At 45.9% G+C, this 115,721-nt stretch overlaps 3 protein-coding genes and 1 non-coding gene across 21 annotated transcripts in view; 1 reads left to right on the forward strand and 3 right to left on the reverse strand.

The window, feature by feature from the left end:
* Nucleotides 1-15,487: 15,487 nt before the first annotated feature.
* LOC132512415 (U6 spliceosomal RNA) lies at nt 15,488-15,599 on the reverse strand. The gene has a single exon (XR_009538145.1). It is a non-coding gene; the product is annotated as a U6 spliceosomal RNA (small nuclear RNA).
* A 1,200-nt stretch (nt 15,600-16,799) lies between these two features.
* LIG3 (DNA ligase 3) lies at nt 16,800-38,351 on the forward strand. 8 transcript variants are annotated; one of them, XM_060135518.1, is made up of 21 exons: nt 16,800-16,898; nt 17,785-17,841; nt 19,208-19,758; nt 21,710-21,853; nt 24,156-24,353; nt 25,021-25,172; nt 25,860-26,026; nt 26,123-26,200; nt 26,671-26,839; nt 28,402-28,557; nt 30,256-30,387; nt 30,769-30,848; nt 31,810-31,897; nt 32,574-32,651; nt 32,938-33,061; nt 33,670-33,812; nt 34,151-34,225; nt 34,673-34,819; nt 35,348-35,555; nt 35,960-36,048; nt 37,165-38,351. In XM_060135518.1, the coding sequence occupies exons 3-21, from the start codon at nt 19,212-19,214 to the stop codon at nt 37,396-37,398; spliced, it is 3,009 nt and encodes a 1,002-aa protein (XP_059991501.1). In that variant the 5' UTR covers nt 16,800-16,898; nt 17,785-17,841; nt 19,208-19,211; the 3' UTR covers nt 37,399-38,351. The 8 variants fall into 8 exon arrangements, with proteins under 8 accessions (XP_059991501.1, XP_059991502.1, XP_059991504.1 ...); XM_060135519.1 differs by having other exon boundaries at nt 16,808-16,898; nt 17,789-17,841; XM_060135520.1 differs by lacking the exon at nt 16,800-16,898 and adding an exon at nt 17,046-17,425.
* Nucleotides 38,352-40,330: 1,979 nt separating this feature from the next.
* Nucleotides 40,331-108,122, reverse strand: RFFL (ring finger and FYVE like domain containing E3 ubiquitin protein ligase). 11 transcript variants are annotated; one of them, XM_060135534.1, is made up of 8 exons: nt 107,699-107,884; nt 68,727-68,781; nt 59,119-59,306; nt 51,790-52,179; nt 48,058-48,141; nt 46,870-47,080; nt 45,633-45,656; nt 40,331-43,014 (listed from the first exon to the last, which is right to left on the reverse strand). In XM_060135534.1, the coding sequence occupies exons 3-8, from the start codon at nt 59,296-59,298 to the stop codon at nt 42,833-42,835; spliced, it is 1,071 nt and encodes a 356-aa protein (XP_059991517.1). In that variant the 5' UTR covers nt 59,299-59,306; nt 68,727-68,781; nt 107,699-107,884; the 3' UTR covers nt 40,331-42,832. The 11 variants fall into 11 exon arrangements, with proteins under 11 accessions (XP_059991517.1, XP_059991513.1, XP_059991515.1 ...); XM_060135530.1 differs by lacking the exon at nt 107,699-107,884 and adding an exon at nt 67,844-68,077 and having other exon boundaries at nt 68,727-68,745; XM_060135532.1 differs by lacking the exons at nt 68,727-68,781; nt 107,699-107,884 and adding an exon at nt 107,914-108,122 and having other exon boundaries at nt 52,045-52,179.
* A 2,999-nt stretch (nt 108,123-111,121) lies between these two features.
* RAD51D (RAD51 paralog D) overlaps nt 111,122-115,721 on the reverse strand; it is a 13,709-nt gene continuing 9,109 nt past the window's right edge. The window contains exons 7-8 of the mRNA XM_060133264.1: nt 115,494-115,658; nt 111,122-115,321 (exon numbers count right to left, since the gene is read on the reverse strand). Of these exons, the coding sequence (XP_059989247.1) occupies nt 115,238-115,321; nt 115,494-115,658 (249 nt within the window). The 3' untranslated portion in view covers nt 111,122-115,237. The remainder of the gene's footprint in view (nt 115,322-115,493; nt 115,659-115,721) is intronic.

Here is a 115,721-nt window from a genome sequence, read left to right on the forward strand (position 1 = left end):
AATCAGATCTCTGTTTCAAAACCGTGTTCCAGGAGAGTATGGTGAAAAATATATGCCAAGTATGACCAACCTCCTTAATCCAAAGTTTCTCTTGATTAAACCAGTGATTCTCGGAGGTGGGTGCACAGGAAGATCTCATACAAAGATTTTTCAAAAGTGTATGTGGATCATCTAGGAAGCTTTTTAAAAAATTCATGTGCTTGTGCCCTACCATTGGAGAGATTCAGTAAATCTGGAGTGAGGCTCAGACACCTGTATTAGTTTTGATGGCTTCCCAGGTTATTCTGTGGGAATGCCCTGGTGGTTCAGTGGTTGGGACTCCGCGCTTCCACTGCAGGTGGCGCGGGTTCTACACCTGGTCGAACTAAGATTCCCGCAAGCCGCGAGGCACGGCCAAAAAAAGAAAGCTTCCCAGGTTATTCTAGTAAGGCCAAAATTGGAGCACCACTGCCCTAAATCCAGAACCTATTTATAATTTTCCAGGCTTTGTTTTTTCTTTAAATGACACGTTCCGTAAGTTTACTGTCTACTGTGTAAAAGAAATGCTACCTTTTATTTATATCCCATCTAATCTTAAATTTTATTGTTACATATTATAAATTAGGGGTCAGAGTTAACAGGGTCTATCAGTTGTAGGAAGGAGGTATAAGTTGTTTCTCTAGCGGTAACAATTAGCCTGTGCTGATCATCAATAGTTTAAATCAGTCCTTCTCCCTTTGGAGATAGAGGTATTCAAATAGGAAAAAGGAATTAGCAGTGTTCCAGGGATAGAAATGCATACAGCACATTCAAATAAAAGTGAGTAGTAATAATAATACCTAAGACTTTCTTATAAGCCAGGCAGAGTTCTAAGTGTTTTACATAAACTCAATCTAGTTTCCCTAAAGCCCAGGTTTTAAGCCCGGGGATAAGGTATAAAAAAGCCTTGAGTGTTAAAAGAATTCTTCCTGTAGGCAATGTGGGCAAAATGGAAGTTTTTGAGCAGAGAGTCATATCTGCAAGAAATATTATGGAAGATTATTTCAGTTGCAGTATATAGAACGGAATGAACATGGGTAGGGGGTAGGAAGCTGGGAGAATACTTGGAAACTAGATTTTAAAAGCAAGGCAACTAAGACTGTAATTAGGTATGTATTGAAAGAAAAGTAATAGTATTGAAAGAATTTCACAGGAAGGGCTAACATTGACTAGAAGTGAAGAAAAACAGGAGATATATAGATGGAATTCAGGGGTGTTGGGTTTTTCTAGTGTGGGTGCCTAAAAGAAGTTATCTAACACTTATGGAGCATATTAATTGTCCTGCGGCCTTTGGCAGAAAGGCTTTGCTTTCCTGAGCTGTCCAGTGGATCTGTGATAGCAACTTCAGTTTGATAATAATAAGTTTATCATCTTACTATTTCAGGATGTGAGAAAGTACAAGGGGGGTCTTGAATGGTGTGCCAACTTCTACATGGGCCTAAGAGGCTAGGCTAATGATCTAGAGGAGCACTGAATATTAAAAATATAATTCAAGCCACATACGTATATTAAATTGTCTAGTAGCCACATGAAAAAGTAAAAAGAATGTGACATTAGTTTTATTTTATTTAATCCAATATATCCAAAATATTCCATTAAATTTCAATATGTAATCAATATTTAAGTATTATTAATGAAATATTTTACATTTTGGGGGTTCCTGTAGAAATGTATTTTGAAATCTGGGTGTATCTAATACATCTCAATTTGGACTGGCCGTATTTCAAGTACTCACTAGCCATATGTGACTAACGGCTACCATAAAGGACATCTCAGGTTTAAAGAGAAAGGTACTGGAACTTCCCTCGTGGTCCAGTGGTTAAGACTCAACGCTCCCAATGCAGGGGGCATGGGTTCGATCCCTGGTCGAGGAACTAAAATCCCACATGCGGCACGACACAGCCAAAAAAATAAAGAGAAAGGTATCCAAGTGGAAAAATACATGATCAGGAGGTAGTGAGCAGCCCAGTTTAACTGGAGCAGAGTGTTTATTCCTGACAACAGTGGGAGTTATCACTGAAAAGGTAGGTTACGAACCGTTGTGGAGGGCCTTGAATGCCATGCTCTAAGGAGTCGGAACTTTCACTGAGAGTTGAGTATCCTTGAGGTTGTTGAGTCCTTTACTGTAACACAGTTAAAGGATGAGCTTAAGGAATGCCAGGCATATAAACCCCCAGTGGGTTTTTAGGAGGACCCAAAAGCTCTCAAAATCTCCCAATGCTCTGTATCCCAGAGCATGAGTGATGGGTCCCTGATCAAAATCAAGTGAATCCTTGTTGTATCTGAGATTGATGTAGATAGCTACACAGGCTGTTGAATCCTTCTTGTTCCTCCATGCCTTAGAGAGCTCCTTTGTACCTCTTAGAGCTGTGGGAAATAGGTTTCGGCATTAGACTGCAAGTACCACCAGTGTTTCCAAATTGTAAGAATTGGTCCCAGGGATTTCTTCCTGTCACTTGTTCTGTTTTTAGAGAACCCCCCCCCCCACAATTCAGCCAACATTTACAGGCATACCTCAAAGATATTGCAGGTTCCATTCCAGACCACCACAATAAAGTGAATATTGCAATAAAGCAAGCCACACAAATTTTTTGGTTTCCCAGTGCATAAAAAACTTACGTTTACACTATATTTTAGTCTATTAAGTGTGTAATAGCATTATGTCTTGAAAAAAGTACATACCTTAATTTAAAAATTCTTGTATAGAAAATGCTTACCATCATCTGAGCCTTCAGTGATCATAGTAGTAACATCAAAGATCACTGATCATAGATGACCATAACAAATATGATAATAGGGGGAAAGTTTGAAATATTGTGAGAATTATCAAAATGTGACAGAGACACGAAGTGAGCAAATGCTGTTGGAAAAATGGCACCAATAGAGTAGCTCAACACAGCGTTGCCACAAACCTTCAGTTTGTAAAAACAAATGTAGCACTATGAAGTGCAATAAAATGAGGTATGCCTATGTGTTAGAATTATTGTAAATACTACAAAAAGTAATTATGTAAATACTACCTCTCACCCAAATACAGTTCCCCTAACTTGGAGGAAAAAAAAAATTGCTGATCTCACAACTAGCCTTCAGATGTTCATTTGTCCAGTGCCTTACAATTTACAAAATGCTTTCACATAGATCTCATTTAATGATGGAAGTAATGACTACTTTTTACACACCAGGGAACAGAATAAGATGCTATGGAATTAAAATTGCAGGGAAAAGAGTATAACTTAGACTTAACACTTTTAATGTAACACTCACTAGATTAGTATGGAGTAATGGAAAGAACAAGGGAATTGGCACGAGAAAAGACAGGTTCAAGTTCCCACTCTACTTTTTTTTTTAATGAAGTATAGTTGATTTACAATATTGTGTTAATTTCTGCTGTACAGCAAAGTGATTCAGTTATATACTTTTTCATATTATTTTCCATTATGGTTTATCACAGGATATTTAATATAGTTCCCCCTACTCTACTTTTTAATGTCTAGTGATCTTGGGCAAGCCGCCTCTCTGAAACTTAAGTTTGCTCTACTATAAAATGATGATGATACCCCACAGGGTGTAGTGAGAGTCTAATAATACATGCATGTGAAAGGGGTTTATAAACTGAAGTTTATAAATAAAGCAATAAAAGTGTTTCTGCTAGTAGAATCTGGTCTAACTCTGCCCCATGCTACTACTAACTTGCTAGCTTGATCTTAGGCTAATAATTTAATGCCCCTTAATTCCATCTTTAGAATGAGGGAATTAGAGCAGATGATTTTTCTTTTTTTTTTTTTGAGATTTCTTTTAACTCCAAATAATTTTGCCATGAGACAAGTGGCGTCTCACCTTTTAAAGATTTTAAAAGTCATTCAGTTGACTATCTGGAGACAGAGATGGCCAAAGTATTGTTACTTTTACTTGCACGATTTGCCCAGGATAGTCCCAGTTGTCTTGGTTTAATTATGAATGGTGTCCCGTTTCACTCTCAACACTGTTCCTTTTTGCAGATACATACATAGGTATATACTCACCTACCTAAAAGTTTGATATGAGGAAAAACCACTTCTAATGAATGGAAGGTCTTAATGGAAATAGTATGTTTCCTGTTAATGATGCACCCATTGGCTAGCTACTTGGCTGGATGTTGTGTTAGGGGATTTGAGTCAATACATATGTGGGTAGGAATTATGGCCAGATAGATGACCTTAGGTTGGTTTGTTGTCTTTTTTTTTTTTTTTTTTTTTTTTGCTGTGTTGGGTCTTTGTTGCTGCGCACGGGCTTCTCACTGCTGTGGCTTCTCTTGTTGCAGAGCACGGGCTCTCGGTGAGCGGGTTCAGTAGTTGTGGCTCGCAGGCTCTAGAGCACAGGCTCAGTAGTTGTGGAGTACGGGCTTGGTTGCTCCGCAGCATGTGGGATCTTCCCGGACCAGGGCTCGAACCCGTGTGTCCTGCATTGGCAGGCAGATTCTTAACCTCTGCACCACCAGGGAAGTCCCCCCTTAGGTTGCTTTTTAATACTGAGAGTCTAGTAGCCTGTACAATACCAGGAATTTAGATGCTTTAAATTTGAACAGGAAAAAAAAATTCCTGTAACCCTGTGTTCTATTTTCTATCTGCATTTCCTCCCTCAGCGACCTCATTCATTCCCATGGGTTTAAATATCACCCATACTGCAGCAAATGAATGGACCTAGAGATTATCATACTAAGTGAAGTAAGTCTGACAGAGAAGGACAAATATTATCATACTAAGTGAAGTAAGTCAGATAGAAAGACAAATATCATGATATCGCTTATATGTGGAATCTTAAAAAATAATACAAATGAACTTATTTACAAAACAAATAGAGCCACAGATGTAGAAAACAAACATGTTTATGGGGGGGAGCGGGGGGGGGAAGGGATAAATCGGGAGATTGGGATTGACAAAGACACACTACTATCTATAAATTAGATAACTAATAAGTTATCTAACTGTATAGCACAGGGAACTCTACTCAATACTCTGCAATGACCTATATGGGAAAAGAATCTAAAAAAGAGTGGATAGGTGTATATGTATAACTGATTCACTTTGCTGTACAGCAGAAACTAACACAACATTGTGAATCGACTGTACTCCAATAAGGGACTTCCCTGGTGATCCAGTGGGTAAGACTTCACACTCCCAATGCAGGGGGCCTGGGTTCGATCCCTTGTCAGCAAACTAGATCCTGCATGCAGGCCGCAACTAGGAGTCCGCATGCCTCAACGAAGATCCCATGTGCCGCAACTAAGACCCAGTGCAGCATAAATAAATAAATAAATATTTTAAAAACTATACTCCAATAAAATTTTTTTAATAAAATTAATATCACCCATATACTGATAACTCCTGATTTATATCCCTAGCCTTAACCTTTCTCCCGGGAGGCATCCTTCATTCCCTTTTCTTATGCAAATCTAATGCATTAGTTAAGTCCTGGCAACTCTACCTCTAAAATATGCCCAGAATCTGTCTACTTCTTTCTGTCTCTACTGGTCCTAACCACCAACATTCTCTGCATTAATTGTTGCCTGTCCCCATCCCAGCCACGAAGTAATCACAGTTATCTTTTAAAAATGTATATCAGGTCACTCTGTCACTTAAAACCCTTCATTATATGCTTCCATCACACTTAGGGAAAAAAAGAATCCAGTCCCTATCAAGCCTACCTGATGCTCTGTGGTTACTAATTCAAATATCTACTATTTATGAACTGCTGACCATGAGCCCCATTAAAGGAGGATGGGAGGGGACAGGTGAGCATAACTGCTGTATGTTGAAATCAAATGTTATCATTCAGGAGTAGTGGCCTGGCCTGGCCAAGTTTTTTTAATTTTCAAGAGAAATTGCAAGTCAGGGTCATTTATGTTTTTAGTGAAATCTCAGAAACACCATGTGAGCTAAATGTGATCCAGGGGACCCCACTTTGTGAACTACTTTCTAACGTCATGTGCTACACTCTCCCCTTTTATTCTCTATGTCCCAGGTCTCACCGGCTAGCCTCCTATTCCTCAAGCATGCCATTTCAGGACCTGTGCCTTGCAGTTCCCTCTGCTTGGGACCTGACCTCAAATAGCATGGTAGTCGTCTCATCATTCAGTTCTCAGCCCTAATGTCCCTTTCTCAGATTACATAAACAGCCATCCCCCCACCTCCTGTCATTATATCACATTTTTCCTGTGAATTCAGTAAACTTACCACTATCTTAAGTTAGCTTGTTTATTGGTACATAAATTTTGTGTCTCCACATCAGAATGTAAACTCCACAAGGGCAGGGAGCTCATCTGTCTTGTTCACAACCTAAAATAATGCCAGGGGGGACTTCCCTGGTGGTGCAGTGGGTAAGACTCCACGCTCCCAATGCAGGGGGCCTGGATTCAATCCCTGGTCAGGGAACTAGATCCCACATGGATGCCACAACTAAGAGTTTGCATGCCACAACTAAGGAGCCTGTGAGCCGCAACTAAGATCCGGCGCAACCAAATAAATAAATACTTAAAAAAAAAAAAAGCATAATCCTGGACTGGATCCTGGATCAAAAAAAATAAAATAATGCCAGACACATAATAGGGCTCGATAAATATCTACTGAATGAATAATACCCACAAGGCAGCAAGTTCCTTGGCAAAGTTATCAAAAGACCAAACTGACTCATGGAAATTGGAACCAAAACAGAAGTCGGTTCAGCAGCTTAAAGGAAGGGATAAGAAATCTGCCTTGTGTCTCTCTTCTCTGGCACATGAAGCCCTTATCTATGCTGAGAGTAGCAGTGCAAGGAGGTATACACAATAGCCTCTATAGTGTAATGGGCCACCTCCGCATTTAGCAGCTAATACGAATTCTTCCTGGCACCAAGCAAGCAAGAGGGATGTCCATATGTCAGTGGGAGCTGATGGGGAGCCCTGATTGCCTAGAGGCCTCTCAAGTGGAGAAAAGGAGGAATAAAGTGATTCAATAGCAGAGTAAGATCAAAGAGTCAGCAAGTACACATTGCTTCCCAGCTGCTCTCAGCTCTCAGCCCCCTTCTCTGCCATCACCGTCTCATTCGGCTCACTCCTGTCCCTTGGCAGTCAAAGCTATTTCTGAGTGAGTCTTTGCACTCAGCCATCATCCTTCGTTGAAAGCACTCCCAGTCTCAGAGGAGGAATGGAGTTCCACCTGGCTCCACCTCCATTTTGCTACAGCATTTGGGGGGCTTCAAACACACTGGGGAGCCAGCAGTCACCTTTAGGGGAGTTCAGAGGACCATGCTGGTTGGGTGGTTAGTGGTGGTGGTTATTGTTTTCATTGTGTGTAAGTATTGTTTGCTTGTTGTCCTGCCAAATGTGGTTATAAGAGAGTATCAAACCAGGTTGTCAGGTTATTATTAATAGTAGTTACCATTCACTGGATTCCTACCATGTGTCTGGCATTTTGCTAGGGCTTGACATACCCATCTCTAATCCTTCCAACAACCCTGTACGGTATATACTATCTTCATTTTACAGATGTGAAACTGATGCTCAGAAGTGAAGGAACTTTCCCACAAAGTCCCTACTATTACCCTGCATCATTATTATTTAACATTGCCTTATATTTGCATAGTGAGAGTATTATTTACTCACCAACCTTCAGATCAGTTTTCTTCAAGTCTCAACACCCCCCAACTATTGTCACCTCCATTTTAGATGTAAAATGATTTGTCCAAGGTCACTCAGCAAGTTAATTGCTGAAGTAATAAGAGTAGGTGTAACTCGATTCCCAGTCCAATGTTCTCTATTTAATAATGAAATATGGGAAATGGGAGAGGATCCCCGAAAATAGCAAGAATTGAGATTAGGGAAGTTTACCATCGAGGTTAAGGGAACTTGGTGCTGTTCAAAGACCTTGGCTGGGCTGGGAAATCAAATATTTTGAAGTTTGTTATCACATTCTCTCCACACCGCCCTGCCTTAACCCCATTTCACCAGCAATAAATTTTACTCCTTAGTGGTCTCTGGTCAGAGCAAGAAGGATGACTTCAGTTCCCAGATATTCCAACTGGGAAACAACAGATACACCATTCCCAGTGTTCCACCACTTTTTAACCAAGTGACCTTGGATTAAGTTACTTCACCCTTACTTTCCCCAACTACAAAACAGGGGGAATAACAGTTTCTATTTTCTGGGACTACTGAAAGGATTAGTTGAATAACTGAACACATGGCCCTTACCTTCAAGAAAACTGCAATCTGGTTTTATTGTAAACAGTATAAGAAATCCAGCAGTTATTGTGGAATCTAAAAAAAATGTACATGGGACTTCTCTGGTGGCGCAGTGGTTAAGAATGTGCCTGCCAACGCAGGGGACACGGGTTCAAGCCCTGGTCCAGGAAGATCCCACATGCTGCAGACAACTAAGCCCGTGCACCACAACTACTGAGCCCACGTGCCACAACTACTGAAGCCCGCACGCCTAGAGCCCGTGCTCCGCAACGAGAAGCCACTGCAATGAGAAGCCCGCGCACCACAACGAAGAGTAGCCCCCACTCGCCACAACTAGAGAAAGGCCGCACACAGCAGCGAAGACACAACGCAGCCAAAAATAAATGAATTAATAAATTTTAAAAATAAATAAATGGGGGGCTTCCCTGGTGGCACAATGGTTGAGAATCTGCCTGCTAATGCAGGGGACACGGGTTCGAGCCCGTGGGGTCTGGGAAGATCCTACATGCCACGGAGCAACTAGGCCCGTGAGCCACAACTACTGAGCCTGCGCGTTTGGAGCCTGTGCTCCGCAACAAGAAAGGCTGCGATAGTGAGAGGCCCGTGCACCGCGATGAAGAGTGGCCCCCACTTGCCACAACTAGAGAAAGCCCTCGCACAGAAACAAAGACCCAACACAGCCAAAAATAAATAAATGTGGGGTTTAAAAAAATAAAAATAAATAAATGGTACAAATGACAGACGTAAAAAACAAACATGCATTTGTAGTGATGTGAATGAACCTAGAGTCTGTCATACGGAGTGAAGTCCGAAAGAAAAATAAATATATATTAATGCATATATATGGCATCTAGAAAAATGGTACAGATGAACCTATTTGCAGGGCAGGAAAAGAGATGTAGACATAGAGAACAGACCTGTGGACACGGTGGGGGGGGGCGGGGGGGAAGGGGAGGGCGGGACAAATTGAGAGAGTAGCATTGACATATATACACTACCATGTGTAAAATAGGTAGCTAGTGGGAAGATGCTGTATATGGCACAGGGAGATCAGCTCAGTGCTCTGTGATGACCTAGAGGGGTGGGATGGGGAGAGGGGAGGGAGGCTCAACAGGGAGGGGATATATGTATACATATAGCTGATTCTCTGTTCTACAGCAGAAACTAACACAACATTTTAAAGCAATTATACTCCAATTTAAAAACATAATTTATGGTTACCAATAGGGGCGAGGGGAGGGATAAATTGGGAGATTGGGATTGACATATACACACTACTATATATATAAAAAGATAACTAATAAGGACCTACTGTATAGCACACGGAACTCTACTCAATATTCTGTAATGGCCTATATGGGAAAAGAATCTAAAAAAGAGTGGATATATGTATAATATATGTATGACTCGTTCACTTTGCTATACAGCAGAAACTAACACAACATTTTAAATCAACTAAACTCCAATAAAAATTAAAAAAAAAGAAAAATTGGGTAGGACCTTGATCAAAAGTCTAGGGTCAGATTTCTCTCACTTACTAGCTATGTGGTATCTACCTAGTCAGTTTACTCCTCCAGCCTTCTCTGGGTATTGTGTTGTCTGGGTATTCCCTAAGAACCCTCTCACCTCTGTCACTGTGATATTGTGATTTATAATAAGAAATATATATTTTGGCCTTTGTCCCCGTTTCTGGCACAGAGCTCCTAAAACCCTTGGAATTTACTAAGTGATTAGAGACAGAAGAGTGATAATGGCGTCATTTGTTATTCAAAACAAGCCCCTTTCAACCACACCTGAGTTTATGTTAATGAGGTAATTTTCGGAAAGCCGCTAAGAATGGGTGCTGTTTACAAGGGAAACCAACCACTGATTAGAGGGTTAGAACTTTCAGCCTCACCTCCAGACCTCCAGGGAGGGGAGGGAACTGGAGACTGAGTTCAATCATCAATGGGCCATGATTTAATCGATCATGCCTATGTGATGAAGCCTCTATCAAAACCAAAGAGGGGGGCTTCCCTGGTGGTGCAGTGGTTGAGAGTCCGCCTGCCGATGCAGGGGACACGGGTTCGTGCCCCGGTCCGGGAAGATCCCACATGCCGCGGAGCGGCTGAGCCCGTGAGCCGTGGCCACTGGGCCTGCGCGTCCGGGGCCTGTGCTCCGCAACGGGAGAGGCCGCAGCGGTGAGAGGCCCGCGTACCAAAAAAAACCAAAAACAAACAAAAAAGGATGGCATTAGAGAGCTTTCAGGCTGGGGAACACAGGGAGGTGCTTGGAGGGTGGTGTGCCCAGAGAGCATGGAAGCTCTGCACCCCTTCCCACATACCTTGCCCTATGTATCTCTTCTGTCTGTTCCTGAGTTATATTCTTTCATGATAAACCAGGAATCCAGTAAGTGAATTGTTTTCCTGAGTTCTATCAGCTGCTCTAGCAAATTAATTGAAACCTGAGGATGGGGTGGTGGGAAATTCTGATCTACAGTCAGTCAGAAGCGCAGATAACAACCTGGATTTGTGACTGGCATCCGAAGTGGTGGGAGGGGGCAGTCTCATTGGACTGAGCACTTAACCGATGGGGTCTGACACTAGCTCCAGGTAGATAGCGTCAGAATTGAATTAAATGGCAGGACACCCAGCTGGTGTCACAGAATTGCTTGGTGTTTTGGAAAACCCATATGTCTGGTGTCAGAGTTAAGTAATATTCAGAGAGTATTGTGTATAATGTAAACGGAAACAGTAGAGTTTTTTCCTTTACAATCACCAAGACCGAGACAGGAGCTGAAGGCAGGAGAGGGAAACTATAGTGGGCTGTTGGTCAGAAGGCTTCAGTAGGAAGTAGAACCTCCCAGAAAAGGAGAGAAGAGGGCTTGGGGCTCTCCTGGTATAAAGGAAATGGCACGAGGAACAAGAGAGGAGCGTTCAACCCAGTTTTCAACCTCTGCTGCACACCAGAGCTGGAAAACCAGCGGTCATCAGTCCCGTGGAGGGCACAAAACTTAAGTTTAAGGACACAAAACTTAAGTTTGCTCCCCAAATAGGCTCTCTTGGTAAAATTAATTTTCCCTTTGAAAATTATTAACTTACCTCCTAAAAAACATGACCACCAGGACTTCACACTAGAAAATCCAACCAAAAGTTCAAGGAGGATGGTAGTAACTTTGAGTCACCCTCACTCTGTATCTGTGACCTCAACCCTGCCCCAGAAGCCCCATCTCTGTGCCATGGATTAACTACTCCCAAAGGCACACCTGACTCCTCTCAGCTGTCCTACTTCAACCTGGCAGCTGCAGCACAAAGATGTTCAAAGGAGAGGCAAAAAAAAAAACCCTCTGGTTAAGAACCAACCTCCAGGGACTTCCATAGTGGTTCACTGGTTAAGACTCCACCCTTCCACTGCAGGGGGCATGGGTCTGATCTCTGGTGGGGAACTAAGATCCCCCATGCCGCACAGCGCAGCCAAAAAAAAAAAAAAAAAAGCCAACCTCCATAGCCTTTATTGAGAATGAAGAGCCATGGGCTGATATGAATTATTACATCTTCCTACAGCTGTTTCCTTTTAAATATTTATCTTGGCAAACACCACCACTGTTTTTTACAACTTATTTTAATTGTGTGACTATTAAGCAAACCAAACCGTAAAATCAGCTCTCAGTGCTGAAATTTATGTGATTCATAGACCAGAGCTTATTAAAAAGAAATCCAACAAGTGCAAACTAGCCTCATGAGTGCCCCACACCATCTCTAGGCAGGTGTGAAGGCTTTTCACTATTACTGCCTGTGGCTTCCAAGCTTCCACAGTGTGTAGCGTAAAAAAAGAACAGAATCTACCCATTTCCCTGTGATTTTTTTTTTCTTCTTAACAATCCTGATGAGTGAAAACCGGATGTCAGGGATGCTGCAGTCCTAAAGGGGGTGGCAGAAGCTCTGACTCTCAAACAGGATCGGTGCCCTGGAAGATTTAGGATCAAGGTCTGAGGGAAGGACTTAATCATGGGACTTTGAAGAGCCAGGAGGTATCCTGCATATTTGCTACCAAGGTCCTTCTTGATTTGGATCATGGAACTGCTTTGAGACTCCAGTAGAAGCCCTCCCTCCAAAAATGCACTTACACACAAATATTTATATAAAATTTCAGGGGGTTCAAGGACACCCCTGAGCCTATCCACAGATCTCCTAGGGGTCCATAAGCCTTCAGTTATTACTACTTTCACTGTTACCACTCAAGCTGCCCTCATTTCTCTCCTTTTTACAGTAGCCAACTAACTCATCTCCCACTCCCTCTACACAGCAGGCAGAGTGACAGCAATCCTGTTAAAACCTAATCAGATCGTGTTACTTCTCTGCTCAATATAACCCACTAGCTTCCCATTTCACCTGCAATAAAACCCAACATCTTTACAGTGGTTTACAAGACATGATCTATCTCCAGATCCCCTGCTGAGCTCATCTCCAGTTCTACTCAGCCTTAACTCCTGCTGCTCTAGACACACCCATCTCCTTGTGATCCCTCAACAGGACAGACACCTGCTGCTCTGTGCTGTGCAGCCTTTTCTTGATGTCCCCTCTCCAACTGGCTCTCTCCTTCATTCCTTCAAGTGTACTCAACTGTCACTTTGTCAGCGAGGCCTTCCTAACCACTGTATTTAAAACTGCAACCCCCATTCTGCCCTCCCTGACACCTCCTGTCCTCCTTTCTTTTTCTCCATAACACCCATCATCATTTCACACAGTATGCATTTTCCTTACTGTTTATTATCTTTCTCCCATGCTAACCTGTTAGCTGCAGGAGGGCAGGGATTTCCGTCTGTTTTGCCTCACGGCTGTACTCCAGTTCCTGGAATAGTGTCTAACCCAGAGCAGGCACTCAATGAACACTTGACTGATTGATGACTAGCTTAAACTCTGCAGTGCCACGAATGTGTCCAGGCTGGGAACAGGCGGGAATGTACATTTACTGAAATACCTCCAAGGGACAAGCAGTTTACAAGTTAATATATGTCATCTCATTTAATTGTCATACACAATCCTAAGAGGTATGCAAGTTAATATGTGTCATCTCGTTTAATTGTCACACACAATCCTAAGAGGTATTTTTATCCCCATTTCACCATGCAAACTAAGCCCCAGAGAAATTAAGAAAATAAAGAGAGGTTACACAGCCAGTGGTGGAACATAATTCAAACCTAAGTCTGTGTGACTCCAAAGCCCTGCTATTCCCACCACACATCACCTCCTTCCTCTTGGTGGCAGTTCCCACTTCCCTAAGGAACTGCAACTGCCAGCTTCACACCTCCTTCCACTTTACAGCTAGGGTCTGAGTCAAAGATCATTAGGGGTTCGTTGGAGCTCTAATCAAGCAAAACACTTACAGCCTGAGCCTTTTTGCACATTTACATCCAACATTGTCAAAGATACAATGTAATGAACATCCTGCTGAGGGAAGTTTATTACTTTTAGAGAGTCATTCATTCATTCATTCCATTCACTCATAGGTTTCATTCATGTATTCATAAATACTTGCCTAGTGCCTACTATGCACCCGCTACTGTTCTAGGCACTGAGGATAAAAAGATGCACGAGGCACAGATGTCACCCTTCACCAACAGGTTTGAAGTCTCAGATGATGCTGTCCAACAGAAGTATAACACGGGCCATTTGCAGTTGTATATTCTCCTGTCACCACATTTTCAAAAAGTAAACAGTTAAAATTTATTAGAATATTTTTATTGAACCCAACATATCCAAAATATCGCTTCAACATGCAATCAACATAAAAATATTATTAAAGAGATATCTTACAGTCTTTTTTTGTTTGATAACATCTTCAAAATCAGTTTGTACTTTACACTTACGGCACATCTTAATTTGGATATTTTTTTAAATTGAAGTGTAGTTGATTTACAACATTGTGTTAGTTTTAGGTGTACAGCAAAGTGATTCAGTTATACATGAGCATATATCCTTTTTTTTTTTTTTTTTTCCGGTACGCGGGCCTCTCACTGTTGTGGCCTCTCCAGTTGCGGAGCACAGGCTCCGGATGCGCAGGCTCAGCAGCCATGGCTCACAGGCCTAGCCGCTCCGCGGCATGTGGGATCTTCCCGGACCGGGGCACAAACCCGCATCCCCTGCATCGGCAGGCGGACTCTCAACCACTGTGCCACCAGGGAAGCCCCATATATCCTTTTTTTCATGTTCTTTTCCATTATAGGTTATTACGAGATATTGAATAGAGTTCCCTGTGCTATACAGTAGGTCCTTCTTGCTTATCTACTTTATATATAGTAGTGTATATGTTAACCCCAAACTCCTAATTTATCCCTCCCCCGAGCACATCTCAATTTGGACTGGCCACATTTCAAGAGCTCAATAGCCACATGTGGCTAAATGACAGCAACTGACAGCACAGGGCTGGGGGAAAAGACAGATGCAGTCAAGGTGACTTTCAAAACACCATAGTAAATGCAGTGACAGAGATTTTGTTCAGGATCACTCAACCGAGGGAGTTCGGATTTGAGCCTCCAGTGACCTTCCAACCCCAGACCTGTTCATGCTGCCGCACATCAAAGACACTGCCCACTTCAAGCAGTGGCCTCATTGCTGGCCTCAACCAACCAAACTTAATATATCCAAAATAAAATTCATCCTCATACCTCAAATACCTCCTCCTGCTCTCTCATTTTCTATTTCAGCTGATGGCACCATTATCTATCTGTTCATTCAAGTCATCTTCATTACATCTTTAGACAAAAGGTTACTTTCTCTAGAAGATAATTTAAAATCTAAATGCTGGGACTTCCCTGGTGGCGCAGTGGTTAAGAATCCGCCTGCCAGTGCAGGGGACAAGGGTTCGAGCCCTGGTCCGGGAAGATCCCACATGCCACAGAGCAACTAAGCCCATGCACCACAACTACTGAGCCAGGGCACCTAAAGCCTGTGCTCTGCAACGAGAAGCCACCCGCTCGCCACAACTAGAGAAAGCCCACGCGCAGCAACAAAGACCCAAAGCAGCCAAAAATAAATAAATAAATAAATTTTAAAAATAAAATAAGCTTATAAAAAAATCTAAATGCTTATCCAAAAATGCACCTTCCTCTCCACCCCAACTAACCAAGCTTGCTCAGGCCACTTTCATCTCTCACATGGGTTGTCACAAGAACCTTTTTCTTACCCAGTTTTATTGAGATATAATTGACATTCAGCACTGTGTAAGTTTAAGGTGTATGGCATAATGGTTTGATACAGATAAAATAAGAAGCAAAAAAGAAAAAATTTCCTTAAAAACATGAACCTCTTCACGAATTTGCATGTCATTCTTGTGCAGGAGAGCCATGCTAATCTCTGTATGGGTCCATTTTAGTTAAAGTTTTGCCCAAGCCAGCAATGAAAACCTTTTAATTGGTTCCCTTACTATTTCATAAGGCCCTTCAAAGCTCTCCATCCCCTACATAACAAAGCCCATGATCTTTTTCACATAGCAAAGAATTCCCTCCAGGGTGTGAGCTTTGCTTCTCTAACAATGCCCAGCTGTTTACCTTTCCTAGACCCTGAACAAGTTCTCTCACCTCCTCTGAGCCTGCAATTCTTTTGTACTTTGGTTGGTTGGTTGGTTTTTTTGGCCGGGTCCCAAGGCTTGGGGGATCTTAATTCCCCCATCAGGGACTGAACCGGCCCCACCACTGAAAGCGCCCAGTCCTAACCACTGGATCACCAGGTGTAAAAACAGCCATCCTAATGTCTCAAAAAGTTGACCTGAGGTTTAAAAGAAATATACTTTAAACAATACACAATCAAGGGTTCTCTGTACCCATTACTCCTTTATATATCTATCTAGTGCCCCTTTCCAATTAAATAACATTTATTGAATACTTACTATGTGCTAGGCACTTTGCGGGACACAAGACAATGGAAATACAGAAAAATAGATTGAATAACGCGACCTTTGCCTTACCCAAGCTCATCACAACATAGTTTCTCAACCAGTACCTTTAATAACTAGATAATCTCTAAAGTTAAGAGCAAATCACAGGGGCACTTCCCTGGTGGCGCAGTGGTTAAGAATCCGCCTGCCAATGCTAGGGGACACGGGTTCAAGCCCTCGTCCGGGAAGATCCCACATGCCGGCGAGCAACTAAGCCTGTGCACCACAACTACTGAACCTGCGCTCTAGAGCCTGTGAGCCACAACTGAGCCCGAGTGCCACAACTACTGAAGCCCATGCGCCTAGAACCCATGCTCCGCAACAAGAGAAGCCACCTCAATGAGAAGCCCGAGCACGGCAACTAAGAGTAGTCCCCACTCACCGCAACTAGAGAACGCCCACGTGCAGCAACAACCCAACACGGCCAAAAATAATAAATTTAAAAAACAAAGAGCAAATCACGGTGTCCCCACCGTTCCTTCAGGCGCCGCCTCATCCCAGCATCTGGGCTTTCTCCTGATGGGTAAACACCTCCGCCACGCCCCAATACAGAGTCTTAGGCCTCTCCCGGGGAACCTGACTACCGCCCACGTGGCAGGCGCGGGGCGGGGACTTGAGGCGCCTCTGGAGCCAGGACCTCTGCGCCTGCGCGCTGCGGCCAGTGCAAGGACCCGGATTTAAAGAGACAGACGTTACAACCTTGGTGGCTGCGCGCGGCCTGTGGGTGCCTGGCCCTAGGCCTGAGGTGGAGCCGGAGCCGGGAAGGCAGGTGAAGGACGGCGCGGCCGGGCTGGGCGGGGGGGAGAAAGGCAGCCCGGGCTCCGAGGCTGGGGCGGCTGGGAGCCAGCCTCCTGACCTCCTCCTCCGCCCGCCCGGGGAGCCCCAGGGCACACCCTCCGTGACGTGGCGGCCCCCGGGTAGCTCCACCGGCCTGCGCCGAGGCAGGGTGCCCCCGGCTGCCGCAGGACTGCTCTGGCTGGATCTGCCCATCCGCCGCGCTGAAGTCGATGGGCTTCGGAGGGACCTCGGGAGCCTTTCTCTTCCCGCCGCGTCCGGGCTGTGTCCTGGAGGCTCCTCCTGCCCGAATCGAGGGATTCGCTTCCCCGTCCCCTCCCGGTGTCCCCGCTGTTCGCCCCGGGCAGTAGTAGCCCGTGCCCACTCCCGAAAGCGTCGCGGGGAGGCCCTCCGGCAAAAGCTGTCGCGGGGCTTTCACTTCCCGGCCCGGTTGCGTTCAGGCCTCAGTGGTTTCCTTTTCGGCTCCCTTTGATGAAATGCTGAGCGGCGGCTCTGGGGACTGTGAGCCAGGCGGGGTTCCTCACAGCGGCTTTGTGCCTTGTGGCCCAGCGCCTCCTGGGCCCTGCGGAGGGTCGGGCGCTGCGAGGGAGGTCCTCTCTTGTCGGCTCCTGTGGTCCCGGCGGGGGGGCGGGGGGAGGGGGCGGGAGGGGAGGGCTTCGTTACTCGCCCTCCAAGGAAGGTGGTGAACCTTGTTCTGAGCGCCTCTTACGGGCCTACCGTGCTTTCCCGTACCTCACCTTTGTGGTTCCTCAACTTCTGGGGGTTATAGAGACCTTTGTGAGTTTCCTGAAAATCATGACTGTCTGTCCCCCCACAAAATGTACAATGCTGAATGTGCACCTTTTTGTATACATTTTCAGGGAGTTCAGAGCCTCCCCCCCATGGACTTATTTTAATTTTCCCAGCCATCCCGTGAGGTAGGTATTATTTTCTCTGTCTTAGAAATAAGAAAACAGACTCAGGGGAATTAAAGGAAATTCTCAAAGATAACATAGTCCTTGAACTGTATGGTCACACTTGTGCTCCCGTCTCGATTCCCAGTTACCTGCTGTCCTCTGCATCATGTTGCAGTACAGTAAGTAAAGCCTGCTTTCCATTATCACCCAATAGCAATTTCACTACAAAGGTGGGTGCAGGCTGAAAACAATGTCCAGTCTGTTTAAAGTTGGAACTGCGAGGATACTTCAGAAAATATGGATATAAGAAGGTGGGGGATGCCATGTGGATATGATACCTGTTTCCATTCGGGTTGATTGATCAGTTCCTCTGATTCTTGCTGTTTCAGCTACTTCAGCATTTCCCAATTCAAGCTGCTGAATTATAACCAGGCTAGTTTCACATAGGGAGCTTCAGCTTAAAGGATAACTGCTTCATTGATTTTGAGGGCTTTATTCTTGTGACAACTCTTTGAGTCAGGTACTATTATTATCCACATTTTACAGTTGAGGAAATTGAGGAACTGAGAGGTTAAGTAACCTACCAAGGTCATACACCCAATGAGCTAGGATTTGAAACCAGGCAGTCTGGTTTTAGGCTCCATTTAATTGCCTCTCAAAATAGGGCTTCTGATTAAATCGCACATCTATATAGTGGCTTAATTATTTTCTGAGGACGGCATATATTTTATATTTCACATTAAAAACTTTATGAACATAATGTAGTGGGTTTTGTTTTGTTTTGTTTGCCGCATCACACAACTTGTGGGATCTCAGTTCCTCAGCCAGGGTTTGAACCCTGGCCACTGCAGTAAACGTGCAGAGTCCTAACCACTAGACCACCAGGGAACTCTCAATGTAATTTTTCTTGATGATTAAAAAGAAACTTTAGGGTCTTATTATTCTTAAGGCTCACCATCCATTTTAAAGATTAGGGGCTGCTGGTGGCCTGAGAGAAGGTTTTGTGTTATTTGGAGTCTCTTGATTGTGATTTACTAGATACACATGTATACATTAGATAATTGAACATCCTTTTGCAAACTGAATTTTCCTGTATTGGAACTCTGAATCAAGTAGGCAATAAATCTTTCATACCTGGTCTTCCCTGGTGGTCCAGTGGTTAAGACTCTGAGCTTCCACTTTAGGGGGTGCAGGTCCGATCCTGGATGGGGGAACTAAGATCCCATGTGCTGTGCTGCACAGCCGGAAGAAAAAAAAAAATCTTTCATACTTTGGGAAATGTTTGATTGGTCAGCATGGATTGTGTTAGGATGTCTGCCTTTGAGGGAATTAGAAGCCTACCTCCTCGTTTATAACTCACTTTTCTGCCTCTCACCCTTTCATGCAGCTGTATGACTTTGGCTTTTAAGATCCTCTTACCACCAACTCTCCGTGCGCTCAGCCAAAAAGAACTGTGCCTATTCCGAGAACAACATCACTGGCCTGACATAAGACAGTTCAGCCGGTGGTCGGAAACAGTTCTTCATGGACACCACCTCCTCCAGAGAAGAAAGCCTGTTGTGTCATTCCAGGAAAGCAATCTAAGACCACGTGCCACCTGCCTTGTTTTCTTGCCAGGGTCGCATGTGGGAGTCTGCAGTGGCCCCTGTGAGATGGCAGAGCAACGGTTCTGTGTGGACTATGCCAAGCGTGGCACAGCCGGCTGCAAAAAATGCAAGGAAAAGATTGTAAAGGGGGTGTGCCGAATCGGCAAAGTGGTGCCCAATCCCTTTTCAGAGTCAGGGGGCGATATGAAAGAGTGGTACCACATTAAGTGCATGTTTGAGAAACTGGAGCGGGCCCGGGCCACCACAAAAAAAATTGAGGACCTCACAGAGCTGGAAGGCTGGGAAGAGCTGGAAGATAATGAGAAAGAACAGATAATCCAGCACATTGCAGGTGGGATGGAGAATACTGCTTTCTCATCTTATTGGTGCTGAGAAGAAAAGGGATGAGAGTAGAGCCCAATTTCTTTCTTCCTGTTTGTCTTTCTGTCTTTGTTTTAATTTTTGGTTCAGAAATAACTTCAAACTCACAGAAGAGTTGCAAGAATAAAAATAATACAAAGAATGCTCATATTCACCTTTTTTTTTTTTTTTTTGGCCACACCACGTGGCTTGTGGGATCTTAGTTCCCCAACCACAGATTGAACCCGGGTCCTCAGCAGTGAGAGCGCAGAATCCTAACCGCTGGACCACTGGGGAATTCCCTCAGATTTACCTATTGTTAACATTTTGCTCTCACATGTGTGCGCTCTCACACTCTCTCTTACTCTCACCTTCCACACACACTTTTTTTTTCCTGAACCATTTGAGCATACGTTATGGCTCTTTGCTTTTAAATACTTCAATGTGTATATCTTAAGAATAAGGATATCTTGACCATAATACACCTATCAACCAGTAAATTTATCATGATATGATACTTTAATCCACCATCTGTATTCTAGTTTTGTCAGTTGATCAGATAATTTACAGCTTTTCTCTCCCTTCAGTATGGAATCCTAATCTAAGATCGGGTATTTCATTTAGTTGTCATTTCTGGCCTCCTTTAATCTGGAACATTGCCATGGTCTTTTTCTTTTATGACATTGACATTTTTGAAGAATAGAGTACCTACCACTACACCCTTTTATCCATCAACTTATTATCTGTATGAACTCATAGATTACTACTTTTTCCTGGTGGCTTATAATTGTACTGTATTAATTTGGTACTAAATTGTCCCATATTTGGCCAGTTGAGAGCCCCTTTAAGCTAGTTTCTGTCCTCAATGCCCAAATCACATTTTTAAAAACGTTTTAAAGTACTTCCTTATTCTCTGGCATAACAGTATGCTTGCTCTTAGGCCTACCTTTTATGTATCCTATCTTATCCCTGGAATCAGCCATTTCTCTGGAGTCCTTATTCCTGTTAGTGGGGAAATGGCATAAGAGACCAAAATCTAGATGTTCCATGTCCTGGGTGCCATGAGGTGTCCTTGCTTTTAAGCCCTTTCAGCAGACAGAACTAGAAAATATATGTTCGTGTGTACACAAAAACATATATACAGATATATATGTGCACATACGTGCATATTCACATGTATGCATATTTTAGAAATCTTATACTGATACTTACAAATCCAATTTGTACTTCCTGACCTTCAGTGTCTTCATCTATAAAGTAATATTCATATCTTCTATTAAGTTTAGTTCTGGTCACTGTAGGAGTACTCTAAAATGGGCATCTATCTTTGTTCTTTGAGAGGAAAAGAGATTTCTGGGAGAGAAAACTACTCATACATTTTTTTCTCAAGCTCCCCTCCTGCCCTGCCTGGCCTTAGCCATTGGCCTCAGCCTTTGACCCATCTCATTCAGAGGAAGAAAAACATGAGGTAGAAGTAAACTGTCAGCTCAAATAACTCAGCAGCTGGAAGGTTTTTCCTACTTATACCAAATCAACATGCTCTGTTTATCCATCTTCATTTTGCTTTCTTGGTTATCTATAAATTGGGGCTAATTCCATAAGCTGAGGTCGCCACATTTTATCTGTTGAGACGTGATTTCTGATTTCCTCCAAATAATCTGGAGATTATTATATGTGGGATAAGGGGTGGACAGTGTCGATGAAAATTTAAGTTACTAATGAAAATAAAGAGTAACTGAGTCTTTTGTCCCCAGGACACCCTCTCCCTAATAACCTATTACTACCTCCACTTTAGAAGACCAGCCAGCCAGTAGTCAGCATTGGGTTAATACCATGGTAGTAACTTACCTAGCCAGGCTGTAAGAGCAGTTGATAGATTCTTTAGAAGCTTTCTCAGGGATCTTTCACTGAAGGATATTTTCCCTTCTTTTGGGGTCCTACAGATCTGTCTTCCAAGGCAGCAAACACACCAAAGAAGAAAGCTGTTGTCCAGGCTAAGTTGACAGCCACTGGCCAGGTGACATCTCCAGTGAAAGGTGCCTCATTTGTCACCAATACCAATCCCCGGAAATTTTCTGGCTTTTCAGGTAAGATAGATCAGCGTTACCTGAGCTGTTACAGTCCTCCTTTTAATTTGGTATCCTATTTGGGACTCTGGTTAAGAGTGAACATTCTGGGGGCTTCCCTGGTGGCGCAGTGGTTGAGAGTCCGCCTGCCGATGCAGGGGACACGGGTTCGTGCCCTGGTCTGGGAAGATCCCACATGCCGCGGAGCGGCTGAGCCTGTGAGCCATGGCCGCTGGGCCTGTGTGTCGAGCCTGTGCTCCACAACGGGAGAGGCCACAACAGTGAGAGGCCCGCATACCGCAAAAAAAAAAAAAGAGTGAACATTCTGTGCTATCTAGCCTCCTTAATACGGTGACCCTTGAACAACATGGGCATTAGGAGCTCCAAACCCTCTCTACACAGTTGAAAATTTATAGTCTACCCTCCTTATCCCATGTTTCTCCATATCCATTGTTCTACCATACCCTCAGTTTGCATCCATGGATTCAATCAACTGCAGATTGTATAGTACTTATTTGCTGTTGAAAAAAATCTGTGTGTAAGTGGACCCATGCAGTTCAAATCTGTGTTGTTGAAGGGTCAAATGTAATTTGCTTCCATCTGAGCAGAGAGGTAATGGCTAATGCTCATTGCCCCACTTGTATAGCATTTCTTTGTATATTTTAATCTCTGTTGCAGCAAAAAGATGTTTGTTTTGTCAAGACTTTTTCCCCTTGAAGTAGTTTACCTGGATCAGACATAACCTGCCCTTTACTTCCTTTTTTTTTGATAATGGAAGAATCTTGAGAAATTGCATGCCTAAACTTGCCCAAACTGGAGATGAAAGTAGAGAAGAAGGGAGATGTCCTGCATGGCCTTGTGTAGCAGATAGCGTTGGGCTGGGGGCTTTTACATACACGGTTTCATTTGTTTTTCATTAAACTTTGGGAAGTACTTGTATTAGGCCCATTTTATGAGTGAGAAAGCCAATGCTCCGCATCGTTATGGAGTTAGTATTTACACTGAAGTCTGTTTAACTCCAGCACCTGTGGTCTTTTACCCTACAACCTGTTACTTCTTTTATATGGAGACATTCTTGTGACTGCCTCAGCTAAAGAAAATAAAGTCAAAACACATGGGCTCAGAAGTTGTTTGAGGAGGTTGCTTCTATAATGAGTGAAAGAAGCCGGGACTTGAGGTCAGAAGACCTGGGTCCTGGTCTGAGCCTCTGTGGCGTCATCTGTGAAGTGGGAATGGCAACACCTGCCTTGATCCCACAGTGTCTCACAAGGAATAAAGGAGATAAAATTGCAAAAACAGTGTCTGACTCTGGGATTTTTTATTATTTTAAAACTCCGAGGTTTGCTTGGTTTTTGTCTAGTGGTAGGCCAAAGATAGAAATATGGAAGAGTCCAGGTGACAGTAAGGGCAGTGTGTTTCTGGAAGGGCCCTGGTTCTAGGGGGCGAATTTGGGAGAAATGGGGTGTTCTAGTTCTTACAAGCTGCTGAACAGTGACATTTTGGAGATTTTGTCCCCTAAAATCCTCTTTAGACTCCGGGTTAGAGATGAGGATAGATTTATAATTTACAGAGCCCAGGCAAGAAGACACTTATATCAGCAGACAGCTTGCTAATGGCTTTGCTGCAAGCTTGCAGAATGAAATTTACTTTGTAAATGGTCACAAGGAGGTAAAAGAGGATCAACTCAAAAGAGTTGTACAGTTATTTGGGGTGTCTGGAGGAAAGACCTACTTTTTGTTTTTATGATAAGAAAGAAAAGAAAGTGGTGTGGGGTTGGGTGGGAGTGGCAAGGAGCTGGGAATGTCTTCTCTCCTCTGGCCTTGGTCTCCTCATCAATAAGAAGAGATTAAACTAGATAATTTTTAAGTCTTCTTCCAGTTCTGACAATCTGCAGTAGCAATGGTTTCAGATTGACTAACGAGTCCCCTGATTTCTTCCCCCTTTCTGATCCCAACTTTTCTGGGTTCAGCTTTGCAAGTGCTCTGAGATCGTCCTGACCACTCTTGGCAGGAAAACGGCCCTTATTCTTCTGTGAAGCAATCATATAAAGGGATGCACATCAGCGGGTCTTCTGCTTCAGTGTGAGGCTGTCGTTTCTTTACTATTAACAGCTGTGAGATTTGGGGAGATCACTTGACCTCTCCTTTTTTACCCATAAAATGGGTATAATATCTACGCCCAAAGGGCTCGTTTTGGGGGATTAAGTGAAGCTACATATGTATAGAGCACCAGCAGAGTGTCTATTAGTTTCCCTTTCTTCCTTCTCAGCAAGGCAAAATGAAACATCTATGCTGTCTGTCTTCTCTTTTCCTCTTCCCAACAGCGAAGCCCAACAACTCTGGGGAAGCCCACTCAATACCTACCCCTAAGACAAGTCTGTCCTCAAGCAAATGTGACCCTAAGCACAAGGATTGTCTGCTACGTGAGTTTCGGAAGTTGTGTGCCATGGTGGCTGAAAATCCTAGCTACAACACGAAGACCCAGATCATCCAGGACTTCCTTCAGAAAGGCTCAGCAGGAGGTGGGGCCTCGAGCATCCTGGATGGGCTTCTTCTCTAAAGAACTCAGAGTCGTGGCCGCTTCATGGACATGTGAACTGTACAGTTGCACGGGGCCTCACGCTTGGTTTAATGCTCTGCTATTGCCATCTTGAAATTCTTAACACTTTTGAACAAAGAGCCCACATTTTCATTTTGTACTGGGCCCCACGAAGTGTGTAGCCAGTGCTGCTCCAAACATGTGGCATCTTTCTTCCTCCCTTATTCTGCCCCCCAGGAGGCCAGAAGAACCTATCCCATTTGACCAAGAGGAAAATTCACTATCCTGCATGTTTGATTAGGTTTTTATGAACCACTTGCACAGCTTGGGGATAGAATCTTCCAACTGTGTTTCTTTCATTCATCTAACAAATGATCATTGAGCTTCTGTAATGTGCTCATCACTGGGGACACTACAGTGAAAGACATGGCTCTGCCATGCAGGAGTTCATCCAGGGGCTAGAAGGGAGGCACACCACCAGCCACCCAACGCCACGGCCTTTGCTGCCATAGTGAAATGCACACCCTACCCTGTGGTCCCGTCACGGCAAGGGCAGCAATGTAGACATCTCTTTTGGTTCCTTCAGGTTATGTATTTATTTGTTTAAGCTCCATTTCTCAAGAAGGGTTTCTTTCTTCTGTCTCCTACAGATGGTTTCCACGGTGACGTGTACCTAACAGTGAAGCTGCTGCTGCCGGGTGTTATTAAGAGTGTTTACAACTTGAATGATAAGCAGATTGTGAAGCTTTTCAGCCGCATTTTTAACTGCAACTCAGATGATATGGCACGAGACCTAGAGCAGGTCAGAGGAAGGGGAGGGTAGGTGGATTCCAGGTGGGGTTCTGCCTAGCCAAGCACCCGTACCCTCTTTTTTCTGGCGGAGCACATACTGTTTTAGGAAACTGAAACCCACTTGAGCAAGCTTTCATTATGAGAGGAGCTGAATGGGAGGCTACAGCTGTTAGTTTCACAAGGTTCTGAGGACTGAACTTATACTGCTGCTGCACCCGAGAGGCCTAGACCTCGAGGGGCTGGATCTGAGACTTCCCACTATCTCTCCAGGGGCTCTTATTCTAGACCCTGGTTTCTGGCTTTTTTTCCCCTATAACTTGGGCTTACCATTCAGTTTTGGTTTGTTCATGACTCCAGCTGTGGCACAGTGGAAAGTTTCTATCCAAACATCCCCATTATCTGATGACCATATCTGTCTCTTAGTTCAGATTCTAACAGGCCTGAAATTGGCTTGGCCCTGGATTAGTTCCTGCATCACTTCTCAGCTAAGGCAGGTGGCCAGATCCTGTGGTGGATGGAGGTACCCTTTCCATGAGCTGTGGGTGGGACAGATTCTTAAGAAGTGAGGTCAATATGTGTGAGTTGGGGATAGGAGCGGTGATTGAAATCTCTGATTCACCCTTTAGTCCTGGGGACTCAGGGGTTACACTTGGCCACTCTGGGGTTGCTGCAGTGGCATTTTGGTTTTTGGAGACAGGGTGACGTGTCAGAGACAATCAGAGTCTTCTTTGAGCAGAGCAAGTCTTTCCCCCCAGCTGCCAAGAGCCTTCTTACCATCCAGGAGGTGGATGAATTCCTCCTGCGGCTCTCCAAGCTCACCAAGGAGGACGAGCAGCAACAGGCCCTGCAGGACATCGCCTCCAGGTGGGGATGGGCCTGGGGGATGGAATCACTAGGGAAGGAAGGTTTGGGAGTGCAGAGCTTTTCAAAGACCAAGTTGAATGTGCCTCATCCCTCTAGGTGTACAGCCAATGACCTTAAGTGCATCATCAGGTTGATCAAACATGATCTGAAGATGAACTCAGGTGCAAAACATGTGTAAGTACCGGGTGCTTTGATAGTTGAAGCTGCCCACTTTCTTTGTTGTCAGCTGGTGTCAGGACTTTGGAGCCCTGATTTGGTTTTGAATCCTGATTCTCCCTTCTTCCTTCCTGTGGGACCCATCACTTGACCTAGCTCAGCCTCCATTTTCTCATACGTTAAATGGAGATAACAGTACCTTTTCACAGAGTTATTACAATCAAACATATGGAATATGTTCAATAATTATGGTATGAGTTGCTTGCCCATTCCAGCCCCCTCTTTGCTGGCAGCATCCATGTAGCACAGTATCTCAAAAGAGCTGAGTTTTCCAAGAGCTTTTTCTCCTGTGAAAGTCTTTAGGCAATAGAACATAACTCCTTCCCCATATATTGGGAGCCCTCCTCTCTCTGAGGACAGACTGCTATCCAAAGCATTAAGGTCAAAGGCAGTGGTTTTTGTTTCCTTGCTCCTGTTGGCCTTGGCAGGTTAGATGCCCTAGACCCTAATGCCTATGAAGCCTTCAAAGCCTCGCGCAACCTGCACGATGTGGTGGAGCGGGTCCTCCGCAATGAGCAGGAGGTGAAGAAGGAGCCAGGCCGGAAACGAGCTCTGAGTGTCCAGGCCTCACTGATGACCCCGGTGCAGCCCATGCTGGTAAGGACGCTGCTCTGGCCCTGCTTTCTACTCCTATCCAAGGTTACTGTCCTTACCCGTGAGATCTGATAGGTAGGGTACGATGTTGACAGCCTGTGCAAGTTGGCTGGAGGAGTTTGGGGAAGGAAGAGTAGAGATGCAGAGGTTGTTTCTCATGGAAGAGTAAAGGCAGAGGAGGAGATGGCGTGACCTGGTGGAAAGGCCTGAGATCTAGGCCCGGCTCGGCCATCAGCAAGCTGTAGAATCTTAGGTGAGTTCCTTAGCCTCTCTTGGTCCTTAGTTTTCTTATGGGAATGAAGTCTGAAGCGTCTACCTAGAGCAGTTCACCTGTCATCTTTCCTGAAGTCAGGTGGATGTATGAAGTAACTCCTGTTTCTGTGACCTGCCTCAGAGTAGCTCTGAGAATTGGTGACAGAGCCAGGCTTCCTATGCCAGGGTAACTTGGGTCTCCTTTTTTTCTGGAAAGAGAGGAAGCTTAAGGAATGAAGACCAGCTCTTCTTGGGCCTCTGCTCATTTCATGAGAAATGAGATTTCCTTTCTGGCATGGGTTTTCTTATGCATCAGGACTGTCCACATCTGCTGCCATGCCTGCTGTGAGAGCCTTTGCATTGTTTCAGTGGGGTGCGCTGCTTTGTATGAAATGGTCTTGTGTGTTTTACTGAAGTCTTGGTCTAGGGTTCTGTGTTTGGGACAGGGAAGTATTCTGTGGGACAGCCAGCACCAAAATAGTGAAATCTCCACTTGAGGGACCGGTCCCCTCCATTATGGCCTTTCTGACTTTTGTAAGAATTCTATCTGGAGTCTCTTCTACAGCCTGTCATTTGAAGAGTGGCATGGGTTATACAGCTTACTGGTTAACCACCCAGGCTTTGGAGTTGGGCCTAGATTCACATCTCATTTCTGCCCTTTACTAGCTATGTAACCAAAAATGGGCATTTAACCTCTGTGAACTTCAGCTTTTTCATTCATAAAGCGAAAACAACAATATTTATGGCATAAGATACAACATTGAGGATGAAATGAAATTTTGTGTATGATCTGACACATAGAAATACCTCCAAGATGATAGTCATTGTTGTTTGAGTCAGGACAGCACAGGTATGTCAATAAGCACTCCTGTGTCATGTCCTGTCCTAGGGATTCCTGATCACCGCCATCCTGCCAGCCTCACTGTCACCTGCATACTTTAATCTTACCTCTGCGTACCCCCTGTGCTGAGATAACTGTGTGTTCAGTAATAAGCCAGAGGCCCTACAAGACCCTAAATTATTATTGAGAAAAAAATCAAATGCTGTTTCAGTGGAATTGTATTTGCTCTACAATGGATTGCATTCATATATTCCTCAAAATGCAAGCTCCTGTGTCAATTTCGGTGGTGCTTTTATTGTTGGAATATGACACTGCCCAGCCTTTTCCATTCCCATCACCTCTTCGGCAGCCTGCCCTAGGGGTATGCTCTGGCTGTTGGTCCCTGGGACCTGGGCTCTGGGCTGTCCTTGCTGAGCAGCCCCTCTTGGAAGAGCACCTGTAAGTCTCCAGGCTTTTCTTTCCCTACCTCAAGGCCGAGGCCTGCAAGTCCATCGAGTACGCGATGAAGAAGTGTCCGAATGGCATGTTCTCTGAGATCAAGTATGATGGGGAGCGAGTCCAGGTGCATAAGAACGGGGACCACTTCAGCTACTTCAGCCGCAGTCTCAAGCCAGTCCTGCCGCACAAGGTACAGGTCCCTTCCTTTCCACTGGGACTCTTTCACTTCCTGCCTCTAAGAATCTCTAAGCCAATGTTCCATAGCCATTCCAGCTCTGGTGTAAAATAGGGTCTATTTTGTATTTGTTGAATGAAAGAATGAATGCATGTATTCCGTTTTGGACTCTTCCAATAATGAGGGGCTGCTCAGTAGGGACAGCCAAAGAGCGCAGGCGGGTCAGTCAGCACAGAGCCTGTGGGCAATGATGCCAGCTGTGATGCTGGGACAGCGAGCCCCTAGCTAAGTCATGGCTCAGGTACAAAGGGCCAATGGGCTGTCATTCATTAATTTGTTCAACAAATATTTATCAAGTGTTTAGTATATTCTGGTTGCTGTTTAGGTAGTGGGCATCCAGCATTTAAAAAAAAAAAAAAGAGTGGAAGTTCTGCCCCTCCAGAAGCTTACGTTCAGATGTAAACATAATCCCACAAGGATTTCTGGGAGCCCAGAATCCTGCCCTCAATCAGAGGGCATTGAGAACCTCACCCCTCAGCCCTTCTTAGCTCCCGGGGCCTCTGGGAGCTTTTGGGGGTGTCCAGGGAAAAGCAGTGGAAACATCTGGCTCCAGTAGCTGGAGGGTAGGTAAACCTCTTGTTCTTGTTCCCCCTTCTGAAGTCTTAGCTCAGACTTCGCTTCTCAGAGCCCCAGGAGAGGAGACGTGGTATGGGGCTCTCATCTTTACCTCAGCCTCCCCCGCCTGCTAGAGCACTGGGCAATCAGACCGTTTGGTTTGGGTGTTCTGGAAAGCTGAGCACAACCTCCCCGTGAGCATTAGTGTGGGCTCACTTGCTCCGTAGGGAGGGCTCACAGTCAAACTGCTGAGGAACAGCTCCTGGTGAGCTTGTTCTAGGGACACCTCCTGCTTCTTAGGAAGGCATTTGAGCACAGCTTTCCAGACTGGGAGCCGTTTCTCTGCTCTCCCTTACCAGAGTTTCATTCATCCCTCTCTCCCTTTTGCTTTGGTTCATGAAGGGCTGGATCCCGGATGGAAGCAGAGTGGGATGGATGTGCAGGCCTTTCCTGTACCCCCTCCAAGCTTCTGAGGCAGTGATGGCCTAAGTGCCCTGCCCAGGGGAGGACTGGACCACAGTAATGCTCCCTGGATTGCCTTCGTGGCCTTACTCGGCAAGGGCCACCATGGGTTACAGTGGGACCTCTTCCTGTAGGACTGTAAACACTAAGGCTCTGCCTTTCATAGGAAAAAAATCCAATTCCAAACATCCTTTTCTTCCTCATTCTGAAGATGGCTATGGGTTCAGAGCTCCCACTCAGAGAAGAAGCTCCTCACATTTCATTGCTCCTCCTGAGGGGATTCATTTCTTCCCTTCCATCTTTTTTCCAACTGGTCCGTTCTCCTGCACAAATCTCTGCCTGCCCACCTTCCCTCCCTCCATTCCATGTTTGTCTGCCCCCCACCCTCATTTTCACTCTCAGTTTCTTCCTTTTTCCTGCAAATTCTCCTCTGCAGCCAATAGAAAATGACCTCAACATGGGCTGACCTCTTCCTGGGTCTGGGCAGAGGTCCCGAAACATAGCTGATTCTTCTTGTCTAGGTGGCTGCCGAGGCCTAGGTCTATTCTGCACATTAGCTCGACTTGCACATGTTGGTGTTCTGTGTTCCTTCTGGGGCCTGACTCCCTCCCTGACTCCCTCCCCTTCTGCCTCCAGGTGGCCCACTTTAAGGACTACATCCCCCAGGCTTTCCCCGGGGGCCACAGCATGATCTTGGACTCTGAGGTGCTCCTGATCGACAACAAGAAAGGCAAACCACTGCCCTTTGGGACTCTGGGAGTGCACAAGGTACTGGCTCAGGGCCAGATGTGCAAGAGTGAGTGTGTGCACATGTGTGTGCTGTCAGTCTGAATGGAGAGGAATGTATCACTTACTTAGGATCAAGCTTATCTTCATCTCTGAACTGGTTCTGAATTTAGCCCTGAGTTTAAATGTGTTTTTGTGTTTTGCATAAAAAAAGAGCTAGTAGTGGCAACTAACTTATAATTGGGTCAGTCTCTATTCAGGACCATCTGTCAAGTGCCCTTATGGCCCAGGGACTTCACAGCACAAATAGGCCTTTTGTATCAGATGCTTCAGAGGGTCTCTGGAAGTGGACTGGTACTCCCCATTTTTCATGCCCTCTTATTTTTGTCCCTTATGTACCTACTACCTCATTTTCCCTTACAGAAAGCTGCCTTCCAGGATGCTAATGTCTGCCTGTTTGTTTTTGATTGTATCTACTTCAATGATGTCAGCTTGATGGATAGGTGAGGAATCTATTTTTGATTCCTGGGTGGGGAGGTGAGGGCTTCAGATTGGACAGGAGGGAGGAGAAGTGGCTGGAGCTGGTGCCTCTTTGTGCCCAGGAGCTGCAGCGGGAGGGAGCTGAGAGCCAGCACAGTTGCTACACAGCTCCACATTCAATGTTACGAAGAGCTGATGTGTTGACCAGGTCTCGGCTCTGAATGCTTAAGTCACAGAGGAAACTCAACCACCCACAGCAAAATGGATTGTTGATGAGATACAGACTATGAGCACAGTAGGGTTTCAGTTTATCTTCAGCAGCACCTACGGGTACATGAGGCAGATAGTTTTCAGCTCAGAGGTTTTGTTTTTGGAAGAGCCCGACAACAGGAAGCTTGTGATTGTCGCTGTTCTGTGGCTGGGGCCTTCTTAGGGATAACTAGCAGTCTTGACTTAGCTGCATCCAGTTCTTGACCCTGAGAAACCGTTTTGGCCCCTTCCTCCCTTAGAGAGGCATCCCGGCCCCCACCCTCCACACCAGCCTTGAGCGTGGAAGGGGAAGGAGACAGAAGGGAGAAAGAACTGCGGGGGTAGGAGTTGGGGTTTGGGCTTCAGGTCCTGAGGCCTGTCAGCTTGCTCACCCAAGCACCAGCCCACCTGGGGCCTGGGGTGAAGCAGGGTGCAGAAAATGAGAGTCGGAGTTATTTTTCAAATGGGACCAGGAGTTATACAGTCTGTGTGGGATGATGAGGTAGAGACAGGAACTACAACAATTAAGTGGCTCTGTGCCATGGCCTATAACTGTCTGTCTTTGGTCCCAGTGGAGCCCTTGTCACCCTGGGCAGGCAGAACTGTTAGACATGAGGGCCCTAAGCCATGGCAAACCCTGAAGCTGAAGTTCATTGTTGTGCCCCTTCCCTCCTCGGAACTCCTCAAGGGGGTGGGAGGATCCTGGCCTGACCTCAGTTCTCCTGTCCCCCTCAGGCCTCTGTTTGAGCGGCGGAAGTTTCTTCACGATAACATGGTTGAAATTCCCAACCGGATCATGTTCTCAGAAATGAAGCAAGTCGCAGTGAGTGAATCCCACCCTAGGCAGTGTCCTAGTGGTTTGAAAGCAGGGCAGAGAGCCCCTTGGGTCAGATGTGACTGGGAGAATGAGTCTTAATTATTTTCTTATGAGGGAAGCTGATGAGTATACAGGCATACCTTGGAGATATTGTGGGTTTGGTTCTAGACAATAAAGCAGTATCACAATAAAATAAGTCATATGAATTTTTTGGTTTACCAGTGCATAGAAACATTATGTTAATACTATAGTTTATTAAGCGTGTAATAGCATTATGTCTAAAAAAACAATGTGCGTACATTAATTAAAAATACTAAAAAATGCTCACCATCTTCTGACAACACAGGGTTGCCACAACCTTCAGTTTGTAAAAAACACAGTATCTGCAGAGTGCAACAAAGCAAAGCACAGGAAGACAAGGTCTGCCTGTATTTGTCTACCAATCTCCACCTGGGAGGGCAGGGCATGAAGCATCCTTCCCAGGTGGGCTCCCAGTATCTCTGAGCTGCAGCAGCTCTCTGGTTGGTCGCTACTCTGCTAGCGCTTTTGTTCCTTCTATTCAAGTCAGGGTGTTTCCAGCAGACGCTTTGCTAGTGTGTGAAAAGGAACTCCCCTCTTCCTCACTCCCAGAGCCCTTCTCTGTTCTCATACCAACCTCAGCGTCTCTCCTGTTATCCCTCAGAAAGCTTCTGACTTGGCTGACATGATCAACCGGGTGATCCAAGAGGGGTTGGAAGGGCTGGTGCTGAAGGACATGAAGGTAAGACGGTCACATCCTTTGCTTTCTCCTGCAGAGCCCTCCCCTGAGCCTTTCCAGTCCTGGCCAGGAGGTGGCGGTGGTGGTCTGAGGTGTTTGGGGGTGAGTGCTGGGGGGTGTCTTTCCAGAGTTCTGGATCCTAGAGGATGGGTTTATGTATGTCTCCCTTAGTGCCTGGAGCAGAGCAGGCTGGGCACTGTGACAGATCCAGTATGTCGCGTAAAGAGGTAAAAAGCCCACCCTCATAGAATGTCCATTCTAGTTTGTGGTCTCTCTTGCTTCCCCTCAGGGTACATATGAGCCTGGAAAGCGTCATTGGCTGAAAGTGAAGAAGGACTATTTGAACGAGGGGGCCATGGCTGACACAGCTGACCTGGTGGTGCTTGGGGCCTTCTATGGGCAAGGGAGCAAAGGTCAGGGTGGCCTCTGGCCCCTGGGATGGTACTTCTTTGAAAGGTACCACTCAAGGAATAGGCAGGCCTTTTTGCTGGCTTGGTCTGCTACCGTGGCCAGTCATGATTTCCAAAGCTCTGGGATTAGGGGCCCCAACCTCACCCATGCTACGTCAGGCAGGGACATTGAGAGCTGCGGACCTGATAAGGGAGAGATCAGGCAAGAGTACCCTGTGCTAGCCTGGCACAAAGAAGCTCACCACCAACTATTTCTTCAGGGACTGGCAGCTTTCTCCTCAGGGAAAATCTCCATTTCCTGACTGGAGAGGAAGCTGGGATCTGAAGAACTAGTACTGGTAGGCATCTTTCTGTGTGCCAGGCTCTATTCAATTCCTTTTACTCCACCAGAGCCCAACATTAGGTGTAATTATCCCTAATTCACTGAAGAGCAAATTGAGACTCAAAAAGGTTAAACTTACACAGCTAGTAAGGGGTAGATCCAGGAGGTGATCTCTGGCACTCTGATGCCAAGGCCTGGGCCCTTTCCTCCAGCAGGCTGCCCCTCACAGGGCACGAGGGGGTGGCAGACATGCCCCCCCCAAAGTTTATTTAGTCCCTCCTCCGCACAGGTGGCATGATGTCCATCTTCCTCATGGGCTGCTATGACCCGAGTAGCCAGAAGTGGTGCACAGTCACCAAGTGTGCAGGAGGCCACGATGACGCGACGCTCGCCCGCCTACAGAAGGAACTGGACATGGTGAAGATCAGCAAGGTGAGGAGGGGACCTGGGGGCCCTGGCCTCTGGACTGGCAATCATTCCTGAGACAGGCAGTGTTATGGGGGCTGCAGGTATCATTTATCTGTTTCCACAGAAAAGAGAGCTGCTGCTTGGCCATAGGAGCAGTATTAGGCCCTTAAGTTCTTTGAGTACCTACCTTGTGGAAACTGGCCTGCATGCCCTTCAGGCCACACCATCTCTGGGCAGGGAGGATCCCAAGGGGTGAGGGTCAGCCTTTTGTGATAAGTCACCTGTTCTCACAAGCCCGTGACCAAGAAGGGGTTTAAGTCTCATTTTGGCAACAGCCCAGGACTGTACCTTTTCTCCTCTAGGATCCCAGCAAGATACCCAGCTGGCTGAAAGTCAATAAGATCTACTATCCTGACTTCATCGTTCCAGACCCTAAGGTATTAGTCCAGGGCCTGGGGTCCTCCAGCCCCAAAACTGAGCCTGTACATTCTCTAGTGCCCCAGAGACGTCACCTCGGCCTCACTGACAGTCCACCCAGGGTGGGGCTCTGGACTGTTTAGCCAAGTGACAGGCACAGGGATGACCAGTCAACGCTGAGGAGTCATCCTCAATAGAGAAAGGGACTGCCCATCCTCTAGGCACAGAGGGTCTGCTCTAGAAGTGACCTGGGCCCACCCCTTCCTGCACTGACAGAGAAACTGAGGCCCAGAGAAGAAACGAGACTACCCTAAGGTCACACAGCATCAGCAGCAACAGTGGGACTTGAATTCATCTCCTTCCTGTTAGCCACTGCTTTTTTGACTTTAACTTGTTCTGTATTGCTTTTAACTGGTGGGGAGGTGTTTTCTACTTAACCAGGGAGTGACCTGACTTACTCCTGACAGAAAGCTGCGGTGTGGGAGATCACAGGGGCTGAATTCTCGAAATCTGAGGCACACACAGCTGATGGGATCTCCATCCGTTTCCCTCGCTGCACCCGAATCCGTGATGATAAGGACTGGAAGTCTGCCACTAACCTCCCCCAACTCAAGGTGCCACCTCCTGGGCTGTGTGTGTGTCCTGTACCCCATTGTCCCAGCCTTGGAACCGAGGGCACGTGGCCTCCTGCGTCCTCTGTCTTCTCCTTTCCCTGCTGCACTGACATGGGCAAGGAAGGCAGTTATCAGAAAGGGAGACCAAGCCGTGGCAGGGCCAGGAGCAGCAGCACTGGGCCTCCACCCACATCTCCCGCTAGAGAGCCCTACCTTCACCGGGCCCCGTGGGCAGCCCTGGGTCCCGGTGAAGGAGAGCTCCTGGCTCACGGCTTCCTGTGGAGGACCTGGCCCCAGGCTGCAGTCTCTACGTTGCAGAAAAGAACTGGGGAACAGAACAGTGATCTGTGCTGATTACTCCAGAAACAGGGCCAGAGCTAGAAAAGTACCAAGGAAGCCAGCCACTTTTCCCTGTTATGTGTCTGTTTCCCCTCATTGTTCCTCAGTCACCTAAAACGTACCACACAGACTGCCTGAGGCCAGTGGCTGGGAAGGGAGTGATATACCAACATTCTCTCCCCTCCTCAGGAACTGTACCAGCTCTCCAAGGAGCGGGCGGCTTTCACCATAGTGGCTGGAGATGAGGGGAACTCCACTACAGGGGGCAGCAGCGGAGAGAACGAGGGCATCTCAGGGCCAGCTGTGTCTCACGAGGCCCCGAGAACCTCCCCCAAGCAGCCCTCCACCAGTGCCAAGAAGGCAGGAGGGAAGCTGAGTAGCTCCAACAGCAAAGGCGGTAAGGAGAAGGGTAGGGGCTGGGGTGATGAAGAATGGACACGAGGGCAGAGACCAAGGACAAGGACCCAGTCTCACACTCCAGCCCTGAGGTCATGGATTCTCTGTCCACTGCAGCTGACGTTGGCTGCATTCCTGCTGTGTGTCCACCCATGGGCCAGAAATTGTTCTGCTGGGCATCCTCCTGCTCTGTAAATATGAATGACAGGACCCCGGGAGAGCCCCTCAGAGCCGGGGATAAGCCACCTCTGAGCTAAAGGCTCAGCGTACAGCCCTTACTTCCTGTCTCACCCACGGTCACAGCAGAGGAAGGGCCCAGCCCTTCTCTGTACCCCCCTGACTTCAGGGACCATTATCTGCTCCCCTGCCCTCTTCTTGGTTCTCATCCTGAGCTCTCTCCTGCAGGCAACAAGCTGGCTGCAAAGCATTCCCCTGTGAAAGTGGGAGAGAAGCGGAAGGCTCCTGATGAGACCCCATGCCAAGCAAAGGTGAGGGTAAGAAGAGCAGTGCCCTCCGGGGGGTGGGGAGCCTTGTGTGCCCAACCCTCTGCACTTGGACTCTGAGAGACAAGCGAAGGTGTTATCAGGACTAACTGCCAACCCCTGCCCTCCTGCATCTGCTCCTGGCCGCGGGCTGGGCTGGCAGTGCTGCGGCTCCACCCTGTGCCCTCTTGTTGCCTTGCAGAGGCGGCCGGCCAGCAAGCAGAGAGGAAGGAGCGCTGTGCCAGCAGGCAGGCGATAGAGCAGCCAGCCCAGCCGAGAGGCTGCAGGGACCCAGCCGGCTGCCGGCCCCAAGTCACAATTGACATTAAAGGGGAGAAAGCCCAGTCTGGGTGTGGGAGTGCAGTAGTGTGAGTTTGTGAACAGGGCCAGCCAGCGAGGAGCGGGAGAGGGCACTGGCTTGGTGACCGTCTTCTTCCCTCTCGTACTCCCTTGTTAGTCTTTGGTTTGACAGCAGCTATTGAGCGTCTACTGAGGCCAGTGACTCGGTTCAGCCCTGGGGGAGCTGATGCCCCGAAGGGCAGATAAAGAACTCGACATCTGGTCACTACACGGTGATTGTGCCACCCCAGCCCAGGAGTCAGCACAGAGGTCTGGGAACTCAGGCCCTGAACCCAGTCCCCAGAGCACCTATACGACCTTTCCGTCTTTTCCCTGCCTGAAGCCTGGAGTCCGCATGCAGTCACGAGCCGGGCTCCTGGTCCCTTGGTCAGCTAGTGCACACACAGTGGACTGCTTGATCAAGCAGCATCGCTGCGTCTGAGCGCCACTGGCCCTGCCCACCAGCCCCTGGATGGTTCTTGGAGACGCGTACTTTCCAAGTCCCCAGTGTAGGGACCCATCTCCTCGCCCTTCTCTTCCTCTAGGCAAGGATGGAAGGGCGTGTCAGTCCTATGTAATCTGGAGTGGCTGGAGGATCGGGGTTTTAATGCCTTTACCTTTCCTCCAGTAAACTCTTTCCCCTCGTGTCCTGACCGCTAGGCTCCCTGTCTCTGGCTTTTGTTCTAACCTCTCCCTCCTCGCTGGTCTCCGCTCCCTGGGCGGAGAGCCATCTGCCCCAGCACAGTCCAGCCCTGCTCCGGGCCTGCCCTGACCACAGTGCATTTGCAGGTGCTGCTGGACATCTTCACCGGGGTGCGGCTCTACCTGCCGCCCTCCACGCCAGACTTCAGCCGTCTCCGACGCTACTTTGTGGCATTCGATGGGGACCTGGCGCAGGAATTTGACGTGGCCTCAGCCACACATGTGCTGGGTAGTAGGGACAAGAACCCTGAGGCCCAGCAGGTGTCCCCGGAGTGGATCTGGGCCTGTATCCGGAAACGGAGACTGGTAGCTCCCTGCTAGGACTGCTGCCTGCCCTCGCCCTCTGGCTGTGCTCTCCCCACTGCACTACTCCTGGACAGGGCAGGCAGGCACAGGACAGAACCTGGGGGAACAGGCTTTCTTCTCCAAGCTGTGCATCTTCCAGAACCCACCAACCATGCATGGTCTCTTCCAGACTGGTTAGTTGCTGTGGGTACCACCAGTGAAGTCAGTTTCTCCTGCTTACATACGTCTTTCAGATCTGGGTGCTGGTTTTGACCTCTTTTTTTTTTCTTTAAAAAGCAGCTTTTAAAAAAACAAAAACAAAAAAGCCAGGAACTATCTTGGAGTTATGTATGTCCTTCCCCCGACACCCCCAATAATTCTCCTAGTGATTAAGGAGTGAAGGGAAGGCCGGCTGTTGAAGCTCTGTCCACAGAGCCCGTCCTGGCGGCAGTCTTTTCTCCCTTACCTGCCCCTTCTACTTCCAGGCTCATTTTAAAGTTGTATTTAAAAGAAAGACTGTCCCCAGAAATGCTTATAATTGGCAAAACTTGTATTCAGCCTGGCCGCCAGGAATGAAGTCTCACTTGAAAGAAAACAAAATGGGCTTTGTCTTTGTGCTCTCCTATTACAGTGTGTGGGCCCCTGTGTGAAGGGAGGGAACCATGATCAGGTAGGAAGGAAAGGGAGGTTGTTTGGGCTACTCCTCGGGGGGATAAAGGGCTCCAGGAGGATCTGCCTCCCCCAAATCTGGAAACAAGTGGAGCGGCTGGGCCCGTGAGCCATGGCCGCTGAGCCTGCGCGTCCAGAGCCTGTGCTCGGCAACGGGAGAGGCCACGACAGTGAGAGGCCCGCGTACCGCAAAAACAAAAAAAAGACTGCTCTTTAAAGACCCACCTGAGGACAAATCTACACAGCCTGCTTAGAAAGAATGGCTCCTGCACCGCCTGAGGCTGATTTATTTGAATAAAAGGGAAACAATTTAGCATGGACGAGTGCCGTTCAATAGAACTTTTTATGGCATTGGAAGCACCCTGTAAATCTCCATTGGCCAACATGAATCAGCCATATTCTGAGCATGTGAAATGTGCTAACAAAACTGAGGAAGGGAACTTTTCATTTTCGTTCAAGTAGTCAACGTGAGGCTAGTGCTAGTGACTACCACCTTGGGCAGTGCAGGTGTAGACAGACATAGTTTGAATCAAGCCCTGAAACTTAATAGCCCTAACCCTCCAGGAATGGGGACAGGAACTGCACCTAAATCACAGGGTTGCTGTGAAGAGTAAGTGACCTCAGGAGGCCTTAGGTAAAGCACTTAGCACAGAGCCTGGCACGTAGTGATCTAGAGTTGGGAAGATCAGCACTGGTGTGCATGTCCAGACCCTGCCCAGGAGACTGGGGCCTGGCCTCTGACTTCAGAACCCTGTCAGACCACCTCCATAGCCTCGCACCTGTGCGGTGCAGCCCACTCTGGTCTGAGTGCAGGCTCATCATGTCACCATCTGGTTTTAAACTGACTTCCAACTAGTTCTGCTGACTTCTGAGGGTCCATTCTGTTTTTTCTTATCAACAGATTGGCAGGCTTGTTTGTCCAGCCCTTGTGAGTGAGGCTAATGTGACTCAGTCTCTGGAGCATACCCGAGCATGAGTCTGAGTCTGGGCCACCACCTTGCCCCGGCCCTCCTCCAGTGTGCTCAGCTGAGGTCACACTCTGCTGGGAGGCCAACTCCAACCTGATTGACCGGGATTTCCAGCTGCTGCTGAAAATGTGTTGGGAGGAAGGGCAGGAGGGGGTGGTGCCCTGACTCTAGGCCAGGACGTTTGGTGTTTCTGAATAGGCACCATTCAGTCTGGCTTCACTGTTGAGAAGATGACACTTTATTCTGTCCTCTGTGGAAACAAAAGCTGCTCCTCTGAGCACTGACCTACATAAATTTTCATCCCGTCTCCAGCCTCCTCAGGCCAAGCAACTGGACAGAGCAGCAGAACAGGGCTCTCCCCTCAGGATTTTGCCAACGGACACAGACACTGCCCTTTTGCCTGGCTGGTCTCTCACTCAGGGTGTGCCGCACAGCAGAGTGGGGAGTCTCAGTCATGAGCTCAGCCCCTCAGCCCCTCCCTGCCTCGCTGGGTGTGTTGTCTTCGGTTCACTGTACAAGGTGTTTATTTCCTTCCAGTCTTTCCGACACAATTTTTCTTTGCTGCTGAGGTTAGATGTGATTTTGTATCCATGTATTTCCACAGACCGTAAACAACATCATCTTAGACCTCCCCAGCAGAGTGCTGGAGGCCTGCCCTCATCTGAGCCTTTGTTTACTTGCTGCTGGTTGGCAGCAGACAAGAGGTCATCCAGGGTGCTGAACAGGTCAGCTGCCCAGAACAATGAGGACAAAGTGCTATGGCTCAGCCTCGGGGCTTTATGCCCTTTTGGCAAGATTTCTTCTTTCCTCAGTCACAGGGCAGATCTGCACTAATCCAGCTCTCCCAAAGGCGGCCTACTCAGGGGTCCCCTCCCCTGGACACCTGGTCAGGCAGGCGTACAGACCTGCACAGACAGGGCACTCTGCCCTCGATGCTGGGCCAACCTCTGAGCCACACTCCAGCCACCACAGCTGTATCCACAAGCTACTGTCCATCTCCCAGGGTCACCTGAAGACTTAACTAGGCACCCTGGCTGTCCTTAGATTCCTTTCTACCCACATCTTTAAGGTCTGCCTCTACCAAATCAGTGTCCTATGCCTGAACTCACTTGCGTTTTCCTATTTGGACTTAGGATTGGTCCTTTTTCCTACCCAGGTCCCATCCTCTTCTAGGCTCTTCCATGACCAAGGCCACATGGCCCAAGCATCTCCAAAAATAATGCAGTCTCTCAAGAGCATGCCTGTGTGCCTGGGATTAGCCTGTGGTTTGTCAGCTCATGTCAGTCTTAACTGTCAGACCTCTGGTATCCTCACACCAGATCAGACAGGCATCTATACTGAAACTTTATTACAAAGTTATAAAGCAGAGCTCTGTAACAAAAAATACACATTTGGGTTTGCTCTTAACACCCAAGTAAGTCTGAGAAAATCTTAACATAAGCCACTTGAAATAACACATTCACATCCAAAAGATTTCAACAAATTTATACATTTTATATTGAGCACTAATTCCTGTACAGCTTATTCTTACTAGTTTGGATCCAGCTATTCCAATGTATTATGAACCACTCAGCTGTCCATGTCTTTTAAAACAAGTCTCAACTGAAACCTCAGAACAGTCACAGCAAAAGCCATGGAATAATGGAAGAATTAGATGTTTCCATGATAATTAAGACCAAGGACCTATGAGGAGCAGGAGAGAATATTCAAGGATAAAAGTCAAGTTTTCTACCTAGGTTAGATAGTAACTGAAATGGGATCTTAGAATTCCCAACTTTTACTTGGTGTAGGAATAAAGAAGATACAAAAAAAGTGGGGGGAGGTGTTTGCCACCTTTTTTTCGTAAATGGAAACCACCAAAAGAGGTTAGAAGACTTCAAGGCAAGTTCTTTCTCCAAAATGAGTAAATGACATCAGTTCTAATTCTTACTGAGGTTACAGACCAACCATCAGGATATTATTAACTCATGTCTAAGAGGGAAGTTGGGAGGTAGGGAGAGGTAAGGCCTCAGCAGAGAAAGCAAGTTTTAAGTAGGGAGACAGCCAGCTTCTGCCCTGAAGTTATTGCTAGGTTGTAACTGAGCTGCATACATGTAGACCTGTTTCACAGTGGAATTGAGGAGTAGCTGAATCCTTTGTTAAACTGGTAGGCACTGTAAACTGTAGTATTTACTGTCCAGCAGAAAGATGAAAGACGATGTCTTTATAGGGAAATTTCTTGACTCCCCCAGTTCCTACAAAGGCTGTAGCTCAGAATCAAATCACCCAGTATAATGTCAAGGTAAGTGGTCCAGTGTTCAGCTGACAACCACTTTAAAATTATTTCACTCCCCCAAAAGAGATTAGTGGTTGACAGAAAGCATTAAACATGTCTGTACCAATAAACAGGTCCTCTTAGAGGTTTCCCACTGCTTTCAAAGTCATGACTGGTTCTTCCAGTCTGAGAGATCTTGGCTGCATGGGGTGGGGGTGGGGGGACTGCCAAGGCCTTCGGGTGTTCAAGGGTTTGCATAGCTCGCCCAGTAGTGACGGCAGCACACACCGCTCTTCTGATAGTACACGGTACGTACGTTTGTGCTTGGTTAAGCTTCTCCGGCAAACTTAAGCTCTTCCAGTGGTGAAAAGACACTAAGAGGGCTCGAGAACATCACCTGTTCGTTGCACGGCCCTTCCTAAAGGGCCTAGAGAATGCTTCTTCCTGACCTGCCCCTAAATCAGCAGGTTGAGAAAGGAAATGGGAGTAGGGAGTCCCCACCAACCTGGGGAACTAAGACTTCCAGCTGTCTGCTCAAGGGCTGAATCCAGCCTCGTTCAGTACCTTCTGATACCTCTTAGGTGCTCTGTCTTACATGCTCAGTCTCTGGGAGCTTCATGAGAAGTCTAGCTAGAGAAGCGTGAGGCGCTCTCTCTCTGTTCCTTCAGTGAGACCATGTTTAAAACCTCCATGGGAAAGAGGGATCTCACGCTCAGGGGAAAGTGGTTTAAGGCTGGCTGCTGGACAAGGCAAAGCCAAGCAGAAAGCCATTGCTTCCACCCAATGCTTTCCCTTTTCTCATAAACTAAAATTAAGGATGGCACAAAGTCAGGCCCCAAGAGAAGCAGCAGAGATGATCCACGCACCATCTCGCGCACAGAGACTGGAATTTCCCAGCAGTTTGAAAGCCAGATGCTTTGTTGACTGCCAAGGTCAGGTCAAGAGACTGATAGCTTCCAATCCCAGCACTTAAGGAAGCAACTCTTAATGACTTCAAATTTTTTCCATAGCATTTGTGTTTCATTTCTCGCCAGAAATGAGTTTACTGGGCCAAATTCTGTCCTAAGGAGGATCACTATTGGTCTGGGAAGCTAACATCTTTTTGGTCTGAAGAAACACATGGATTTTAGGTAATGTAGCAAGAGACTTTAGCAAAGGTCGGTTAAAGCACAGAAAGCCAGAGGGACCAGAAATGAATCCAGATGTGCTGGGGAAGAAGAGAGCCATTTCTACCAGGACTTCCGATGGGTGGAACAGAGACACGCAGTTCAGGGGGATGGGTGGGCTACAGGAGGAAGGGTGAAACTGTTTAGGTTCTCAGAGGAAGGGAGGAAGATACGGTCCAAATTCCAGAAAGTCCTCTCTCCATTAGTTACCATCATCACCCCAAGATCGCTGAAACAGGGACTTGCCTGTGCGATCTGTGCATGCCCAGAGGTGACACAGCATCTTGCTTGCCCTGGTCTTGGGAACACTGCAGATTTTCTTGTTAGGCTGCCCCCCTGCAAGCTGGCCAACTGTGGGCCCAGACACCTCGAGCTATGTCCCTGTAAGGCACTGAAGAAGCTGGTACAAGCCCTCAGGATCGGAAGACGTGCACGGCTCGGATCACGTACTGCCGGCAGATGGGACACTCGTTCATGCGCTTGCCACACTTGGTACAGGTGACCATGTGGCCGCACTCCAGCAGAACACAGTCGATGGGCGAGTCCATGCAGATCCGACACAGGTTCTCCTCCAGGCTGGATGGCACTGCTCCCCCTGGACACACACAGCAGAAAGGGGGTATAGAGGAAAGTAAGAAGACTGTCTAAGTGTACAGGGTTGGGGGACGGGGAGAACAGGCACACTGGGAAAAGCCCCCCCAAATCCACATACTTCACTCAAACTGAACTCCAAGAAAACTTTTCCCCAGTAGTTAATTTCACTTCTTTGTTTAATCTGCACCTCTATAGGTCAGGCTATAGATTTGAAGAGTCAAGTACTTGTAGACCAAGGACGTCCCCAGAACATGAGAACTAAATAAGGCAAAGTCCTCAAAGCTTAAAAGAAATAATTTTCAGACAACTGAGGCTGTAATACAGCCAGTGAGTGGCACTTAGGGACTTAATACTCTGAGGCAGAACATGATGAAAAGATAAAACTGGTTCAGAAAAGTTTAGATATAAATGGAGCTGTAATGAATGGCTCACTAAGGATCATGAGGCTTATATGTAAACATATCCCCAATTTAATAAAGCCAAGGATCACAGGAGCCCCTGGGCCATGCCACAGACGACCCCCAGGCTTCCTCTGAGGAGATGTCGTGGTGCAAGAACCCGGCAGAGATTATGGATCCCTCTTCTCTGCTCCCCATACACAGCTTTATTCATACTCTCATGACTGCTCATCACACTGCATGAGAATTTTTCAGTTTGCCTATTTGTCTCCCTACTACACTATGGGCCCCTAAATTCAACAAATGCAATCAATTTCTATAATAATGTACTAAGCATCTGCTATGTGCTCTGAGGTCTGATTTTCATCTTTGAACCCCTGCAACCAGTCACATGGTAGGTGCTCTCTAAATGTCTGACAAATGAACATCTCCCAAGGGAATGATAACAGCCCACATTTATTGCAAGCTTACAGGTGCTAGCAGGGTCCTAAATGCTTTGCATGTTTTAACTCATTGGATCCTCACAAAAACTGTGAAGCAGGTACTCTTGTTACTCATTTTATAGATGAGGCAACTGAGACCAAAGGGTTAAGTGGCTTGCCCAAGGGTTCAAATCCAGGCAGGCGGACTTCTGGGCAAGGGGCCTGAGGGCAGGGACTGCCAATAGAGTATTAACTGCTCAGTGCACAGTTCTCGACAAGGCTAACTGGCTTGTGCAAGTGGTAAGATACAGTGGGCATGACCAGCATCCTAGGTTAGCTGCAGGAACAGAAAAACCTTCACTTCCCCAAAGCCAACCATCCCCAGCATGTTTTAAATGGTAGCCTGAACCAGGTAGCTATAAACAGGCAACTGGCCCCATACCAGCCACCTCTACGGTTCCACAGGGAATTCTCTCACACTCCATTGCCTCTGCACTTTCTTTTCCTGTTCCCTGGACTATTCAAAAAGTCAAGAAGCACTTGAGGAAGGCTGGCTGTAAGAGGTAGTGAAATCTATTTACCCCTTTGAGGAGCTGTTGGCCCTAACAGGGAAGGTTTGGAAACAACTGAACTATATAAATACCTAAGATGAGCTGGAGTAATTTATAGAATTTCATTACTGATTATTTTTACCAGGATTAACAAATTCATCAACTCAGTTGCCAGCATTCTTCCAAGGAATCAGAAAAAGAAAGACACCAAGTGGATTGGCCAGATCTTGGTATCAGATGAGGGAGTCAGTTTAGAACTCCAAATGATTTGGGGGAGTTCAACTCTTGAGAATTTATCAGCCAGAAGACTGTGCCCCATTCTGAACTGTATGATTGTGAGCTCTTCCCCAAGAAAGGATGTTCTCAGAGTAGTGCAGGGACCTGCAAAGCACTTTAAAACTTTTTCAGAAGACTCTCCAAATTTGTTATTTAGTAAAACAGCCATGTAGCCTTTAGGCTTTCAAAAAGGTCTAGCATGTTTTAGAATGATTTGGATCTGCAGTCAAGATTCCTGCAGTGTGTTCTGGAGGTGCCCAAAGGCCCAGTGGTGGTCTTTAACACATGGGTGAGTTTGTGGCAGCTGAGCGCCGATCTATCCCCAGAGCAGTTCTAACCACTACCCAGCCCTGTACAAACAAGGCTGTCAGGTCACCACCCTTTTTTTTTTTTTTTTTTTTTTGGCCACACCGCGAGGCATGTGGGATCTTCGTTCCCGACCCGGGATCGAACCTGCACCCCCTGCAGTGGAAGCTCAGAGTCCTAACCACTGGACCACCAGGGAAGTTCCCACCACTCTTTCTTTTTAGTTGGTACCAGAAGCTGAGAAACATCCCAAGTGATTTCCCTGAAGGTGTACACAGAAACCCTTCCCACTCAGACCAAAATGGAGTGAAAACTATAGGGGAGGGAGTGCCTTAGCCCCAGGAGTGTGGGAAATGCACCGGATGTGCCACATGCCACCACTTGCTTTGCTGAATATTTTACAAATGCTGGCTTCTGAGCTCTGACAACCCAGAGGCATGCAGATCAGGCTGCCCCTAGGTGTCCTGCCACTCTTGTCCCTTCACGGGGACAGGGATGAGAATTTCCAGAGATGCTGAAAAGCCTTGGTTCCCAGTGAATTCCCCCACACCCTCTCTGGACGCTGACATGAATTCTTAGACTGATAACAGGAATCACGGCTGAAGGAGGGGAAGGACAGAAGAGCTAAGAACCTAAGCCTGTTCCCAAACAGGAACAACTACATACCGTTTTGGTCTTCAGCACCACACGCTGGAAAGGAAAGAGAAAGAAGGCGTCTGAATATGTGACGGCACGAGGAAAGTCTCCAGCCACCCTGCCTTCACTTCCGAACTCTGACTGCTCACCTGCTGGGAACCAGGCCGGCCAAGAGCCCAGACAGAACACCCGCCCTCCTCACTCCCCCTACATGCGGAGGACTCACACACAGCTCCTGCCGGGGTGTCTGGTCTAGTCTTAGAAAGAGAGATTCCACTGCTTTGCCATGAACAAAACTACCAAGCAGGAAGGATACTGCATAAGCACAGTGTCCTTTTCTGATGCTTCTGAAGCCAGCACTAAGTCAAGAAAGGAGGAACAGTCTGATCCAGTCAGCCAGGGAGTCGGGATGCAGCCCCCCGGCGGAGCCATCTCCTAGTCCCAGGTCCTCGCCACTCTAGGGAGGTTCTGGGGACGATCCCAAAGGGGAGAGTCTGTGATCAGGTGACCAGTCAGATGTCCCCTAACTCTGACGAATCTGAGCTTCTGGGAGAGGAGAGCCCCAAATCCGACTTCAACCACTGTTAGCAGGCAAGGAGTCAAAATGACCTGCAGGACCAAATCAGCGGGGGAGGGGTTGTTGGGGGGCAGGGGGCGGGGGTAGGTTCTGGGTGAAGTCACTTCAGGAAATGCAGAGTTCCACACGGCTCAACTCCTCTCTCTTCTGCAGGACTTCTCTGCCTTTACTGTTCCATTATTCATCCACCATGAATCAGCAGCAGGGACATAAAGTTTCTTTTTTTTTTTTTTCCAAACTCATCTGAGCACAGACCTTGATATTTTACTGGGCATCGCTGAAAATGATACCATGCTTTGGGAAATGAACAGCCCAAGTGCAGGCAGGACACAGTGTTCTTGCACCGTGTGTGCAAAGAAGGAGTACTGGTAAAGGCAGTAGTCAGTATGGCAGGGGTGACGTGTGTGGGGAAAGGCCACGGACTTGGACCAGGAAATCCTCAGTTCAAATCTGGGCTCTACAATAAAAGGAAGACACTAATAACGCCTATTTCACAGGCTGCCCTGAGGAGTAAATACCCAATCCCAGCCCTCAACTCCAAAGGACAGCTATTATTAGAGGCTGCAGATGTGTAAGGTGACTCCTTCCTGGGCTAAAAGCAGGGAAATTTAGTCAGGTCGATGTCGACTCTCAAGAGAGACAGCAAACACTCCGGAACTCCGTGCAGCTGTCACCCAGGCGGCCCCTCACCCAGGTGCTGTAGCCCCTTCTGATCCTTGTACAGCCGCGTCACCCTCTCCATCAGCTCCCACTTCTCACAGCAGCCCTTGTAGTTGACGAAGTTGCGAGCCAGGATCTCTTTGAGCTGCCGCACGGTTAGACCTTCAATGTCCTCCAGGTCCGTCAGGTCAGACAGAGAGGCCCTCCGGCCTGGGACGAAGCTGTCCTCTGAGTCAACAGACTGCAAAGGCAAAGATGAGATCGGTGGGCTCAGCTCCCCCAACCCAGGCTCTCCCTCCCAGGACCCCAGAGCACTCATCACCCCGTGCTTTTGGTGACTGGCCTCAAGAGGAGTAGGAACAGGAGTAGTAGCTGGCATGGCGCCCTGCATCGCAAGAGAGACCGCGGTGTCTTCCCAACCCGAGCCCTGTGCTCAGGCGCAGCCGGCCCGACCCGCCCAGCAGCATGACCCGGTAGAAGGAGCTGCAGTCTGAGGCAGGTGGCCCTGGCTTTGAATCCGATTCCTCCGCTGATTAGTACTGAATAGTATCAGGCAAGTGGCTCACCTCTCGGAGCCCAACTGCCCCTCCATGAAGAAGAGGCAGCAGACCTGCCCCACAGGGTTGCTGTGATGACTAAACGCAGCAGCAGAAACTACTGAGAATGGTGTTGGTCCTTCTCCCCCGGAGACAGTTCTGCTTTCCCACGAAGGAGCCCACCTCCTGGTCAAGCATCCTCTCTATGCACCCGTGACAATAGCTCCATGGCCCCGATGGCTGTGCCCCCCTGTGCACTGGGCCCGCCACGGCTGAGGCCTGAACTCCCTCCCATCTTTCCTCCTGACTATCTGACTTCCTTCCCCTAACAATGGCTACTGTGTGCTAGAAGCAGAAGAAAAGAACAAGATTTGCACAGCGGCACCGGGAGCCTGCCCTCTGGCAGCTCTTAGAAAGTCAAGAGACTGGAAACTAATGGGCCATGTGGCTCCCCAGTCTCCACTGTGACTCACAACTCCACACGAACACACTGACAGCCACAAAGGTTAATCTGGAATGCTAACACTAAACTCCACCCCTGAAAACAGAATTTCAGAAGGACTATCATCACACACTGATTCTCCTCTCTCCACTTTGAGTCTGCCAAGAGGTTCCTAATAACATCCTAAGAACGCCAGTGAAAGAGCAAAGGCAAAGGCACAGACCCAAGCAGGGGCCCCACCTGCGTCTCATCCTCAGCAGGTGCTCTGGCTGTGCTCTCCAGGTAGACGGGTTCCTCTTGGTCCTGAGACACATGGCCATTGGCCTGTGGGAAGAAAAAGGTGCCATCACATCCACAGAGATGTCCCAGGGATAGCATGGGCCTCTTGCCAGCTCACACCATATCCAAAACGCATTCCCATCTCCCCCGGAAATCTGGAGTCTCGCATAACAGCACTACAAAAGCCTGCTCTTTAACACTGACTTTGTCAGGCAGGGAAGCAACAGAAATAAATTTCAACTCTAGAACAAGATGCATTAATTCTGCCCACCACCAGGACGGCATTAACCGCCACTCACCGTCAATTTAGTCTGTTTGAACACTCCGAGTGAAAGGAAGATAACACGTCCACTCCTGTGAGGGACCGCTGTCAAGTTTTTTCCTGATACTGACCCCAAACTACCCTCCCGACAACTTCTGCCCACCGTCCCTGGTTCTGCCCCCAGACCAATGCCAACTATTTTCTTCCCAGCTGTTCATATCACAGCTTCCCTTCCTCCACACAAAATCTCCCCCACTTCCTCATCTGGCCTGGATGAGACAAAGTTTCCAGACCCTCACCACCCTACCCCTCTCTTCTGGCTAGTTGCTGCTCTCACATTCTAGAAATATGCTCCAACCAGCAGGGCACACTATTACTGAGAGCTGTCTTGAAACCTGGTCAAAAATTATTATTAGCCTGAGACTATTTAAGACAAACGCCTGTGCTTAAGAAGTTTCATTCTGCTTAGAATTCTAACTTCTCAAAAGGTTCCTCCTAGATACTCCTTCAGGTTTTGCCACAGAGTAGTCAGAACTGTGAGCCTCCTAATCCCATCACCACTGAAGCCACAAATCCCTTAACTAGATCCTCTTCACCCACTGCTCCCAACAGGCAAAGGGCCTGGTGTGAGCCCAGAGCAAAGAGGTGTCTGAGCTCACAGGCCTTTTCCACTGGTCTCAGTAAAAGAAACCAGTCACTCACTGCCTCTAGCCGCTCATCTCAGATTAGGATGCATAATACGGAGCTAATTAACAACAGGCAAGCGGGCTTCCCTGGTGGCGCAGTGGTTGAGAGTCCGCCTGCCGATGCAGGGGACATGGGTTCGTGCCCCGGTCCGGGAAGATCCCACATGCCGCAGAGCGGCTGGGCCCGTGCGTGAGCCATGGCCACTGGGCCTGCGCGTCCGGAGCCTGTGCTCCACAACGGGAGAGGCCACAACAGTGAGAGGCCCGCATACTGCAAAAAAAAAAAAAAAAAAAAAAAAAGAACAGGCAAGCAACTACAGTGGCAATGAAGAGTAGAAATAACCATCACCACCAAAAATGCCAAGGGACGATACAACCCCACATATAGTACACATGTATGGAGATGCATCCAAAACAACGTCTAGTTTTCTCTTAGATTTACGTCGGTGTAGTACACACTGGCCTCCTGGTGTCACCTTGGAGTTACAAAAAGTCTTTCAGAGCCTAACCTCATCCTAAGTAGACAGCTTCTTGTATGTCCTTTCTTTTCCAGGAAAGAGAAACTAGATCTCATGCTGCAAAGTATGCTCCTGTCTTTTCAGTTTGCCCACTGGCTAAACCAAAATCTACAATGAATATGTGTGCACAGTTGTGCTTATTCCACACACTTTCTTCACCAGCAACTACTGCCAGGACATTAAAGGTACAGGAAAGGGCCCTGGTAGGGTGAATGGTATAAGCAGATTTGCATCCTGGGTGCAGTTCGCTGTAGAATCGTTGGGCAGCCACGCACAAGTTACTTTGCTTCCCCTGTTTTTCTGGCTGACAAAATGCAGACCTCACCAGAACAGGGGATGTGAGCTGACCTGAAGGCCCTCTGAAAACATCAGAGAAGTACCCAATGAGATCCGGTACACAGTGTCTCCTGTGGGTGCAGTCTGGAAACTTCTGATTAATGAAAGGAAGCTTAAAACCGACTCCTTTCATTGGAAAAGCCACCTGAAGGTTCTTGAGGGAAAAAAAAAATCCCTCAAGGCACTCTCCTGGCTCCCCATAAACACAGCGAAAACACTTAGTCAAGCAAAGGGAGGAAGTCAAAGCAGGAGCCCAAACCTGTCCAGCAGACAGAGCCAGAGCTGAGGGAAGAGTTAAACTCCAGAGCGCACTGGGGAGAAAGCAGGCTCAAGCCAACAAGGGAGCTGCTGAATTTCCTGAAGGTAAAGCATGCTATCACAGTGGCCTTTATGCCTCAGTGCTCGTCAGAGCTGAATCAGGGGGCCCCATCCTGGCAAAGGAGGTGATCATAAACAAGAGGTAGCAGCCATCCACATCCTGTGTGGGAACTGACAACACTGGCACGTGCCTGCTCTAGGCGGCTCAAAGCCCTTTAGACGTGAGATCACGCTAGTCTGTCCTCCCAACATCCTGGCAAGAGCAAAAGTGGTCTGGATTACTAACCCCATTTCATTGTTATAGGCTCAAACCTCACCCAAACTGACCCAAGAGTCAGTGACAAACTGGATGTGGAAAACGGATTTCTTAGGTCCTAATCCTCCCACTATTGCCCAAGCCATGTAAGTAAAAGGCTCACTAAGGCACCTACGTATGTCTACGGGACGCCATCATGCCTTACACAACGGTGAGGTCCACCTGCATCACTCTAATCCAATAGTTGGTTTCTGCATCTACCTTCCCCCTTAGAGGGGCTTTCTCAGCACAGAAGCAATGTGTTACTCATTTCTGTACTTTTCATGCCTGGTTCATGTTTCAGTCGATGTGCTGCTCTGAGCTTACCATTCCCAGGCCCCACTAGGATGCTGGTAAGGCTGCTTACTGTTCAACAGCCCACCAACCACTGCCCCACCCAGACAGAGGCTGGCAAGAGAAGCAGCGCCCTTGTCCTAGTCACAGTGTTTCCCCACTCTCCCTTCCCCCTACATGTTCCTTTTCTTCCTTTGTGCCTTGTGACGGTCACTGAGGAACAGAGTTCCCCATCCGGCCAAGGAAGACCACAACAAAGGTGAGTAAGTAGGAGGGCAATTTGAACAGAACTAAACACAAAGAATACCAGTGAGTTTTCTCAAAATATTTCTGGAAAAATGAATTTTTAAAAACTCTCTAACTGGGATATGTATATATTAAAAACAAACAAAAGGCCTTCCCTGGTGGCACAGTGGTTGAGAGTCCACCTGCCAGTGCAGGGCACACAGGTTCGAGCCCTGGTCCAGGAGGATCCCACATGCCACGGAGCAGCTGGGCCCGTGAGCCATGGCCACTAAGCCTGCACTCTCTAGAGCCCGCAAGCCACAGCTGCTGAGCCCACACGCCACAACTACTGAGGCCCACGTGCCTGGAGCCTGTGCTCCGTGACGGGAGAGGCCACTGCAGTGAGAGGCCCGCGCACTGCGGTGAAGAGTAAGTAGCCCCCGCTCGCCTCAACTAGAGAAAGCCCGCACGCAGCAACGAAGACCCAACGCAGCCAAAAAAAAAAAATGAATAAATAAAATAAAATAAAAAATTAAAACAAACAAACAAAAAACACAAACACCCAGTATCGTGCATCAATATCCCTGAAAAAAGCCAAAACGTGAGTTGGATGTCCAGAAAACATCATCCCTCATCAGTAAGCAGAAAGGCATCACATAATCCGGACACTTAACCTTGCCCCACTCCCACGGTACAGGCGGGAGAGGAAAACGAGCCCTCCAACTGGCAGAGATGGTGTGGCTGCAAATGGGCCCGTACCTGCTGCCGGTCCCGAGCCTGGGCTGGGGGTGAAGAAGGGAGGCCGGGTGAGGTAGGAGGTATCGTGCTGGTGTGAGGCTGGGTCAGGAAGGCCTGCTGCTCGGGGGAGTCCGGGGACAGGCTGGGGGCATGAGTCCTGCCCTCCTGGGAGATTACAGGCTGCTGGCCAAGCACCAAGAACACCAGCTCCTCTTTCTCCCGGCACATGTCGGTAGAGATGTCATGGAGGCTGAGATAGTCCCTCAGGTCCTTCACCTTCATCTTCATGAGCTCCTCCCGCTGAAAGGCTGTGGCTCGGAAACGCTGGCAGAGAAGGCAGAGGCGGGGCCCGCTCCCCACTTGGCTCGAACAGGCCACGCAGAAATTCTTCTTACAGTCCAAGCAGGTCTGCTGCTTAGAGCAAGAGGCAGAGGAAACCACGTCAGACAGTGAGAACAAGACAGTGCGATGGGAGCTGGGCGAGACTCCCCCATCACTCTTACTTTTACTGAGCTCCTCCTCTCCCTGCGCATGCAGGCTACCTTGCAGATTTCAGGGTAAGAGCCACTTGGAGGTGGCGCAGCCCCTGTAGGCATCATGTATCCACATACAGGACACTACGTGGAGTGTTCCGTCGGAGGCTTACTTTATTCATTTTACTGGTAGAGAAATGGAGGCTATTAATTAAGACTACCAGCTTCAGGATAAAAAAAACCCGCATTTTCATTGTCTCCCTCCTCCATTTCTTGTGGCGTCACCTTGGGGGTCTAACTCAGCCTCTCTGGGCCTCAGTTTCCTCATCTGTAAAGCAAGGCGATAACAGCAACTGCCTCATATGATTGTTGTAAAGTTAAGAGATAATGCATTTAGTATATCTGACACATGAGTCTTCAATAAGTTCAGTGTTTTAATTATTCTTGCTAGGAAATACAAGCCAATGATAAGAGTCAAGATTCAAATCCTGAACTATGATTCTTTCTAGTTTATTGCTGAGATAAGAAAGCAAATGCATAAAGGTTATGTTGGTGACTGTTGTTACTATTAATGTTATTCATTAAATTATTGAGGGGCCACTATGTGCTAGAGCTAGATTTGGCTTGTCATTTAATTCTCAAAGCAACCCCGCAAAGTAGGTATCCGCGTACTTCCCTGTTTTACAGACCAAGCATCTGAGGCCTAGAGAGATTAAATCCCATCCTAAAGGGCAGGCAGTAAAGAGTAGAGCTGGGATTCTCACTCGAGGTCTGAGTTTGGTGCCCACAGTCATGCTCACATTGCCTAACTCAGCCCCAGGCGAGCCTACAGCTGGGCTGAGTCAAGGGCCTGGCTCTCCATCTCCCAACTGCCAACCCCGTGCCCCGTCTGCAGAGGCTGAGGCCCAGGCCCACCCCCACCCCAGGAAGGCCCACTCAGAGTGCTGGGAACTCAGTGGTGCCTGAGAGCCTACCCAGGACAAATATTTAGTCAGCTCCAGGAGGCCCTCTGGACGTGATTAGGGAGCTCTCATCTGTGAAAGTACAGGGTGTCTCAGATGGGCGACGAGAGTGCCTGGAAGGCAAGCTGGTACCGCCTGGCAGCAGCTCCTCCCAGGATCGCAGACAACACAACTCATGAAGGCTTGCTCAGCTCACAGGAAGCAAATCCTCGGCCTCTCGCCCCGCAGGCTGACCGAGCACGGTGACATCTGACTGAGGCCTGTTCCAGCCACCAGCAGGCCACATGCCACCAGACGGGTAATCCCTGGGCCCACGGGGCTGGTCCCGGAGGGCGCCCTCACTCATCCTTTAGAGAAATTAAAAACTTTTCATCCTGTGGTGACTTAAGTATTAACCTAAAGATTTCCACTCCCTCTTTTCTAAGTATAGAAAGTTATTCAAGCTAACAAGAATGCCCAGGAGACTGAGATTCCCAGAGTCGAAATCACAGATACTCTTGTGTGGCACTGAAGTAAAAGTCTGCATAGCTGACGTCGTTATAGTTCGTTTTCTCTAAGTGTCATTCGTGCAGTAAAGGAAAACAAGCATAATGCTTACCATCGTTTTGACTAGTGATACTTAGAAGCTGGGGAAGGACACATATCAAGCTCCCTTATTCTCTACACAGTTATAACCAGACAATAAAATGTTCAGCGACTGACTGGAAAGGACGCATGGCTGCACTCGCTTCATAAGGGTTCTGGGACCAGTAGCCACTCAGGTAGAAACTGAATGTTTTTGGGTATTGGGGGTTCAGTCATATCTAAAGCTTTTCTGTTGGGCAATGAGATGTGCTTAGGATGACAGAGTGAAATGACGAGGCTTCCGTGTAGTAAAGCTGTAGGTCCTGACGTGGAACATTATTTAAGTCAATGCAGTTTGATAAGACCTAGCTTGACACAATTAAAAAGCCCCAAGTTGCTCAATCAGCCAGATCTAAACACCTCTCTTCTTCAAAGGTGTGCAGCGTATTGGATGCAAGATCAGAATGCAAAGGCAGCAACCAACCCAGCTTCTCCGTAACCCGCAGCTCGCCAGGGATTCTCAAGTCCCGGCATTGGCATCTGAAACACACCCTAGGGGAAAGAGTAAGACAGCGCTCTCTTGAGGCTAAAACCTCAGTTTGCAGAGGCAGAAGAGAACAAAGGAGAAGGGAAAAGCAGCTGTCAACAAATGTGGGCAGAACAAGCAAGGGAAATACATATGTATAAATTCTAGCAAATGGTGCAAACTGACTCATGAAGTCGCATGAAAGATGACCTAGGGGAGCCGACGAGCCTGCACAAATGCCAGGAACACAGGCAAACACCAGCATTGGGAGGCTGGCAGGGGCACCCGCCTTTGCCAATCCACCCTTCCTTGTTCTACCCTCTCCCCAGCCTCGTTCCCTGGCACAGGGCGGGCCCACTTTCTCAGCCCACCAGCCCCTCCTCCTAGCCATCCTGCCCATAAGCATCCCCTCCTGCAGCCCACCGGGAGGAAAGGGGCAGCCCGAGGCATGACACACTAGGATTAAGTCCTAGCTGGTCACGTCCCAGCTAAGGGAACTTGTGCAAAACAGATAACCTCCCAGAGCGTCAGATTCTCACCTGTAAAGTCGGAAGCTCAGCCTACCTCCAAGGACTACTCAAGTACTACATGAGCTAAGGCACAGCAAACCTCAGCGTGCGGCGGGTGCGCAACGCACTTAAAGGTAACACCGTCACCTCCTTTTCCCTTTCCCCCGTGCCTCATCTCCGACGCGGGCCAGTACCTAGGAGCCACCCCCTTTCTACTCTGAGATTTGAGTTTCTCTTCTACGTTCCCAAGTACAACCTCCCTGCCAGACCACCTCCCCAGCCTCCTGCTCAACCTGGTCAGCTCAAGAGGCTGGGCGCCAAACTCCCTCCAAAATAGGCAGGGCTGCTGCTAGACCATATGTAGGTGTTACCAATACAGATGGGATATGAGGCTTGTGGCAAATCCCAGCCTGCCATTTCTCTCTGAGACTGGAAACTCTGGGAAGGCAGGGCTCCATCTTTCTTACTACGTCCTCTCTACGAAGTCCTTAGTGCTCTCTGGACTTTGTACCCAATGAGCAGTCGGAAAATACTGACCTCGATGAAGAAAGGAAAAAGAGACAGTAGGATCCATGTAATCACGTCAATTCAAACACTTCTAGAAAAGACATTTTAAAAGCTTGCAGCTGTTAAATGCCAAACCCTTAAGATAAGATGCTGATCCACTTAAGCATGAAATTACAAGTGCAAAGTTCTCATAGGAGAAAACATCCTTAATATTCACAAAATTAATCCATCCCTTTGTGGCAAGAAAACATTGTACCAATAACCATCTTTTACCTTCCAGACTGGAACTTTCTTTCCCCCCGCAAAAGCTCTTCTTGCTACAGAAGCTTTCTTTTTGTCTCCTTGTGTGGCTGCGTATTTGCCCCCATCTTCCTGTCAGACTACAAGCTCCCTACTAAGGAGGGCTGACATTCTTCATCTCTGCCTGCCTAGCCCACGCAATGTCTGACACACAGTAGATACTGAATAATATATTTTCCACTGAACCACTGAATAAAAAAAAAAATCCTTATTTTAATCACTGTCAGGCTCCTAGGCACCCAGATCGATTCTCTGCCTTCTTTAGTTTGACCTCCTCCTCCGTTTCATCTGTCTTCAACAGCTGTGTGCCCTTGTATCTTAGTAGCTAAAGTACCTGTTGTATCTGAGTCTCAAATTTTTCATCTGTAAAATGGGTTAACAACCACTTCTTCACAAGGTCTGGCACAAAGAGCTGCTCACTAAATGGAAGCTACCTCGATCAATCTCGGCCTCCACCCTACACCAGGCTCTGGGAACTTCCCGCCAGGTGTGCAAGAGCTTCCTAAGTGCTACTCCTATGGCTCCATCGAATTACCCTCCTCACGAAGCCACGTCTGCTCCCTGAAATGGGATCAATCAGGTTGCTGCTTTGTTCAAACTCCTTCTGATGCTTCCTTGTTGTCTGGTGGCGATAGACTCCTTACCATGGCAGTCATGGCCCTTTACCACCTGATCCCAACCCTGCTGCCCTAACTTCCCTGGCCAAACAGGCACTCTGGCCAAACAGGCCACTCACAGTTCCCAAGTCCACCTTGAACTTGCTCCACATCTGGTGCTTTTACCTCAGCCACTGCTTTGCAAATCAACAAACTTTCCTTCATCCGGCTAGAATTATCAATTTACCAACAATGCCTGATGCCCTAGTACTTAACTTATGCAACTGACTATTATTAGTTCTTTGTAAATGTGGGCCTCCTCGACCAGACAGTAAGCTCCCTAAGGGAAAGACCTATGTCTTAGTATTCTCTCCACAAAACTGTAAGCTCCAGCTACTAGCATGCTGCTGGGACAGAATCGGCCCTCAGTGAAAATCTTCAGCATGGAAATGTCAGCCATAAAGTGATGAAAATAGAAATTCTCTGGTCTACTTCCTCTTTTTCAAACTGCTCTCAACTCAGCAGTCATTCGTTCATTCATTCATTTATTTCTAAAATTTTATTGCCTACCTACCACGTGTCAGTCACTGTTCTAGATACTGGGGAAAAGTTGTGAACAAAATTGACAAAATCCCTTATCCTATGTACCATCTGAGAAGACAGGCAATCCACAAACACATGTATGTTGGGTGGTGATAACCACTATAAGGAAAATAAAGCATCTTCCCACCCTGACCCAACCATCATTCTCCTTTCTCTGGGGGCGGTTTCTTTGTTCATTCACGTTCTCTCTTCAGGCTGAGCAATGTTAAGAACTCGCTAGATCCCCTGGTTCTCTCAAGTTTCCAATGTGCTCGACATGCTTATCCTGAGCCTGGATCACCACCATCGTCCTCTCTGCGCTTTCTCTCCATTTCCACTCCAGAGGATAACTGACTTTAAAAAAAAAGGGGGGAGGGTGGTTTCAAACAAACCTATTGCAAATTCATGCTGCTTCCTTTATTTGTTTATTTCTTAATTAATTTTGGAGGGGGCGCTCCACACGGCTTGCGGGATCTTAGTTCCCTGACCAGGGATTGAACCCACAGCCTCGGCAGTGAAAGTGACGCCTGGACCACCAGGGAATTCCCCATGCTGCCTCATTTAAACGAGGGTTTTCCCTATTCCTTTCTTGCCAATTACTCTGCCACTTCAGCTGCTTGTTCCTAGCATTTCTCACAATGTAACAATGAAAACAGCACGAGCTTTGACATCCAACAGACTATTGATGCACTTGAGGAGTCCCTGAAACTACTACCTTAGATAAAGGGAACAATTTCTTCATCTGTAAAATGGGAACAAATGATAGTAATACACACATCATAGGCTGCTGTAAGGTTTCAGTGAGACAACGCATCTGAAATGCCAGGCTCAGTGCCAGGCACATGATCAGGACCCGACAGCCCTCCTTCCATCTCATCTCAGACCCTAACTCCACCCCACCGTCTCCACCACTGACAGCACTGAGGCCACGTGGCCCCGAGTTCCTCCTACTCACCACTTCAGTCTCCATCATGGACTGAACCTTTCAGCCTACGTATAAAAGGAGAGGCACCCCTGCCCACCGAGCCACAGTCCCCTGGCCTGCAGGAGCCTCTCTGGTTGAGTTCTCAGTGACTGGGGTAGCCAAGCAAACCACAACAAAGCTTGGCTACGTGCCCACCTTCCCCGCACTGCACTGAGGTGTAGGCAAAATACAACCTACAAGGCAAAATGCCAATTCTCCATCGTCTTACAGTTACAAAGGGGTGGCTGGTCAACACTTTGAGCTGCAGAAATTCTGACATGCTGACTGTCTTCTGGGAGAAAGCTTGAGAGTCAAAGACCTATGTTTGAATCCTGGCTCTGCCATTTAATAACCAGGTGATCTTGGGGCGCTACTTAAGTAGAGGGGAAAGAATGAGTATTTTAATGTCTCCAATGCTGTCAGGAACTTGACAGTTTCCTTTTTACCTGTTAAACTTTAAGCCTTAGTTTCTCATATGTAAAGTGGGAGTGTAGGGACCCTAAAACCTACATCATAGAGTTACTGTGAGGATTAAATGAAACAAAAACTCTATAAATTGCTTAAAATAGTCCCTGGCATACAGAAGGTGGTTTAGAAAGTATTTTTTCCTCTCAAATTTCTCATTATCATCATTTAAACGTCACATTCTAGGCTGCAAACCTCTCATTCTGCAGAAGAAGACAGATGCAGCAGTTCTCTGGGTCAGGGCTCACCTTCGGCCCCAGGCGTGCTTACCACAGACAGAGGGATGGCCCTCACCCGTACACCATGGCCCAGCCAGTGATTTTACCTCCTGCTCACTAATCTGGAAAACACGGCTACCATGCATTTCAAATGAAATGGCAACAGTAAATAAGCTCCAGTCTTCATCTTGTTAGGGTCCTGACGTACCTGAGATGTCCTTGACACTGTTTTCAATAAAAAGAACAAGTTCACCTGCAGCCAGGCTTTTTATGACGGCAGCTAATGAAGGAAATAACAGCAAGTGCCTGCTGCACCCCAAGCATCGCACCGGGCACCCTTCGCAGCTTAGCGCATTTTATTCCCACAACATTGCGAGATGTTGACTTGGGTACAATTATTATATCCCTACTTCATAGACGGAGAAGATGAATCTCAAGACAGGTTAAGTCATACAGCTAGGAAGTTGCCTAGCTGCTATCAGAATTCAGATCTAGCTGGCTCCAAATCTACGCCAAGATGTGTTGCTTTTGCTTGGTTAGTTTTAATACCTTTGTGAAAGGACAGGTCTGGGTTGCCAGCTTTGCACAGGCAAAGGCCAGGGGCAGGCACCATGGAAAGGTCAGCAGACTTGCCTGAAGGCCTGAGGCTACAGCGACCGAGCAGGCCGAGAGGTCGACACTCACCTTCCTGGTCATGCTTGCGAAGTGGGCCCCGCAGGCCTTGCAGTTTGGTTCCGAGCCCGTGGGGGAAGGGAAGGAGCTGTACCCAGGGTTGGAATAGGCCTGCGTCCTGGCTCCCTGGGGTGGTGGGGCCTCCTCAGGCTGTCCATCCAGGCAGAACCAGTTGCAGCAGGTTGCCCACATGATAAAATCTGGCACGAGGGAGAAGGGGGTAAAGGTCAGAGTTAAGACACAGCTTGACGGCGTCCCCATTCCTGAGGGCACAGGTGAGCAGTGACATCAGTCCACACCTCCCATCACAGTCAAGGTGAGGATGGGCTTTCGGGGGCCACCGGACTTCCTACTGCCTCCTGCACCACACCCGCTGCCGTTACAGGAAAGGTGCGCACAGACGCCTGATCTGCAGGACAGGCCGGCAAAGGCAGCAGAATTGGCACGCTACCTTTGAAAGGTTGCTGATGCCTGTTTGGGTTTAATCTGAGAGCTTTACTTCAAATAAAATCTTTTGTCTGGGGCTTCCCTGGTGGCACAGTGGTTGAGAGTCCGCCTGCCGATACAGGGATCACAGGTTCGTGCCCCGATCCGGGAGGATCCCGCATGCCGCGGAGTGGCTGGGCCTGTGAGCCATGGCCGCTGAGCCTGTGCGTCCCGAGCCTGTGCTCCGCAGCGGGAGAGGCCACAACAATGAGAGGCCCATGTACCACACAATAAATAAATAAATAAATATATATATATATTAAAAAAAAAAATCTTTTGTCTTAGCAATTACAAGTGGCCTAACAGCCATTTTATTCAGGAACATGACCTTGCCCCTAGAGCTCAGACAGATAGAGCTCTATCATACACACGTGTATAGTTCCACACTCACATTGACCATGGGGCAGAAGGATCATTACTTCCTTTATTTAGATGAGGCGACCCAGGCTCAAAGGAATCAAGGTCACACAACTAATATATACAGAACGGAGATTCCGAAAACCCGGCTCTTCTGACTCTAAACCTAACATTCTCTTCCCTATACTACGTTGCCCCCTGGTTTCCCCTCCCACCAGCCAGCAGAACTTACGTACAGCTCTTACATTTGTACGTCCGACCCTACATCAACGTCTACCACGGCACCTGTAATAGTTATGCTTTTTTTCTACCACTAAACCATACATTCCTTGAGGGCAGGGACCACTTCTTATTCGTGTCTGTTCTGTACTCAGCAGTGTCGTGCACACAGCAGATGCTCCACAAATGTTTGCTTCCTTGCTGAATCAGTGCCTCTGCGGGCTTATTAAGAAGTTTTGGGTTATTACTTCCATTTTACATATCAAATACAGGAATTAGGGGCTGGGGGGTTGATGATTTTTTGAGATCACAGAACAAAGAGGATCCAATCTCTCAAATGTCAGAATAAACTAAACATTGCAAGGGGGTCCACTAAAATGCCAAGCGCTGCTTTAATAAAGTAAAATGTGCTTTTCTCAGTAGACCAAGGTAGTCAGGATGGAAACTGTAAGCCTGAACTCTGCTTACAGAGATAACGAATGAAACTTGTCATGTTTTAACAATCAGTTCACACAAAAGAATCGTACTTTCTGCTCTGCCTTCTGACTCACTGAATGTGCCTTTGTTAGATAAGAGTTCAAAGACGTAGTAAGCTGGAAGGAACTAAGACACCAACTGGTTCCACCTTGGTTATTTTTTAGAGGAAAAGAAAGAGGCCCAGCAGGAGGAAGGAACTTCCTGGTTCACCCAGCTATAACCTTTGGCCTCGTGATTACTCCAGGGCCTTTCCGGCTTCCCAACACCGCCTCCAATAATACATGCATTCACTTTTGCAGGCATGTCCGATTAATACCTGTCTCACCCGGTGGCCTATGACCCCCATGAGAGCAGGGACCATGACAGTCATACAGTGCCCAGCAGATGGGTGGCTCAACAAGTACTACTGAATGAATGAATCACATACAATATTTAAAGATTAACTAACCACACATTCGTTCCATTTCCTTCACATCAAAAACATTTCTCTCTGACTCACTATGACTTGTCTGAAGATTCTCAATTCCCAGAAAACAGGGACTTAATCTGCCTTACGAATTCACAAGGAATAATGAAGCCCAGAGCAGTAGAATAACTGAGTTATTTGTTGGCAAGAGACTGCAGGCAACAGCAGAGTAGTAGCCCTCCGAAAGAGGAAGAGTATAACTCTTTAAATCACCTGTTGATGGAAGCATCTGAAACAGTGTGTAATAATACAAAGATCAGAGGATCTGGAATCTGAAGACCTGGGCTGTTACCTACCTCTAACAAGTCATAGCCTTTCTGTACTTCATTTTTCTCATCTGAGATTCTCCAGGCTGTAGAGCACTAAATGAACCTTAGTTGTTGCTACTAGCATTATAACAATGCTTTCACTGCAATTTCTCTGAGACAGCACAGGTAAAAAGTAAACCTAAAGATTTCACAACTACCATTTGGCTTCCTGGGCTTGTCCCAAACATGGACAGATAGATCTTTGACAGAATCAGCAGGATGCATCAATTAACTGAATGAGGTCAGGGGAAGGGGAACAGCAGAGCAGCCTTGAGACAAAGCTGTGGGTGGTTCACTAACCTGTCAAATCCTCCACTCATTCATGCATGCAGCCCTTAGAAGAGCCAATGCCTTGCTGTGTCTCCAGTGCTAGGTGAGTATGGTCGATTACCTAAGTTCATGGTCTAGTAGGGGAACTAGAAATGTAAAACCAAAAATTGAAATTTCAGGGTGATCAGTGCTTTAACGGAGGTTTGTGCAGTGTAAGGGGGGTTACAAAGATGGGAACAATGATCAGCTCCTCAGGGATGGAGGAGTGACCAGGGAAGACATATCCTATTGAGACAGGCTGGGACCCTGGGACCCTTTGCGGCAATGCTTCACCCAGACAAACGTCTCCTGGAGCAACAAAATACAAATAAACTATAAGGTACTAAAAATAACTACGTGCATGCACTGGGGCAATTATGGACAACAAGATACAAAAAGACCAAAAACCCAACTGCCACTTCTAAAGAGCCAGGAGCAAAGGCAGGGAGCAAAAGCAGGGCACTGTGCATGCCCCCTGCACACACCACCGCCAGAGGGGTGGGCAGAACACCCCAGCCAGCCCTCAAGTCCGACCCCTGGACCTGCTCCTATCCTCAACCCATATAAGGAAACAGCTCGCACCCCTGCTCAGCAAGCGAGTGAGCAAGGGAACCTGCCGCTTGTTCTCGCTCCCCCTGCTGCAGCAGGGGCCCCAGGAAAGCCTTGCCTGAATTTCTCATCTGGCCTCTTATCAATTTCTATTGATAAAGGAGGCCGAGAACCCTGGTCAGTAACACTATTACGGACCAGAAAGTTAAGAGCAAAAAGACTTTTCAAGAAACAACCAAGAACTGCACCAGGGCATTAAAGAAACTACAAAATGCTTGGTTGGGTCAAAGGTAAGGGTAGGGGTGGTTGAGAGCACAGCAAGTAAACAAGCAGCCATTTAAAAGAAAAACCTTGTATTCCATGGTAAGGAGTCTGGACTTCATCCTATAGGTAGTGGGACACAATGAACGGTTCAGGCAACCAGGTTTTGCGATCTTATTTGCATTTTAGCGTGGCCACTTACAGCAGTAAGCGGTGTGGAGGACAAATCTGAGAGGGACAGGTTGGAAGAAAGATATGAGGATATAGGCAAAAGAGAAAGAGACAGCTAGATCTGTGACAAATTTAGCAGGATGTGGCAATGAACTGAAGAGGTGGGGGAGGGGAGAGAAGACGCCGGCTCTCTGAGTTACACAACAGGAGAGAGAGTGGAATGGTTGACTGGGATAAAGCCCTCGGGAAGAGCATGTGTCTGTGTGTGAAATGGGGAGCGGGGGCAGGTTAAGATTGAGTTGAGTTTTGTACCTGACTTGTGGGATCTGCTGGTGTATGCACAGCACCGTGTCGGCTGAAGATAAAGGTTTGTGGATCCTCGCCTACTGGAAAGTATGTACAGTCAGAGAGGGCCAGAAGGCTGGGTAGACAGTCCGGGTCAGAAGAGAAGCCAGCCTGGGAGAGCCCTCAGGAACGTGTGATCCGAAGAGCAAGCAGAGGAGAACCAACCAGCACAGAGGAAGGAACGAAGCATGCTCAGAGGTGGGAGAACAGGAACAGTGTCTTGAATTTCAAAAAGAAATTTTCAACGTTGTTTAATGACCCAGAGAGGAGAACACGCAGAAGAATGAGATGGACCCAGTTTTAGGAAACTGTGAGTGTGCTCCATGCCCGAGCAGTTTAGGAAGAGACAAGCTGACCGGTAACCACAGGTTGGGAAGTGAATGAGAAGTGAGGACTTGCCAGACTTTAAGGATAAATCATTCCTTCTAGAAACTTTTGACAGCGAAGGGAAGAGAGAAGGCAGCAGAGGTCATGAGATAAGAGAAATGTAGACGTATTCATAGACCACAGAGGAAAGCCCCCAAGACTAAGAGCTGAAAGAAGAAGGGAAGCTGGCAATGAATGATGGGAGCGACGACCAGGAGTGGGAAGAAAAGTGACCAAGTGATGAGACGTGGGGATGGACTACAACCTCCTTCACCAGAGGGTGGAACAGAGGTGAAGACAGATGGAACCAAAGATAGGCTGACGGCATTAGCAGAGAGAGATGGAAGAATGAAATATTTAACCACAAGAAAAAAACAGACTTCTCTTCCACACAAGGGGAATCCACGTGTTGCAATTTTTTTCCCTAAGAGGTAAGGACTTTGTCACGGAATGGGTAGACCCACTCGGTAAGGCACCATCAGTCGGGAACTCTGGAAAGCCGGCCAGCTGTACCTTGTTTCATTTCATGTGCTTTTGCAAGCACTTGGGAAGCACCAGATGTGCTGGGCACCGGGGAGACCAAAAGTGAATTCCACAAGGTCCTTGCCCCCGGGGACTCTGGGCCCAGTCAGGCACGATATATACAGCTCAACTCAGCCCTCCTGGTACAGAAGCTAAGAAAGCTTTTCCTTAGCTGGGAATCAAGACGACCTGTCTTCCTCAGCACTATTTCCATCCTCTAACTTTGGTTCTAAACTTAACTGCCTGCCTCCTCAGAACAGCTCTGAAAGAAACACCGTCAGCCTGTTGGAGTATCTGGCTACTCTTACAAGGACTTGGCTGTGTGGGAAGACTTGAAATTTGCCCCTTGGTTATTCCACCAGCCCCATGTATGGGTGGAGAATGCAGCCTCATCCTGGGGATGTGGGTGTGTGGGCAGGGGTCACTGGGGAAGAGTCTCCAGTGCTAAAAATACCTTAGACCTGCTCACCCTAACAGAACAGGGCCACTGAAGTCAGCAAACTAGGCTTCTACTCTTTGTGACATATATTTAACTACCAAAAGACACATTTCTTAATGTGGTCTTGCCAAACTGGAAAGCCCTAAGCCTAAATGAGAACTACATTCAGGGTTATTTCAGGGAGTGAAAGCAAAGAGTCTGTCATTTTAACACTGCCGTACAAATAACACTCTTCTTTGGGGAGTACGTCGCATCCATCAGCCCTAAACAGAGACACACATGTGGCATCTATTACTTAAGGACTGAAAGTGGAACCAATTGTGGGATGTATAAAGAATTCTCCCTAGGTTGACAACTGTGAAAAACTTCCCTCCCTGATCTGCAAACCTCTTTCTGATCTGCAAAGAAAACTATCATCAAATCTTCGCCAAGGGCTTGAAAATTCCTTCGCCAATTCCCCTCACCCTCTTCAGAAAAGATGGGACTTGGCGATCTAATTTTCAAATACAGTCTGACTGCTCTCCTACTGCGTTTGTTTGAAACCTGCCAGGCTCTCCTCTTCCAATTTGCCTAAAGGGTAAAGAAGATGGGAGATGTAGGGCTGGGGTGAACAAGAAAATGTACTATTCCCTGTGGAAGGACCCAGTGGTATGAGGCAAGGACGGCTAGCTCGCACATGGGGTTTTGTCAGCTTGATAAGTAAGCTGGTATTTCTTGGGAGACTGAACCCTGTTGAACAGGAAAATTACAGTGCTAAGAACAGGATAAGATAAGTGACCTATTCCAGGTAGGCTGAGTACAGCCATAGTTAGAGGCAAGAGGGCAGATACTGTGATTTCTCCCTATTAAGTCCTAGAATACTAAGTAATTTTAAAACAATCACTTCTCTACCTGTCCACCTGCTCAAGACAAATGATTTTAAGTGGATCAGTGGTTGTCACGGACTTTCCCATGGAAGACAGAAGAAGGGTCAGAATGGACCCACGGAGTAAAAAGGTCAGAACGTCAGCATCTTAGTAAAATCTCTGAGTTTGCAATGCAACTCCAAAACCACCTTGCTAACCACCAACATCTAAGGCACTAAAGTTGAGGCCCCCAAGATTCTCATCCAATCTGTTCTGATTTTAGTTAACTGTTCTGTGTGCCAAGCTACAGGCTTCACCCGGTTGCAGAGACAGCAACATCTTGGAATTAACATACTTATGGTGAACCTACCGTATAAGACATTACAAAAATCCTTTGGAAAAAACCTAATTAAAATGCCCCCAATCCTCAAAGAAGTACCTTTATGACATGACGAATCAGAAAATGGCTAGTTGCAAGCCTTACAGAATCATCTCCAGTTTATTGAGGGTGGTTTGCCTACTATCACTACTGTATTGCTGGAATTATCAAAAGCATCTATGCTGTTAAGAGCAGAAAGGAAAGTGTCCCACGTTCTGGAACATTAATACAGAATGGGCTTTGCTTCATCTTGTATATCATCCTTAAGAAGCAATTAAAGGATGACTTTGAAAGGAACTGCAATGCAATGGCTTTGAAAGGAAATGCTATGAAAAACCTATCAATGTGGCTTAGCCATGCCTCTTTGAAATAATTGTACAATAATTACATATTCTGAGAAGTAAAGAAGAAAGTAGCCATACTCTGCTGGAAGAATGCTTCTTATCTGCCAGGCACTGAGCTAGGTACTACCTAGTGTTATCTCATGTGATTCTCACAACGATCTGGCAAGGCAGATTAGTTCTTCCCATTTTCAGGTAAGAAAAACAAGGTTCAGAGAAGTTAAGTAACTCACTAAAGGTCATGGCTAGAGGGCAGTAAAGCCAGAATTTGAATCTAAGTCGCTTAGACCCTGAAGCCTACACTCCGTAGGCCACAAGAGAAGTGTTCCCGATTCCACAAAAAAAAAAAAAATCAGTCTGTCTGCCCTGCAGCCTATTACCCTCTGAGCATCTGCTTTCCACCTCTACTGGAGCTTTCCCATCAGCACGGAGACACTTTCCAGGACCTCCCAGACTTAAAAAACTCTTCCTTGTCATAATGCAAGTACAAATTACAATCACAATGTGTTTCCACCAAACACCCACTGGAATGGCTAAAATGGAAAAGACAGATACTAGCAAGTGTTGACAGGATTTTCTGCTGGCAAAAAATATGAACTGGCACAACCACTTTGTAAACACACACACACACCCCCCAGGGCTTTGCAATTCCACTTCCAGGTACATACCCAACAGAAACATGTTTACCAAAAGAAGTATACAAGAATGTTTGCAGCAGTTCTATTGTAATAGCCCCAAGGTGGAAAAGATCCAAATGTCGATCCACAGTAGAATGGAGAAATAAAGGTACATTCATACAGCAATGAGAATAAACAAACTACTGCTCCATGCAACGGTAAAGATGAATCTTATAATGCTGAGTGAAAGAAGACAGGCACAAAAGAACGCATACTAAATGATTCCATTTATATAAAATTCCAACACAAGAAGATTACTATATGGTGCTAGAAATCGCACAGGGGTTATCCTCTGACAGTAGATGGAAGGGGGCACAAGGGGGCTTCTGGTAATGTTCTGTTGCTTAATATGAGTGCTGGTTATATAGATGTTTACTTTGTGAAAATTCATCAAACTGTACACTTAGAATTTGTACACTTCTCTAGTTTTATATATATATATATATATATATTTCTTTTTTTTGCTGCATTGGTCTTTGTTGCTGCACGCGGGCTTTCTCTAGTTGAGGCGAGTGGGGGCTACTCTTCGTTGAGGTGTGCGGGCTTCTCATTGCAGTGGCTTCTCTTGTTGCCGAGCACGGGCTCTAGGCGCGTGGGCTTCAGTAGTTGTGGCTCACGGGTTTAGTTGCTCTGCAGCATGTGGGATCTTCCCAGACCAGGTCTCGAACCTGTGTCCCCTGCATTGGCAGGCGGATTCCTAACCACTGCACCACCAGGGAAGTCTCTCTCTAGTTACATTTTAAAGTTTATAAAAAGAGTTTTTAAAGCATCTAATAAAATATTTGTAATTTGTAAAAAATAAAATAAAATAAAAAATAACAAAAACCCCCACAACATGTTGACTCCACACCCGCCACTCCTCAGTAAAGGTCCTTTTCTCTGCTCTCTACATCAAAATTTCTCCAAATATTCAACTGCACTTCCTCAACCTCTAATTCACTCTTCAGCCTTTTCCAGCCTAGCCTGACTCAATCACTCTGCCTAATCTCTTCTTTGTAAGGTCACCAGGACTTCCAAGTGGCCAGGTCCGAGTGACACTCTCTAGCTTCATCTTCCTCAACCTCCCAGGAGGGCTGGACACAGGCAACCCATCCTTCCTCCTGGAAAAGCTCTCCCCTCTAGGCATCTCTTAGCTTCCAGAACTCTGCACCCTTGGTTTTCCTCCTGCCTCAAAGCTTCCGTGCTGCCCCCCTCCCTCTGTTCTTAAGTTTTGACAGTACCTAGGCTGTCTTCCACGTCCTCTCCATCCACACTCTCTCTCTCTCTCGAGGAGATCCCAGTCAGGTGGCTTTAAACACCATTCTTGGGCTTCTCTGGTGGCGCAGTGGTTGAGACTCCGCCTGCCGATGCACGGGACACGAGTTCGTGCCCCCGTCTGGGAGGATCCCACATGCTGCGGAGTGGCTGGGCCCGTGAGCCATGGCCGCTGAGCCTGCGCGTCTGGAGCCTGTGCTCTGCAATGGGAGAGGCCACAACAGTGAGAGGCCCGCGTACCGCAAAAAAAACAAACAAAAAAAAAAACACCATTCTCAAGCTGAAGATTCGGCAGTGCCCATCTCCATCTCCCTTGCCCCCGACAGTGGTCTAGATCGCATCTCTCATCTATTACTCACATTTCCCTCCTTAGGCCCTTTGAATTTGCTGTTTGTTCCTTCCGCCTGGACTCTTCTCCCCAGAATATCACATGCTTGGCTCCTTCTTGTCATTCACCTTCACTTTAAATTGTCACTTTCTAATTTCATGCCTAACACTTAGTACTAGCTGGTGTTACTTGCTTACTTGTTAACTGCCTTCCCTAACTAGAATTTAAAAATCCATAAGGGCAGGGACTCTGTACTATTGCATTTCCAGGGTCTCTCGTAGCTTCTTGGACCAGAGAACTGCTTCCTAACTAGTTTCCCAGCTTCAGTTCTTGCCTCTCTCCAGTTCTTCCTCCACAATTCTTTCTTCCTTCCCTGACAAAAACACTTAAAGCTCTTTCATGGACTCCCACTACATTTGAGAATTAAAAATTCCCACTCCTTGGGGAGGGGGAAGGGTAAGCTGGGACGAAGTGAGAGAGCGGCATGGACATATATACACTACCAAACGTAAAATAGATACCTAGTGGGAAGCAGCCGCATAGCACAGGGACATCAGCTCGGTGCTTTGTGACCACCTAGAGGGGTGGGATAGGGAGAGTGGGAGGGAGACACAAGAGGGAGGAGAGATGGGGATATATATATATATATGTATAGCTGATTCACTTTGTTATAAAGCAGAAACTAACACAACATCGTAAAGCAATTATACTCCAATAAAGATGTTAAAAAAAAAATTCCCACTCCTTACACGGTTAAAAGACCCCACGTATGCTGCCAGCCCCGGCCCACTTCCCCAATTCATGTCCTGCTACTTTCCCGACCACTTACTAAGCTTCACGCCTTGTGAGCTTTCAGCTCTTCAAGGACACCAGGCTCCCTCCCGCCGCGGGGTCCCTGCACTTGCTCCCTGCCGCTACTGCTCATTCTCACCCTCAGGCCTCTGCTCAAGCGTCACCTGTTTAGAGGAGTCCTCCCCAGTCACACACTCGCTCATTGCCCTTTCAGTTTCCTTTGGGAAAATGATCATAATCTGTAATTATATCTGTCTGTTTACAGTATAAACTCCAAGGGCAGGAACCTCATCTGTCTTCACTTTTCTATCCACATCATCTAGCACAGTGCCACTTCATAGCAGGCACCCAAATAATTTGTGGAATGAACAAGTCGAGGTCAGAGAAACAGTCCATATTTTATCAATACAGCCCATGAGGCAAGTACTAGTTATCTCTGCTTAGGGCCCAAAGCATTTTGCCAATATTTACAGTGACATAAAGTGACTACGAAAAAGTTCTTTATCTAAAACAAAGGTAGTGGGACTTCCCTGGTGGTCCAGTGGTTAAGAATCCGCCTGCCAATGCAGGGGACAGAGGTTCAAGCCCTGGTTCGGGAAGATCCCCCATGCCGCGGAGCAACTAAGCCCATAAGCCACAACTACTGAGCCTGCGTGCCACAACTACTGAAGCCAGCACACCTAGAGCCCGTGCTCCGCAACAAGAGAAGCCACCGCAATGAGAAGCCCGCACACCGCAACAAAGAGTAGCCCCCCCCCACCCCGCTGCAGCAACAAAGACCCAAGGCAGTCATAAATAAATAAATAAAATTTAAAAAACAAAGGTAGCTAACCTTGGGCAGGCTACTTAAGCTTTCTGAGTCCATTTCCTCACCTGTATAAGAAGGTAACACCTCCCCTGTTGGAAGGTTACTGTAGGGATGAGAAGTGCCTAACCTAACAAAGTGCCTAACCTACAGTAAATGCTCCATAAATAGCAAACCAAAATAAACTATCATTAAACTATATGTTACAAGTCTAAAATGGCAACAGCTCAGCTGTTCAATAGCAACTATTGACTGGCAAACCCAATGTCCCTCTCTCCCTCTGGTCGCGCAGAGCCCGAGTTTCCTACCACCCAAGGGACGGGGCTGGATGGGGACTATGACACAGCTGATCACATCACCCGCACAATAAAGACACAGTCATTATCTGAAGAACTCACCTGAAGTTTAAAATCATCTCTCAACTTGGAAGGTTGCTTATTTTTTAAAAGAAGTTAGTCTGGAAAGAAACTCGAACTCCCTCAAAACTCTTTAATGTAAAACAGAATCTCAGAGTCGCAACTGGAATTTTCCAGGAAAGCTGCCTGAGGGGTCCACCTCAGAGGGGGAAGTTTAAAATGCTGGTGACAACACAATGAGCATAAAATAGGGTGACTGTGGCATTTGTAAGTAAGGCAACTGCCAGAGTCAACCATACTACAGACGGGTCTCCCTTGCCAGGTGTGGGACAAGGAAGCATGTTCTCTGTGGTACTGAGATTATTTCTGAGATATTTATTTTAGAATGAAGAACTCAGAACACCTAAGTCACAGAGGAGACAAGTATATTGTGGAACTTTAGAAAACTTTAGAACCCCAAGGCCTGAATTAGAACAACAGCCCTGCTGGGGTAGTGTACAGGCTGGACATAAACAGGGGAGCTTTCTCAAGGCTGGAGCACTCCCAAAGGCTTTAAAGCCTAATGGATGTTTTCCATCCTCCAAGGCAGTCCTTTAGATGTGGGTAATGGATAATGTATCGTTCCTAGATAAGAATTTTCTTTTAGGGCTAAATTTTTAGAAAATGGAACAGTAAAAAATATATATATTAAAAAAATAAAGTTCCCAAATATGTTTTACTTTGGTTTTCGATTCCATCAGACTTGTCCTTAAATCCTGGCCCTAACAGTGAGTCACTGAAGGAGCTTAAGAAAGTTGCCTCTCTGAGCTTCACTGTAACAGGAAGACCCTTACCTGAGTCCCCCAGGCTGGACACAGAGTTGGCGCTCAGTATGGAGAGAGCAGGCCTTACTGGGCTTTCCAGTTTTACATAAGGGGTGGAAGGCAGTACTAGACGTTCAGTAAACAGTAGGCACTAGACTAAGGCACGGGACCAATGAGGATCGAGTGTTTGCCTCTCTCCAGAGCCTCTCCACACTGAGACGTGTGGGAAGACTTCAGAGACACCGCGGCCTGGCTCCTCTCTCATCCCATCCCTGTGTTACACTTCTGTACAAATGTTCAAAGCTTCAGGTGAGAGAGAGGATCTCCTGTGCTGGTATTTCAGGCACAGGCAAGGGGAAAACTGGGGGAGTTATTCAGACTCCGGGGTCCTGAAGCCCTTTCTCAGATGATCCTAGAAATTTTTATTTTTTAAGGAAAAAGCAAAAACACTACAAAACACCTAACATGTGCCAAGTGAGTTGTTACATGTCCATCTACTGTCTCGTTTAATACAGTAATGCTGCCCCCAAACTCAGAATTTAAATGGTTATTTTGTAAATGAAGAGGCTGGACCTCAAGAGGGTTGGGTAACCACAGCTGGGTCACACAACTAGAGGGCGATGGGATGTAAGTCCAGGTTCTTCAAGTCATTTGTGGTCCTCCAGAAAGAGGCGGCTGCTTTCAGCATCCACATGCCCCACCCTCAGAACCAGTGCTTCAAGGGCCTGTGCGCTGGGAGAGCGAGGTTAACGGACCGACTGGGAGAAGACCAGGGAAAGCGCCTGAAGCGGCCAGCGGTGGGGAGTGCTTCGCACTGGTTCCCGCTCCCTTCTAGGGACGCCCAAAGGGGTACTTACCCGCCAAGCCAACCTTCAACACTTGAGGACCTTGTGAAAGGCACCATAGATAGAAAAGCCATTCCTGGGAATCCAGAATTTTAGTTTACACATCCAGAAAGGCATCTGCATTTCCTACTTCCTACAACCTCAGGGCACCAGTGCTCCAGACAGATGCCCACTTCCTAAAGGTAAAGCCCTTCCTCGATATTTGGGATCTGTTTCAGTTTCTATTCTTGCCCACCTGTGTTGGTCCAGTGGAGGAGAGAGGCATTTCTGACTTAATTGTCTCAAGTACAACTAATGCTCTATTAGCCCCCTTTTAAGAAGTCTTTTCACTGGTAACCATTAAATAATAATGAAAATCCTAAATGTCCATCGACAGATGAATGGATAAAGAAGATGTGGCACATATACACAATGGAATGTTACTCAGCCATAAAAAGGAATGAAATTGAGTTATTTGTAATGAGGTGGATGGCCCTAGAGTCTGTCATACAGAGTGAAGTAAGTCAGAAAAACAAATACTGTATGCTAACGCACATATATGGAATCTAAAAAAATGGTACTGATGAACCTAGTGGCAGGACAGGAATAAAGACGCAAATGTAGAGAAGGGACTTGAGGACACACGGGGGGAAGGGGAAGCTGAGACGAAGTGAGAGAGTGGCATGGACATATATACACTACCAAATGTAAAATAGATAGCTAGTGGGAAGCAGCCGCATACCACAGGGAGATTAGCTCCGTGCTTTGTGACCACCTAGAGGGGTGGGATAGGGAGGGTGGGAGGGAGGCTCAAGAGGGAGGGGATATGGGGATATACGTAGACTTATTAGCTGATTCACTTTGTTGTGCACAGAAACGGACACACCACCGTAAAGCAATTATACTCCAATGAAGATATAAAAATAATAATAATGAAAGTCAATCATCAGAGCCCAGGGCCCCACCCTCCTTGCTCTCGGCTCCAGCTACCCTGCTATGCTTTCAGTCCCCAATTGCCAAGCTTACTGTGGCCTCAGGAACCTCCCTCCAGTTCCTCTCTCAGCCTCGACCCCTGCTCCCACCCCACCTCCCTCATGTGGCACCTACTTCCTCAGCAAAACCTTCTGGGCCCCGTCTGTGCTCTCATAGCATCTTGAACACCTCTGGACAACTGTCATTCATTCATCTGCTCAGCCCTCTTCCCGCCACTGGAGATTCCAAAAGGAACAAAACCAGGCAAGGTCCCCGCGCAACGTGGCATGGCGAGTGCATTCTAAGGGGATGAGTGTTCTGGCAGGACCGCATTTAAGCAACCATTTAACAATTCGTATGATTCTTTCTAAAGTATTCTTCTCCAGTGATTAGGGAGCAGAAGGTGAAACAGAAAACAAGAGCAAGTCACTTTACAGCTTTATTTCCAACCTCAGTGCCAGGCGAACGTGATCACCAGGTATTTGTTGAAATCTTACTAATGATAACGGCATTAGAGCTTTAAAAACTGGGGGGAGGGACAGAGATTCATTCTTGAAAATTCCACAACCGTGATTCCAGGGTGATGAGCAAATTACGGGTTTTAAACCCACAGAACCACAGCAATCCTTTTAAGGAAAGATGTCATAGTAACGCTGCCTACCTCACACATGCTGAAAATAATTTAAGCGTCTGCTAAGATTGCTTGAAAAAGAAGGAAGGAACAGGAACAGGAACAGACTGATCTGCTAAAAGTAATAGAAAAATGTTACGATTGTCAGTTCTTACGGCATTAAAAAGCCAGAAAGGGAGAGCCTCAAAGATGTACAAGATCGTCAGTCACTTCCATCCCTCCCCTGCATCAAATGGCACAGAAGGCATCAGGGCCCTCCTGGAGGCTGTGGTTTGAAATGGTGCTGCGATGAAACTGCAAAGAATACAAATAAAGATGAAAACAGCAAACGGAGAAGCAAGAGAACAGAGAAAAGAAATGCTGGAAATCAAATAGACAGACCTCAACCAGACAGCCAGGTCCAAGCAGAGCTTTGCCTATGGCTACTAGGCGCACAGCCCCAAGCCAGGTGGGAGAGAAACAGGACAAAGGCTGTGAGAACCAGAACAGCAGAGGGTCTCAGGGCATAGAGTCTTACAAAGACAACATGAAGAAGGGGAAAAGGAGAGAGATCTCTACTTTGCACCAGTAACAAATGAGCTCTTTTTTCCTGCAGTGGTAACTGTTGTAAACAACTGAAAAACATACTTAATAATCACAAATTATAAATGTTCCTGGAAACTCCCTGCTTCCAACTAGTCTATGACAAATATCTGCAGAGGGACCTCAGCATCTGCTCTGAAGTTCAGGGGAAAGTAATTCTAACCAATGGGGGTGTGCCAAAGTATCACCCTCGGGGTCTGACCAATTAAATGGCTGCTTCTTTGTGTGGCGTTTAGGAGAGATGACAGATTGAACAGTGCAGCAGAGAAACCTACACATTTAATTGCAGTCCAGGCATTCTGCCCCAAAGGGCAAGTCAATCAGGGAAGAAAGCAGTGCAGAGTGAAGTCTTCTAACAACACTGAAAACAAAATAAACGGACCTGCAGTTTAATTACCCCGAGATCCTTCTTCCATCAAAACTGATGACAAAGCCCATCAAGAATAAAAAGACTCTGATCCTCCTTGTACTCTTCTACAGGGAACAGGATTTACCAGATAAGCTTGTCTGGACCTTCTGATTGAAGAAGCTGCTTTCAGTAGACACTATGACAGTGACTGACTAATGGGTAACCATGATAAAAAAAAAAACGTTCAAGGAGACAGGAACTAGGTAAGAGGGTTTGTGTTACTCCTTACCCTAAGAAAAGGCAGTGCTTCAGGACGGGGAGTCTGCCTAGGATCAAAATGATGTTCTTTACGTAGCCAAATGTACTGGGTGTGGAAGGAACAAAGACTCTAGATTTTGGTGCTATTTAATCCCTTTAATTTCCTCAAAAACAATAGAACCTGCCTGCTTCACTGAAACTGGTAATTGAAAGAATTAAAATAACAAGCATTTCTAGAGCTTAGCACATAATAGGTGCTCAGTAAAAGTTGGTTATAAATAATTTTAAGAAAATCTTTTTTAAGGTTCTTTAATGTGACAATTTATCTGCTCTATCCTCTACTTAAAAAAACAAACAAAAAAGGCTGATACCTTTAACCAGGCTCCATCTAGTTTTCCAAAGATCCTCCAAGAACTAAAGACTCCAGGCCCCTCCCACTAGCTCTTAATTTTATAATGTCTGAAGAACTTTTCTGTGAGGTGGTCAGAAGTGGTTTCTCCACAATGCAGCCCTAGGCTGTTTCTTTCCAATTCTACTCCATTGCTAATAAATTTGTCACTTTTCCTGTAGCCCAGACAGCTTAGACTGTCCCTTAGCTCCTCAACCCCTCTTGTTCACCAAATTCAGAGAATGGAACATTCTAGGCCCTACCTGGTGCTCTGTAACTATTTGCACTGCACTGAAGTCAGATGGGATTTGGGGATAAATCCAGGATGAATCCAGACTAACCCCTTCCTCCCAAAGACCTTTGGGCTTGGTTTGATGTTTGACCTCAATCTGAAAATTATGCTGACTTTCTGAAAAGTTTTCTGCTCTTGCCAGGATATGATATGCCCAGTATCTATCCCAAGAAGCAGAAATGGAAATTTCTAGTTCACCCAGTACCACAAAGAAAACCTTTGTATTCACACGATATTATCTCCTCGTGAAGAACACCTGTGCTTACCAGGTCTTCAGGTTTTATTCTTTGCCTATATATCCCACAACACAGTGCAAACTGCCTCATATTCACCACTCCTTGACAGATCCAAGAAAAAAAGCCACCTGTGCTGATACCCGGAAGAACTGCTGTTTTCAGGGATGTTGTGATGTGCTGCTACTTCACCCATTTGCTCCTGGAATTATAAAGTGGCAGAATAGTCTTCTTTGCAATGGGGCAGGGACACGAGATGCACAAAAAAACATTACCCAAACCTTTACCGGCCCCGTACTCATTAGTTTATGGTTTGAGACCATCATTGTTCTGAAATAACTCAAGCAGTTATAATAATCCACAAAGACCCCAAGATTACTCCCTAATAGACAATAATAAAGCAGATTTCACAGTGGCAAGCAAGAAAGAATGGTGGGGGGTAGGGGTGGGGTCCAGAAAACAGGGGTTCCGAAGATTGTTTACCGGCTGGGTACCACCCCACCCCAAGCAAATTACTTAATCTCTTCTCCAGAAACTCGCCTAGGTACAAAACAGTTCAGCAGTTGCCATTAGATCCAGCCTCCACGACGGAGGGAACTTTCAAAGGCTAAAAAGACCCCAGGGTCACTTGTGAACTACCTTGCTCAGGAAACACTCAAAAGTTGGGCTAGAAATCCTGGAATTCAATAAAAGGAAACTGTAATTTAAAAGGCTAGTGAATTAGAGGCTAAAATTTCCTATCGTTATTAAAAAATAAATAAGCAAGCACAGCTTGAATCCCGCATCTACCAAAGGTAACAGACTAGCAGTCAATTCAGGGGTTTCATTTTATAAAATACACGGATGCAACATGGTGTAAACTAGGAAAAACCACCACGCACCAGGAAGAAAGAATGACCTGATCCCCAGAAGAAAGATCTGCACCTGTATAAAGGCAAGGGCAGTAAAGGTCTTGTTGCCTTATCTCCTTTTCAAACCAGAAGCAGACACTTCTTCAGCCAAGCTCAAGTATTAGAAGTCTTGACTTATTAAGCACACCAAGTTTCAAAACACAGGCATACAAGTTACAGTAAAGACAAGCACATCCTGTTTGCACTTGACTTCCTGTTCTGGGCTGTCTGATCTCTTTAGAGGGCTGCTCCCTAGCCACAAATAAGTAACCTTTCACATCTGTCAACCACTGGTTCACTGGACAGTATTTCAGTGACAACAAAATACATAGTTCCACGAGTCAGGTAAAAGATGCACCTAAAAAGGACCAAAAAGCAGTCATGAGCCTCTAAGACACTTTCTGGATTTCCCAGGCTTCATACTGACATCTGACCTACAGTAAACAATAAAAACTTAATACAAATAGTGCTGAGATAAGAAAATTAAGCCTGGAACAAAATTTGGAATATGAGGGCTGGGAAAAAGAGCAAGAAAAATTGGAAATGTTTTTATTATTAAATGTTGGCCTCCTTTCAAATGTAGAAGGAACAGATCTCTGTCAGCCAGTCCCCAGTGAGCAGATCCCCAGAAGGGAACCACGCAAAGCGATCACAGCAGTTAACAGGGCCCTTCTGGTGAACACTGTCCCCAATCCAACCTGCTACCAACCTCAGTCTACTTTTCAGCACTGCAAAAGCCTTCAGTTGAGAGACCTGAAGCCTCCACTTCAAGCCAAACTTCCACTGTTTTCAAAGAGGTAGTGGTTCTTCCAAGCCACATTCAGTGTTGGGAATAAACACTGGGCAACGAATATCCCAGTTTTTATGCACAAGTTATTTAGCCTCTTTGGGTTTGCTTTCTCATCTGGAAAATAGGAGGGTTGCACTACCCTAATCTCTAATGTTTCTTCCAGCTGTAGAAGAAATGCAGGAATCCAACAATAACAGTTAGCAGAAGATGCTATGGCTTCCTGCTTTCCTTCACTCAAATAAGATGCCTCTAACATCCCACATCCCGCAGTGTGAATCTACCTTGATCTGCTTCCCAAGCATCCAAGGATTTTTTTTCCCTTTCCCTTGAAATGTGGATCAGAAAGTTTCCCACTTGAAAGCAATATATTAACAAACCTTGAAGACTCTTCTTTACACGTGGTCTTGTTATTAAGATGGTAATGTAATCCACCACTTGGTTCCCATGCTGGTCATATGATTCCTGGAGTGAATAGACCCACAAAGGATGGAGAAAATTGACCAGCAACATGTGGTACTCCCTCCCACACAGTGACTGCTAATGGGGAAAGAATGAGGCAAATCTGGGTAAGAAAAGGGAGTGGCGAAGACAAGTTCGATGAGTCAGTGCAAAAAAAGAAATAAGAAAAGAAAAGGAAATGGAAAAGGAAGGAGGGAAGCAAACAAGAGGGAAAAATATCTAAACCAGTGAGTAGAAACTTAAATCTGAAATTCTGTTATCCATTCATCCAATAGCTATCCAATGTCTACTATGTGCAGGGAATGGAACTAGACTCTAGAGGAGATACAAAGGTCAACCAGATAGCTCTGCTCAATGAGTTTATGGTCTAGTAGGAGAGATAAAGGCATGTACACAAACAGTTGAAAAATATGGCAGAAAGTGTGCTGTGCCATAAAGGAGACATAAAAGAATCCTCCACTCTGAGACTCAAAGGAGGAAATGATTACTCCCAGTGAGGGATCAGAGAAGGCTTCATAGGAAGAATGACATTTCAAGCCAAAAACACAACAGAAACAAGGGTACACAAGTAGGAAATCAAGGACATATCATTTCAGTAAGTAACTAGATTTAATTTGAGACATAAGTGGGTATGAAGGGAGAGATGGTAATAATAATAAGTAACGATCCAGAGAGCCATGGCTAAATTGGATAGCTGGATTGGAGCCAGACTGAGTATTCCAAAATCAGACTCAGAATTTGAACTTAAATCCAGTGGGGAAGGAAGGGGAGCGGGGCGGTGGGGAGGGAGGTTGACAAGTTAGGAGCTGGAGGAATCTCATAACTTAACCCATAAAATTAAGGTAATAAAATCAACACAAAATCAATGTGTGAAGATACACAGAGTCCCTCCAAAGAGATACAATGTCTTCCAAACCAAAAGCAAGAAGAGAAGCGGACAAAAAGGCTTGGATGATGGCATTAATATATTTAAACAAAGAATGTGACCACATCAAAGTGTGGTCAACAAAGAAACTTAGAAAAATGTAGATAAAATAGAGGGGGCCACATTGACTCCAGAATCACCCAAGGCAGAGAAACACTGCAGAGAGGCGACAAGCCATCTTCTCTGTGATGGGACAAGGTTCCTTCATGAAGCTTAAACGGAAACAGCATATAGTAGCAGTTAGGGGTATATGGGTTCTTGGAGTCAGAGGGACTTGGTTCCAATCTCAGTTCAGCCTCCTACTAGCTTGGACAGAGCCTTGGTTTCCTCATTTGAAAACTGAGGATAATTGTGCCTACTTTGCAGGAGGACCACTGGGAGAATTAAATGTCCTACTGTATGCAAAGCACTTAGTGCAATACCTGGCATACAGCGAGCAATAAATAATCTTAGCCTTGGGCTTCCCTGGTGGCGCAGTGGTTAAGAGTCTGCCTGCCGATGCAGGGGACACGGGTTCGTGCCCCGGTCCAAGAGGATCCCACATGCCGCGGAGCGGCTGGGCCCGTGAGCCATGGCCGCTGAGCCTGTGCGTCCGGAAGCCTGTGCTCCGCAACGGGAGAGGCCACGGCGGTGAGAGGCCCGCGTACCGCAAAAATAAAAAATAATAATCTTAGCCTTTTTGTAACTGTGTTCTCTCCTACCAACTATCCTGTCACATTATTCCATGCTCACGAACGCAAGCTTGATATTATTAAATTTCATTTTTCAGATCTCTTGATATTTAACAGCAATGTCCTAGCAAAATCCAGGATCCAGACAACAGGAAAGGAATCCACTCTAAAATAAAAATTGGCGTTCCACTCTGAGCACAGTCACTCAAGTCTGAACAAAATCCTGTCTCCAAAAGACTGATCATTTCCAGGTATAAAGCAAAATCCATTAAGAAGAATCAGACCTGAAACATAGTGACCAAAATCCTCAGAGGTCTTCCTGAGAAGCTAGATGGCACCCAGCTGACCAGTCCTACCTGATGCCACCCTCAATCTACAATAAGTCAACCTGGATGATACTTTTCCATACTTCTCCTTACTTTCCACCTCTCTCATACCCTCCAATCATGCACTGTGGTGAAACACTTATTCTCCCTCTCTAACCTTCTAGAGGTCAAAGATGCCATCTTGTCCATCTTTGCATTCTTTTTTGGCCACATCCCAAAATACCGTGCATCAAACAGAACCACCATAAATATTTATCATAAGAATGAATTTCAAACATGACTTTTCTTAACAACACAATCCATTGCGATCTGCCATTGCTGCACCCTGAGGCCCTCTTCTGATTTACTGAATTCTTATTCTACACTTTTCTTCCCCTCCTTTCCTCAATCTCTCCATACCTGAGCTACCAAGTATTACAGAAAAGTCAGAAGACTTTATTTACTGGGTTCCCAACAAATTCATACAACTGGGACCAAGCCATCAATGGGCTCAGAAATCTTTTATTCATCTCTAGTTGATTTCTCATAGCAACTTTCCAAAGAGCAGTGTTGTGCAGGATTTAGGACATAGGGCCTGGAGTTAGACACAACTCAAATTCTTCCTGTGTGATCTCAGTTGAGGTACGTGAGGTACTTAACTTCCTTAAACTTCATCTTCCAAATCTGTACAATGAAGTACCTAACTGAGGTAATTAACAACAGAGTAATAGCTCAAAAAAATTGGAACTGTTACTCTTAAGTAATCTTCCAAACCCTATCCCCTCTTCCACTCCTTCTTTGTCAGATAACTAGAAACCTCCTCTCCTACTTTACCAAAACAATTCAACTGGGCCCTGTCCACTTGAGAGGCAATGGTGGTGCAGTGGGGAACACTGGGGTCAGGAGTCCAGCTGGTGCCACAGACCAGATATGTGACCATGCGCTGATTGTTTCATTTGTGCCTCAGAGTCCTCAGTTGCAAAACAGGTATTCTAATCTGTTCCTTGTAGAATCACTGTGAGAATTAAATGGAAAAATATGAAAGAGCAGTAAGCAGAAGAAGAAGGGGAAGAATAAGCGAGGTGATAAGGCTTTCAAGTAAAACAGACCCAGTTTCAAATTCCAGTTCCATCACTTAACTGGTTGTGTGACCTCAGACAAGTTAATTTCTCCAGACCTCAGTTTCTTATCTGTAAAATGGGGGAAAATAACTTCACAGGGTTCTTAACAGGTTTAAAACAATGTGCAGACTAACTGGCATGTTAATTTCCCACCCTTCTCTCTACCTCTTCTTTTCTTTCCATCTCAAAACCTCCCCTTTATTCACAGGGCCAGTAGAATCCACCATTTTTGACCATTAGTTAAAAAAAAAATTAGTACCTCTCCAATGTATCTATATTTAACAGCAAATTAGACAAGTACTACTACACAAATATACTGTGTTCTATATAAAGCAGAACACTAAGAAGCAATTTCAAAGGGTAAGATAAAAATACAGAAAAACTTAGCTCTAATAATTCCTTCCCATACCCCAAAGAAAGGTTCCATATGTCCCTAAAATTTGGAAATTCATTTTGGAGGTCACTACACTTTTATGGAAATTGGTTCAAGACAAAGATAAATAGAATAGAGTTGGTATAGCTCCTAGCACAGTGACTGGCACAGAGAAGATGCTCAGTGAACATTGGTCCATTACAGTTTTTAGAAAACCTGCCTCTACACACATACGTCCCTTACAAGTTTGCACAAAGTGAGCTCTCAGCTCAGTCTCCCTTTCTCTTCAATTCCCCCATAGAATAGCTGGTGCTCTACTTCACTTCCATGTCACACACTTGTTCATGAACTGTGCTTCAATCTACTGAAAGCCCTTTCTCCAAGGTCACCAATGATCTTGTGATGGCTAAATACACGGCTTTTTCCTACATCAAACCTTGACGACCTCCCATATGCCGATGACCTACCTATCTTCTTCCCTTTGATTCCCACTGAAAGTGCAATAGCTTGACTCTCCTTTAAAGACATATTTTCCTCCCTGTCCTTCCCTGGCTCCTCCTTTTGCCCCTTAAATATCTTCTAGGGCCCTGGACTAACCATTCTTCCTTTCCTTCTCTAGTGAATTCTATTGGTTTTACTTTTAAAATATATCCTGCAAACATCCCTCCTAAGTCCATGGCCACACCCTGACTTATATGCCATTATCTTTCTCAAAAACTAGAGCAAACACCTCCTTACTGGCCTCCTCTTTGCCACTCTCTTTTCTCCACACAGTAGTCAGGGTAAACTTCTCTTTTAAAAACTATACTCTGCCTGAGTTCCCCGATGGTCCAGTGGTTAGGATTCCAGGCTTTCACTGCTGTGGCCTGGGTTCAATACTTGGTGGGGGAACTGAGATCACGCAAGCCACGTGGCGTGGCCAAAAAAAATACACACACACACACACACGCACACTTGTTACTCTCCTGCTTTAAAGCCTTCAGTGGTTTCCCACCATGCCCTTTTGTAAAGCCGAGACTCACTACGGCCCACAAAGGCCCCATGTGATGTGGGCCCTGCCTACCTCTTCTGCTTTACCTCATGCCACACACCCCCATCACCCTCCACCCCCCATTCACCTCACTCGAGACCCTTGGTGGTCTCCTTTTATTTTGACTTCCTCAAAAAAAAAAAAATCATTTATTGCCCCCAAGGCCTGCACACTTGTGGTTCCTTTCCTGCCAGGAACATCCTCCACAGCTCTTCACAAAGCCAGCTCCTTATCCATCAGACTTCGGCTCACCTTCCCTACAGTGCAGTTGTCTGGCACACAGTGGAAGCTCAGTAAGTATCCATTGAATGAATAGATTCCTCAGTCTTTGGAATCAATCTCAGGCTTCAGTTTTAGTAGTCATTTCCAAATTCCTGCTAGATATCCAGACTTTAAATCTAGCATACCAAAGACACTCAAACCAAACCCTTCATCTTTCCCCAAACTAGTTTCCTCCAATCTTCTGAAATTATATGAGCAATATAACACACACTTTCTGCTTCAGAAGTATGAATTTCCCATTCGTTTGCTCCACCTGCCCAAAATTCTGATCATCCATTAAAACCAAATTCAGGACTTCCCTGGTGGCACAGTGGTTAAGAATCCACCTGCCAATGCAGGGGACACGGGTTCGTGCCCTGGTCTGGGAAGATCCCACATGCCGCGGAGCAACTAAGCCCGTGAGCCACAACTACTGAGCCTGCGCTCTAGAGCCCGTGAACCACATATACTGAACCCACGTGCTGCAACTACTGAAGCCCGCACGCCTAGAGCCTGTGCTCCACAACAAGAGAAGCCACCACAATGAGAAGCCTGCGCACCGCAATGAAGAGTAGCCCCCGCTCGCCACAACTAGAGAAAGCCCACCTGCAGCAACAAAGACCCAACGCAGCCAAAAAAATTTTAAAAATTAAAAAAAAGAAACTCTTCCTCATATTCATTAAAATCACTCCTCCCTCAATTTAAGCCCATTTCCTCTTAAATCTTTGAAATATAGGAAGACCAATTAATCAAAATCCCCAAGCAAAAACTATTCTTGTACTCAAAGATGGTAATCAAGCCATCCCTTAGCTTTTCCTTCTCTAGGCTAAAATCTTTCTATTTTTTTTTAAACGTATAACGATAAGGAATTTTTTTTAACTTTTTAATCATCTTTATTCCTCTCTTAAGTATGGGCGGACCAATATTGGATTCCACATGCCAGTATCTAACAGATGTTATGTCCCAGCCCTTATGGTTCATCTTTCTTATTTTACTTTTATTTAGTTATTTATTTATTTTTGCCACACAGCACAGCATGCGGGATCTTAGTTCCCCAACCAGGAATCGAACCCATGCCCCCAGCAGTGGAAGCACAGAGTCCTAACCACTGGACCGCCAAAGGAATTCCCTGGTTCACCTTTCTATAATCAAATTCCACAGTCCCCAATATGGCATGTTAGCCCCCCAAAAGTTGTGAATTACCCTACAAACTTAATCACTTATTAGAATTAATGTGAAACCCCTTCTTCTTTTAACGCTCACCTTATTCCATTTTGTGATGACTCCCTTCACTCATCAACCTGGTTTGACGCTCCACTATTGAGGTAGATTTTAACAAATTCTAGGTATCTGAAGCACAACAGAAAAGCTTGAGAGGCTGGAGTGGGCATACCATTTATGTCAATCAAGGTCTCCAACCACGGTCAAGGCCTCTCCAAGGCCAAGTAGGCTCTGAGTACCTCCTCCTTCCACCTCGAAGATAAAGTGGCCTTGCAAAAGACAAGACCTTTAGCACCCACCTACTGAGCAAAGGCACCTTTTCTGTAGAACCCAACACGGTATATTTATCTACAAAGAGACAAACCAGGTGCTTACAGCAGTGTAAAAACATGTTTTCCCTCTGAGTCTTACCAGAATGTATGCTTCAATGTCAGAAGTAGCTTTACAATCACCGATAAAATAGGGATAACAAAACCTACCCAACACAGGGTACTGTAGGTATCAAATAAAATGATACAAGGGAATAATTTTGTAAGGTACTATACTACGTTAGGTGATGGTCTAGAACTAGGTTTCAGGAAGTCCTATAAATCTTCAAATTAACTTTGGATGGTTACTTGATGGTTTCAGGTGATATATACAGAATAGGCACCATGGGCTCAAGTTCATCAAACAAGAACAAAAACATGCCATCTAACTAGAAAGCTTATGGATTTTCTAATACTGCCAAGACTAATAAAGATGTTTTGACTAGTGGTTTGACCCTGGAGACCCACTTTAGCCACTGTCTAATGGTGCTGAGCTCTAGGTCAAGGACCAGGTCCAGTGAAGGAATTCAACAGTCTAGTGGAAGAGACAGACACTGCTGTGGAAGTCCAAATAAGGAAGAATAACTACCGGAGGAAGTCAGGGAAGGATTCACATATGAACTAAGTCTCCTGGGGATGAGCACTTTGCCTGTCAGAGAGGAGGGGGAACCACCAGGAAACGGCACAGTGTCCTAAAAGGATGTGGTATAACCAGGGACTGGAAAAATGAAGAGTTCAGGGAGGTTGGAGAGGAGAGAAATGGCTGGGAAAAGGAGAGGGAGATAAAATGAGTAACAGGTAGGATAGGGTCAAATTATGAAGGACTTTCCCAATCTAGTTAAGTAGCAAACAGAGAACAAATGGCACTCTGAAACGTTGCGAATGAAAAGATTAGATTTGGCCTTTAGGAACATAACTTTGGCAACAAGAATGAGAGGTTGGAGCAGAGAAGGATCTATGGTGCAGTGACAAAAGCACAATCAAGATTTGATAAGGCTTTGAATCAGAAGTTACAAACTCAAATTCCTGGAGGCAAAGTAGGTCAAAAGTGACACCTTCGTTGTGTAACATCTGGGAGAATGGTGATTATCTGTGATCTTGGAAGAATGCAGGCCCCGCCTAAAAGTCTTCACACATAAAATTTTAAGCCATTGGGCTGGTTAAACAAAATAGTTTTTGACCTATGATAAATTAAAGCAATACAGTGGGAATGAAGAAAAGACACACATCAAACAGTACGCCAATATAATCAAGAGGGTTTAGCAACCACAGATTTATCATATTTAGAGATGTGTGGCATAAAAAGAATGAAGAGGAAGATTTGGTAGATATAATTAACAGAGTTCAAACATACAGCAATACAAGCAGATAACAGATACTGGGTAGGGGAGATAATGACTTGTTATGTACGTGTTGAACTTAAGACAAACCTGGTAGGTTTGTGAAGTTGGACAAAGCTTGTCAAGATTTGTCAAGTTGGAAATAAGGATCTGAAGTTTGGGAGAGACAGCTGGGCTGGCAAAACATACTGAGGATGGCTGAATTCATGGACATATTTGAGATCCTTAGAGGAAAGGGCTGGGAAAAGAGTGAAAAGAAACCCAAGACAAAGCCCTGGAGCATCTCGACACTTATGGGATAATCAAAAGAAAATGAGAATAAATAATGGAAGGATACTCTGGAAACTCAGAAGAGACAAGGTGGCCACAAAGCCACAGAGAGAAGGCTGCTGGGGAAAAAAAAAGAATAGTTCAATACTGCCAAATGCTAGGCAGAGATTAAGTAAGATGGAGGCTGAAATCAGGACCAGAATACTGGGCCTGGAAATCAGGAGTTTACCTGTAATCTTCAGGAAAACAGGAATAGGGTAATGGGGGTAGAAGCCAAAATAACAAAGAGCTGCTAAGAGGATCCGAGTTGAGGAAGTACAGTGGAGGCTCGTGCTCATTCTACTCTTACTAAGGACCTACTATGTGCCAAGTACCATGGATATAATTCTAACAAAACAGGTGCTGCTTCTCAATCTAGTCCACGATCGAGGAGACACAGGATGCTCCTGAGTACTCATCCAGTCTTGGTGAGTAAGAAGAGATTTCATGGAAGAAGTGATTTTCAGACTCCAGCCAGTTAAGCCAGTTGGCCAGGTTAAGCTGGGGCAGGGTGTCTCAGAGAAGGCTTGCCTGCGCAAAGGCCTGAAGTAGAGTGAACATGGACCACCTGGGGGTAATTGTAAGGCACAGGAAAGAGCAAACTTTAAAGAGGGTTACTGCCTGGTGCTGAGGCTGAAGATTTCAGAAGTTTAGAAGTGAAGAGCAGGAAGGAGATAGGGCGGCAGTCTGAACAGAATGAGGGGAGGGTCTTCATTAACACCTCAGAAACTCACTGGTAAGACAGTGCTTTCTACAATTCAGGAGTCAAAATTATTAAGCAGAAAAGCAAATATGTTTGCCCCTCTCTCTTCCTTTAACAATGGTTTAGTATGACTAAACCATTTCTCACAAGACACAGAAAGAATAGAGACTACAACAGCAAAAGATGGATAAAGCTGTAAACCTGTTTGATTTCTCTAAGGTTTATATAATAAACGGTCTTATTAGGTCCAAAACCACATCCAGATCCCAAAGGAAATGAAACTTTTCCCCTAACATCCCCTCCAAAGAGTTGAAGGACTTTCAGATACCCAACGTGATAACACGTTGACTCACTTCTAAAGACTAAGGCTCTTCCCAGTTTCTGCATCAGCTCAGTCTAGCTCAAGACACTAAGAAAAAACAGTCTGGGGTTACCTGATTTTGCCTGTTTCAAAACATGGCCAGGGCAGAAAGCAAGCTGCCTCCGGTTCCTGCCGCTGCTGAGGTCCTTGGAGCTGGATTCAGATGAGATCATCTCAGGAACCAACAGCAGCGGCTTTCAGGCAGTGAATGGTGCTGCCTGGGGACGTATCTTTGGTAAGCAAGATTGCAACAGAGCAGGCGGTTTACCCAGGGCAGTGCTGACTCACGCCAGGCAAAACTCATTTCCCAAACAACTCAGCCTGAGCCAACCGCAATCAACTGCAACCTAGAAAACAAGAGGCACCCCACTGATTTTTCTTTCAAATGGAAAGCTGATTACTGGGGGCAGGTGAACCTCGTTCCCCGGCTGCTGGTCACCCAGAAAAGTTCCAGTGGTCAGTCACCTTCTGAAATATCACCTGAAAACAGCCTGGGGCTCAGGACAGCACGATTACTGAAGGTAGCAGGTCCACGAGCTCTGGAGATTTCCCCAAGAGGCTGATAAAGAAGTCACTTTGCATTTACAAATTAGAACATCTGGGTGAGAGGATGCCCAGTCATGGGGGGACCTGCCCAGTCATGGCTAGCTGGTCAAATCATTAGGGTGAATTCTGTCAGCTCTGACCAGGCTCACTGTTCTTTTTCCCCACCAGGCTTTCTCTGACCTTTCTGTTTCCTTAGACAACTCATGCTCTCTAATTAACACAGATACATAGGAGGGTTTTCTTTGTTTAATCAGCTGCCACATTCTCTATGCTAAAGCTAAGTTATCCACCATCACACCTACTAGATGTTTAAGGAACATAGGAGTCTGTGAAAATCACATTAACACTTACTTTTGAAAAATCCTTAAATTTATGTCAATTCTCATTTATTGGCCAGCTTATTAAAAAATTGATTCTAGGGCTTCCCTGGTGGCGCAGTGGTTGAGAATCTGCCTGCTAATGCAGGGGACACGGGTTCGAGCCCTGGTCTGGGAAGATCCCACATGCCGCGGAGCAACTAGGCCCGTGGGCCACAACTCCTGAGCCTGCACGTCTGGAGCCTGTGCTCCGCAACAAGAGAGGCCGCAATAGTGAGAGGCCCGCGCACTGCGATGAAGAGTGGCCCCCGCTTGCCGCAACTGGAGAAAGCCCTCGCACAGAAACGAAGACCCAACACAGACAAAAAAAAAAAAAAAGGAATTAATTTTTTTAAAAAAGTAACAAATGTTCAAGTACAATTGGTGTCTTCAAAAAAAAAAAATCGATTCTAGAATGACTGGCTCATTAACAGCTATTAATTATTATTGAATTTGCCCTGACAGGCTAGAACTGACAATGGTGCTAGACAAAGAAAACAAAAGATTAAGTCCTTGCTTCCTCCGTGTTTTCATTCTACAAGAATGAAACTAAAGTTCATATCAGATCCTTCTGTTCCCTGCTCAAAATTTCCCATGGTTATCAGCTATTCCTTAGCATGGGCATTCAAGGCCACCACACCTAGCCTTGTTCATCCTGTCAGGTAGGTCTCTCAAGGCATCAACTCTGGATGTAGCTGCCAATCCAGCCTGTCATTCAATAAATGTTAGGATTCGTTAAAATGTACATGCAGATTGTCAGAATGCGGGTTTAAAAACTATGCTATTTAATTCTATTCCTTTTCACGGGGCTAGTTTAAAAAAAAAGTTATTTTATCCAATTCAATGCCCCTTAATTACATTATTCCAACAGGATAACCACACTGGCCTTTTAGAAGGTTTTATAAAATGTTCCCTCTTTTACTTCCTCCCCTTCAGTGTTTTCCTTTCCAGAAAATAGCTGTGTTTAAAGAAGTTTTCCTACAGTATGTGTTAATTAGTCTTTTTCAAATGATAAAAGCATCTTTAGAGCAGTTGATAACCATTATCTCACAGACCACACTTTAAAAAATATTTCTGTAGTTGATGATAAGTCACAAACATCCTAATATAGAGCAACTCTCAAGGTACATACAGTAGAGACAAATACGGAAACAAAAATAGAATACTGTTAAAAGCTTCTGACTCATTCTATATTAGTAAACTTTAAATGAGGAAGAGAAAATCCAGATGGTACTGTGCCCAGGAAGTAAATGTAAATGATGCAAAGCGCAACAGAAGCGTCAGAACTTCCTAATTCTGCTAAGATAAGCACCACTCAGCAGGTGAGGAGGGCAGGCTCAGATTATCGTCTCCCTCTGTGGGATTCTGTACAGTTCCGATCAGTTTCCCCTGAATATAACCATACTCCATCTGAGTTCCTTCTTTTAGCCAGGAAAGGCTGAGGATTACACGTGTAGAGCTCTAAAAAGATGCTAAACTTGAACTAATGGCTTCAGGCACTTGAGCTTTTATAAGGTTATATGAAAACTCCAAGAATATGAGACTGTATGAGAAATAAACAAAATAATTGTGGCTTTGTGCTTAAGTTCCTTCAATATATATATTTTTTAATATATTATTTTAAAACTCAGACAAAGTTAATTCACACCCATAGCTATATAGACTTACTTTTTATGTGTGGTCACAAGAGATATTTAACATGTGTATGTGTGCATGTATGCTTTTGTGTACGAGTATGTATGTGTGTATATATACACACACATCTTGCAAACACCATACCCACTGTTTTACTTGCACAGAAATATGTAATGCCGTTTATAGCCCATATTTGGTTTGTTTTCTGATATTTCTTAACATTTTAAACAACAAGCAGGTGTCAAAAGAAATTAAAATAGTCATTTCTTAGGATTCTGTAGTCTTCCAAATCCATAGAAAATTACCAAATCCATAGACAAAGATATGGGAGGGAAGCACAATGGGAGCAGATCAAGGAGGTATTTTAGCTTTACCAGTATTTGAATACATTTTACAACAAGCATATATTCAAATATTACTTGGTAATTTAAAATTCAGTTAAAGTTTTAAATGTTCTACTGTTTATAAACTACTTTAACCTTTTCCCCATCTCACTCTTTCCTCTCAACAGCCTCCTTTTACCTGCTTCCCCATTCCTAGCAACCTAAATAATACTGCACATTTCCTCTTTTTAACAAAATTAATCTTACTTATGTCCATATCCTTTTTCTTTCCCCCCACGTCCTTTTTATGATTGAGAAGACAGTGAACTGATAAATCCAAATTTCCAAGAACCAGTGGCTTTCTCACTTTGTTGATAATTAGAGACACTGCTAAATTCTAATCTTGGATGTTCAGGGATCTTATAATTTTTTTTTTTTTTAAACTAGAGTACCTACTCTTCAAAAAAGACAATGAATGTCAACCAAGTAGCTATCACCTAATAAATCACAGAAATTAGGCATGAAAAATGAAGTGAACTTTAGGATACTCGAGAATCAACTCTAGAAGTACTTAAGAATCAACAGTGGTGCTTATTGAAAAGGATCACTTCCCAACCCAGTCTCTCAGACACTCTGAATTAGCAGAAGTGGAAGGAGCCCCCAGAATCGGAAATTTTTTTTTTTTGCCGTACGCGGGCCTCTCACTGCTGTGGCCTCTCCCGTTGCAGAGCACAGGCTCCAGACGCGCAGGCTCAGCGGCCATGGCTCACTGGCCCAGCCGCTCCGCGGCATGTGGGATCTTCCCGGACCAGGGCAGTAACCCATGTCCCCTGCATGGGCAGGCGGACTCTCAACCACTGCGCAACCAGGGAAGCCCCTAGAATCGGAATTTTTAATAAGCATCTCCCTCTCCCAAGTGATTCTGATACAGAGAGGCCTTGGATCATGTTTTGGGAGACAGGTCATAGCTCTGATCTCTAAGCACTGTAAAATGAAAAGTTTTTGTTTGTTTGTTTTTTGGCTGTGTTGGGTCTGTGTTGCTGCACGCGGAGTTTCTCTAGTTGGGTCAAGTGGGGGCTACTCTTCGTTGCGGTGCGCGGGCTTCTCATTGTGGTGGCTTCTCTTGTTGCAGAGCACGGGCTCTAGGCACGCGGGCTTTAGTAGTTGTAGTGCATGGGCTCAGTACTTGTGGCTTGCGGGCTCTAGAGCGCAGGCTCAGTAGTTGTGGCGGGGGCTTAGTTGCTCCGCGGCATGTGGGATCTTCCCAGACCAGGGATCAAACCCGTGTCCCCTGAATTGGTAGGTGGATTCTTAATCACTGTGCCACCAGGGAAGTCCAAAATGAAAAGTTGGGGTTTTTTTCCCCGAAGACCATCAAACTGAACAGTAGTCTCACAGAGCAGGTGTTAGACATTAGTCCCCTCACCCACAAGAACCATCAAGAATATAACAATTGAACTATATTTATTCTGTTGACTGGACCATTATTTTCTTCAAGCCTCCAGAGGCAATTATCCTAACTACTTATCTTAAGGATTTTCGCTGCCACCCACAGTCCTGTTAGACTGAGACATTTTCACACCTGGGATGCAGTAGAACGGGCTTAACAGAATTTTTATGACTGTGAAAATTGAAGTTCATTTGACTCAACAGAACAGTCAAATAGAACAAAGGAGAAAACCTCCGCAAAAGCACAGCTTGAAAGTAGAGGCTTTTGACTTCCTGATGAGGCAGTTTTGCCCAGAAATTCAAACCATGGGATGCTATATAGCTCATATGTCAAGAGTGCCTAAATGGCAACTTATCACCACAGCATCATCCACCGCAGGCTTACTGTAACATTTGGAAGCACAACCCTGCTGGATAAGATGGCCTCTCCTGGGAGACAGCGGCTGTTGCCATGGCGGGGATCATTCCATCTTGGGGCCAGAAGAACCCAGCAGTCCCTTTAATCTTTAACGAGCCACTTTAGTGTTCAGATATAGGAACCGGCACTGAATGAGGCTCAACCTGCTTCACAGCACTTTGTGGCAAAACCACCCCCGAGCTGCAGGAGGGCACACCAGCCAAGCCGGTCCCCGGAGCTGCAGTTACCAGAATCTGTTCTATAATATAATTTGGGCACTTTATTATCCACTGTGGCATAATACTTCATGGTGCACAAAGGTATCCAATAGCGGACTTCCCTGGTGGTGCAGATGGTTCAGAATCCGCCTGCCAATGCAGGGGACTTGGGTTTGAGCCCTGGTCCGGGAAGATCCCACATGCCGCGGAGCAACTAAGCCCGTGCGCCACAACTACTGAGCCTGCGCTCTAGAGTCCGCGTGCTGCAACTACTGAAGCCCACGCGCCTAGAGCCCATGCTCCGCAACAAGAGAAGCCACCGCAGTGAGAAGCCCACGTACTACAACGAAGAGTAGCCCCCGCTCGCTGCAACTAGAGAAATCCCGCGTGCAGCAACGAAGACCCAAAGCAGCCAAAAAATAAAAAATAAAATTAATTAAAAAAACAAAACAAAAACAAACCAAAAAAAAAGAAGAAAGGTAGCCAACATCAAGGGTACTGCCTACCTCAGGCACAATGAAATACTAGATTAGTAAATGTCAGGAACTGAAAAAGTAACAAGCCCACTTTGAAGGAAAAGGAAGACTCCAAAGCTGACAGGACACAGCCTGATGACCTGATGACAAGATTGGGAGAAAGGAAGTCAGCGACGTGACTAAACTGCTATCTTGGGCAGTTCACTTTAGAAACCTGGCAACGGAAATCTTGGAACCATTCGACGGGTGTGATTTTCTATACAAAGCTATTTCTTCATTTTTCCCCCTGTGCTGCTAATACAGAAGAAGGGGAGGGAAAAGGCCCTTGTCATCAAACTCCATCACCTAAACAACTCCAAGAGCTTCATAATGAAGTAACTGGTAAGCTCATGTTCTATTCCCCAGTAGCCACCCTCTCAGAACAAAGATTCTGTAATTCAACTTTGAAGATTACCTTAATTCATAATTCTTATTTACTCTATAGCTCTAGATTTTTCTCTTCCCCAAATATACACACACATTCTCTCTCTCTCCCTCTCTCTCCCCCCTCCCTGCCCCCTTCTCTTTCTCTGTCTCTCCACCCTCATACTCATGCTCTGCCTCCAATAAGTCAAACTTCCTAAATTTTCACCCTGGTTTCCACTAAAAATGCCACAAGATTAAGTTACCTTCCTTCAGGTCCCCAAGTCTAGGGGGCCTTTGTTGACACGCGTTTCATCTTGATGGGTGATTTCTAGCCATGCAGATAAATTACCTTTTCACCTACAGTTAATCTTCAAACTGGCTTTTGTAGGCTATGGAAATAAAAGGGTAAGACTGCACAGCTTGAATGTCCCATCAAGGTAATCAAAGTAGTGGAAGAGGCAGAGAAGACAGAAGGAGAGATATCAAAATAAAAACTGCGCTGTGCATTTAAGGAGCACTTAAGAAAACACTCCATCTGACTAAGCAGCCAATGAGTAGACAAATACCCAAAGGACTATACATTCTCTAAAGATTACTGTGCTCACAGTTCTTGCTTCCCTCAAGGCTTGCAAGAGATCACATCATAAAGTTAGACTTGCATTATTCATAATAGAGTGGATAGATAGATCCCAACACCCAGAATTCTAAGGATTTACCTGCAAATAAAGGCATAACCTTATTTCAACCCAAACACATGTAACTAGGAATAAAATACATATTGTTTGGGTCTTTCAATGGTATCTCTCTCATCCCTTTTACAATAGAACAAAAAAGGGTTAGAGAAAGGAACCCAAAGTTTTGTTGCAGGCATTAAACACTTAAAAAAGAATCACAGGGAAAAATGCCCACAATATATTATCCATTAAAAAAAAAAAAAAGCAGTACAGAACAGCAGGTGGAGAATACAGAATAGCAGGTGGAGAACACACACACACACACACACACACATAGCACACACAGAACATATACATACATATGTATATATACAGAGAGAGAGATACAAAACATATAGTCAAAAAGTCTAGAACCACTTAACAGTGTTACTTTTGGTACGGGTGGAGGTTTACTTTCTGCTTTATATATACACCTTTGTGCTATTTTAGTATTTAAATGAGGAGTATAAGCTAATTAACATTACCAGAAATAAAGTACCTAAGATCACCTGACAAAGAAAATGAAACAGAACAATTTGAACAAGTTCTTAGGGCCATTCTGAGCCAAATTTTCAGCATATTTAAGGCTATATTCACTGAGGCAAACATAAGAATCAACCAGAATTCAGTGTTGGGACAGCATTGTTGGTTCGTTTTTCGTCATTCTGAGCCAGAAGCGGTACTGTGCTATGTCCTGCCAGGTTAGGGGGAGACTGAGTCTCGTGCTCATGTCCTCACTTCCCCCTGGTTAGTCCTGGTTAGTCTTCTCTCTCTCAGGGACACCAGGGCAGGGGATTAAAAAGCAGGTCAACAGACCACTGAACATTGTAGAGAGAAAGAGCCACATGAAGGGCTAACCACGACTCAAAAATCTTGCTCTTTGTCAGTCAAGTCAGTTTTACAAGTAGTCTGATGAACTTAAAAAACAGATATGCTACTTATTAGAAAAGTTAAAAAAGGGGGACAATACCAAATGCTGATGAGGATGCAGAGAAACTGGATCTCATACACTGCTGGTGGGACAGACTGTAAAATGGTACAGGGCTTGGGAAAATAGTTTGGTGGTTTCTTTAAGAAACTAAAGATACACATACTGTAAGACTGAGCAATTGCATTCCTGGGCACTTAACCCAGAGAAATTAAAACTTGTATCTACACAAATACCTGTACATAAATGTTCATAATGGCTTTATCTGTAACAGCCCCAAACTGAAAACAACCAAAATGCCCTACAATAGGTAAATGGTTAAAAAACTGTGATACAGACACTTCCCTGGTGCCACAGTGGTTAAGACTCTGCACTACCAATGCAGGGGGCCTGGGTTCGATCCCTGGTCAGGGAACTAGATCCCACATGCATGCAACAACTAAGAGTTTGCATGCCACAACTAAGGAGCCCATGAGCTGCAACTAAGGAGCCTGCCTGTCTCAACAAAGACCCAGCACAACCTAATTAATTAATTAAATAATTAATTAAATTTAAAAACCTGTGATACATCCAAGGCATAGAAAACAAACTTATAGTTAACAAAGGGGAAAGGGGATGGGGGAGAGATAAATTAGGAGTTCGGGATTAGCAGATACAAACTACAAAATATAAAATAGATAAACAACAGGTCCTACTGTATAGTACAAGAAACTATACTAAAGACTTCCTTGGTGGCATAGTGGTTAAGAATCCGCCTGCCAATGCAGGGGACACAGGTTCAAGCCCTGGTCCGGGAAGATCCCACATGCCGTGGAGCAACTAAGCACGTGTGCCACAACTACTGAGCCTGTGCTCTAGAGCCCTCGAGCCACAACTACTGAGCCCGCGTGCCACAACTACTGAAGCCCACGCACCTAGAGCCCGTGCTCTGCAACAAGAGAAGCCACTGCAATGAGAAGCCTGCGCACCGCAACGAAGAGTAGCCCCTGCTTGCTGCAACTAGAGAAAGCCTGCCCGCAGCAATGAACACCCAATGCAGCCAAAAATTAATTAATTAATTAATTTTGAAAAAAAGAAACTATATTCAATATCTTGCCATGAACAATAATGGAAAAGACTATGAAAAAGTATATATACGAATCACTTTACTGTACACTAGGATCTAATACAACATTGTAAATCAACTATACTTCAATTAAAAAAACAACTGTGATACATCCATCCATACTATTTATTCTATTTAGTAATAAAAAGCATTATTAAATATATTACTAAATACATCTTGGATGGAGGGCATCATGCTAAGTGAAAAATGCCAACCTCAGAAGGCCACATGTTGTTATGATTCTATTTCCATAACATTTCAAAAAGGACAAAATTATACAGATAGAGAACAGATTACTGGTTGACAAGGATTGGTTGGGGGGAAAGGGATGTATGTGACAATAAATGTGCAATTACAATTACTCATTCAACTGTCCAACCACTATGGAGAATTAAGGAAGGTGAATTGTTTGTAAGGCAAAGCACATTTCATATTATTCTGCCATCCCTACTATGCCAGAAAAAAAAAAAAAGATTGTTTAAGCATGAGTCCGTTGCTGGCTCAACCACCTAAAATACATTTCAGGCATTACCTGTGCCCCATCTCTACCGGTGTTTTTATCTGAGCTTCCCCAGGGCTGCGAGCAATGAGCCAGGAGGCAGCAGAAGTAACCCATGCAGAGTGAACTCTCACTGCAATTTAAGCTCAGCATTCAGCCCAAAGTGTCCTGCTTGAAATCAAAAGCATCTGAAAACTGCAGCGATCAGACACATAAATTGTGAAAGATGTGGTTACTGGCGTGGGGCACCTCACATGTGACAGGTTTCCTACTACAAACAGTTTTTCCTACAAAAGTCTCAGTAGCAGTCTCCAAATGTGAGGGAAAGGTTAGTGGAAAAAATTTAAATGATGCTTCCTCTGTGATTCTCCCAGCCAGGGCTCACATGTACTGAAAGCAGGTCACATGTCTCAGGCACAAAGTTTTAGTTTCTATACTCATCCGGGCTTCTTACTGAAAGTGGTCTACCACCATTTATTCCAGTATCACTTACAACACGAGGACCCTCGGGCCACCAACATCTACAGTATCCTACACAAGGGTCAATTTACTGGTAAGGCCTATTGAAAAACAGAAAGACACTCCAAAAAAAAAATTTTTTTTTAACAGAAAACCCACCAATAAATTCTCCTCTAACCCAATGCTTCAGCTGTTTAGCCAAATGTGCTTTTGAGGGTGACTGGTTGATATATCAAATACAATTTTAAAACATGGAATAAACTATAAAACAATCCTTCAGAACTTCCCTGGTGGCGTAGTGGTTAAGAATCCGCCTGCCAAGGCAGGGGACACAGGTTCCATCCCTGGTCTGGGAAGATCCCATATGCTGCGAAGCAGCTAAGCCCGTGTGCTGCAACTACTGAGCCCATGCGCCTACAGCCCATACTCCGCAACAAGAGAAGCCACCACAATGAGAAGCCCGCACGCACCGTAAGGAAGAGTAGACCCCGCTTGCCACAACTAGAGAAAGCCCACACGCAGCAACAAAGACCTAATGCAGCCAAAAATTTAAAAGACAAAAAAAAAAATCCTTCAGTGCTAATGGAATTAAAACTAGTAAAGGAATAACAAAGACTGCTAATAACATTCTAAAATCACCTTCCACACAAGGAGGCCCATGTATAAAAGGATAATTTTAAGCCCACGTTCTATGAAATAGAACCTATTTCTAAAGACTTACTCTGATAAGTAATCATAATTAGATGAGCTGATGGAGTGAGAGGCAGCTGGGGTCTGGTGGTTGGGAGCGGATCTTTCCAGCCAGACTACTTGGGTTCAAACACTGTGTGGCCTTAGGCACATTTTCAACTTCTCTGTGCCGCATTTCCTGATCTGCGGAACACAGATACTGGTGCCTACATTTCGCAGAATTGTTGGCAGGGGTTAAATGAGTTCATATAACAAAATCCTTGGCACACAAAAAGCACACAATAACTACCGATAATTTTTATACAGGTAAAATAGGGTATAAAGAGAAGTACCATAAGGTTATAATGACCAAAGTCCTCTGTAGCCTGGCACACATGCTATTCTACTGAACAGTACCTAAGAAAGCAAGGCCCAGTCTCATCACACAGCCTCCCCACCCCTCCCTACCCCAGTTAGACAGATGGAGTTTGGGGGCTTCCCTGGTGGCGCAGGACCAGGGCGCGAACCCGCGTCCCCTGCATTGGCAGGCGGATTCTGCATTGCAGAATCCGCCTGCCAATGCAGGGGACGCGGGTTCGGGCCCTGGTCTGGGACGATTCCGCATGCCCGCGGAGCAACTGGGCCTGTGCACCACAACTACTGAGCCTGTGCTCTGGAGCCCCGAGCCACAACTACTGAAGCCCGTGCTCCGCGGCGAGAGAGGCCACCGCAATAGGAAGCCCGCGCACCGCAACGAAGAGTAGCCCCTGCTCGCCTCAACTAGAGAGGGCCCACATGCAGCAACAAACACCCAACGCAGCCATAAATAAATAATTAATTTTAAAAAAAAAAAGAAAGAAAGAAAGATGGAGTTTGTTCTAGAGATGCTTAAAGAAAAAAGGCTTGACTTTACCTAGACACCTCTCTCCCATTTCTAGGTTTCCCAACTATTCAGCAACAACCATAGACATTTTGGAATCAGAAACATAAATTGTGTCCAAAAGTGTTAAACAATGCTTGTCCAAAGGCCCCAATACAGCTAATAGTTTAGACAGCTGTGCTAGGAGCCACAGAAGCTGCATTTTCTAACTAGTATTGCTTCTGAACAATTGAAACTTTCTCCAGAGCAAAGTCCAGACACAGGAAGCAGTGTTCCCCGCAAACATCCAAACAGTTTCATTATTGTTTAACCACCAAAATAAAAATAACAGCTCCAATAATCTATCAAGTTTGACATTTCATCCAACCAAGCAATTAAACCAGGACACAATGCATGCATGGAGAGATTTTTTTTCCCCTGCTCCAAATCAACACTCATTTTGACATTATAGCCACATAAACTAGTAATGCTTGTTCCTAGATTACTTACAAAAGGCTTCTAAAAACCAAACACGCTGAAGTGTCTCAAAGAAACGGCACACCGTCAAATTTTATTTTGTCTCCCACCTTTAAGCATCTTTATTAACTGTAAGTAAAGTTACAGACCAAGTAGTTGGAAACTCCCTTCTAATATTTAGTCAAAGGAGGTAAATACCCTCCTGATACAGGCACAAAATGCAAGGTCTATCAATATATTCTTAAATATATTAAAGGTAAGTATCCTCACCTCATCCTCAAGTATTAAAATCGTGGTTCTGATCTAGCAAATCACCAACTGACAGAACTTCTCTCTCCAAGTAGGGAGTTCTCAGTTGGTTGCCTCAATTACAGGTAGCCTAAGGAAGAAAATCAAGGACCTTTGATATCAAGTTCCTAAGACGTCCTCAGAACCACCTATAATAGAACAATGCTATTCAAAGTGTGCAGTCGCACACCCTCCATGGACATCCATGTCAAGGTAAAAAAAAATTCATAGTAGGTATGAACTGTGCATCCAAGTGCATGACTTCCTGGTAATTCATTTTTCTTGTACTTTACAAAAATATTAGTTGGCAATAGACTGAAAAAGCACTTTACAAAGCTGGTCCTTCACCAGTTTCAGAAACACTAACTTTTTGTACAGTTGAATGCCAATTGTGTCACTTATTGTTCTGAAGGAATCAAAGCACCCTTGCCCTACCCTACAGCTTCTCATTTGAGGGCAATCAGAGAAACCAATAAGGAGGTACACCACGGTGTAACCTCATGGAAAGAGTACCCAATTAGACTCAAAAGACCTCACTGCTGGTCTGCAAGATCCAACTATCTTGGAGACGCTGGGTGAATTGGAGACTTTTTACTTCCCTGTGCCTTGAATTCCTCCTCTGCAGAATAAAAGCAGCCCCCTAACATCAGCATTTCTCAATATTATCATTTTTTTTTAATGTGTGGTTCCTTCTGACAGTATTACTTTCTCCAAGTGTGGTCTGCAGATAAGCTACATCAGAATCCCCAGCTTCATTCCCAAACACCCAGATTCTATAGGTCTGGGCTAGCAACCAGGAAACTGCAGTTTTTTACAAGCACCCAGGAGACTCTGATACACATGAAAATTTGAGATCTACTGCAATAATAATCTTAGTAATGCCTCTAGGGATTAAAGAAAAGGTCACAATTTGTGTGTAAACCCCAATAAAGAAATTATTTTAGGTAAAAAGTCACATTTTTAAATTTTTTAAAGTATTTTTAAAATACTTAGTATTTTTAAATCAGTATTTTTAAATCAGTATATTAAATCAGTATATTAAAACTTAAAGAAAACATTTCAATATGCTTTTATAATATTAGTAATATGTAACAACAAATTTCAATTTTTCCCCATTTAAAAAAATGATGTTTGGTTGGGAAGACCAAATGTGTATTAAAATACATGTAAACATTTACATGCTATGGCATCAAGAACTGCTTTTTTTTTTTTAATTACTTTATTTATTTTTGGCTGCATTGGGTTTTCGTTGCTGCGCGTGGGCTTTCCCTAGTTGCGGCCAGCGGGGGCTACTCTTCGTTGCAGTGCACGGGCTTCTCATTGCGGTGGCTTCTCTTGTTGCGGAGCACCGGCTCTAGGCACGTGGGCTTCAGTAGTTGTGGCACACAGGCTCAGTAGTTGGGGCTCGTGGGCTCTAGATCGCAGGCTCAGTAGTTGCGGTGCACGGGCTTTGTTGCTTTGCAGCATGTGGGATCTTCCTGGACCAGGGCTTGAACCCATGTCCCCTGCATTGACAGGCGGATTCTTAACCACTGCGCCACCAGGGAAGTCCAAGAACTGCTTTCTTGACATGATATTCAGAACTCTTGAATTTTGTGCCAGTCCCTCCCAAAGAAAACTAGTGGCTTATTTTTATGTTTGTACTGTTTCTGAAAAGAGTTGAGGAGAAAGATTTCAAGCGGCTATTTGTGAGCGTTTCCACAAATAACAGTGCAGGTGTGGATAGCCAGTATCTCAAACACCAAATTAGATGTAACTGTCAACATATTTTCACTTTTAATATTAGTTTTGGTAGTACAGAAGACATGGTGATATGCTACATTAAAAAGGTTAATCAAATAAATAAAATTTAGGAATCTGACGAAGATCATCTGGAGGTGAAACTGCAAAACTATCATATGTATGTCCCCCATTAATTGGTTGGTTCACTGTCACTATTCCTCAAGCAGCCGGTCTGCAACTATGTCAACAGTCCAAACAGTTGGGAAACACTGAACTAGATCAATGGGCGTGGGGGTGATGACTCAGAATCACCTGGAGTGCTGCGTCCAACCATATGGTGAGGGTGGTAGGGAAGGTGGAGTGCCCTCTGTCAAGCTCTCTGGGAACATTTGACCCCTTTCCCCACCAGCTCTGCAGCAAACACTGGCTAAGGTAAACTTCAGCTCTGACACAGAATGACTATGCAGGTACTTCCATCAGCATATGACAAATGACCAAGAATGGCACCTGAATCTCGTCATGCCCAAAAGGTAAAAAGAGAGGTAGACAGAAGTGAGAGAACCGGAAGGCCTAAGAATTTTCCACTGCGCACTGGGCAAGTCCTAGGCCCTGCAGCTATTCCTTCCTACCCCACACCCTGGCACAAAACTTTAACACCAAACTGCTCCTCTTCACCTCCATAAAATCCAAATTGCCCAAACCATGGCTACTGGTCTGCAAAATCAATTCCAAGACAATTCCGCCCTCTTCCTGAGAACCATCCTTTACTAAGGATTCCTCAAACCGGCTGAACTTCGGCTGACCCACTCCCTCTAAAGTCCTGGAAAACACTCCACCCTCTTTCCCCAAATCAGAACGCTCCTTTTGTCTAGGATTTTGGAATAAAGGCTCATGCTCTAGTGGATCTTCTTCCACGCCATGAAGATAATAATTGAGCATGATCAAGAGGAGGTATAATTCATTGGCTATGGACCCACTGACTCAAGACTTAGGAAAAGGTTGTAAAGTCAACAGAAGAAGATGAGGCATGGTTATTTCTCAAGCAGATATCTTAATCATTATGAAAGTTGAAAGGGGGTAGGGGGAATTCACAGAAATTGCTGGAGGGAAAACAAGCTTTCCTATAGCATAAAAGATATTGATTCCATCACATTCCATGCATGTGATCAGAAATAAGAGTGGAAAGATTTTTCCAAGTAAATGAAAAGGGTAAAACAAGAAGGGGCAGGGTGGGAGAGGAGGCTGCTCTATTTACTTAAGAAAAGCTTTTTTTCCAAGTCTTTTAACATAACCCAGCAGTTTCAAATAAACAATGGTGCTGATTACTAACGAATTACATTACCACTCAGAGGCCAGCAGAGGCTCCAGTTGGCCTAACTTCCTGTAAATTTCAGGATGACTAGGCAGCATTTCTTCAAAGTGGATCAAGGCAGTTAAAATGTTTCAGCAAATCAGACTCTGGCTCCAAGCAGTCTGATTGGATCGGCTGTCCCTAGGAGACCTGACCACTCCACAACCCAGAGATAATGAAACATTAAAATTGCATATAATAATTATAATATAATTGCATATAATAATTATATGCAATTCTAGAAAAGGCGTGTGAATGTTAAACTAGGAGATGCAGGCTAAACCTATAGCATTGGAGGGGGCAGCTTTCAAAAGTCAAGTGACACTAGCTCAACAAAAATTGTGTAAAGTTCAAATTCAGCACATGGGTGGTAGCTGCTGAAAAAGGCTGCTGAGAGAGCCAGAAGGTTTTGCTTATCTTTTTACAGGAGAGGACAATGGAGAAATTACCAGACCAAGGTCACTTTCCCTTAAAAAAAAAAAAAAAAAAGGTTAGCAGGCTTAACAGATAAAAAAAAAAAACCTTCATAGGTCATAACTCCATGAAATCAGCAGCCTGGTGAGAATCTCTCCAAGAATCCTGTAAGAAATTAAGTGTGGATTAGAGTAATTAAGTGTAAAGTCTCCTTGAGAGTGACTTCTCTTCCTGAAGACTAGAGCCATTTCTGCGAAACGCATCATAGAAAAATTGTGAAGAGGATTTGCCAGGCATCACAGCCTTTCCACTTTCACATCAAGGTCTGCAAGCACTATGATCTAAAGAAGAACACAGCAGTGATTTGGGGAGGGAATTAAATAATACAGCTTATTTCAGAAAACCACTCCATTCTCTAGCCTTTGCAAAAGTTCTCATGCTCTCGTAATGGTAATATACTTAGGAGTTTCCAAAAATTACACACATTTCCTCAAAAGAGATATAGGAAAAAATATAATCACAGGGTAAAGGCCAAACACTGTCTCTTCTGAATGCTTCAACAGCCAATTATACATTGATTCTGTAGAGGGAAAGAGACTATTACAGGAAAGTTAAGTAAGACATGTTAAAAAATGTACCCTCGGGCCTAAGTCTGTTCAACTGACAGTAAAATCACCCCCTCAAAAAAGCAGTTTTATGCAAAATCTAGTATTTTAATTTCCCAGCTTCCAAGAGAAATATATAAGGAGCAGAAATTAAACTAATTATGTCAGCAGCACAGTGAACAAAACTTTAATTGTATTTCACACTAGACATTTGCAGAACAATACAAAGGCCCTTAAGGGTAGAAACTTCTTTAGAATATAAATGATTCCAAATCAATATGACAAAAATTAGTCCATTTGGGCAATAAACAGATTCACGGTTTACATGGAAAAATTCAGCCAACATCCTAATTCAATATAAAAAATTAACGCAGAGTATAAGAAACAAATCTCTAAAATGGCTTTAAATCACTCCATGATTTACATATGTTGGATCATTAATAGGTCCTTTAAGCCAGTATTGTACTAATCAGCTTTTTTAGCATCCTGCCCACAAAAGAGCCTATTCATTTAGCTGGGAGACAGGTGTTAGCAACCAGCAACCTCTTTTAGCCTCGAGTTCCAGGGGCCTGGTCTGCGAATTACTCTGCGAATTACTACGGTCATGATTGGCAAGTCGAAAGGAAGGGCAGTTTAAAAGAGGGAAAGGGAGGAGAGAGGGAAAGAGAAACAAAAGAGCCAGAGAGGGGGGAAAGGAAGATGAGGAAAGAAAGGGCCGTCAGGTGCTACTTAGTGGGGCCACCCTCCAAGCCTGGTAGCCTGAGCTGAGCTCCCAGGCTACCGCGCAGATACTTGAGGCAGAATTTGGATAATGTCATTATTCCCGCAGACAGTAATTCTGGATATATGCCTACACTCCACTCATTCTAAAAAAATATTTTTTCCAGTGTCTATGACTCATTCCTCTTTCCCATATTCTCTAGTTCTTAACTTCAGTCCTCACTCTTTCATGCATTTTCTAAAAGAGCTGACCGAGTAGATATTCCTGGAAAGAGATAGAGAGAAGGCCAGATTTAGAAAGACATCTTAAGCCTACAGAATAAAAATCCTATGAGAAAGTGGGAGAAGAGAACGTTCACTGAGTTCCGTACAATGTACAAAGAAGAGATTTTCTCTCTTTTCGTCCACAGAACAATGCTACCAGGTATGATTTTCATCTTGCAGATGAAGAAAATGAAGCCCACAGAGGTTAAGTAACATGTCTAAAGTAGCACAGCCAGGTGGTGGAGGAGCTGGGACTCAAAACCAGGTTTGTCTATTTCCTAAATTGTTACACTTTTCCCAAGTTTAATTCGTTAACTAACATATTCAATGCCCTGATTCTGCTTTAATTCAGAGGGTTCTGTATTTCAGCAATTTTTTTCCATCCATGAACTCAGCAAAAGACCTGTGACTAAATTTTATTGCCTATTAAGCATCCATTATTTCCAATAAGCGTTTCAGCTATGTAGAAATGAAACATCTGGCAGGTTGGCTTTATTTTAAAATCCTACATACAGAGAATTCCCAGGCAGCTCTCCTATCCAACACTGATCCGAACTAGACTTGACTACCCATTCAGACCTCCAGTGGTTTCCACATTATCATTCATTTGTCCACTCAGGAAATAAAGGAAGCTACTTTCGCCAACCCTCCCTCATGACTCCAGGCAGATAATACAGCAGAGGGGGCCTCTCTGTAAAGTAATTTACATAAAAGTTATAAAAGCTCTTTGCTATCTGTCATGACTAGGAAATGGGCTATTCTAGCAAATCAAACATCCTGAATAACATAATGATGCTTTTAAAGGGACTACCAATTTATAAATAATTTCAAAGCAGTGCAACAGTGGCTCCTAAACCTGGCTGCAGATCAAAATCACTTGGGGAGCTTTTTGGAAGTAGATGCCCAGAGTGGTTTTTAAAATGTAGATTCTCGGCATTTCCCTGGTGGCCAAGTGGTTAAGAATCCGCCTGCCAATGCAGGGAACATGGGTTCAATCCCTGGTCCGGGAAGACCCCACATGCCGTGCAGCAACTAAGCCCGTGAGCCGCAACTACTGAGCCTGTGCTCTAGGGTCCGCAAGCCACAACTACTGCGCCCGCATGCCTAGAGCCCGTGCTCGGCAACAAGAGAAGCCACCGAAATGAGAAGACCGTGCACCGCAACGAAGAGTAGCCCCCGCTTACCGCAACTAGAGAAAGCCCGCACGCAGCAACGAAGACCCAATGCAGCCAAAAATAAATTAACTAAAATAAAATAAAATGTGGATTCTCAGTCATCACTTACCCACTCAAAAAAAAAAAAATCTCCAGGAGGTGGAACTGGGAAATCTGTATTTTTAAAGAACCTCAGTGACTCAGTTGGAAACTGCTAGGTACCTAATCTTTTAAGGAGTGGCTGGCTTTGGAGAACTCCTTGCAATAAAACTCACTAAAAAGACTAAAGCTGCACTGAATACAATGTGACCTTCTTTTTATGATTCAGGAGACTTCAGGATCTCCCAATGCCTCTGGTTCATCATTCACTACTAATCACTAATCACTGTACTGGCAAAACCAGAAAGGAAGGAAAGGTTAAGAAGACTTCATATTGGTAAAAAGCTGGAAAAACCAGCTTTTGTTTTCCTATCAGATTTTTAAAGAGCTGGTTTCCCCCAGAAGAAACTCAGATTTTATGCTTGCCTCGAAAAAAGAAAATGTTTAAAAACAGGCAGATTCTCTTAACTGCTCCAATTCAGAACGTTAACAGGCCCAAATGTGTCAAAAATGTGGAATATTCAACCTGAACTACATAAAGCAGAGAAACTTCATGACAGTCTTAACGAAGATAAATGAGGATAATGGGTTTAAGCTAAGAATGGCATCATAGGATTAGATAAAACCACTGTCCTGACCATGGCAACTGATAAATCCTGGAAACTGGGAGAGCTGAGGTCTTTCAACACATAAGGCCAATGATTCCTACCTATCTAGGATGGCTTTCATGTGAGATATAACAGGATATCCTATTAAGAGCCCAACTAGTTTTAGGATTTTAAAACTCCAAATAATATAGTCACAAAACAAGAAAGTGACCACACCACCTCCCTATTGAAGCAATGGGAAGTTGTGTGTTTGGATATGAAAAGACTGCCCTTCAAATAGCCAGAATCTTTCTTACATAAACATCAGTCACTACTACCAATAAACAGTAACCAAACAAAAATAATAACCAGTAACATTACCAAACAATAATGATGAGGCAGCTCGCCCCGTGAGACCTCAGCAACAGCAATTTAAACTATGCATTCTCATTAAACTCTAAATTATAACTCAGCTCTGTATTGCAGGGGTTATGAGATTCAAGGTGCAGACGTTAAATCTTTCCTCCCAAAACATAAACACTATAGCCAGTACAAGTTTAATATAAAAGTCTCTAATCTACCTTTAAAACAACAGCAGTAATAAAGAATAAAAAACTATTTTAAGAATAAAAAATTAAGGTGGAATTAGTCCCGTTAACACTCCTTAGGTTTATGTAGGTGTTTTCAGAAAGTTCTAGGCACAACACTCTTACAGATGGGTGTGACTGTATTAAACATCACAATGGACATGTAATTAGGGAAGAAACTGTGCCCTTTTCTGTTATTGTTGCCATTTGTTTTGTCTTTTAAAATGCTGGTTACTGAATATGCTTTTCCCACTGCTATTTTAAGAGGCCTTAAAGAGGCATTCTTATTAGAGGGTGCTAAGCAGAGTTATTATCAACTGGCTTGGCCATGAGAAAGTTTTGAAAACAAATTAATTTCTAACCTCTTTGAGAACAGCTCTCTTTTAATGCAGGTCATTTTAGCAATTGGTTAAATTAAGTCAATTTAGAAGATTTACAATCCCGGATCCCAATGTAAACAGTTGGGATAACAGCTGTCTTCCTGATCAATATGAAAGTTTTTAGTGGGCTGATCTTCCAAACTAAATAGACATTAAAATGTGTGTGTGTGTCCTAGATTACATGGAAATTTGCTTCATGCACAATCAAGTTATCTGTTAGCCCTGCCACATCAAGCTGCAACTGTCATATACAATTTTCAAACTTAAGAAAATAACACTTCTAAATAAACTGTAATTTATGACTTGTACTCTGAAGTCCAGAATTATTAGGAAATATGCCATGATGTTTCAGAAATGCTTGCCATCATCTATTTCCTTGAACGTGAAAAAGAATGCAATCAGGAAAAAACGATAAAGACGTTGTCAAACCTGAAATCCCGTGAACTAGCTCCCAACCCTAGAATTCTGTACACAAACTCAGCCCAGCACCATGTCCCCTGCCTACTCCCATTCCTAGAAAAAGGTTCCAATAAGTGGCAGCCTTGGCCACACTTCAGTAACTTGAACTGTTACCAGGAAAACCACAACTGCTCCCCAAACAGTTGCACCAACAGGGGTGACAGGAAGTCTCTGTCCTCCAAACCACCTGTAACAGGGATGGGCAAGGAACTTACTTTCTGAGAAGGCCACATGCACCTGGGGATGTTTGTTCATTACGTTAACAGTGGCCTTTAGCCAGGGTGCAAAGTGGCAGTTGTGGGTAAAGCCCTATTTCCAAGCTAACAATAATTCTTCCCTGGGGTAGACAGGGAGGAGCATGGTACACTCTTCCTTGATTACACAAGCAGCTTTTTCTCCTAGAACAAATGACAGACCAACAAAAAAGGAGAAAATATGCTGCTGTTTCTATCTTCTGCCAGCCTGAAATCAAGCTCTGAGCAGACGTCTGCGACGCTCTGGTTCCCCAGGTCTAGCATACTTCCCCAAGCCTAGTCAAATGTTTCATGGGCAGCCAGCTGCACAGAGGCCCCATGTCCCTCTCCGTCTTAGCCACTGGCGACCTCACACACATCACCTCAAATGAACAGAGGACAACTCCCAAAAGAGAGGACAGTGGACCCTGGGCGGGGCGGAGGTGGGGGGGAAAGGAAAACCACATCCCCAAACTTCTCCATCAAGCCTCCAAACTCCAGCCTCCACCTTCCTCCAGCACGCCCGCAGGGCTCCTGCACTAGGAAGCTGGGTCAAGCTAGTTCCTTAAAATGCAGACGCAGGCCGCCGCGTACCTGACTCGGTTTCCTATGCTGTAAAGCGGTATCTTTCCCCCCACGAGCCAACTGAACGTGCCGATCTGTAGGGCGTTTGGAAATATCTGAGAACACACGTCTCCCGTTACTGCCCCCACAGGTGAAATGCTTCCTTTGAGGGGACTTTTAATGGGACAGGTGCGGGCTACCTTGAATGCGCAGACTTCCAGCGAGGCAGGGCGTCCCCCATCCCCTGTAGGCAGGGAGAGTCTCAGGCCGCGCCCCGCACAGAGGAAGCGCCCCCGGACAACAGCCTGGCGAGACCCGAGGCCGAGCAGCGCCCCCGACTCCGGCCTCCCCCGGGACCCCACCCCAGGCCCGGCGCTCGCGGAGCCAAGCGCCGCCGCCGCCGCCTCCTCCTCACCTGCCGCGGCCGCCTGCCCCGCCCGCACCTGAGAGGGGAGGGGTGGGGAGGGGCCGGATCCGGGCCGCGGACGCCTCAGGCAGGGGGAATGCGGGCTGAGCCGCGCCGGCGTCTCCGGGGCTGAGGGGCACCCGGGGGCGGTCGCGACATCCTCACAGCCGGCCCCAGGAAGTAGGCCCCCCCCACCCATCCCCGGCCTCCCGGCCCGGTCGCTCCCGCCCCTCGCGCGGCCCCGCTCCCGGCGCGGCCCCGCCCCCCCTCGGGAGCGCGCCTCCGCTCCTGCCGCTCCCGAGCCACCATAGAGACGGGGGAGCCGCGCGGCGGGCTAGAGCGCGGCCGCCGCGCGCGCCCCCTGGCGGAGCCCAGCCGCGGGAGGCGGAGACCTCCGAGTCTGAGACCGGGCCAGGCGTCGGTACCCTGGTGTGAGGGCGTCCGCGGCTCCTCGTTGTCTTGGTTACCGAACTCTGCACGAGGTGCTGAAGGGTCCAGATCCGTGGTGCAGATTGGTGACACTGAGCGAGTCCCATAACATCTCAGAACTCGTTTCAAAATAAAAGTTTAAAAGTTGCCTCACTTTCATATCCCATTGTTCCTCACAACAGTGGCTCTCAGCAGGTGATGGTCCCCAAAATTACCATGAAAGAAGCCCAGGCCCACCAGAGTTCACTAGCTTATTCAAAGTCCCATAGTTAGAAAGTATTAGAAGCCAGATCTGGAGGACATCAAAACCCACGTTTGTCCCATTCACTCAATGGCACCTCCCTCTCCAGCATTTCCCAGTCTAAGCCCCCAGAGTTAGCTAGTTTCACCTTAAGAAAGTGAGGAAACTGCTAAGAGGAAGGCCCTGGTAGAATGAAGATGATTGTGTGGAGGAGCCCACCCAGCCATTCATCAGCTAGCTGTGTACTTTCAGCTAGCTGTGTATCTTATTTCTGAAAGGTCTTTGTGACCTGTGATTAAGGCACATCATTCCCCACCCAGTCTCTCCTTCTCTTGATGTTAATTATTATCATAGAAAGTTAATAGGTCCAGAGCAAGGGATGGGGGGAGGCCCAGAGATGTCTTTTTGTAAGCTTAGTTCTTAAGCTGAGTGCTCAGTTCTGAAAGGGAGTGCACTTAAGCCACTGATTGGCCTAATAATTGGTGTCAGAATTCATGATATCCTTGTGGATTTTTTCTGGGCCCTCTGGTATATATTACAGCTAAATCATTGGAACGCTGCTAAATAATGTGCATGTCACTAAAGCGAGGAGGGCTCAGAGCTGCATTTACCCACACTCCTCCTTTCTCCACCTTTAGTATTATCACCATCACTGTTTTTCACCTTTATCGTGCCCTTCCACAGAGGCACTCAATAATGTACCCATTGTGCAAGTAATCTGAAATCCTTTTCCACAAGCAATAGTATTTAGTACTAATAAAACACTAGTTTGTCTACCAAGTGACGTATTTATAGGAGCTGTTTACGTTGATGTATTTTTATTATTTCTACTCATTTGCTAAGTACTTTCCAATACATATTTATGAAGCACATGCCTTTCCCCAAACAGCAGTGAAAAAATAAATCATATTATTTCTTTTATTAGTAGCAGCGTGGCTTGTAAGTCCTAGAGCCCTGATTTTTGTTACTTTTGGCAAGAGCATGAAAAATTAATGGTGACTGAGTACCTACTATGTGTCAGACTCTGTGAAAGGCACTTTACATAAATTATCTGTTTAATTCCCCTGAGGCATATATTTTACCAATAAGGAAAAGGTAATTCCCCTGCAACATACATTTTACCAACAAGACAAAGACATTACCTTGTCCAAGTAATTCAGCCAGAAAGGACCCATCAGGGCTTTGAACCTAGATTTTCCCGATTCCAAAATCCCAAATCATCATTCTACTTCACCAGCTCTTAAATTCTCCGGACCTAATAAATTTTGCAAAATATAAAGTATTCCTTTCGGAGAGAGGTTGTATAGGTTAACCCAGAATGGAACAGGAAGTGATAAACGGACACAGGGTGCTAACCCCAATTTTTCTATCGGAGGTTATTCTCTGAGGGAATTATTCCCTAAGAAATCAGTGGTAGGGTGTTTCAATACATGGCTGGGGAAGTATTTGGTGTTTTACATAAGCTATATGACCCTAAAGCAATTCTATGCAATAGGTATTATTTTCCCCATTTCCCAGTGGCTGAAACTAAGGCTTAAAGAAGCTAATTCATCCAATGACATACAGTAAGTGTCAGAGCTAAGACCAAGTTAGATGAGATGAAAATCTTGCTCCTTGACTTTGTACACTTTTCAGCATACGCCCATTGTCTTCTGGAAAAACCCAGGCTTATATTGAGACTATTACAGCCAGAAACTAAAGAGGCAGCAAAGAGCTAGGATTGAAAGCCTACTCATGGATTCAAGCTTGTGCAGCAGCTGAAGTGCACTTGTACAGCTCTGGGATGCATGGACCTTCCACTGGCTGGGAGAGAGAATTCTACACATGTCAAATGGAATGGCCAGTACCTGGCCTCCCTCTCCAGGATAGATAGGAAACACACTGAGGTCCTTACCTTCATAAAAGGTAACTACAGGGAACCTACAGCATCTTACTTAATGATAAAATACTGGAAACAGGGCTTCCCTGGTGGCACAGTGGTTGAGAGTCCGCCTGCCGATACAGGGGGCACGGGTTCGTGTCCCGGTCCGGGAAGATCCCACATGCCGCAGAGCAGCTGGGCCCGTGAACCATGGCCGCTGAGCCTGCGCGTCCGGAGCCTGTGCTCCGCAACGGGAGAGGCCGCAGCAGTGAGACGCCCGCGTACCGCAAAAAAAAAAAAAAAAAAAAAAAAATATATATATATATATATATATATATATATATATACTGGAAACAGCTCACTAAAATCAGGAACAAGACAAGGAGGATGGCTATTGTTGCTTCTATTCAACTTAGCACCGGAAGTTAGTCTAGCCAGTGAAATAAGAGAGGAAAACATGAGAGAAACATCTTTTTGAGGGTAAGCTTGGATGAATAATCTACCTAGCTCTAATTTAAGCTCCAAGCATCACAGAGCCTTCTCCAATGCCCATCCCCAGCAACTGGACAGTTTTAACTCTCCCCAGTGCAACTCCATGCCAGAGCACAGTAAAACCTAGTTGGGATGTGCATCTAAATCCCTTACCTCCTGGGACATCCCCCCCACCCCGCCCCGGTCCAGTGGTTAAGACTCCGCACTTCCCCTGCAGGGGGACGCAGGTTTGATCCCTGGTCGGGGAACTAAGATGCTGCATGCCGTGCCAAAAAATAAAATAAAATAAATCACTTACCTCCTACTGGCTCCCATCTCAGGCACACATAGACCCTGTTGTTTTTCATTCAGCTTTATTTTCCCCCAAACCTCGGTTCACCTTATTACCAACAATATCTCCCTTCTTTGAGTGTTTGTCATTCTCTCCTAACTTCCCTACGGGAAATCGGAAAGAGCTGAGAAAGTAGATCTCTGATCCAGCTTTTACGGTGAACAAAGATAAAAAGAGGTTGGGATGGGTAGCCTTGGTTGCTATCGGGGCAAAATACAAAGAGAAATTTAATTGAAACATTCACATAGTCACAGCCGAAGGCAGCATAAGGATGGAAAGAAGTAGGGTTTGGAATCAGACAGATTCAAGTTTGCATTCTGGTGCTGCTCACTTATTAGCTTTATGTCCATAACCTCACTGAACTCCCATTTACTGTCTGGAAGATGGAAGGCTTTCTGAAGGTCTAAACGAGATGGGGACAAAGGGCCTAAGCACATGTGAGCCTTGATACACTTGCCTCCTGGACTTTGGCAGATACTAGTGGTTGCCCACCCAACGTCCAACTCCTCCACACACATTCCCTCCTTTCTAGTAGCATCCCCATTTTCTTTTTTTTTTTAAATAAATTTATTCATTTTTATTTTTGGCTGCGTTGGGTCTTCATTGCTGTGCGCAGGCTTTCTCTAGTTGCAGCAAGCAGGGGCTACTCTTCATTGCGGTGAGCAGGCTTCTCACTGCGGTGGCTTCTCTTGTCACGGAGCACGGGCTCTAGGCGCACAGGCTCAGTAGTTGTGGCTCGTGGGCCCTAGAGCACAGGCTCAGTCGTTGTGGCGCACAGGCTTTGTTGCTCAGCGGCATGTGGGATCTTCCCGGACCAGGGCTTGAACCCGTGTCCCCTGCATTGGCAGGCGGATTCTTAACCACTGTGTCATCAGGGAAGCCCAGAATGACTGCTTTGATGAGAACGAGCTTAAAGACAAAACCAACACAAAAGGAGAGCAGAGCAGAAAGATGGAAAGGGCCTACGCCACTTGATGAGCTGCCAAATGAGCCAACCTTGGACGTCGTGTTACTAGAGATAACAAATGTTATTGTTTAAGCCTCTTTCAGCCAGGTTTCATTACTTGCAGTGGACAGCAGCCACAGTGATACATGGACCTTGAGCCTGAGAGTCTTTGGGAGTTCACGTGCCTAACAAAAGCCATGAAGTGCTAGCACATACATAGTAGGGACTCAACATCAACGTTGTGTAATATCAGACCAACGACATTCAACAGTCCTCTGTAGAAGGATATGTAAAAAGACACTCTGGGGGGACCTCAATGACTAGATCATATGAAAAACATTCCTGCGTTTCTCCTCTGCCATCTTTAAAATGCTTTAAACCCCACCCATTTGTATATCTAACAATTACCGAGCTCCCATACTGTGGAAAGAGCAAAAGAAAAATGAACGTGGGAGCCCTTCAAGGGGATCTTGGGCTCATGGGCAGACAATAAGACAAGTCTGAGTGGTACAGGAGGATTGTGATGTCTATCTAGACCCCAGCTGAGGCATAAAAAAGGGAGGATGTCTGGGTGGGTGTGCACCGATGCAGTCAGGGCTGGGCGGAGGCAGACACGTAAGCAAAGGGAGCAAAAGGCACATGGGCAGGAGGGCCAGCCTGGCCCCAGGCCTGTTAGGGGAGCCTCGCAGGGTGGCTGGCCTGGAGCGGAGTGTGTGGGCTCAGCGTGAGGATGAGGTGAAGCCCCCGTCTGAGAGCAAGGCCAAGGAGGAAGCGAGCTGTGAGGGGCAAAGTCCTGCAGAAATGTCACGGGGTGGTCTGCAGCAGCAATGAATGGAGCGCCTTCCTGTGGCCAGAGAGGCTACCTCGGTGAGGCTCTGTGGCTGGAAGAAGTCCCCACTGAGGACAGAACTGTGCCGATTGGAAACTAAAGGCAAATGGACACAGAGTCCTGGCTGAGGAATCGAGAGTCCTGGGTTCCAGCCCCTGTTCTGCCACTGGGACTGTCATTTCTCCTCTTTGGGCCTCAGTTTCCTTCTCTGTTAAATGACAAGATGGGGCCTATGATCTTTACAGCCCTCTCAAACCACACTATTGTAGGGTCCTGAGTCAAGGACCAAGCACGCAACACCATATATGGGACATATGGAAGATCTGCCTGGGGCAGAGATGGTAACCAGCCTCCACCTTGAACGCCAGTTCCAACTGACTGCTTGTGGATACCTGGAGTGCTGTGTGGAGAAAAACTAAAACTGCAAAGGACTCTGAGCTCTGCCAAAAAGAATGCTTGATTGATTGGTGATGTCTGCGTGGGCTCAGGATGCCCAAATGGTACAAGTGACAGGGAGGTGCCAGTCCCAGCTTAACGTTTTGTTTCCTACTACGGTTGCAATTATGCGCCAAACGCTCCTGGTGTAAGGATGCTGAAGATTTGTTTCTCCTGGGAGCCTGTGAAAGCAGCAGCGCCAGGGTTCCTCCTCCAGTCTGCAGCTTACCAAGCCTGTCCTTACTCAGGCAGATACCCTCGGGCTGGTCTGCCACTTGTTCCCAGTCCTCCAGGCTTCTTGCTTTTATCCCTGCTGTGTTCATCACCTCTAAATGTCTTGTCTTCGGCCTGTAACTCTGACCTCTCTTCCTGCAGCCAAGCAACTAATTAATTACATGACAGGCTCTCAAACTGAGAAAGGCAACCTTCCTTTAAAAATTGTGGTCAGTGGGGCTTCCCTGGTGGCGCAGTGGTTGAGAGTCCGCCTGCCGATGCAGGGGACACGGGTTTGTGCCCTGGTCTGGGAAGATCCCACATGCCGCAGAGAGGCTAGGCCTGTGAGCCATGGCCGCTGAGCCTGCGCGTCCCGAGCCTGTGGTCTGCAACGGGAGAGGCCACAACAGTGAGAGGCCCACGTACCGCAAAAAAAAAAAAAAAAAATTGTGGTCAGTGAACAATCCTGATCATTTCTCTCCTTTGTCTTTTATTTCCTCTTCCCTGGTGTCCTCCTCCCCGCCCAGCCAGAGTTATAGCTTGAAGAGGGATGGCCACAGTGCCCATAACAGACAGGGGGGTTATTTCATACACTAGGGCACTAGGCTGTGGTACAGCTGGCAGGAAGACAGGGGTAATTATATTGCATGTTGGAGCCGCTGGCAATGAATTTCTACATAAAGGACTAGATTTACCATGTATTATTTATGCCAGCATCAATTTTCCCAGCTGGCTCTACTTACTGTGCAAATTCTCCTCTGTCTGTTTATGGGCAAGGCCATGGTTCAGCACCTCTGGTTACTCGACACTGTGGAGGGGCCCCACAGGGCACCACGCACATTAAACAAGTGGCTGGATTCACGGGGACCAGGTCACATCTTCCCTTCCTGTTAAATTATATTCCTGGGACTGCAGTGAGCTCCCGGTCTCATCTGGTCATGGTGATGCATGCAGGTTTGTGAAACCAAATGGGCAAGAGGGAAAGAGGAATAACCATTCTTTGAGGCCTCACTAGGGGAAACTGAAAAACCACCTTCTGGGGGGAAAATGGATGGCTCTGGGGCTCAGAGAATTTCCTTTGTATGTTTTTAATATCAGGACCTAGATAAAGAAGAATTTTGCACTTACAAGGTTAATTCCACCCGGTAACTCAAAGAGAGAGTTAAAAGAAAGGGAGCCCCATCTTACAGATGGAAAAACAAAAAGAAGAAGAAGGGAAGCAAAGTCAAGCTAGAGGCCTCAGACTCGGTCACTGTGTTAGGATGGAGTGCAGTACGGCGATGCACAGGGTTATCTGTCCAGGCACCAGCATGCCTCTTCAGAGATGCCCAAGACACTGAACTCGACACCTGCTGGAAACATACGTGGTAGACACAAGGGAGGAAAACCTGGTACCGGCATGAATTTCTGGGTCCTTCCACAGTAGCATCCTCTCTAGCCAGTAACACTGTGTTTCCAGAGAGAGGAGCTAAGGACTAAGATGTCTGCCCAGCCCAAGAGCTTCTATGCAGCCACCATTTCCCATGGTGGGAGGGTTTGTCCCAATCAACAGCAAGTCACATGTGATCTCCCTGTAATGTTGGGCTCTGCACTGGAGTCCCCCAGGTCCCAATGTCCACCATCTCCTGGAAACCTGTTGGCTGGAACAAGACAGGAGGGGAAGGTGAGTTTTTCAGTTGAGCAGCCCAAGTGGGTAGCCTCTTTGGCTGCTGGGTCTCAGTATCCAGAAGTTCCTCGATGAGGAACTATCTGTGGGCACAGAAGCCACCCTCACGGGCCCAGATTCCTGGCTTTCCCCTGGGGTTGGCTCACCAGACGGGGAGATTTGGTCAGACATGCCATGCGCCAGCTGCCTGATGCTCCTGCACCTTGGCCGGTGTCCAGGAGAAGCCGGGTGCTGGGCACAAAGCTCCAGGAGCGTCCCAGGGCAGGTTTGAGCTGCCCGCTGTCCCTGTCTCGGGTCATGTGATTGGTCACCTGCGGCAAAAAGAATCAAAGGCTTATAGATCTGTAATGCTGGTACAGACGACATCTGCTCCT

The sequence above is a fragment of the Lagenorhynchus albirostris genome, chromosome 20 (assembly GCF_949774975.1).
Source record: "Lagenorhynchus albirostris chromosome 20, mLagAlb1.1, whole genome shotgun sequence".
NCBI classification, from domain to species: Eukaryota; Metazoa; Chordata; class Mammalia; order Artiodactyla; family Delphinidae; genus Lagenorhynchus; species Lagenorhynchus albirostris.

Coding starts and splice junctions, on each gene's coding strand:
- LIG3 (XM_060135516.1), top strand. CDS start 17,720: ATGACTGTCTGTCCCCCCACAAAATGTACAATGCTGAATGTGCACCTT. Junction 25,173..25,859: donor TGGCACGAGACCTAGAGCAG/GTCAGAGGAAGG, acceptor TTTTGGAGACAG/GGTGACGTGTCAGAGACAAT. Junction 32,652..32,937: donor TGGTGCTGAAGGACATGAAG/GTAAGACGGTCA, acceptor GCTTCCCCTCAG/GGTACATATGAGCCTGGAAA.
- RFFL (XM_060135524.1), bottom strand. CDS start 108,103: ATGGGTGGGGGGGGCCTACTTCCTGGGGCCGGCTGTGAGGATGTCGCG. Junction 45,657..46,869: donor GAAGGGGCTACAGCACCTGG/GTGAGGGGCCGC, acceptor TTTCCTTTCCAG/CGTGTGGTGCTGAAGACCAA. Junction 43,015..45,632: donor TGGTGCTGAAGACCAAAACG/GTATGTAGTTGT, acceptor GTGTGTGTCCAG/GGGGAGCAGTGCCATCCAGC.